This window comes from Acinonyx jubatus, chromosome C2, assembly GCF_027475565.1.
Source record: "Acinonyx jubatus isolate Ajub_Pintada_27869175 chromosome C2, VMU_Ajub_asm_v1.0, whole genome shotgun sequence".
Lineage (NCBI taxonomy): Eukaryota > Metazoa > Chordata > Mammalia > Carnivora > Felidae > Acinonyx > Acinonyx jubatus.
Window position 1 is genome coordinate 105,964,001 of NC_069384.1, and position 127,500 is coordinate 106,091,500.

Here is a 127,500-nt window from a genome sequence, read left to right on the forward strand (position 1 = left end):
AGTAATGAAATTTAGACAAGGTGCATAAGAGAACCATGCATGGCTCTAAGAATGAAAAAGAGGTATCCTCTTCAGGAAGAGGGCATCAGGAATGGCTTCTGAAGATACGAGGCTGGAGCAGGGTCTATGTCAGACTCAGAACAAGTCCAAGTGAACCAGATGTTCGAGACAAGTGGTGTTTCTTTCTTTTTTTTTTTTTATGTTTATTTTTGAGAGAGAGAGAGTGTGAGGGAGGGAGGAGCAGAGAGAGAGGGAGACACAGAATCCAAAGCAGGCTCCAGGCTCTGAACTGTCAGCACAGAGCCCAACCCAGAGCTCCAACTCACAAACTGCAAGCTCATGACCTGAGCCGAAGTTGGACACTTAACCAAAAGAGCCACCCAGGTGCCCCACAAGTGGTGCTTCTTAAATCTTCCTCCAGTGTATTTGAAACAGCAAAGGAAACCAAAGTAGAAATGGAGCAAGAGTTCTACCCAGTTTACAGAAGAAATTTTCTTATGGTTATAGGCCTAAAATTTAAGAGGATTTTACATCCTATTCCCTAACACATTCATGTTTGTTCCAAACTAGAAATAATAGCTTTTATTTCTTACTAGTGAGTAAGACTGATGTTGAGGCAGAGGTGCCGTGCATCTCCGGGGAGTAGACAGGCCCTAATCTGAGAAGCAAGTGGCAGAAAGATGAGATCTAACAGTATGGAATTATTAGAGAGGGTGACACATTCGGAGTCAGTAGTAGAAAGCCAGTTGGAGTATTTGTGGTTATGGAATGAGTGCAGGACCTCCAGGCCAATGCCACAGCAGGCATCCTTCAAAAAGCTCAGGAACTGCCGTGGGGAAGGACAAAGGAGCCTGCTAGTGATAACTAATGATATCCTGAAAATCCATATTGATAGATGCTCTGGCCCCTGGCTCTTCATATTGAAAGCCGGCTAAGATTAGAAAGAAAAAATCCATTCTCGAACTTGGTGCAATCTAAGGTACCAATTGTGACTGAGCAATTTCACTTCAGAGCAGATTGCCCCTAAGATAGGACTCCACAAGGTGGTGTTTCTAAGGTGGTTTTCTAGATGGTCTTTGTACAGACCCAGAAATATGGTTTTATTACTACTCTGAGTATGAGGTGACCTCTCAGACTTTGACTGACATTAAGCAAAGTCACAGAGATATATAAATGTAAAGTGGAATGCTAATTCATCAGCTTACCATGAGAAAAACAACTTTAATCAAAGTGGAATACAAAATAATTACTGAGAAAACTACCAAGCTTTACCAATTTTATTATATTTAATTCTTAAAGCAATCTTATAAGATACTGAAGGAACTGTTAATGCTCATCAATATCTCTGTGTACCTCTATGTTTTCCTGCCTCCCTTGAAGCTCTGCTAGACAGTAGATTGTGAGCAATTTTTGTGGGTCATTTCTGAGCAGAGGTGGTTAAGCATATGAGGTACCCTCCCCATGCTCGTTTTTTGCCAAACACGACGCTGGAAGCAAATGAAATGGTGGGCCAACAGACCAGAAGCAGAGGGAGGTGTTACAGGGAAGGACATCACAATTAGATCAAGACTGTTCATTTTTCGAAATACACATTCTCAAGGACCAAGTCTGGCCCAGACAAGATTCCAGACCCCAAGTGAGCAGAGAGAGAAGAGGCCGTAACAGACTGGCCATTGGCTACGTGGAGAAGTGCCGGGGGTGGAATGGAAAGAACTGTTTCAGAGGGATTAAGAAATGAGGGAGGTTGAAGGAGAAAAGGTTGTATAGCCAAAGGGGAAAAAAAATGGGGGGTGAAGTATTTCCAGGTGATGACAAGGCCCAGGGTATGAGCATACCAAGAGCTGGCAGAAGTGGAGTAGAGGCTTTGGAATAGTCAAAGAATGATGAAGAAAGGGTCTAGATGGTAATTAAAATATCAAAATCTTGAATCTAAGTCAAGGCCTTAGACTTATGAAGTCACAAAGCCATTTTTTAATATATAACCTACACGAACATGGACATCTGATACACTTGGAACCCTGCCTTAGTTTCATTAGTGACTTTCTGCCTCACACCCATGTGTCATCCAGACTGGTTTGTTTTAAATCCTATAGGACATAGGTTTGATGCAAAACTTTAATTCAATGTATTTGCCCTCGTTAACAAGAATAAATCATATGGAAACTGAACAATCCTTGGAACAAACTTGATGAATTTTTGTTTTGATTTCGAGATGTGTGATTATGAAAACACAAATTTTGCTATTGTCTTCAACCAAGTATTTCCTTTTTAATTTTACCAAAGAGAATATGGGTGATGTTTCGTAAATATAGTGGAGCCATTCATTCTTTTAAAACAAGCTTCTTAAATAGTCTGGACGTTTAGCATATTCTATTTTCCAAATTTGTCCTTTCTTAAATTAAAAGTCTCTCTCCAAATAAAGTTTTTCCCAATATTTTTGAGGTGGAGGTAATGAGGAGGAACGGTGTTACTAACTCAGTAACATATGCTATGCGATATTGTGCCAAAACACACCAGTGAAGACTTCTTGGCTTATGTCATACAACAAGACAAAAATACCCTTTTTTTTTTTTAAGTTTATTTATTTATTTTAAGAGAGAGAGAGACAGAGGATCAGAGGATCCGAAGCGGACTCTGTGCTGACAGCATAGCACCCAATATGGGGCTCAAACTCATAAACTTTGAGGTCATGACCTGAGCCAAAGTTGCATGCTTAACTGATTAGCTACCTAGGTGCCCCCAGACAAAAATTCTTTTAGTAGCTGACCATCTCAAAATTCATTAATAAATTTCCACTTGATCAACTGAAACTCTTTGGTTTTTTTGTACCTGACTTATGTAAAGATAATTTTACAAAAACCATCAATACTTACAGATGAAGCAACTAGAACTACTAGAAAGGACTCTCTATGTCTAAAAAAAAAGTTCTTTACCCTCTTTGACTTTGAAATTCCTTTTACTAAAGATAGAGCTTATCTTTCACAAAGAAAGGGAAGGCTTAAAAATACCTCTGAAAGAGGTAATCTACCGGATGAAATTTACAAGTTTTATTCTAGAACATTCTTAGGAACAGGTTGAAAGCAATACAAGAATTTTGAGCTGGTAGGAAGGAAAAAAAGAGGCAAAAAATGAAATAAGGTAAAGACTTGTTGGAGTCACATTTCCAGATTTTTTTTTTTTTTTGGCTAATCTCTTTACATACACTGCTCCTTGATTTTTATATTTCTTACCAACCACCAGCCTCATTTAGCACTCAATAATGCTATTAAAAGTTACTTTAATACCTGAAATTCACTACTTCCAATTATCTAAAAACCGCACTATAACAGCAATGCTATTTCTTGAAAAATCTCTGAGATACTTAGACCAAAATTGTTACGTGAATGTAAAATATTATAGTGATAAGTATGCTATGATAAGATTTATTGCAAGGTCAGGGTCCCCAAAATGGGTGCACCATTTGAAACTCCTTTCTTCTGTGTTTACAAGATTGCTCTCCCCTAAACTCAGGTCCAGAACTGTCTGACATACCTCCCCTCAGTGCTGACCAATCTTGTTGATTACACTTCAAATGTGATGTCGTCTCTGGTCAGAAGAGACAGGAGGACTCAGGGTAGGCGAACTGTGTCATACTTTTCAAGATGTAATTTATCGTTCATGTGATTTAATTAATTTGTAGGGTTGGGTGTTGGCAAATGTATATTGCTAGATGCGTGTAATCTGGGCACATACATGTTAATTTTACTCTGTTAATTTTACAGCAGATTGGAAACTAAATTTGCCCGTTCTTCCCTCTGTGCCCTCTCCTTTTTATTTTCTTTTACAATGCAGATCTCTGGTTCTCACTCACCAAGGACTGTACTATGATTAGTGAATTCCATAGTTAAAGTCAATTCAATCAAGGATTCAATTCCAACTCGCTTTTGCCTCTAAATGAATATATCAGACGTTTATAGTTGAATTACTAGATAATCAGCTCAAATTTTCACTTTGCTTTGCACCTATAACACTCTTAACCATGGTTTTGCTTTTCTTTTAGTCAAAATAAAATAGTGTAGTTGATATTTCAAAATATCTTTGACCTTGTCCAAAATATTTTGACATAGCCTCTGGAAAGCCTTTTAAACTACTCCTATTACTTTGTGCCTGGGATCATGAGTATTGAAGTACATGATAATATTCTTGAACATCATGGGGATTATCTCTAGATAGCCTTTCACTGTGAAAGATGCCCTCAGGATAGCTAATCCAATCAGCTTTTGCAAACACTATCTTCAAGACTTAAAATGGACACAAAAGCTACCATGAGACATAAAGGGAATATATTTTGTAAATTTTAGAACTCTTTCTCCTACTTTTCTACACAGAAAAAAAGAATTGTCTTTAATTTTTTTTCCCCAGGATGCTACAAATTTACCATTTCCTTCTTCCCATCTCCTTCTAACTGTATGGAATTTTCCCATTTTCTTATGATGATATTTAATCCTTCAGAATTCCCAGTTTGTCCCACATGGTTGAATGGAATGTTCAGCATTTTTGTGTATTATGCCTCATTGGGCAAGTAATCAACCAAAATAGACATTTATGATAGATTTAAAGTTCTCTTGTTTTAAGTAAACACACACTCTAAACTTTGTAATAAGCCAAACTTCTAAATATTCACTAAGAGTTTTACACTGAAAATAGACTATCAGAAAAAAAGCATATAACACCCATGTCCTCTAGGCAATGTGGTCACAAAAGGCAGTGAGATCTAAATCTGAAGGAGTCCGAACTACCCGGCAGATAGTTTGAAATCACTGGGAACATTACAACTAAAATTTGACCTTTTACTTAACTAAGCAAATTGTCTGAAAAAATAAATGGAAAGTCATTGTAAGAGAGAGAGCATGACTCAGAAATAAATGATCCAAGTACTGTTTGTGGTGTTTGCTAATCCTACTCCAGGCTAATTAGCTGAAGAGGTACAAGGCAAATCCAATGTAGACTAAAGATGATTAAAAGACTCAAAAGGAAAGTCTACAGCAACCTGGGAGAAACAAAGACAGACTCTGGTGTTATTACACCAAGAAAAACCTGGAGACTGATTTTTCTACTAGACTTCAGTTTACAATGGCTGTAAGCATGTCAGGACAGACTGCTCCCCAATGGGACAGAACAGGAAAGGGATGTCATAAATGCCAACATAAGGGATGAGATACAAGAGAGACTTATAATGGGAGCCTGTTAAACTAGCCTGGGCCAACACTGTGTCAAAAGTGTATGACCTGAAGGCCCCCAGGTCTCAATGCTCAAAAGAATCAGAATGAACACAGGAAAGCAACTGTAAAGGTACAACGGGAATGTGTTTCTTGTAAAAGGTAACAGGGAGATCGGGAGGGTGTCATATCAGACTTCACCGAAGAAAACTACCTGAGAATCCTCTCTTAATTCCAATTTCCCCCCAGTTTCCAGCCCTTCTGACAAACTGCACTGCTCCAGTGGCTCTGAGTCCCTCTTGCCTCCCTCCTTCCCACTCTCTCTACCTGGAGTCACCCCAGGTCACTCCCTCTCTCCCTCTTCATCTCTGCCTTTCTCTCTTTTTCCCTCATAGTATCTTTTTCACTTCCTCCTTCCCTCTTCCCTCCATCCTGTCAGTTTCTTTCTCTACCCACACACACATTGTTCCCAGGGCTAAAGAAGTGGGGAACTGGAAATACTTGTAGTAGGATTTGTTTCTTAATAACACACTGTAACTTATGACCATCAAAAAATTATAGCATTGTGCTTTTCTATGAATGATATAAACTTGCTCATAAGCCCCCAGCTTTGGACTTGTGTGTCCCCACCAAAACTCATATTGTAGTCCTGATACTCGGTATGATGGTTAGTTGGATGTGAGACCTTTGAGAGGTGACTGGGTTTAGATGAGGTCATGAGGGTGGAGCCCCCAGGATGGGATTAGTGTCCTTATAAAAAGAGGAAAAGACACCAGAGCTCTCTCTGTGTGTGTTACATGAGGACTAGTAAAAAGGAGGCAGTCTGAAGCCAGGAGGAAGGTTCCCACCAGGAACCAAACCTGCTGACACCTTGATCTTGGACTTCTAGTCTCCAGAATTGTAAGAAAATAGATTTCTGTTGTTTAAACCCCCTAGTCTATGGCATTTTGTTATGGCGGCCTGACCCGACAAATACATTGCATTCCCACTTCTTGAGGTTGTAGGATACAGTGGAATAAGGGGAGGTACAAAATTGCCAGTTAAGAATCAATCAGCTGCTTGGCTTTAAACAGTCCCTTCCAGATAAATATGCAGCCAATTTGAAGTTCAAACTCCCTCCAAGATTTGTCTCTCTTCTCTTGTTCCTCCCACTTCCCTCCCGAGATGGGGACTTGAATGTAGGGCAGAGATTACATACCTCCGGAGGGGGGGGGGGGGGCAGGGGAAAGGGAAAGTTGAGCCCAGAGCTGGCTTCCTCAGAGATGTCCCCGCACCCACCTGGTCATACCCTGCTGGTGACGTTCGTGATCAGTTCTTTTGGCAAAGCTGGAGTCTCAGAGATCTTTTCTTCTGTTAACGGGCTCTACTTTATACTGGCCCTGTAAAATCCTCTTGAGTCTGTCACCACCTCATCTTCCAGCAGCGCCTGATAGAGCCTACACTGCCCCCCTACCCCACTTATTTTTACCACAGCCCTAGCAAGCCTGTTGATTTTTGTTTTTCAGTTTTTGTTTTTTAATTAAAGCATAACTGACATACAATATCCTACTAGTTTCAGGTGTATACCATAGTGATTCAATTCAATTACTAAATGATCCCCATGATAAGTCTAGTTATCATCTCTTGCCATATAAAATTATTGCAATATTATTGATAGTATTCCCTGTGCAGTCCTTTATATTCTCATGAATTATTTATTTTATAACTGGAAGTTTGTGCCTCTTAATCCCCTTCACCTATTTTGTCTGCCTCTCCAATCCCTCCTCCCTCAGGTAACCAACAGTTGATTTCCGGAATCTGTAGATCTGTTTCTGTTCTGTTTTGTCTGTTCATTTATTTTTGTTTTATAGTTTCCATATATATGTGAAATCACGTGGTATTAGTCTCTGACTTATTTCAGTTAGTTTAATATCCTTTAAGTCCATTCATGTTGTCACAAATGGTAAGATTTCATTCTTTTTTTAAGGCTGAGTCATATCCCATTATATATATCACATCTTCTTTATCCATTTGTCTGTGGACACTGAGGTCACTTCCATGTCTTGGCTATTGTAAATAATGCTGCAGTGAACATCAGAGTGCATGTATCTGTAACAGTTGGTGTTTTCGTTTTCTTTGAATAAAGCCCCAGAAGTGGAATTACTGTCTCGTATGGTAGTTCTATTATTAATTTGGGGTGGGGGGAGGGTTGGGAGGGGGGGACTCCATACTGTTTTCCATAGTGGCTGCACCAACTGACATTCCCACTAACAGTGTAGGAGGGATCCTTCTTCTCTGCATCTTCACCAACACTAGTTACTTCTTGCCTTTTTGATAATAGCCATTCTGACAGGTGTAAGGTAATATTTCATTGTGGTTTTGATTTCCATTTCCTGGATGATTAGTGAGGTCAAGCATCTTTTCATGTACCTCTTGTCCTTCTGTGTCTTCTTTGGAAAAATGTCTATTCAGATCCTCTGCCCATTTTTTAACTGGGTTGTTTTTTTGTTTTTTATAGAAAATTGTACAGGCCTGTAGTAAGTTCAGGACTCTGGTTTCAATTGCTGCATCAAGGCATGTAGGAACTTTTGGATCTTTCCACATCAGACACAAACCAGGAGATTATAGGGATTCGATATTTCACCCTCTCCATGCTTAAATAGTCTGTCTTCAGCCATTTCTCCTTTGCTGCCTGGATGGTTCCATATTGGATATTATGATTCTTTTAGGAGGCTTGAAATGTTCCCAGTCTGTATCTAGGGAAACTAGAAACAAAACAATTTGCTCTGGGAATTACCCACTCCCCCAATAAAAAAGGTAGGGTTATTTTTAACGCCTTCTCTCCTTTGGCCACGAAGGTATGATGAGGAATCAGAGTCCACTTATCTGACCACTTATATCCCTTCCTCCTCCTGTGCTCTCCTTTCTCTCTTTGTCTTGGGTAGATCTGTCTGTCTTTCCTGCCACCCTTCTCCCACCCACACACAGCTTCCAAGAAACTACAAGTATTATCTAATTTCTCTCCCCATTGGGTGGGAGACACTCTCACAGTCTCCTTCAGAACTTCTTTGATACTGTCCTTTCCTTCCCTGGGAAACAAGCTTTAATGGTGAAGGGTGGAAATTTAAAATTATAGCAGTTTTTAAATAACGTTCCCATTAATTACACACTTATGAGGTCAGTGTATCTCTACTCGATGGGGCATAATATGAAATAATCTTTTTCCTAATCCCTGATGTGATATTGTGATTTATAATAAGAAATATTTATTTGGTCTCCTCTAATGTCTGGCATAGAGTTCCTAAAACCCTTGGAATTTCCTAATTGATGGGAGCCATAAAGGTGGTGTTTGTTATGTTAATAGTGACTTTTGGAAAGCACTTCTAGACTGGGCTAGGAGCCAAGAGAACCAACCACATGATTATGTACCCCCCCCAACCCAACTTCTGGAGAGCAGAGAGGGACAGGAGGTTGAATCTATCACCCAGTGGTCAATGATTTAATCAATCAAAGGCAGTGATTTGATCACGGCCTACCTATGTAAAGAAGCCTCCATAAAACCTCAAAAGGACTGGGTCCGGAGAGCTTCCAGATTGGTGAACCAGAATGTTTCCATGTGCCACTGTGTTGGACTCCGAAGTCCATGGGACACAAGTTCCTCTGTCTGGGACATCATCCTATATGTCTCTTTATCTAGAGGTTAATTCATATCCTTTAATATCCTTTGTAATAGACCGATAGTCTACTGAGCAAACAGGTTTCCTGAGTTCTGTGATTTGCTCTTACACATTAATTGAACCCAAGGAGGGGGTCATGAAAACCTCTGATTTATAGCCAGTTGTTCAGAAGCACAGAGAACAATCTGGACTTGTGATTAGCATCTGAAGTGGGGGCAGTCTTGTAGGACTGAGCTTGTGGAATCTGATGTTATCTACAGGTAGATAGTGTTAGAACTGAGTTGAATCGTAGGACCCTCAGCTGGTCCAGAGCATCGCCTGGTAGTGTGAGAAAAAACCCACACATTGGAATTGGTGATCAGAATCTTCCCTGCCCTCACCTTCCCATTTTCTTTTCCTCTCACTCCATTGCATCCTGGGCAGATTGAATCAGTTTCTATTAACTTCCAGTTCTTAAAAAAGAGCATCTAAAACTTCAATTTCAAGCTCTATGTAAATTCCATCTCCTCCGTATCCCACCACTCCAGAGAAGGTATGAGTTGGGACCTTGCCTGTTTGAAGTGAGATGGGGTTGGAAAGAGTCCTGGCTCTGAAACACCGCTTCTTCCCTCTCCCGGGCCTGGCTCCTGTCAGCAGGGGAATCAGCAAGAAGGGGAGGGGTAGCCATAACCCTCTCTCCATTGGCAGCTCTGCTTCTCCAGTGAGTCCGAGTGTGCTTGCCAGTATCTGAAGTCTGTCGCTTGGGGAGCACATGTGAAACTTAGTCGTGGAGGTCTTCCCACACCACAGTATCCCATATGAAAGATTCAACTCTAACTGGACCTCTTCTACCCACCCCCTCAACTATCCCTGTAATATACCCCAAGTCATGGTGCACAGTCCTGTGGGGGGAAGGTAGGAGAGGGAATTGTACAGTAAGGTGACTGTAGAATAGCTGCCTTCCGTACATCCTCTTGTCCTAAGGAATTTCTCGCACCCTGGCCACGTCACCTAGTGGGTGGGCAAGCTGACTGCTCCACTGTCACCTCTTCTACTTTGCCAGCCAGCCCTCCCCAGCTTCCGTCTTCTCTGCTCTGGTAGGAATGGGTAGCCCAGCAAGTCTGCTGCCTAATCTGAAGTCACCGGAAGCAGTCCCTAAAAGCCATTGTCTTGAGCCCTCTTTCTTGACTCGGCAATGCAAGTCAGAAGTCCTTTGTCAATGGGAAAGGGAGGAATTGGCATCCCACAACTTCCCCAGCTTCTCTTACAGATCAGTAAGTGGGTATGAAGAGCCAGGGGATGTAGGTGGGGACCGATGCCCAGTTCTTTAGCCTCTTAGGAAAATTTGTCAGGAGAAAGCGTCAGGCCCCAAATACTGCTTTTAGCTCTGGGCCCTTCTGCCAAACACAGGGCAACAGAAAAGTCCCCCTAGCATCCCATCATTCTTATAACTGAATCCCCCCTATTATGTTGGAATCCCTTTCTTCGTAATTCTTTCAAAGTAGATAGACTCGCTTCCCTAGATGGATGAAATGGGTTCTGATCTGCAATCACTGAAATATGTCACATGAAATTTCAAGGTCACTTCTAAAGCTCCTGTGATTATCTGAAAACAGGGAAAGAAGAGCAAGTTACATTCATGCAAATTAGGTATATGATTAAAACTATTGCATTATCCTTATTTCTGAGTGAATTAAAGGGGTTTTTTTTCTCTAAAGTTGATCTCCTGTTGACCAAATACTTATTTCCTACAAGTCAGCAATAATTGAATCATTCATGTCCCACTTCTGCTACTCCCATCTTCTCTTCAACCCTGTTTTGATCAGTGTCTTTACTGCAAAAACAGTTCCTGCCAATCAATTTGGCCACCATCTATGCTATTTGTAATTTTAGACACACTTGATCTGAGCAGGATTTGGATTTTACAACTATTTCAGTATGCAGACTCCAGTGATATCGAGGACTCTCTGCCCTGAAAGCTTTTTGAAGGTGTGTGATTAGGTAGCCTACATTTTTAAAGGAAAGAAAATACATATAATACTTGTTAGAATCTTTGCAGAAGCATCAATTTAATAGTAAAATGCTGCCTCCTTCTGGATAAATTGTATTAAGCATGATAAGCTTGGCAAACTGCTACAGAGGTATGCCATTTTATGAACAAAAATTCCTTTAAAGAATTAAAATGCTACTTTGTTAAATTACAAAATAAAATTAGAGGACTTGAGTTGACCTTGAAAGATTACCTAGATTCTGCCTTTGAGGCTATAAAATATCTAAACCACTTTCCTATTTGGCTGATTTGATTATCTGACTTTCTTTTAAAGATCTTGGAACAGTAACTGAAAAAGTACAAAATAGATGATAAGCTTGCAAGTAGCATAAGTTCACTTTTACCTTAGGCTACCTTACTTAACATTCAGTTGGCATGGTCATTCGTGCATGCACACATATTCATACTGCATACTTGGAAAAGTGTGTGTGTGTGTGCAGGCACATGTGCGTAAATGTGAATGAGTGCAATAAAGTGCCTAAGTGTTCTAGTCTTAATTCTGTGGTCACTAGTCATGTGAATTTTGCCACTTAATCTGAGTCCTAGTTTCCTTATCTGTGCACTGAGGATAATCAACCCATTGTTTTCAACCTCAAAAACACTTTGTGAGGCTCACTGAAATCAACAAAGCACTCTGTGAGGTATTAAACTCATTTATTACCTTTAAGGCTTCAAATGCTCACATGCCTGAAGTGAAAGAATGGAACTGATTTGTGACCAACAGGAAGAAAATACTTAATGATATCCTATTTATTGCATAAACACAGCTAGTTGGGTTACACTCAGATAAATCAACACTCTGACATCTGAAGTACAGAGCTGGAGAAAAAAGTGCCAACCCCAGACCGCACTTATACAAAAGTGACTTCTAGTCTCCTTTCTCCAGAGGCAGTTAATTCCCACATAGCCAAAAGAGTGGGTGGGTCTATCCAAAGATGACATGGTCAGGGGCTCAGAGCTCAGCCTCCTCTTTCGGGCAACTTTACCTGGAAACCAAGATGATCAAGGGCCAACTGTGCTCTGGTTCCATTAAAGGGACTTTTGTGATTCTCCAAAGAAACTTCAACCAAAACAGTACTTTTTTTTTTTTAATTTTTTAACGTTTATTTATTTTTGAGACAGAGAGAGACAGAGCATGAACGGGGGAGGGGCAGAGAGAGAGAGGGAGACACAGAATCGGAAGCAGGCTCCAGGCTCTGAGCCGTCAGCCCAGAGCCTGATGCGGGGCTCGAACTCACGGACCGCGAGATCCTGACCTGAGCTGAAGTAGGATGTTTAACCGACCGAGCCGCCCAGGCGCCCCAAAACAGTACTTACTAAAATCCAACCCAACTAAGAGACCAAAGGACACTCTAAATATTCTGATTCGGGGGCGCCTGGGTGGCTTGGTTGGTTGAGCGTCGGGCTTCGGTTCAGGTCATGATCTCACGGTCGGTGAGTTCAAGCCCCGCATCGGGCTCTGTGCTGACTGCTTGCTCAGAGCCTGGAGCCTGCTTCAGATTCTGTGTCTCCCTCTCTCTCTGCCCCTCCCCCGTTCATGCTCTGTCTCTCTCTGTCTCAAAAATAAATAAACGTTAAAAAAAAAATATTCTGATTCGTAGTCAGCTTCTCACGAGTGGGTATGCAATTTAACCACTCTGTGCCTCAATTTTGTCTGTAAAATGCATGTGAAAATAGTATCTACTTCATTAGGTTGTTGTGAAGATCAAGTAAGTGCTACAAGCGGAACCCTCAGAACAGTGTCTTGTAGGTGAGCATTCAATATGTTAGCTGCTGCTACTACCACCACTGTTCCTATCACACCGATTGGCTTGTTCGTAGCATGCCTTTATCGATAAATGATGTCTCTCTCATAGCTCTTCAACTTCCTGAGACTGAAAGTTGATCCTTTAAATTCTCTGGCCATCAGTATTTAAAATTCTGTTCTTACAGTCATTGCCTGACATTACGTATGTACTTGTTTTTATTTTTCAATTACAAAATAATAAGTTATAGCTATTGGTGCTATTTAATGACAAAGTAACCAAACCAAGCCACAACTCTGTTTTGCAGCCATACAGACAGATGCAGCGGGCTTAAGAGTTAGGACTTGATCTGCTTAAGGCTGGTAAACCTTTTTTATGGTGTGGAAATATGCCAATTCCGTTTCATCCAAGAGCAGAAGCAGCTATAATACCTCTGATTCAAAACTATTTAGTAAATCACCCTAAGAAAAATATTAGAAGGCACCAAAACGGTTTTGATCGAGGACTAAAAATGACACTTGGCCACTAGATGGCATTTAAATTATGCAGCCCGTTTCAGCTCACACTTGATCTATTTAAAACCTTAATTGGTTTGCACTTGGCTCAAGCACTGGCGATTCATATATCTTGATACCGTGGAAACTCTCAGGAGTTGAGGTTTAGGAATATCTACATTAGGTTCTGCAGATACAGACATAAAATCCTTTTGGAGTTATGAAAAGAGAAGTAATTTTAAATTTCCACCTGAAATCCTCCTCAGATCAGTTGTTTTGTTTTTTTTTTTTTTTTAAGTAAATTACAGAGGGGAAGATTGAGAGACTGGATAACTTATGTCTTTTCAATTCACCTGTGTAACGTGAAGTCTTAATAACCACAGAGCAGCATAATTCACTGGCAGCTTGTCTCAGCCGGGCACAGGTAACCTCCGAGCCTGGCTCTACTGTTTTACCAGGTCTAGCAGCCTAATCATATTTGCCATTTCTTTTTCAATTAAGTCCTAGGAAGGGCCAGCCATGGGCTAGTGAAATACCCCCGAGGAGAAAGAAATAGAATCTAATCATCACTGAATAAAAAGTCTGTTTAAAGAAAGGAGGACAGGTCAGTTATTTTTTCATCTCCCACAAGTATTAGTAGAGAAACATTTTAAATTGCAACAGCAAGGCTTTAGGATAACCGTGAAGATGAAATAAAATAGGTACTAAAATAAACTACATAATGAATGTGTCGATGTTCTCTCCATACAATAGAGGAGACACTTCTGTTTGGGGACGTTTTGCATAGACACACCAAGGAGGTAGTAAATGGCTCTTCTCCTAGGTTTCAGGAGGAAGCACCCTGTCAGATTTCAAGCCTATGGTGCTAATTCAAGTTGTCCACTAGATGGCCCTAATACATACTGAGTTCCTTTAAGTGGTGGAACATTTACTCCAGTAATGAAATCAAGTACAGCATATTCAATTATATATGTGTTTGAAGAAGTCCTCTTCTAAGGGAAAACTGTGCAGTGATTCCCTAAAACGTTTGATAACAAATTATTAATTTACCTAAAGAGATGGAGAATTGAACACATGCTCTTTATCTTTACTGTCTCCCAACCTACCCCGCTTCAAAAGACAAAAAACGAAAGATTATAAACCCATAAGGACATAAAGATTAGGACAGATAAGAACAACAGACCAAGTCATAATTTTAGGAAGCTGGCCACCCAATGGCTTAATGTGACTAGCCCAGGAAAAAGCTGAAACCCAAGCACCAACAGAGGGGGGCCAGTGAGGAATAAACCTATTCTACCCTAGAACCCTTGGGGCTCAGAAATTGAATGTGCCTTCCTGCCCTGGCCTGGAAAGGCAGGGGCAAGGGGTGAACTGAAAAGTAGAATAAAGAAATAGACATACTAGTCTGCAAGACCTCTCAGGCCCTTTGCCCCCTCATTTTCCAGGTGGCTCTCAGACCAGGCTGATTTGCTCCCTCCAAAGCTGGAGGATGATGAGTCCTGTGGGGTAAGCCTTCTAGAAATTGGCTCACTCCTGCCTTGTTAATCCTCCAGTGCAGCTCACCACTCATCAGGCTTCCCCCTTCCCACCAAAATCCATTTTTTCTATCTTGACTCTTAGATACAGATAGACAGCCAAGGATCACCAGACATTTTAGGAAAGCCTCCAACATAAGAGACATAGACCAAATGGGTGGGTGGGGGACTTAGAAGAAACAGAGGCAGTGCAGACAACAGAAGAAAATTTCAAAGAAACTAACCAGTATCCTCTGAAAAAGAAGAAAAGCTGTTGGACCCATAACACAAAAATAAGGTTATATTTGAAGTTTTTTTTTTTTAAAGAAGCAATCAAAGAAAAAGAAAGCGATTTTGGAAATTAAAAGTATAATAACTGGGATGGAAACCATTTCAATAGAAAGGTTAGAAGAGAATCTTAAGGAAACTGCCCATTAAAAAAAAAAAAGGCAAAACAAAACAAAAAAAAATGAAAAGAAAAAAGAAGAAAATAAGACAAAAATGATAGGAACATTAGGAGGTATATCCAGGCTCTCTAACATGTAACTAATAGAAGTTCTAGAATGAGAAATGAAAATTAACCAAAAGGAGGTTATATGTTGAATAAATAATAAAAGAACATCCCCCCATATTGAAAGAAATGAGTAAAAGGAATGAGTTTCCAGATTGAAAGCATATACTTAGTACCTAAATTATCGAATTAAAAAAAAATCTAGGGGTGCCTGGATGTCTCAGTTGGTTGAGTGTCCAACTTCAGCTAGGTCATGATCTCAGAGTCTGTGGGTTCATGCCCTGTGTCAGACTCTGTACTGACAGCTCAGAGCCTGGAGGCTGTTTCAGATTCTGTGTCTCCCTCTCTCTCTCTGCCCCTCCCCTGCTAACGCTCTCTCTCTCTCTCTCTCTCTCTCTCTGAAAAATGAATAAACTTAAAAAAGATAAATAAAATAAATTCTAAAAAATCTAATGCATATAACTGTACAACTTTAGAATATAAAGGATGAAGAAATAATCCTAAAAGCCTTAGGGCAGCAATTATATACAAAGAACAAATAATCAGAACATATTGGGTATCTAAACCACAGTGGAAAGTAGAAGTCAATAGAATAATGCCTTTGAAATATTAAGGATAAATTATTTTTACACCTAGAATTCTATACCCAACCAACTCTCAATAGAATTTGAAGGTAGAATATAGGTCCCTTCAGACCAATAAGTCCTCGAAGAACCTATCTTCCATGCACCTTTCCACAAGAAGCTAATGGAGCATGTTTTCTACCAGAATAAGGGAGTAAATCAAGACAGAGGGAACCTGAGATCCAGAACACATGGAATCCAACCTGGGAGAGAGGTGATGGGAATTCTCAGATGGTGGTAACAGGGAGTGCCAGGAGGAAGCTGGGTGGCCAGGCTCTAATACCCAGAACTCTTCATGGAAGGAGACCTACGGGAAGGAGCACCTCCAGGAGAAAAAAAATGGAACTAATAGATTTTCTCATTTATCTGACCTGGCTGAGGGGAATTTTATCTTTCTCTTGGAAATTATGTGCATGAATTAGTAACAGATCCACTGAAAACTAAGCAAATTTTTAAAGCAAGGTAGCGTGCGGTCCTTGATTAAATCTTTGGTTTAATTTTTTTTGAGCCATAAAGACAATTACTAGGACAGTTGGGGAAATTTGAAAGGGAAGTATGTATTAGAAAATATTAGAGGCGACTGGGTGGCTCAGTCAGTTAAGCTTCCGACTTGCATTCAGGTCATGATGTCAGCGTTCCTGAGTTCAAGCCCTGTGCTTGGGCTCTGTGCTGACAGCTCAGAGCCTGGAGCCTGCTTCAGATTCTGTGTCTCCCTCTCTCTCTGCTCCTCCCTGACTCATGCTCTGTCTCTCTCTGTCTCCCAAAAATAAATAAACATTTTTAAAAAATTTAAATACTTTTTAAAAAAGAAAATATTATGTCAGTTATAATTTTTAAATATAATAAAGGCTAAGTGTGCTATTGTGGTTAAGTGGATTTAAAAGCACCAGTATGGGTGATAGAGGAATAGAGACCACCTAAGGAAAAAGAGTTTTCACCAAAAAAAATAAAGGTGAGTCTGAAGAAATGAGTATTTCCAGGTGGAAGGAAGAGCATTGCAGGCCAATGACACATAATATGTCGGAAGGCATAGGGCCAAGATGAAGTAGGACAGTCTTCTAGTCATTAAACATTGAGTGAGGGCCCACTATGTGTCTGGCACAGTTCTTAGCAGTGAGATTACAGCAAGAGATGAGACCAGCCTTCCTAGGGCCCCTGGGTGGCTCAGTCGGTTAAGCATCAGATTTTGGCTCAGGTCATGATCTCACAGTTTGTGAGTTCAAGCCCCACATTGGGCTCTGTGCTGACAGCTCGGAGCCTGGAGACTGCTTCCGATTCTGTGTCTCCCTCTCTCTCTCTCTCTCTGCCCCTCCCCTGCTCGCTCTCTCTCTCTCTCTTTCTCAAAAATAAGTAAACATTAAAGAAAAAAAAAAAAAGAGAGACCAGCCTTCCTACCTTTGAGGCATGACATTCTACAGGTAAATAGGAGGGAGGAAAGGAAGGAACAGATAATAGGAGGGAGGAAAGGAAGGAACAGATAATAATGGTGGGGAACGGGAACCCTCCAGGCATAGCAAAATCCCTGCAAAAATGTTCTAAGGAGAAGCACACACAGGTCTGTGGAAGGAACAACTGGAAAGCCACAGTGGCTGGTGGGGAGTGGCCAAGGAGAGAGCAGTAGAAGTTTCCAGAGTTCTAAAGAGGTCAATCCAGGGAGGCTTTTCGGATAGGGTATGGATTCTGGATTTTATTCTGAATTTATTGTGTAGAGGAATGAAATAAGATGATTTAGGTGTTAAAAGGATCACTGTGGCTTCTGTGTTGAGAATAGACTACAGGGGGGCATGGGCACAAGCAGGGAAACCAGTTAGGAACCACTGTGTCACAGCCGCTGATAGGTTAAGAAAGGTGAGGTGTGAGAATTAACCAGTGTGTGAAGGTTATGACCTTGACAAGAACAGGTTTGGTGTATGGTACGGGGTACCCAACCCGGATTGAGTTGGGTCCATGAAAGAATGGAAAAAGAGGAATTGAAGGGATATTGAGGTAGTTACTATGAAGGACAGCAGAAAAAATGGAGCAGTAGCTGGAGGAGATGTGAAATCAAAAGACAGGTTTGTTTCTTTTTCGATTAGACAAAGCACAGATTGTGTATTGATGAAAAATAACACATTGGTTGATATTGTGTTAAGTGATTGATAATTATTGATCTTGGACACGAGCAAAACCCTGTCCTCAGCTAGGAGCACGGACAGTTTGCCCACAGAAACAGAAGGGGAGGCAGAGTGTGGATTCAGATGCAGATGGTCAGTGGCTGTGGTGGTGAGAGCTGTGGTGTTTGTTCTATTCAGATTGCTTCTGTTTTCTTTTTCTTTTCTTTTTTTTTTTTTAACATTCATTTATTTTTGAGAGAGAGAGACCTAGTACAAGCAGGGGAGGGGCAGAGAGAGAGAGAGAGAGAGAGACAGAATCCGAAGCAGATTCCAGGCCCTGAGTTGTCAGCACAGATCCCAATGCGGGGCCTGAACCCAGGAACTGTGAGGTCGTGACCTGAGCTGAAGTCGGATGCTTAACCGACTGAGCCACCCATGCACCCTGATTGCTTCTGTTTTCTTAACAAAATGGAAAAGAGTAAGAATGGGAGGGGTACTGGAGGTTAGAAGGAAAAAGGGAGGGTGTAAAAACTAGTTATCTAGGAGAATACAAAGATTATCTAGAAGGTTACCTAGGAGGGGGGATGAACATGCCAGAAAAACGTGTGGTTGCTCAACAGAATCAAGGGTTCTCTTGGGGCTGGCATCATGCATTTAGAAGAAGCCAGACTGGTGCCGTTGTGTGTTTCTGCAGCTGTGTTATGCTCAGTGGCCCAGGTTGGGAGCAGAGAGTTACACAAGGCAGTGATTATAATGACTAATCATGGAAGTGAAGCCAGGCAGAGAGAAGAGTGAGAATAGAATGTGACACAGAGAGAGAAGAACAGCTGGGAACTGGCTGTGAAGATGAGTGGAGGTGGGGCGAGACTGAGGGATGGCTGGGATGTGCTGTAACAACCAATGTTAGGTCCATGGGAGTTGAGCAACTGCTAAGGGGAGAGACATGATTGGAGGAGAAGTCAAAGAATCATTAGGCCTGGCTATTGGAAGATCATCTGCTTGGATATTCAAAATCAGGAGTTGCTTCTGAGAGCAGCAGTGAGCCTGGAGATAAAAGTCTTCAAAAAATGAAGGGGAAAGACCCAGGGCTCCATAAATGACTGCATCACTGAGGAGTAAAGTAAGACTAGGAACTCAGTAGGGGAGTAGATGGGGTGGAGGAAATGGTCTGGAAGTAACCAGGAGGAGAAAAGACATCTGTTCCACCTGTAGACAACTACAAAATTATCTAGGATTCATTGTACTTTCTGAGCCAGAATGTGCTTAATATCTAAACCTGTAACAAAGCCAAAACAACTCTTCTCATTTTCCAAGCAGATTACGTTCTGCACAATACTCTATAGGAGCATCTCCATATCCAGGCTGATACCTGCTGATAAAGACCTGTGAATTACAGCAGAGGATGGTGATCCAGAATCATCTCTGAGATAGAGCCAGAGGAGATATTAGGGGAGGGAAAGACCAGAGTTGAAAGTTACTCTCGATGGTGTGAGAGTTTGTTTTTGTTTTTTTTTTGAGTGGGGAAGTTGATCATGCCAATGAAGGAGACAGAAGGGGGTGCCTGGGTGGCTCAGTTAGTTGAGCGTCCAACTCTTCATTTTGGCTCAGGTCATGATCTCAGGGTCATGGGATCGAGCCCTGTGTCCAGCTCCATGCTAAGCGTGGAAACTGCTTGAAATTCTCTCTCCCTCTGCCCATATCCTCTGCTCACACACTGTCTCTCTCTCTCTCTAAAACAAAATTTAAAAATTAAAAAAAAAAATCAGGAAAAGGACAGACATAAAAGCTCCAGTAAGACACAAGTCAAATTTGAGATGCCTTCAGGCTAACCGGTTGGAATATCCTGAAGACATTGGAAGAAGAAGTCTAGAACTCAGGAGAGTAGTGAGGCTGGAGAGAGAGATTTTGGAGTCATCGTATAGGTATGTGGAAGCTGAAGCAGGTGAGTGGGTGAAACTCCTCAGGAAGAATAATGCATGGAACAGCCTTCTCAGTTTGGGGCCCCAGGGCTGATGTGATAGCAGTTCACCCAGCAGTGGCCATACTTGTTACTAAAACAGGGGATACCATGCTGAGCCTTATTGGATCCTGAGGTGAAAGGAAAAATCAGTAATGCTGATCCTGTCTATAGTGTTGAATAGCGTCCTTCCCAAATTCATGTCTACCCAGAGCCTCAGACTATGACCTTATTTGAAAATAGGACCTTTGCAGATAAAATTAATTTTATTGGATTAGGGGGGCCCTGAATCCAATGACTGGTATCTTGAGTGAATACAATAGGTTGCTAAGGTTATCACTAAGCAAAGTCTCTTACCGTAAGGTGCAAGTGTTCACGCAGAGTCCTTGGAATATTTGCACTTTATCCCAGTTCAAAAGTTCATGATCCCACCATTAAGGACTTACATAAGGCTCATCTCCTTAATGGCTTCCCAACTCCATTTTAAAACTCCTTAGCATAAATAACGCCATTTCATCTACCTCATTTCAAGTCTTAACCTACACAAATGCACATATTTGAAGTTTGTTTATTTTAGATTAATTTCTACACCCAATGTGGGGCTTGAACTCATGAGCCAGAGATCAAGTGCTGCAGGCTCTTTCAACGAGCCAGCTAGGTGCCCCTACAAATGCATGTATTTGTAAGGCAGAGTAGGAAGAAAGTGCACTGCCTTTCCAGGGTGAGGCATCCTCCCCCTGGAGACACGTAGGAGCCTTGATTGCAGCAGAGCCCAGGACCCCATCAGGCAGCCAGTCCTCATGGGAACTGACTGTCATCCTTTCCAGTGGCCACTTCCAAGTGATTTTCTGCAGGTGGGTTTCCTTCACCTTTAAAGCTGTGAGGGGGGTTGGGGATAAGACTAGCTCCACAGACCTGGAGAGCCCTGGCTCCCCAAGGATGGCTAACAGGGTGCTTACTGTGCATGCACAAGACATGCAGGCCATGGAAGCCAGGGACCTGGACCAAGGCGAGTGTCGGGAGAGGTTAGGTCAGAAGAGCAGGCTATTGGAAGCACTTTGCATCCATCTGCCTAATTACAAGCCTTAACCTATACAAATGCACATATTCCCCCCACCTGATGGCAGAGCTGGAGTAATCTGGACTGACTTGACAAGGCAGGGCTGGGTGGGTTGCTGGGCCACCCTCCAATAAGAGACACCTGGGAGCTTTGATTGCTGAAGCCATCAGGCAAACTGTAAATGGGGATTGGCCAGTTTAAAGCTGCTACCTCAGAAAGCCTTAGGGAAAGTGCTCTTTCCACCCTGAGGCCAGTCAGGCGAGCAGTTGGAGTCTGGCCAGAGCTCCACGGATCTGGAGTGACCCCGGCAAGGTGACAGAGGGAAACTGCACATGCATGAGCCACGAAGGTCAGGGTGACCTGGAATATGGCAATGTCAGGAGAGACTGAGTCAGAGAAGGGGGTTATTGGAAGTACCCAACGTTTGCCTGATTACAAGCCTAACCTACACAAATGGCCCCTGAAAGCAGAGGTCGAAGAATCTCAGCTGCCCTTTCCTGGGCTGGACAAGGAGAGCTAGCGGAGGTGTCCTTCAGTAACAGATACCTAGGAGCTCGGCTTGTTGCAGAAGCCTGGAACTCTAGCAAACGTAAGCATGCGTGGGGACAAACTGTTGCCCGTCTCATTCACTGCCACAGAGCAGTTTTCTAGGGTGGGCTTTTCTACACTTGAGGCAATGAAGGTGGTCGGGATAGGCCCTAGCTCCATAGACCTAGAAGGCCCCAGCTGCCCAAGGGTAGGTGATGGGTTATCTACAGTTATGTGCAAGCTGCTTGGGTCAGGGTAGCAAAGATCTGGAACGGGGCACTATGGGGCAAGGCTGGGTCACAGGAGCATGCTATTTTGGGTAACTAGCATCTGCCTTTTCCAAGATTAACTTCCACTAATGCACTTATTCCCCGTGAAAGCAGAGGTGGAGGAAAGTCAACTGCCTTGCCAGGGTGGGGCCTGGTGGGCTGACCAGAGTAGCCTCAAATACGAGACACCTGGGAGCCTTGATGGCCATCGGGCATCCAGACAATATGGGGACTGACAGTCTCTGGTTTAATGCTGCCACCTCACAAGGTTTTCGGTGGGTAGGCTTGCTCCACCCGGGAGGCTCTGGAGTGACTGGGGACAGGCCTAAGCTCTACAAGTCTGAGGGGCTTCCCAGCCAGAGGCCTGCTGGGAAGTGCAGGCCAGCATGCCCGGGGACCTGGAACAGGGCACTGACGAACCATGACAGGTCACAGGAGTGGGTTCTTTGTGGTGCAAGGCATTAGCCTAATTGCAAGGCCCATCAACCCATTATGTAATAATTTCCCAAAGACGGAGCTGGAGGTTTTTCAACTGCGTTGCCAGGAAGGGGCTCCATAGGCAGGACAGGGTATCCTCCATTAGAAGACGTCGGGGAGTCTTGGTTCCTGGAGATGCCCAGGACTCCATTGGACACCTGTCCCCATGGGGACTGCATGTTACTCATTTGTAACCGCCACCTCGGGGTGATGTTCAGGAGTGAGCCCCTTGCCACACTGTAGCCTATGTAGGTACCATGCCTGGTCCCACTCCACCCTCTGTGAATGGCCCCGGCCGCCTCACACCGGGTGAAGGGGATGGACTGTGCATGAGTGTGTAGCACACTTCGGGCTAGCCACACACCTGGAATAGAGCACTGGTCCCAATAGGCTGGGTCAGAATAGCGGCTCTTGAAGACAAGATGTGTGCATACTGGAAAGCCTTAACCTACCCAAAGGACAATAGTCCTGCCGAGTGCAGAGCTCTAGGTTGTGGAACTGCCTTTGCAGGACAGGGCCAGGAGAGCTGGCCAGGCTATTAAATAATAGATTCCAGGGAGCCCTGGTGGCTGAAGAAGTCCCAGACCCACTCAGCAAGTCCAAATGGAGGTTGATAGTGGCCAGTTTGCAGCTGCTGCCGCCTCAGGGTGATTTCTGAGCTTGAGTCCCTCCACACTAAACCTATGCAGGCGTTGGGGGTCAGGTCCCAAGGATACCCCAGCTGCCTCAGGCCAGCTGAAGGTGGGAGCTGTTCACGCCCCAACAGTGCACTTCAGGGTTGCCAGAAACGTGGAACTAGATAACAGTCAGAGGAGCAGACTCTTGGGGGTCTGTAGCATCTGCCTAATTCTAAGCCCTAATCTACACAAATTTGTGTATTCCTTCTGAAGGCAAAAGTGGACAATCGGGACTTCCTTTCCAGGATGGGGCTGGTAGGCTGGCCGAGGTATCCTTTGATAAGAAATACCTGGGAACCTTGACTGCTGGAGAAGTCCAGGACTCCATCCGGCAGCCAGTCCAAGTGCAGAATATCATCGTTTCAAAGCCGCCGCTCAGAAAGACTTTGAGAGGGGGGTTTCCACCCCTATCTAGGAAGCTCTCAGGTGGTTAGGCAGTAGTCCATTCTCCACAGCCCTGGAGGGACCCAGCTGCCCAAGGTTGCTGACATGGTGTATACTGCACAGGCATGAGCTGCGTAGGTCAGGGAAGCTAGAGGCCTGACACAGAGCAAGTACAGGGAAAGGCTGTGTCATGGAAATAGGATCTTGGGGACACAAATGTGCATATTTTCCAGGAAGACAGAGCTGGAAGATAATGGAGGGTACTTCCTTGCCAGGGCATGGATAGGCAGGTATCTGCCATCCAAGAGACATCTGGGAGACGTGGTTGCTGAAGCCTGGACCCTTTCAGCAGCGACACCAAACTTGGACTGATGGTGGCCAATTTGCAGCTTCTGCTTCAAGGTGACTCTCACAGGTGGGATACCTCCACTCTGGAGTCTAGGCAGATACTGGGAGCTGGGCCCCAGCTGCCTCAAGCCCACCGAAGAGGTGGAAACTTTTCATGTGCGGTCAACACAGTTTGGGGCAGCCAGGGACCTGGAAAAGGGCACTGGTCTTTACAGGTTAGGTCAGAGGAGTGGCTCTTGGGGATGTCAAACTTTAAAATAGCCAGTTATTTTACTAGAAAAATCAGTTTATTTGGAAATGGCAGAGAATTACAATTCAGGACAAGCAAACTGTGACAAACCACAGGCAAGACTAAAGACAAAAAGGAAAGGCCAGCTGATGGGAGGTTTTAGGAGGAAATGGGGAGGGTTGTTCTGAACAGAAGTTCACTGGAGAAGAACAGAAGTTTGGGGTTGTGATGGTTTCTCCTTGGCTGTAAGCTGTGGGTAGTGTGTTGTGCTGGGGCAGGGGGAGAGTTTCTTTATAAAGCAGGAGATAAAATTCCCCTGTGAAAAGTGTCCTCTCTTGTCAAGAATATCTTCCTTCTGCTGGTGATGTAGGCTGCAAGGAGTGGCATATGTGTGCGAGCTCCCCCCTCAGGGCTTCCTGACTGCATTTTATTTAAAAAAAAAAAATGTTTTTAACCTTTATTTTTGAGACAGAGAGAGACAGAGTATGAACGGGGGAGGGGCAGAGAGAGAGGGAGACACAGAATTGGAAGCAGGCTCCAGGTTCTGAGCCATCAGCCCAGAGACCGACTTGGGGCTCGAACTCACGGACTGCGAGATCGTGACCTGAGCTGAAGTAGGACGCTTAACCAACTGAGCCACCCAGGCACCCTTCCTGACTGCATTTTATTTTATTTTTTTTTCAATATAGGAGATTTATTGTCAAATTGGTTTCCATACAACACCCAGTGTTCATCCCAAAAGGTGCCCTCCTCAATACCCATCACCCACCCTCCCCTCCCTCCCACCCCCCATCAACCCTCAGTTTGTTCTCAGTTTTTAACAGTCTCTTATGCTTTGGCTCTCTCCCACTCCAACCTCTTTTTTTTTTTTTTCCTTCCCCTCCCCCATGGGTTTCTGTTAAGTTTCTCAGGATCCACATAAGAGTGAAAACATATGGTATCTGTCTTTCTCCGTATGGCTTATTTCACTTAGCATCACACTCTCCAGTTCCATCCACATTGCTACAAAAGGCCATATTTCATTCTTTCTCATTGCCACGTAGTATTCCATTGTGTATATAAACCACAATTTCTTTATCCATTCATTAGTTGATGGACATTTAGGCTCTTTCCATAATTTGGCTATTGTTGAGAGTGCTGCTATGAACATTGGGGTACAAGTGCCCCTATGCATCAGCACTCCTGTATCCCTTGGGTAAATTCCTAGCAGTGCTATTGCTGGGTCATAGGGTAGGTCTATTTTTAATTTTCTGAGGAACCTCCACACTGCTTTCCAGAGCGGCTGCACCAGTTTGCATTCCCACCAACAGTGCAAGAGGGTTCCTGTTTCTCCACATCCTCTCCAGCATCTATAGTCTCCTGATTTGTTCATTTTGGCCACTCTGACTGGCGTGAGGTGATATCTGAGTGTGGTTTTGATTTGTATTTCCCTGATAAGGAGCGACGCTGAACATCTTTTCATGTGCCTGTTGGCCATCCGGATGTCTTCTTTAGAGAAGTGTCTATTCATGTTTTCTGCCCATTTCTTCACTGGGTTATTTGTTTTTCGGGTGTGGAGTTTGGTGAGCTCTTTATAGATTTTGGATACTAGCCCTTTGTCCGATATGTCATTTGCAAATATCTTTTCCCATTCCGTTGGTTGCCTTTTAGTTTTGTTGGTTGTTTCCTTTGCTGTGCAGAAGCTTTTTATCTTCATAAGGTCCCAGTAATTCACTTTTGCTTTTAATTCCCTTGCCTTTGGGGATGTGTCAAGTAAGAAATTGCTGCGGCTGAGGTCAGAGAGGTCTTTTCCTGCTTTCTCCTCTAAGGTTTTGATGGTTTCCTGTCTCCCATTCAGGTCCTTTATCCATTTTGAGTTTATTTTTGTGAATGGTGTGAGAAAGTGGTCTAGTTTCAACCTTCTGCATGTTGCTGTCCAGTTCTCCCAGCACCATTTGTTAAAGAGACTGTCTTTTTTCCATTGGATGTTCTTTCCTGCTTTGTCAAAGATGAGTTGGCCATACCTTTGTGGGTCTAGTGTTGGGGTTTCTATTCTATTCCATTGGTCTATGTGTCTGTTTTTGTGCCAATACCATGCTGTCTTGATGATGACAGCTTTGTAGTAGAGGCTAAAGTCTGGGATTGTGATGCCTCCTGCTTTGGTCTTCTTCTTCAAAATTACTTTGGCTATTCGGGGCCTTTTGTGGTTCCATATGAATTTTAGGATTGCTTGTTCTAGTTTTGAGAAGAATGCTGGTGCAATTTTGATTGGGATTGCATTGAATGTGTAGATAGCTTTGGGTAGTATTGACATTTTGACAATATTTATTCTTCCAATCCATGAGCATGGAATGTTTTTCCATTTCTTTATATCTTCTTCAATTACCTTCATAAGCTTTCTATAGTTTTCAGCATACAGATCTTTTACATCTTTGGTTAGATTTATTCCTAGGTATTTTATGCTTCTTGGTGCAATTGTGAATGGGATCAGTTTCTTTATTTGTCTTTCTGTTGCTTCATTGTTAGTGTATAAGAATGCAACTGATTTCTGTACATTGATTTTTTATCCTGCAACTTTGCTGAATTCATATATCAGTTCTAGAAGACTTTTGGTGGAGTCTATCGGATTTTCCATGTATAATACCATGTCATCTGCAAAAAGCGAAAGCTTGACTTCATCTTTGCCAATTTTGATGCCTTTGATTTCCTTTTGTTGTCTGATTGCTGATGCTAGAACTTCCAACACTATGTTAAACAACAGCGGTGAGAGTGGACATCCCTGTCGTGTTCCTGATCTCAGGGGAAAAGCTCTCAGTTTTTCCCCATTGAGGATGATGTTAGCTGTGGGCTTTTCATAAATGGCTTTTATGATCTTTAAGTATGTTCCTTCTATCCCAACTTTCTCAAGGGTTTTTATTAAGAAAGGGTGCTGGATTTTGTCAAAGGCCTTTTGTGCATCGATTGACAGGATCATATGGTTCTTCTCTTTTTTTTTGTTAATGTGATGTATCACGTTGATTGATTTGCGAATGTTGAACCAGCCCTGCATCCCAGGAATGAATCCCACTTGATCATGGTGAATAATTCTTTTTATATGCTGTTGAATTCGATTTGCTAGTATCTTATTGAGAATTTTTGCATCCATATTCATCAGGGATATTGGCCTGTAGTTCTCTTTTTTTACTGAGACTCTGTCTGGTTTAGGAATCAAAGTAATACTGGCTTCATAGAATGAGTCGGGAAGTTTTCCTTCCCTTTCTATTTCTTGGAATAGCTTGAGAAGGATAGGTATTATCTCTGCTTTAAACGTCTGGTAGAACTCCCCTGGGAAGCCATCTGGTCCTGGACTCTTATTTGTTGGGAGATTTTTGATAACCAATTCAATTTCTTCGCTGGTTATGGGTCTGTTCAAGCTTTCTATTTCCTCCTGATTGAGTTTTGGAAGAGTGTGGGTGTTTAGGAATTTGTCCATTTCTTCCAGGTTGTCCAATTTGTTGGCATATAATTTTTCATAGTATTCCATGATAATTGTTTGTATCTCTGAGGGATTGGTTGTAATAATTCCATTTTCATTCATGATTTTATCTATTTGGGTCATCTCCCTTTTCTTTTTGAGAAGCCTGGCTAGAGGTTTGTCAATTTTGTTTATTTTTTCAAAAAACCAACTCTTGGTTTCATTGATCTGCTCTACAGTTTTTTTAGATTCTATATTGTTTATTTCTGCTCTGATCTTTATTATTTCTCTTCTTCTGCTGGGTTTAGGCTGTCTTTGCTGTTCTGCTTCTATTTCCTTTAGGTGTGCTGTTAGATTTTGTATTTGGGATTTTTCTTGTTTCTTGAGATAGGCCTGGATTGCAATGTATTTTCCTCTCAGGACTGCCTTCGCTGCATCCCAAAGCGTTTGGATTGTTGTATTTTCATTTTCGTTTGTTTCCATATATTGTTTAATTTCTTCTCTAATTGCCTGGTTGACCCACTCATTCTTTAGTAGGGTTTTCTTTAACCTCCATGCTTTTGGAGGTTTTCCAGACTTTTTCCTGTGGTTGATTTCAAGCTTCATAGCGTTGTGGTCTGAAAGTATGCATGGTATAATTTCAATTCTTGTAAACTTATGAAGGGCTGTTTCATGACCCAGTATATGATCTATCTTGGAGAATGTTCCATGTGCACTCGAGAAGAAAGTATATTCTGTTGCTTTGGGATGCAGAGTTCTAAATATATCTGTGAAGTCCATCTGATCCAATGTATCATTCAGAGCCCTTGTTTCTTTATTGACCGTGTGTCTAGATGATCTATCCATTTCTGTAAGTGGGGTGTTAAAGTCCCCTGAAATTACCACATTCTTATCAATAAGGTTGCTTATGTTTATGAGTAATTGTTTTATATATTTGGGGGCTCTGGTATTCGGTGCATAGACATTTATAATTGTTAACTCTTCCTGATGGATAGACCCTGTAATTATTATGTAATGCCCTTCTTCAGCTCTTGTTACAGCCTTTAATTTAAAGTCTACTTTGTCTGATATAAGTATGGCTACTCCAGCTTTCTTTTGGCTTCCAGTAGCATGATAAATAGTTCTCCATCCCCTCACTTTCAATCTAAAGGTGTCCTCAGATCTAAAATGAGTCTCTTGTAGACAGCAAATAGATGGGTCTTGTTTTTTTATCCATTCTGATACCCTATGTCTTTTGGTTGGTGCATTTAATCCATTTACATTCAGTGTTATTATAGAAAGATACGGGTTTAGAGTTGTGATGTCTGTAGGTTTCATGCTTGTAGTGATGTCTCTGGTACTTTGTCTCACAGGATCCCCCTTAGGATCTCTTGTAGGGCTGGTTTAGTGGTGACAAATTCCTTCAGTTTTTGTTTGTTTGGGAAGACCTTTACCTCTTCTTCTATTCTAAATGACAGACTTGCTGGATAAAGGATTCTCGGCTGCATATTTTTTCTGTTTAGCACACTGAAGTTCTCGTGCCAATCCTTTCTGGCCTGCCAAGTTTCAAAAGAGAGATCAGTCATGAGTCTTATAGGTCTCCCTTTATATGTGAGGGCACGTTTATCCCTTGCTGCTTTCAGAACTTTCTCTTTATCCTTGTATTTTGCCAGTTTGACTATGATATGTCGTGCAGAAGATCGATTCAAGTTACGTCTGAAGGGAGTTCTCTGTGCCTCTTGGATTTCAATGCCTTTTTCCTTCCCCAGTTCAGGGAAGTTCTCAGCTATTATTTCTTCAAGTACCCCTTCAGCACCTTTCCCTCTCTCTTCCTCCTCTGGGATACCAATTATGCGTATATTATTTCTTTTTAGTGTATCACTTAGTTCTCTAATTTTCCCCTCATACTCCTGGATTTTTTTATCTCTCTTTTTCTCAGCTTCCTCTTTTTCCATAACTTTATCTTTTAGTTCACCTATTCTCTCCTCTGCCTCTTCAATCCGAGCCGTCGTCATTTCCATTTTGTTTTGCATTTTGTTTAAAGCGCTTTTCAGCTCCTCGTGACTATTCCTTAGTCCCTTGATCTCTGTAGCAAGAGATTCTCTGCTGTCCTCTATACTGTTTTCAAGCCCAGCGATTAATTTTATGGCTATTATTCTAAATTCACTTTCTGTTATATTATTTAAATCCTTTTTGATCAGTTCATTAGCTGTTGTTTTTTCCTGGAGATTCTTCTGAGGGGAATTCTTCTGTTTGGTCATTTTGGATAGTCCCTGGAGTGGTGAGGACCTGCAGGGCACTTCCCCTGTGCTGTGGTGTATAACCAGAGCTGGTGGGCGGGGCCGCAGTCCGACCTGATGTCTGCCCCCTGCCCACCGCTGGGGCCACAGTCAGACTAGTGTGTGCCTTCTCTTCCCCTCTCCTAGGGGCGGGATTCACTGTGGGGTGGCGTGGCCCGTCTGGGCAACTTGCACACTGCCAGGCTTGTGGTGCTGGGGATCTGGCGTATTAGCTGGGGTGGGTAGGCAAGTTGCACGGGGGCAGGAGGGGCAGGCTTAGCTCGCTTCTCCTTAGGTGATCCACTTCAGGAGGGGCCCTGTGGCAGTGAGAGGGAGTCAGATCCGCTGCCGGGGGTTGGCTCCGCAGAAGCACAGCGTTGGGTGTTTGCGCGGAGCAAGCAAGTTCCCTGGCAGGAACTGGTTCCCTTTGGGATTTTGGCTGGGGGATGGGCGAGGGAGATGGCTCTGGCGAGCGCCTTTGTTCCCCACCAAACTGAGCGCTGTCCTCCGGGGGCTCAGCAACTCTCCCTCCTTTTGTCCTCCAGCCTTCATGCTTTCGGAGCAGAGCTGTTAACTTATGACCTCCCAGACGCTAAGTCACGCTTGCTGTCGGAACACACTCCGTCTGGCCCCTCCGCTTTTGCCAGCCAGACTCGGGGGCTCTGCTTGGCTGGCAGGCTGCCCCTCCGCCCCGGCTTCCTCCCGCCAGTCCGTGGAGCACGCACCGCCTCGCCGCCCTTCCTACCCTCTTCCGTGGGCCTCTCGTCTATGCTTGGCTCTGGAGACTCCCTTCTGCTAATCCTCTGGTGGTTTTCTGGGTTATTTAGGCAGGTGTAGGTGGAATCTAAGTGATCAGAAGGACGCGTGGTGAGCCCAGCGTCCTCCTATGCCGCCATCTTCTTAATCCAAAGTCCCTGACTGTATTTTAAATAAGGTTTCTTTTACGCTCTGATTTCCTCTTTTATTTTTTAATTTTTTTAAAATTTACACCCAAATTAGCATATAGTGCAACAATGATTTCAGGAGTAGATTCCTTAATGCCCCTTATCCATTTAGCCCATTCCCCTCCCCCCAGCCCCTTCAGAAACCCTCAGTTTGTTCTCCATATTTAAGAGTCTCTTATGTTTTGTCCCCCTCCCTGTTTTTATATTTTTGCTTCCCTTATGTTCATCTGTTCTGTATCTTGACGTCCTCATATGAGTGAAGTCATATGATGATTGTCTTTCTCTAATTTCGCTTAGCATAATACCCTCTAGTTCCATCCACATAGTTGCAAATGGCAAGATTTCTTTTTTGATTGCCAAGTAATACTCCATCTTCTTTATCCATTCATCCATTGATGGACCTTTGGGCTCTTTCCATACTTTGGCTATTGTTGATAACACTGCTATAAACATTGGGGTGCACGTGTCCCTTCAAAACAGCACACCTGTATCCCTAGGATAAATACCTAGTAGTGCAATTGCTGGGTCATAGGGTAGTTCTATTTTCACTTTTTTGCGGAAACTCCATACTGTTTTCCAGAGTGGCTGCACCAGCTTGCATTCCCACCAGCAATGCAAAAGGATTCCTCTTTCTCTGCATCCTCGCCAACATCTGTTGTTGCCTGAGTTGTTAATGTTAGCCATTCTAACAGGTGTAAGGTGGTACCTCATTGTGGTTTGATTCAGATCTTTTCTTGAAAGCACGGCTGAACAAGAGTCAGGTTTTCTGCATTTAGCGTTTTGTCCCTTGGTGCCAGGAACAACCTTCCCTGGTTGGTATGTCTTCTCATGGAGGGAAGGTGCGCTGATTAGAAACTATCAAGGCCACATTTGATTAATAAGGAAGGGTAGGAGGGACAACTTTTACGTATCTTCCACCTAAAGTCTGTTTCTTCTCAAGGCTGTAAGCACTGGAGGTCCTCTCAAAGCACTGAACCAGCATCACCCTACCTGGTGCATCAGTTATGCAGAGATCTGACAGGCAATAGGTACAAAGTTAAAACTGATTATACAAAATAAGACTAAAAGCAGTAAAATGACTCTAGTTGGTATAATATAAAATTAAGAGCCCAAACCAAAGAGGTGATCAGTTAAGTAAAGGACATGGATCATTAGGTGGAATTGATTGTAGCCAATGTATTCATTCTCTAATTTTATGCACCTGGGTTTCTACTTCCCAGGGGAATTCATCCAGGTGCAACAGGTATTCACTATTGTGCAACACCTTGTTGAGTAAGTAATAATCAAGGGCTATGCAATTATACAAAATTACTTTAACCAGTGAGTCAAGTGATCCTTGTTCGGCTGTTACCACTTTGCTTATGGAAGAGATTTCTAATCATGCACCCATTGGCATTTACTCTAATCCATCGGTGGGAGAAAGGGTCCCCAAACCGAGAATCATGTGTGCCTCCTGGAAGATTCTGTTTATGGCAGAGAGACAGGCTCAGTGGGATGGACCAGTGAGAGGATATTGATTTGCTATGGCTGTTAACAGGGGCAGCTAAATGCCCTGATACACATTGACCTCTGATTCACCAGGTATCTAAACATGTAAACACTCATATGCGCCTGGGAAATGGTGTCCACTGCAAACAAACAAAAAACCCAAGTGGAGCACAGAGGATGCCTGCTAAGGTCTGGTTATTCATAGATTTATTAGCTGGAATTTTCTGACCTTTCCAAGCCATGGGTCAGAATGTTGGGATGACATTCTGTAAGAACTTATCCCTTCATGAAGAGGTCTTTTCTAAAAGCCTCACAGAAAGGTATAAGCTCCATTGTATTTTCTTAGGTGGGGGAACAGATCATATTTAGATAAGGAAAAATAGATAGAGGAGCAAGGGTTGTATGACTGACTTTTGTGGAAATGTTTAGCTCAGTAGTGGTTGAAACAAGAAATAGAAACACCTGGTCTTAACCTACCCACATGAGTAACACCCCTAGGCTTGTAGGTAAAATCAGCAGCAGTATTTGAGACTAAAGAGAAATTAGTTACAAGTAAGACCAAGTGGTCTCTCACATTGTAAACACTGGAGTTTCTTGGTGAGAGATCCAACAGTCAGGTTTACCCCTTTTGCAATAGACTATGGAATGTGGATAAGAGTATTGCCTCCCCAAGAGAAAGAGGGGGAAAAGGTAAGAAAGAGCAGTGGGAAAAGGGTATAAAGGTCTGGTCATTTTATTCTAGGAAATCTGTCTCCTTCAGGTGTCACTTGCTTCAATTCCTGGAAATCTTGACTTTTAGTCACCAGTTGGTGTGCAGGTCCAGAATGGATTGGTGCTTTCTTTAGATGTAACACATGAAGCCAAGTGTCTATTCCTTGGTGTTTGGTTGCACAAGCGTTGGTTAACAGTACCTGATGGGGTCTTTCCAAAGGAGTGGAAGAGAGTCTTTCTAGAGGTGTCTTTTCCAATAGATGAAGTCCCCAGGTTGCAAGAGGTGATGTTTAAGGTCTTCATTTCCTGGGAGCACTCTGTAAAGAATGCTCTACCACAAACATGGATATTTTAAGAGAAGCAATTAGGCCTTTACAGTACAGGAATATATCTCTCTTTATTAGCTGTGGGTCAAAGAAGCAGGGGCTAGGTGCCTTGAGAGTTTTTGGCTGCAAGGAGAATTAATTCTTATTGAGCTTAAGCAAATATGTACATTGTCATGAAAAGTAAAAATACTTGATAATTTTCAGAATTCTGGAGGGATCCAGAAGGGAGAAAAAGATCCATGCTTCAACATTTTGTGGAAAGATCTATATTAATAAATTGCTATATGCATAGCTTCAAGGATAGGAGAAAAAGGGGGGTTTAAAGTTTAAAAAACAAAACATTAAAGCCACCAGTTTTCTATTAAAAATTTTAGAAATTCTTCTGCACAGTGTCATGATCTTAAATTTATCAAAATCCATGTCCTAGAGTACTTGTCAAAAGCTTTCTTATGAATGTCTTTGAAGACGAAACACTGGGCCTAAATGACAAGACTTAAAAATAGCACTTGTTAGAGAGCTGATGAGAGTTCATTCTGCTGTATTTGACAAGGAAATTTGGTTATTTCTGTGACCTACAACATTTCAGGATAATAATTAGAATTATGACTAATAACATTATACCAGGACATATCAATTTTAGGGTTTTTTTTTGTAATTTGTAGAACACTTATGTATACCTATATAAATATAACATAAAACATAATATTCTCATTTGCCAATACTTCCCGTGTAATTTAACATATCAACTAATCCTCATCAGTGAAACCTCTCCCTTTTTATAAGGAAAGGGAACACATTTTTTGAAAACTCCAGGGACTCTCCAGAAGTTACCGAGTTTACTTTTAGGTCAAAACAACTATGTTCAGAATTTTACTTGGGGAAGTGTGCAAAAAGAAAAAAAAAAATCAAAAGGATTCAGACACTTGACCAAATAGGACCACAGATCATTATGAAACAATGGTTAATTGTCTACTTGGGCAAGTGACAGTAAAAGATGTCAAAGACAAATACATGGTTGTAAGTAAAACTTAGCTAATATGCAGAAGACTCAGTTTACTTGATCATAAAAATAACATGAAGTACAAGGAAATTATTTTGATACAAACAAAACAAACAAAAACTTGCTTTCCTAGCAGATTACTTTAAAAGCTAAAGAAAACCTTTCACAATATCTTTTCAAAAACAGACTAACAGTCCAAGAAAACTTTGCCCTTTTAACACAGAAGAGGCAGTTAAGTTTAACTAAAGTGCACTAATGGTATTAAGGGTTAGCCGACCCTTAATTTTAGCCAACTTGACCATATATAAAATTTCTTTTTCAAAACTTATTTTCCATAAACCTTCAACAATTGTCTATATCTGTTTAGGTTTTGCTTGTCTTTTACTTATTCTGGATAAACGATTTTACTTGAGGACAATTTTTTTTTTCCTTTACCAAACCAACCAACCATGTTCTTCACACCTTTCCTTATCTCCCTTCTCTCCTGCCAAAAAAAAAAAAAAAAAATATCTATATATATATATAGATATAGATATATAGATATAGATATAGATCTATATATATATATCTCACATTCAATTTTCTTTATGTATTTTTCATATAGTCCTTTTCTTTCATTCTTATTTCCAGTAGCTTTGTGGATGGGTGGGGAGAACTTTTGCTGACCATTTCATCTTCATTAGTTTAAGTATTTTCTCTGTTTTAAAAACTTACAAAGCTTATTTAAAAAGATGATGTTAGGCAGTTGTTATAAAATAATTCCAGAGTTATTCTTACAACATAATGCAATTCTTATGCATTACATTTAATGAATATAAACTCCTATATAATGTAGTTAAACCATATTCCTGCCTTCAGGCTCATCCTGACCTCTTTATTAGACTGAGGATGATAGAACAGGCAGGGGCAACAGTATCTCATTATTAATGAAGAATGTCACTCGAGGCAGAAAAAAAGATTTGAAAAATAACTTCTAAACTGATAGCAGAGTCATAGATACCTGGAAAACCCCACCAGAATTAACAGCTTTGCAAGTAGTTATAAGAAACAGGGGAAGTTCTTTTAAATATACCGCTGCCTGGCTGCAAATCTGAAAAGGCCATGAAGTATGAGCCTATCAAACAGTGATTATCGCTTGGTCTTGAGGAGTTATTCCTGTGTGTGTTCAAAACAGAAAAAGTGGTTCTTATACTGGCCTTTTCAGTTGGCCACAGATTTTGTGGCACAACTTACTATGCTAGAAGAGCGGTGGTTTCAAACAGATTGGATCACTCTGCAGTAAGAAAGAGTATATTTTATGGCCCAGTACATACATACATGCACACCCATATGTTTAATAAACTGAAATAAGTTTAATAAAGTAACATGGATTTCCTATTTCCCAGTATATGCCATGCATTACTCTCTTGCATTTTATGAAATTACTCTTCTTTTATATACAGATAATCTATAGTGAATCCACTTATCAATTATAGATAAAATCGAAGATCTCCATTTACCTCTGCAGACCTAGTACATAGATTTTCTATTTACATAAATGTTCATCATAATTCATCAATGGTCTGTGACTATAGTTTGAAAAACAAGTTAACAAATTTTGTAATACAAAGATAGTCTGAGTTCTCTGATTAGTAAACTCAGAAAAAGTTGTTGATCTGCATTATATTCACTGCTGAGAACTCTGAAGATCTACCTTTTTAAAAATTAACCAATGATCTTAAACTACCAATTAGTGATTATCTCAGATCCTATGAACTTGAAAAACATTTAAGTTTGTTTATACGTTTCTGAAAGTATATTTGATTTATATAAATGCTTAATATTCAATTAAATGGAGCTCTTTAATTAATTTTGGTAATAACAGAAAAACATCATGTATCTGTAACCTATAACCTAGACATATATAACATATAGATTCAGATGTATTGTATTAGCTTTTGTTTAGAAAATGTAGTCCCGTCTCAGGTACAAAACTCAAGAGAGAATAAAATTGGCCCTTGAACAATGTGGGCTGGAATTGTGCCGATTCCCTTACATGTGGATTTTTTTTCCAGTAAGTACAATATTGTACTATATACATATTTTCTCTTCCTTGCCATTTATGTAATGATATTTTCTTTTCTCTGGCCTATTTTTTGTAAGAATACAATATATATATAACATACAAAATACGTGTTGACTGCTTATGTCAACAGTAGGCTATTAGTTAAGTTTGGGGGGGGGAGTCAAATGTTATACTTGCATATAATGTATATACACAAGTATATATTGTAAGGGGGATGATGTCCCTAATCCCTGCATTATTCAAGGGTTCAACTAAAGGGGATCTGAATTGTGCAGGTGGACTAAGTTGGAGTTTCCTGCTCAGATTGCTAAGGACTTTTATTAGAGTTTTTATTTATTTGTATACAGTATGGATCCTTTCAGAACTGTTTTTAAAGTCCTTGTCTTTAGAAGATTGTGCATATCAATCAAAGAACGCATTGCATTGTCTCTCTGAGGTTTGTAATCCTCATTAAGGGGGCTCCTTAAGGAGGATTTATCTAAAAGCTTTACCAGAGTGGCCATTATAATTCCAAATTCTTCAAAAGTTGACGCATTTTTTCAAGAAAGGCACTAGCTGCTGGTTCAATAACCAGGTGGAGCCTAATTTGCCTTTGGATTCATAAAGGAATCTTAAGTATGAGAGGTCTTATTTTTAAACAACTGTTCTAAAACATTGTGAATCATGTGTTTTCCTCCCTTTTGGATACAATGAGTGACTGACCTGGAAGCTTCAAAAAAGAGAAACAAAAAAGCCTGAACCAGGAAGGGTGATGCCTTCATAAAAACAAAAACAGATTTCAAATAAAGCTAGAGAAGTCAAAATGAAAACAGAGCAGAGCTCCAAGTCTAAAAGAGACTCAACCTCAGAACTCCAGGGTCAGCAAGAAAGCAATGAGTTCAGTTGACTTTGTGGGTATTTGCACCTGTTTGTTCACCAACCTCAGAGTTGGGGGTCTTCTCTGGATCTGCTTGTCTGACAGCATTAAATGTCCACCTTAAAACAGCCAGTTATTTTATTAGCAAAATGAGTTGATTCAGGAATAGCAGAGGAATTGCAATTTGGGACAAGCAAACTATGGCAAACCAATGGTGAGTGTGAAGAGACCAAAGGAAGGTCAGTTTTTACTAAGCTTTAGAAGAAAATTGGGGAGGGTTGTTTGGAACAAAAGCTCATTGAATAATAAGAGCTTGAAGTGACAATTTCTCACTGGCTGCAAGCAATAGTTCTTTGCTGGGGCTGAACCAGCTCTTCCTTCTTTTTCTTAAAAGCAAGAGATAAAATTCCTGTGAAGGTGTCTTACCTTGTCAAGATACAAGATAAGTCTTCTTTCTTCCCGCTGGTTAAGCAGGCTGCAGGAGTGGTATGTGCATGAGAGCTCCCTCTTTCAGGGCTTCTTGACTCCATTATAAATGAGGTTTCCTTTACTCATTTTTACAGGGAAAAGATTTATGAGTCTCCATAAGCCCTAACTGACCCAATGGGCAATAACCCCTCTGAACGCAGAGCTCAGGGTTACTGGACAGGCTTGGCAAGGCAGGGCAGGAAGGGCTGCCCAAGGTATCCTCTAAAATAAGACACTCCTGGGAGCCCTGTTTTCTGGAAAAGCTCTGGAATCCTATAGGCAGCAAGTCCAAATGGAAATGGACAGTCTCCAGTTTGTAGCTATTGCCCCAGGGTGATGCTTGGGGGTGGTACCTTCTATATTAAACTTTTGTGGGTATTTGGGGTCAAATTCCAGCTACACTAGCCTGGTGAGCCCTGACTTCTTGAGGCTGGCTGAAGGGCTTCCGACTCCAGGTGCTTTGATAGCACAGTCCAGGGTTACTGGGAATCTGGACCTTAGCAAGTGTCAGGAGATCACTGGTATCAAGAGCATAATGTTGGGAGCCTGTGGATTCTGCCTAATTTCAAGCCCTAACCTCCATAGACACACTTCTTTCTTTTAAAGCAAAGCTGGAGGAATCTGCACTTACTTGCCAATTGACCAGGGTATGTTCCAATAAGAGACATTTGGGAGACTTGATTACTGGTAAGCCCAGGACCCCATTAGGCAGCCAGTCTAAACAGGAACAGATTGTCACCAGTTTAAAGCTGCTATCTCAGATTTTTGGGGGTGGGCTCCTTCTGCCCTGATAGAAAGGTAGTTGAAAATGGCTTGGGTCCCAAACAGCCAAGGGCTGGCTGACAAAGTACAGACTGCACATGTACAGGTCCACAGGTCAGAGTAATCAAGGACCTAGAAAGGGCAGGGTTGGGTGAGGCCATGTCACAGGAGAGGGATATTTGGGGTATCTTCCATCTGCCTAATCCCAAGCAGTAACCTACAGAAATGAACACATTCTCCCTGAAGGCAAAGCTGAAGGACTCTAGATGGCCATGCCAGGCTGTGGCCAGGCAGACTGGCCTATAGTCTTCCAGTAAGAGACCTTTGGAAGACTGCTGGAAAAACTCAGTACCCCATCAGGCAGCCTGTCCAAATGTGGACTATCCTGTTCAAAGCAGCTGATGCAGAAGTATTTTGGGATTCCCCACCCCCCCACCCAGGAGACTATAAAAGGTTGGTGACTGGGCCAAATTGCACAGGACTGCAGGGTACTGGCTTCCAAGACCAGCTGATAGGATACATACTGAGCATGTGCAGAACATGCAAGTCGGGTACCCACGAACTTGGAACAGGGCAAGCATTGGGAGAGGCTGGGCCATGGGTGTGGGCTCTTGGAGCTCCAAGGCACCTGCCTAAATCTAAGACCTAACCTACACAAGTGGGCATGTGCAGTCCAAGGCAGTCTACCCCAAAATGTGCCACTTCAGCATATTGATTATTTTTTTAATTTTTAATGTTTATTTTTGATAGAGATAGAGTGAGGTCAGGGGAGGGGCAGAGACAGAGGGAGACACAGAATCTGAAGTAGGCTCCAGGCTCTGAGCTGTCAGCACAGAGCCCGATGCGGAGCTTGAACTCACAAACCGCGAGATTGTGACCTGAGCCAAAGTCAGATGCTTAACCGACTGAGTCACCCAGACGGCCTACATATTGATTATTTTGAATTAAAGTTTCTTCTCAAACAGTCAGTGCAAGGATAACACCCTGACTCTCTTTGTCTCCACAAAACAAAAAATAAATCTCCCATGCAAAATTTACCTCCCCTTAACCAGGTAGTAAAAAGACCTCAAAATCACCAGAGATCTGGAATTCAAATCTAAGAAGGCTACATAAATAAACCTTGTCACTTTTACTAATTTCACTATCCCAGGCCAAATTCTGTTTCGAATTCCTTACTAATTAAAGCTTGCAAACATAACTTCTTTGTACTGTCAGTTCCTCACAGATGTATCCTTTCTAGGTCTAAAATAAGCATAGGGGCACCTGGGTGGCTCAGTCAGCTAAGCATGCCCTGCGTTGGACTCTGTGCTAACAGCTCAGAGACTGGGCCTGCTTTGGATTCCGTGTGTGCCTCTCCCTCTCTTCCCCTTCCCCACTCATGTTCTGTCTCTCTGAAAAATAAATGTTAAAAAAAATTTTAAAGCATAGAAGCTGCCTGCCTTGGTTATTTCATCTCAATTTTAATATTGGGCCTCTGTTAATCTGTTTCCTCCTGTTAATCTGTCTCTTGTCAATTTAATTCTTAGATCACCTAGAAGAACCTTGAAGGTAGAGAATCGTTCTTCCTCCTCAACAGTTGGCATAGCCAGCAGGATAAACTTTAGCTGGCTGGACACTGCTGAGGCTGAGAGATTATGGGACATCTGACAAAAGCTGGCACGAGGGAAGAATCCTCATCACCACATCAGCCAACTGGATCTCTGCCTGCCAGGTCTCGTGCAAGTGAAAGTGATGTGAGTCCTTTTTCTCTCTCTTCCTAAATCTAGGTTAGCAGGAGAAAATATTTGTGGAACTAGTGCCTTGGCTCTAATGGCTCTGGTGCATTTGGTAGAGTTCTCTTGGCTTGGCACATCGATTTCCACCCAGAGATGACCACAGCTTTTCTTTATCATTGTATTTTGTGTCGTTTGTCATCAAAATGAATTACCATAGGAGAGCACACAGACATAGTCCTGGTCAGCCTGTTGTTCGAGGTGGCCTCACAGACTGGTGAGGTCACAGTTACCATCACATCTGTATCTGTTTAGACAAACTTTGCTGCGGGTCGTCTATGTAAAAGCCGGATGAGGTTTTTCCTTTTGTTTTGTTTTATGTCCTCAGAGCTTGGCTTTGTGACCAGTGAGAATATTCTCTCTGGTCTCCACCATCCACAAGATGGAATTACCAGAGGGTACTGTGGTGGCCTGTCAAGTAGAATGAGGTTCTGAGACACACAGTTACAAGCAGTACTCTCATTGTCTGGCCTTGCCAGCAATCGGGAGTTCTATGTTATAAGAGGTCCCAGCCCATAAGGGACCCTTGTCTTCGTAACCGCCATTAGTGCTAGAAAAGTCTCATTACAGTAGTGCCTGCCCCATGTCACAGATTAGTGGGTCTGTGACTAGAGATGTCTCACATTTTTTTGCAGGAGACTGGACATGCTGTTTTCTCTACATCATGTTTACTGCCTGTGCAGTGAAGGCCTGTGCTGTCTTAGACTATTTTGGGAGTAAAATTTTGGACCATGGGGGAGGCATCATCTATGCTCTCACCAAGGATGCTTCTTGTGTCTATGGTTTAAGCCTGGAAAGTTGCCTGTATGTCTTCCCATAAAAGTGCTTATTGGATTGAGTCACTATTGAGATTAGTAAGATCCTACTCATCATTGCCAGATGATGGATCCTTTACACTGGCTATATTTGCAAGAAAAAAATTACTTTATAGAAAGTTCTCTATTGACTTACTAGTATAATAGCTAACTAGCTTTTGGGACTCTGTTGAGAAGACGAAAAAACAAAAATTAGACTGAAAACAAAAATTAATATTCACATCCAGTGTAAATTCCTCTTCTCAAAATCTGGCCCCATTCACCCATTTTAATTTCCCTTTCCAAAAATCTGTATAGAGACCACTCTGACCTGATCTCTAAGTTCAAAGTATGTAGGTTATTCAGGTAAATGCTAAAAGGCAAGAAATAAAATTAAGAAAAGCTGAAGACTGGCAATAAGGCTGGCTTTGCTCCTACTTTCAAGGACTCTGTAAAATTTTTTTTTCTTATGTAGAGTAACATGTAAGTGAAATCACATGGTATTAATATTCCACTGTCAGACTTACTTCACTTAGCAGAATAGCCTGTTGACAATCTCAATCTCTTTCATGGCAGAGTAATATTCTTTTGTGTATATAAATATAATATATATATATATTATATATATACACACATGTATACACATATATTCCTTTGTAAATATATATGCATATTTACACACACACACACACACACCACACACACACACCAATCTCTCTATCTATTGCTCTATTGATGGACCCTTAAATACTTCCATGTCTTGGATATTGCAAAAGAATATAAAGTGGCAATAAACTTAGGAGTACATGTATCTTCTTGAAGTAGTGTTTTCCATTCCTATGACTAAATACTCAGGAGTGGAATCACTGGATCCTTCTTTACTTTGTGCAGTCAACATAGTGTTTTTCATAGCAGTTGCACCAATTTACTTACCTACCAGGAGATAACAAGGGTTCCCTTTGGTGGATATCATTGGTGGATCAAATCCAGTGTGCTTGGTGTGAGGTAGTACCTCATGGGGTTTCCTTGCGGGTCTTCTTAATGATATCTGATGTTGAGCATCTCTTCCTAGGTCGGTTGGCTAGCCAAATCTCTTCTTTGAGGAAAAAATACTATATCCAGTTATTCACAAAAGTATGTGGAGGGGTGTGTGTGTGTGTGTGTGTGTGTGTGTGTGTGTGTGTGTGGTTTACAAGTATGTGGTTATTTCAGATATTAACCCCCTATGGTATATATCAGTTACAAACCACTTGGGCCATTCAGCAGGGTTCCTTTCACTTCACTGATGTTTTCCTTTGCTGGGCAAAAGCTTTTCATGCCAGTGTGCTCTCCATAGTTTATGCTTGCTTTGGGTTCTCTTGCCTGGTGAGACCTATTTAGAAAACTATTGCTTCAGCCAATATACAAGAGATTACTATCTATGGCTATTTGAGTGAGTTTGATGGTTTCACGGGTCACCTTTGGGTTTCTCTTCCACTTTGGGTTTGTTCTTGCACATGGTATAACTGTCCTTATTTTGCACACAGGTATCCAGTTGCCCCAGCACTACATATTGAACATGTGGTCTTTTCCCCCTTGTCTATTTTTGCCAATTTTTTCCTAGACTAATGGACCATATAATGGTGGATTTATTTCTGGGCTCTTTACGTGGTTCCATGTATCCGTGTGTCCTCTCATTTGTGCCAGAACCATACTCTTTTGGTTACGTACAGCTTTTTAGCATATCATGAAATCAGGGACTGTGAGAACTTCCGTTCTGTTCTTCCTCCTCAACATTACTTTGGGCTCTTTGGGGTCTTTGGTGATTTCATGCTCATTTTAGGATTATTTATTCTAGTTCTATGGAAAACACAGTTGTCCTTTTGATAGGGATCACATTCAATCTGTCAATTGTTTTGGGTAGGGTGGAAATTTTGACACAATTGATTTTTCTACACTGTGGGTGTCCTGTCTCTCTACACTGATTCGTGCTATCTTTAATTTGTTTCATCTGCGTTTTATGATTTTCAAAGTCGAGGTCTTTCACTTTCTTGGTTATGTTTCTGCCCTTTTTGGTGGTTTTTCTTTTTCTTTTTGGTTCTAATGTAAATGGATTGTTTCCTTTCTTTTTCCTACCTCCTTATTCTTCTGTGGAAATGCAATGAATTTGTGTATATTAATTTTTACTGAATTCATGTATCCGTTTAAAGAGTTCTTTGGTGAAATCTTCAGATTTTCTATATATGATATCACATCTTTTTAATGTGACTCTTACTTTTCACTTTCACTTTCTTTTTTTTTTTTAATTTTTTTTAACGTTTATTTATTTTTGAGACAGAGAGAGACAGAGCATGAGCGGGGGAGGGTCAGAGGGAGGGAGACACAGAATCCGAAACAGGCTCGAGGCTCTGAGCTGTCAGCACAGAGCCCGCACAGAGCCCGACGCAGGGCTCGAACTCACGGACCGCAAGATCATGACCTGAGCCGAAGTCCGCCGCTTAACCGACTGAGCCACCCAGGCGCCCCTCACTTTCACTTTCTATGTCTTTTCTTTTTCTTGTCTTATTGCCATTGCCAGAATTTCCAGACATTTGTTAAGAAAATATTGAGGAGTATGAACATCTTTGTCTATTTCTGATTATTTCAGTTCTTTTCTATTGAGAGCAATATCACATGTGGTTTTGTCATGTTTTCTTCAGTGTGGTGAGGTATGTTTTACTCCCAAACTTTGTTTAGAGTTTTTATCATAAACAAATGTTAAATTTTATTAAACTTTTTTTTGCACTGATTATAGTGATCCTGTGCATTTTATCCTTCCCCTTTTATGTTTTGTATCACATTGAATGATTTGCAATATTGTACTCTCTTTGCATCTCTTTAATAAATCCCCCTTGTTCTTTTTTTCCCCTAATTTTTTTAATGTTTCTTTATTTTTGAGAGAGAGAGAGAGAGAGAGAGAGATAGTGTGAGCAGGGGAGGGGCAGAGAGAGGGAGACACAGAATCCAAACAAGCTCCAGGCTCTGAGCTGTGAGCACAGAGCCAAACCCAGGGCTTGAACCCTGGAACCATGAGATCAAGACCTAAGCCAAAGTCGGATGCTTAACCAACTGAGGGACCCAGGTGCCCCCGCCCACTTCTTCTTTTTAATGGTTCCTTTAATGTATGTTGAGTTTGTTTTGGTGAGGCTTTTTCCATCTATGTTCACCTGAGATATTGGTCTCAAGTTTTCTATTTCTGTACTACAGAAATTTCAGTAACTTTGTGGGGGTTTTTGTCTTTGTAGACAAGATTTTGGTCTAATTTTGATCAAAGTGATATTCATCTCTAGAGTGAATTTGGAAGTTGTCCTTTGGTTTCTATGTTATGTATTGATTTAAAAGTTATTAATCTTGAGGCATGGTTCAGTCAGTTGACTTCGGCTCAGGTCATGATCTCATGGTTCATGAGTTCAAGCCCCGTGTCAGGCTCTATGCTGACCACTTGGAGCCTAGAGCCTGCTTTGGATTTTGTGTCTCTCTCTTTCTGCCCCACCGCCCCCCACACTCTGTCTCCCTCTCTCTCTCTCTCAAAAATAATAAAAACAAAAAAATATAAAAATAAAAATAAAAGTTAGGTATTAATCTTTTTTAATTTAATGGTTATTTTATTAACCTTTGGTTAATATTAATGTTAAATTAGAATCACGTAAACAACATAGTGATGTGATAGCTCTTGACATTTTACAATGCTCACAAGTGCATCTTTAATCTGTCCTCATAGAATACTATTTCAATGCTAGTGACTATATGACCTATGCTACACTTTAGTTTTCATGACTTCTTATATCATAATGGAAGTTTTTACCTCACATTTTTTTCACCTATTGTTCCCTTCTCACTCTCCTCATCTCAGTCCACCACCAGTTTGTTCTTTGTGTTTATGGATTTCCTTCTGTTTGTTTGCTTGTCTATTTGTTGTGATTTGGAGATTCCACATATAAGAAAAATCACATGGTATTCATCTTTGATTTATTTAACTTAGCATAATACCCTGTAGTTCTATCCATGTTGTCACAAATGGGACATTTTCACTCTTTTATGGCTGAGTTACATTTCTGTGTGTGTATGTGTGTGTGTGTGTGTGTATCACATGTGAGATACATATACACACACACACACACGTGTGTGTATATCACATACACACACACACACAGAAACACCTTCCTTATTCAATCATTTATGGATGGACATTTACGTAGCTTCCATATGTTGGCTATTGTAAACAATGCGGCAATAAACACAGACCGGTTTATTGAATCTTTTTGAATGTGTGTTTTCGTTTTCTTTGTGTAAATACCTAGTAGTGGAGTTACTAAATCACATACTTCTGTATTTGTTTTGGGGAACCACCATACATTTTCCACAGTGTTTCATAATTTATATTCCTATTACATATGCACAGTGCTTCCTTTTTCTCCACATGCTGGCCAGCACTTACTTTTTTAATTCTAGCTAATGTGACTGGTGTGTGATTATACCTGATTTTTTGTTTCATTTTGCATTCCCTTGATGATTAATGATGTTGAGCATCTTTGCATGCTGCTGGTGGCCAGTTGGATGAGTTCTTTGGAAAAATGCCTATTCTAGTCTTCCATTTTTTAATTGCAGCGTTTTTTGTGTGGAGTTGAATAATTTCTTTTTAATCATGCTTTTATTTTTTTAAATTTTAAAAAATTTGTTTAATTTACATCCAAGTTAGCATATGGTGCAACAGTGATTTCAGGAGTAGATTCCTTAATGCCCCTTACCCATTTAGACCATCTCCCCTCCCACAACCCCTCCAGCATCCCTCTGTTTGTTCTCCATATTTAAGAGTCTTTTATGTTTTGTCCCCCTCCCTGTTTTTATATTATTTTTGCTTCCCTTCCCAAAATGTTCATCATTTTGTATCTTAAATTCCTCATATGAGTGAATTCATATATTTGTCTTTCTCTGACTAATTTAACTTAGCATTAATACCCTCCAGTTCCATCTATGTAGTTGTAAATGGCAAGATTTCATTCTTTTTGATTGCTGAGTAATACTCCATTGTGTGTGTGTGTGTGTGTGTGTGTGTGTGTGTGTGTGTGTGTATACCACATCTTCTTTATCCATCCAGAGTAGGATAATTTCTTTACAGATTTTGAATATTAAGCTTCTCTGATACATCATTTACTAACAGTTTTGACTTTTAGTATGTTGTCTTTTGTATTGTTGATGGTTTCATTTGCTGTATAAAAGTTTTTTTTTTTTTTTTAAGCATACTCTCAATAGGTTTTTTTCTTTTGTTTCTTCTGCTTGAAGAGACATATCTAGAAAAATGTTGCTAAGGCCAATGTCCATGGGACTACTATGTTTTCTTTTAGGGTTTTTTTTTTTAATGTTTGTTTATTGTTGAGAGAGAGACAGAGTGTGAGCAGTGGAGGGACAGAGAGAGAGGAGTGACAGAATCCAAAGCAGGCTCCAGGCCCCAAGCTGTCTGCACAGAACGTGACGTGGGGCTCAAATCATGAGATAATGACCTGAGCTGAAGTTGGATACTTAACTGACTGAGCCATCCAGGTGCCCCTCTTTCAGGAGTTTAGTGACTTCAGGTCTCATATTTAGGTTTTTAATCCATTTTTGCCTATTTTTGTTTATGATACAAACAATGGTTCCATTTAATTCTTGTGCATATAGCTGTCTTGTCTTCCTTGCCCCGTTTATTGAAGAGACTGTCTTTTTCCCATTGTCTATGTATGCCTCCTTTGTTGTAGACTGATCATATAGTCAGGGGTTTATTTCTGTGCTTCCTATTCTGTTCCATTGTTCTATATGTCTGTTTTTATTCCTGTACCATATTCTTTTGATGGCTATATATTTGTCATACATTTTGAAATCAGTGATTGTGTTACCTCCAGCTTTTTCTTAAGATTGCTTTAGCTCTCCAGAGTGTTTTGCAATTTCTATACACATTTGTAAATTATTTATTCCAGTTCTTTGAAAAGTACTATTGCAATTTTGATAGGGATTGCATTAAATATGTAGTTGCTTTTTGTAGTGTGGAATTTTAAAATTATTAGTACTTCTCCACCATTAGCATGTTCTATCTCTCCATTAGTTATGCTTTTTTGAATTTCTTTCATCAGTGTTTTATAGTTTTCAGGGTAGAAACGTTTGTGATTAAGTTCATTTCTAGGTATTTTTGTCTTTTTTGGTGCTGTTGTAATTTTTATGTGTGTGCAATTTCTGTTTCTTCTGCTTTGTTCTTAGTATATTTTGAAACACAACCAATTTAGGTTTATTAGTTTTGTACCCTGCAACTTTGCTTACACATTTGTTCATTCTAATAGTTTTTTGTGGACTCTTTAGTGTTGTGTATTTATCTATTTTATATAATATATATTATATACATATTATTGTGTCTCCTGAAAATATGACAGCTTTACTTCTTTCTTATAAGTCTGGATGTTTTTTATTTATTATATGATTGCTATGGCTAAGAGTTCCAGTACTCTACTGAATTAAAGTGGTGAGTGTGGACATATTTGTTTCTGATTATAGAGAAAAAACTTTCAACTTCTCTTCATTTAGTATTATGGTAGTTGTGTGTCTTACCTATTTTACTTTTATTATGTTGAATTATGTTTCTCTATACCTACTTTCTGGAGAATTTTTATCTTGAGCAAATGTTGAATTTTGTCAAATATTTTGTACATCTTGTGAGACACTCATATGGTTTTTATCCTTTTGTTGATATGTTGTATCAGATTGGTTGATTTGGACTATTGAATCTTCTTTGGGTCTTGGTAATATATACCCTTGATCATGGTGAATCATTTCTTTAATATGATTTTCATTTCGGTTTGGTATGAATATTTGGCAATATATTTGTATCTGTGGACATTAGAAGTATTGGCCTGAAGTTTTCTTTTTCTACAGTGTGTTTGTCTTATTTAGGTATCAGGGCAATTCTCACCTTGTAGAATGAATTTGAAACTTTGCTTCCTCTTCTGTTTTTTTGAATAGTTTAAGTATGTATTAACTCTTCTTTAGATGTTGGGAAAATTTACCTGTGAAGCTATCTTTCCTGAACTTAGGTTCCTGAGAGTTGTTTTGTTTTTGTTTTTCTACTGATTCTATTTCCTTTCTTATAATTTGTTACATTTTCTATTTGTTCCTAATTTGATTTTGGAAGATTGTGTGTTTCTATTTATTTCTTTCACATTGTCCATTTTGTTGGGATTTAATTTTTCATATTCTCTTATAATCCTTTTTGTCTCTGTGTTATCTGATGTTATTTCTCTTTCTCTTTTTTCTTTATTCTTGTTAAAGATTTATCAATTTTTTTTCAGTCAGCTCTCCTTTTTATTAAACTTTTGTTTTTTTTTTAGTATCTTTTTTGTTTCTGCTCTAATCTTTATTATTTTTCCACTGACTTTGGGATTTTTTATTCTTCTTTTTCTGATTCCTTTAGGTGTATGGGTCAATTGTTTAAGACTTTTTTTGTTTCTTGAGGTAAGCTTGTATTGCTATTAACTTTCCTCTTAGACCTGCTTTTGCTGTGTTGAAAATGTTTGTATCATTTTGTTTCTGTTTTCATTAGTTTCCGTGTATTTTTTAAATTTCTTGATTTCTACATTGACCCCTCCTTTTCCTAATATCCTGTTGTTTAACCTACATGTGTTTTTTATGCAATTGTTTCCTTGTAATTGATTTCTAGTCATACTGTTGTGATCAGAAAAGATGCTTGATAGGATTTCAGTCTTCTTAAATTTTTTTGAGGTTTGTTTTGTGGCCTGATATGGCATATATCCTGGAGAATGTACTATGTGCACTTGAAAAAAATGTGTAATCTGTTGTTTTGGGATGGAATGTTCTGAAGATATCTGTTAAGTCTTTCTGATCTAATGTGTTTTTCTTGATTTTCTGTTGCATTTTATGTCTGATCTATCCATTGTTGTACATCGAATATTAAAGTCCTCTATTGTTATATTACTATTTCTCCCTTTATGTCTCTTAATATTTAAGTATTTGGGTGCTTCTATATTGAGTACATATATATTTACAATATTTATGTTCCCATGTTTTATTGATCATTTTATCATTATGTAATGAATGCCCTTCCTTGTCTTTAGTTACAGTCTTTGTTTTAATGTATATTTTGTCCACTAAAGTATTGGTACCCTAGGTTTTTTTTTTCTTCTATTTGCATGAAATATTATTTTCCATGCCTTCACTTTCAGACTATCTGTTTTTAGGTCTGAAGGGAGTCCCTTGTAGACAGCATAGAAATGGGTTTTGTTTTTTTTTTCCATTCAGTTACCATATTTCTTTTGATTGGAACATTTTGTCCATTTACTTTTTTTTTAATGTTTATTTATTTTTGAGAGAGAAAGAGTGAGAGAGAACATGCACGTGTGCAAAAGAGAGCATGAGCAGGAGGGGGCAGAGAGAGAGAGAGAGAAAGAATCCTAAACAGGCTCCAGGCTCCAAGCCGTCAGCACAGAGCCCAATGTGGGGCTCAAACTCACAAACTGAGAGATCATGACCTCAGATGAAGTCAGATACTTAACCGACTGAGCCTCCTGGGTGCCCCTCCATTTACTTTTAATGTAATTATTGATATGTATGTATTTCTATTTTGATCATTGTTTTCTGAAATGTTTTTATAGTTCTTTTCTGTTCCTTCTTGTTTTTTTCTCTAATTTACATCCAAATTAGTTAGCACATAGTGCAACAATGATTTCAGGAGTAGATTCCTTATAACATTTAGCCCATCCCCCCACCCCAACCCCTCCAGTAACCCTCTGTCCTCCATATTTAAGAATCTCTAATGTTTTGTACCCCTCTCTGTTTTTATATTATTTTTGCTTCTCTTCCCTTATGTTCATCTGTTCTGTGTCTTAAAGTCCTCATATGAGTGAAGTCATATATTTGTCTTTCTCTGACTAATTTTTCTTAGCATAATACCCTCTAATTCCAGCCACATAGTTGCAAATGGCAAGATTTCATTCTTTTTGATTACCAAGTAATACTCCATTGTATATATACTACATCTTCTTTATCAATTCATCCATTGATGGACATTTGGGCTCTTTCCATACTTTGGCTATTGTTGATAATACTACTATAAACATTGGGGTGCATGTGTCCCTTCAAAACAGCATACCTGTATCCCTAGGATAAATACCTAGTAGTGCAATTGCTGGGTCATAGGGTAGTTCTATTTTTAGTTTTTTGAGGAACATCCATACTGTTTTCTTGAGTAGCTGCCCAGTTTGCATTCCCACTAGCAGTGCAAAAGACATCCTCTTTCTCTGCATCCTCACCAACATCTGATGTTGCCTGAGTTGTTAACGTTAGCCATTCTGACAGGTGTGAGGTGATATCTCATTGTGGTTTTGACTTGTATTTCCCTGATGATGAGTGATGTTGAACATCTTTTTGTGTGTTGGTTGGCCATCTGGATGTCTTCTTTGGAGAAGTGTCTATTCATGTCTTTTGCCCATGATTACTTCTTCACTGGATTATTTGTTTTTTGGGTGTTGAGTTTGAGAAGTTCTTTGTAGATTTTGGACACTAACCCTTTATCTGATAATGCTGTTTGCAAATATCTTCTCCCATTCTATCGGTTGCCTTTTAGTTTTGGTAATTGTTTCCTTTGCTGTGCAGAAGCTTTTTTATTCTGATGAGGTCCCAATAGTTCATTTTTGCTTTTGTTTCCCTTGCCTCTGGAGACGTGTTGAGTAAGAAGCTGCTGTGGCCAAGGTCAAAGAGGTTTTTGCCTGCTTTCTCCTCAAGGATTTTGATGGCTTCCTATCTTACATTGAGGTCTTTCATCCATTTTGAGTTTATTTTTGTGTATGGTGTAAGAAAGTGGTCCAGGTTCATTTTTCTGCATGTCGCGGCCCAATTTTTCCAGCACCATTTGCTAAAAAGACTGTCTTTATTCCATTGGATATTGTTTCCTGCTTTGTCAAAGATTAGGTGGCCACACATTTGTGGGCCCATTTCTGAGTTCTCTATTCTGTTCCATTGATCTGAGTGTCTGGTTTTGTGCCAACTGTTCATTCTTTTCTGGTTTTGTGTGTGTGTGTGTGTGTGTGTGTGTGTGTGTGTGTGTGTGTGTGTGGTTTTATGCTCTAGTGTTAACTTTGATTCCTTTCCTTTTATTTTTTTGTGTATCATAGGCTTTGATTTGTGGTTACCATGGGGTTTATATATAATACTGCATGTATAGTCTATATTAAGTTGATGTTGCTTAAGTTCAAACATGAACTAAAAGCACTACATTTTTATTACCCCCTCAACATTTCATACAAATAAGGTCATACTTTACATCCTTGCATTTTGTGTATCCCTTGTTTAATTTCAGTACATATAATTTATTTTACTACTTTTGTATTTTAATCTCCATTTTGGCATTATAAGTTATTAATCTACCACCTTTACTATATATTTGTTTTTACCAGTGAAATTTTTTTCCTTTCATAATTCTCATTCTTCTAATTATAGCATTTTCTTTCCACTTAAAGAATTCCCTTTAACATTTCTTGTAAGGCTGATTTAGTGGTGATGAACTCCTTTAACTTTTGTTTGTATGAGAAATGCCTTATCTCTCCCTCAATTCTGAATGATAACATTGCTGGATAGAGTATTCTTGGTTGTAAGTCTTTTTTTTTTTCTTTCAGCACTTTCTGTCCTACGAATTTTCTGCTGAAAAATAGCTTTATGGGGTTTCACTTATATGTTACTGTTAGTTTTTTCTCTTGCTGCTTTTAAGATTCTCTATCATTAATCTTTGCCATTTTATGTGTCTTGCTGCAGACCTCCTTAGGTTTATTGTTTGGGGATCTCTCTGCTTCCTGGATCTGAATGTCTGTTTCCTTCCCCAGATTAGGAAAATTTTCAGTTATTATTTCTTCAAATAAGTTTTGTGCCCACTTTTCTCTTTCTGGGATCCCTATGAGTATTATGCTTGATGATGTCACAGAGGTCCTTCAATCTAGTTTCATATATTATAATTTTTCTTTATTGTTCAGCTTGATTGTTTCCGTTACCTGGTCTTCCAGATTAATGATCCATTCTTCATATTTTTTAGACTTTTTTTTTAATTTTTCAAATATAATTTATTGTCAAATTGCCTTACATAACACCCAGTGCTCATACCAATAAGCACCCCCCCTCAATACCAATCACCCATTTTCCCCTCTCCCATGCCCATCCACCCTCAGTTTGTTCTCTATATTAAGAGTCTCTTGTGGTTTGCCTCTCTCACTCTCTGTTTGTAACTAGTTTTTCCCCTTTTCTTCCCCCATGGACTTCTGTTAAGTTTCTCAATATCCACATGAGTGAAAACATATGATATCTGTTCTTCTCTGAATGATTTATTTCACTCAGCATAATACCTTCCAGTTCCATCCACATTGCTGCAAATGGCATGATTTCATTATTTCTCATTGTCAAGTAGTATTCCATTGTGTATATAAACCACATCTTCTTTATCCATTATTCAGTTGATGGACATTTAGGCTCTTTCCACAATTTGGCTATTGTTGAAAGCGCTGCTATAAACTTTGGGGTACATATGCCCCTACGCATCAGCACTCCTGTATCCCTTGGGTAAATTCCTAGCAGTGCTATTGCTGGGTCACAGGGTAGTTCTCTTTTTAATTTTTTGAGGAACCTCCACATTGTTTTCCAGAGTGGCTGTGCCAGTTTGCATTCCTACCAGCAGTGTAAGAGAGTTCCCGTTTCTCCACATCCTAGCCAGCATCTATAGTTTCCTGAGTTGTTAATGTTAGCCACTCTGACCAGTGTGAGGTGATATCTCAGTGTGGCTTTGATTTGTATTTCCCTGATAATAAGTAATGTTGAGCATCTTTTCATGCCCATCTTTCCAAGGGCCATCTGGATGTCTTCTTTGGAAACGTGTCTATTCATGTCTTCTTCCCATTACTTCACCAGATAATTTGTTTTTTGGGTGTGGAGTTTGGTGAGTTCTTTATAGATCTTGGATACTAGCCCTTTGCAGAGCAGAAACTTTTTTATCTTGATGAGGTCCCAATAGTTCATTTTTTCTTTTAATTCCCTTGCCTTTGGAGATGTGTCCAAGCAAGAAATTGCTGCAACTGAGGTCAAAGAGGTTGTTGTCTGCTTTTTCCTCTAGAGTTTTGATGGTTTCCTGTCTCACATTCAGGACTTTAATCCATTTTGAGTTTATTTTTGTGTATGATGTAAGAAAGTGGTCCAGGTTGAATCTTCTACATGTTGCTGTCCAGTTTTCCCAGCACCATTTGCTGAAGAGACTGACTTTATTCCATTGGCTATTCTTTCCTGCTTTGTCAAAGATTAGTTGGCCATACATTCGTGGGTCAATTCTGTGTTCTCTATTCTGTTTCATTGGTCTATGTGTCTGTTTTGTGCCATACTGCCTTGATGATTACAGCTTTGTAGTAGAGACTAAAGTCTGGTATTGTAATGCCTCCCACTTTGGTTTTCTTCTTCAATATTACTTTGGCTATTCAGGGTCTTTTGTGGTTCCACACAAATTTTATGATTGTTTGTTCTAGCTTTAAGAAGAATGCTGGTGCAATTTTGATTGGAATTGCTTTGAATGTGTAGATTGCTTTGGGTAGTATTGACATTTCAATAATAGTTATTCTTCCAATCCATGAGCATGGAATGTCTTTCCATTTCTTTGTGTCTTCAATTTCCTTCATAAGCTTTCTATAGTTTTCAGCATACAGATCTTTTACACCTTTGGTTAGATTTATTCCTAGGTATTTTATGGTTCTTGGTGCAATTGTAAGTGGGATAAGTTTATTTCTCTTTCTGTTGCTTCATTATTGGTGTCTAGAAATGCAACTGACTTCTGTATATTGATTTTATACTCTGAGACTTTGCTGAATTCATGTATCAGTTCTAGCAGTCTTTTGGTGTAGTCTTTCAGATTTTACATGTAGAGTATCCTATTGTCTGTAAAAAGTAAAAGTTTGACTTCTTTTTTGCCAATTTTGATGCCTTTTATTTCATTTTGTTGTCTGATTATTGATGCTAGGACTTCTAACACTATGTTAAACAACAGCAGTGAGAGTGGACATCCCTGTCGTGTTCCTGATCTCAGGGGGAAAGCTCTCAGTATTTCCCCATTAAGGATGATATTAGCTGTGGGCTTTTCATATATGGCTTTTATGATATTTAAGTATGTTCCTTCTATCCTGACTTTCTTAAGGGTTTTTATTAAGAAAGGATGTTGCATTTTGCCAAATGCTTTTTCTGCATCGATTGACAGGATCATATGGTTCTGATCCTTTCTTTTATTAATGTGATGTATCACATTGATTTGCAAATATTTAACCAGCCCTGCAGCCCAGGAATGAATCCCACTTGATCATGTGAATAATCCTTTTTATATACTGTTGAATTCAATTTGCTTGTATATTGTTGAGAATTTTTGCATCCATGTTCATCAGGGATATTGGCCTGTAGTTCTCCTTATTTGTGGGGTCTCTGTCTGGTTTGGGAATCAAGGTAATGCTGCCTTCATAGAATGAGCCCAGAAGTTTTCCTTCCATTTCTATTTTTTTGTAACAGCTTGAGAAGGATAGGTATTAACTCTGTTTTAAATGTCTGGTAAAATTCCTCAGGAAGTCGTCTGGTCCAGGACTCTTACTTGTTGGGAGATTTTTGATAACTGATTCAATGTCTTCACTAGTTATGGGTCTATTCAAATTTTCTATTTCTTCCTGTTTGAGTTTTGGTGGTGTGTGGGTGTTTAGGAATTTGTCCATTTCTTCCAGGTTGTCCAGTTTGTTGGCATATAATTTTTCATAGTAATCTGATAATTTCTTGTACTTCTGAGGGATTGGTTGTCTTTTGAGAAGTCTGGCTAGAAGTTTATCAATTTTGTTTATTTTAAGAAGAAACAACTCTTAGTTTCATTGATCTGGTTTTTTTTTTTTTATTCTATATTGTTTGTTTCTGCTCTGATCTTTATTATTTCTCTTCTTCTGCTGGGTTCGGGGTGTCTTTGCTGTTCTGCTTCTAGTTCCTTTAGGTGTACTGTTAGATTTTGAATTTGGGATTTTTTTTCTTGTTTCTTGAGACAGGCCTGGATTGCAATGTATTTTTCTCTTAGGACTGCCTTTGCTGCATCCTAAAGGGTTTGGATTGTTGTGTTTTCATTTTCATTTTTTTCCATTTATCTTTAAATTTCTTCTTTAATTGCCTGGTTGACCCATTTGTTCTTTAGTAGGATGTTTTTTAACCTCCATGCATTTGGAGATTTTCCAAACTTTTTCCTGTGGTTATTTCAAGTTTCATAGCATTGTGATCTGAAAGTGTGCATAGTATTATCTCAATTCTTTTATATTGATTGAGGGCTGTTTTGTTACCCAGTATGTGATGTATCTTGGAGAATGTTACATGTGCACTTGAGAAGAATGTATATTCTGCTGCTTTAGGATGAAAAGTTCTAAATGTATCTGTCAAGTCCACCTGGCCCAGGGTATCACTCAGGACCATTGTTTCTTTATTGGTTTTCTAGATGATCTAGATTGGTCTAGATGATCTGTCCATTGCTAGAAGTGAAGTATTAAAGTCACCTGCAATTACCACATTCTTACCAATAAGATTGCTTATGTTTGTGATTGTTTTATATATTTGGGTGCTTCCGAATTTGGTGCATAGACGTTTATAATTGCTAGCTCTTCTTGATGGATAGATTCCGTAATTATGATATAATGCCCTTCTTCATCTCTTATTACAGCCTTTAGTTTAAAATCTAGTTTGTCTGATATAAGTATGGCTACTCCAGCTTTCTTTTGAGTTCCAGTAGCATAATAGATGGTTCTCCGTCCCCTTACTTTCAATCTGAAGGTGTCCTCAGGTCTAAAATGGGTAGATAGCAAATAGATGTAGACAGCAAATAGATGAGTCTTGTTTTGTTTTGTTTTGTTTTTTAATCCATTCTGATACCCTATGTCTTTGACTGGAACATTTAGTCCATTTACATTCAGCATTATTATTGAAAGATATGGGTTTAGAGTCATTGTGTTATGTGTAGGTTTCATGCTTGTAGTGATGTCTCTGGTACTTTGTGGTCCTTGCAACATTTCACTCACAGAGTCCCCCTTAGGATCTCTTGTAGGGCTGGTTTAGGGGTGATGAATTCCTTCAGTTTTTGTTCAGGAAAACTTTTCTCTCTCCTATTCTGAATGACAGGCTTGCTGGATAAAGGATTCTTGGCTGCATATTTTTCCTGCTCATCACATTGAAAATTTCCTGCCACTCCTTTCTGGCCTGCCAAGTTTCAGTAGATAGGTCTGCTACTACCCTTATGTGCCTACCTTTGTAGGTTAAGGCCCATTCATCCCTAGCTGCATTCAGAATTTTCTCTTGCCAATTTCACTATAATATGTAGTGCAGAAGATTGATTTAAGTTATGTTTGAAGGGAGTTCTCTGTGCCTCCTGGATTTCAATGTCTGTTTCCTTTCCCAGACTGGGAAAGTTCAAGTACATTTGTTCAAGTATCATTTGTTTACATACACCTTCAGTCCCTTTCTCTCTCTTCTTCTTCTGGAACTCCTATGATACAGATATTGTTCCATTTCATTCACTTAGTTCTCTAATTCTCCCCTCATGATCCAGAATTTTTTTCTTTTTCTCTCAACTTCATCTTTTTCTATAATTTTATCTTCTATTTCACCTATTGTCCCTACTGCCTCTTCAATCCTTGCTGTGACCACTTGGTTTATTTTACACCTCATTTACAGCATTTTTAAATTCATCGTTAATATTTTTTTAGTTCCTTGATCTTTGCAGCAATAGATTCTCTGCTGTCTTCTATGCTTTTTTTTTCAAGCCCAGCAATTAATCTTATGACTATTATTCTAAATTCTTGTTAAGTTATTTTTTTTATATCTGTTTTGAGCAATTCTTTAGCTGTAATTTTTTCCTGGAATCTTTTTTGAGGAGAATTCTTCCTTTTCATCATCTTGGCTAGTTTTCTGTCCCTCATATGTTTTAAAAGCTTGTTATGTGCCCTGCACCTGTAAGCACTACTATATTAAAGAGGGGTCATACACTGTCCAGGGCCTGGCCCTTCAGGAGGTATTTTTTGGAGAGTGTTACTTGCTCTCTGTTGTTGTGACTTTGGCTACTTTATCTCCCCACTCATAGTGATGTTTTGGACCCTCCACCAGATGTGCTTTGATTTGTTCACTGAAGTAGCCCTGGAAAGGAAAACAAAAAACCAAACAGAAAACAAACACACACACACACACACACACACACACACACACACACACCAGAAACACCAGCCACAAGTAAACAACAGGGTGGAGGCAGTGCTGGTGGAAGAGGCCTTATCCTATACAAAGAGAGAAATGACAGGGGCGGGGAAAAAGAAAAAATAAAAATTGACCAGAGAAACCATATGGCTTAATCCAGAGAGAGAGAAAGGAAAATAAAGAAGGAGTTGTAGAACATGTATCGAGAATGGATTAAATATGTATGCTTAAACAAACCAACAACCAGAGTAACCAGACTAAAGGAGGAAAGAGATGAGAAGGAGAAAAGGAAGAACACGTCTATATAATAAGAACTGTCCAAGAACTAAACCAGGCAATGCAGGATTGCAGGTCTGGAGGAGGGGCCATCTGGTTCCTCAGGGTCAATCCTGCTCCAGTAGATAGGAAGTTACCAGGTGCGGAGTACTGTGGTTTGATGTAGGTGGATCCTGCCTCTACTGTGGGCCCTGCTGTCTCATCCTGAGGGTCCCTCCTTGGTGGTGGTGGGGAGAAAAATGGCGACAACCCAATGTCTCCTCCACAGACCAGGTGTACCAAACCACTCTGTTTGAGCTGTCCTCACTGTGCTGAGGGCACAAATGAGGTGGTTGTTTTGCTAAAACTCCTATGCCCTAGTGCTTGGCTGGGATTCAAACTCTTGCTCCATGGGCCCCCAGTACTGGGGAAGCACCAGTCTGTGCTGCTAGATATGTGGTCTCTGGCTGGCGGATGCAGGCAGGCTTTGTCCTTTGAACGGTTATACCTTCTTCCCACAGCACTCCAGGGAGGGGATTGCTTTCTCCTACTGCAGACTGCACCCCTGACCTAGCCGCTGAGCCCAGGGCTGGTCCCCCTCCTCCCCAGGTGCGTGATGCTGGCAGGAGAAAGTCAGGAGAAAGTCGCCCAGTCAGGAGAAATTCTCTCAGTTAGAGGCTGGATCTTTCTCTGTCCCTGTCCGAGGTTTTTCTCTCGTCCAAATACAGTCCTATGCTTCCCCAGCCTCTCTTTCTCTTCCCTTTGTCTCTCCACAGAAGGGGATCCCTCCCCTCTGTTTGTTTTCTCTCTCCCAGTTTGCAATCATGCACCTATGGCCTGTCAGATTGTCCTGGTGGGTCCCTGGAAGCAACTCTTTGCCTCCTGGACTCTTGGGGTTCAAAGTCCTTTGGCTTCAACACTGCTTTGTTTGAGAGAATGGAACCTTGGATCCCCCTACTTCTCCACAATGTTGGCCCTTCTTCCTCTTCTGAGTCTTCTAATTTGTGGTAGATTCCCTCTAGTGAAATTTTATTTCATTTATTCTTGAGCTCTAAATGATCCTTTTTAAAATATTTTTTATCTCTTAGTTGAAGTTCTCAGAGTTCATCCACTCTTTTCTCAAGTCCAGTATCTTTATGACCATGACTCTGATCTCTTTATCAGACATATTACTTATCTCCATTTCCTTTCAATCTTTTTCTGTGATTTCTGTCTTATTCATTCATTTGGAAAATAACCTGTTCTCTAATTTTTTCTAACTCTGTTTCTATATATTAGGTAGATTAGGTACATCTCTTGGTCTTAGAGTGACCTTGTGTAGAACTCTTGTGGTGCCCAGTAGTGCAATCCCCCTTGGTCATAAGAATCAGGCATCCTAGGAGTGTCTCCTGTGTGAATGGCATGCATCATCTTGTTGTGGCTGTGCTGTGTGATTCCTGTGGGTCTGCTAGTGGATGGGGTTGGTCTTCAGGCCAGATGGTTGCAATGACCAAAATCACATGCTGGGAGCACAATAGGCAAGGTTTGTTCCCTGTGCTGATAAGAAGCCTGACTGAATCCACTGCAGGATCTGTCTGGTGGCCCTGGCACTCAGCCTAGCTGTCTGTAATTAGCCTCTACAATAGCTACAGGTGTACTAATGGGCAGCGTTTCATCCCTTCACAGCCAACAAAGAGGCCCAGCTGTTGGAACTAAAGTATGCTAGTTTCTGCCTCAGGGAAGAAATTACTTTAGACTAGCACTGGTCCCAGCCAGATATACCTTCCAAGTGTGGCTTGGCAGGAGCTGCTTTGGAGGGATGCCTGCCAAAGTGAGGGGCTTGGGTGGAGTTGGTCTATAGGAGAATGCTGGGGTGGGATACAGGGTGCTATCAAGGTAGATGCAGAGTGTTGGGACTGGTTATTTACATTAGAAACTACAGCTCAGATGAAACACTCTTGGATACTCCCCACAAACAGTATTTAGTCTAAATTTCCCCTTGCCATGGTACTTCTTCATATGTTTTTTATGGATAAGCTCCCAGCAGGGACCCTCAGAAGTGCTAATTCTTGTGAGTAAAAACAGATGAGATGAATACATCCTGATAGGGCTTACTTTATTGTGATATCAAGACAACTTCTAAAAACAACTTTGTCTTTCTCATATACTAGTGCTTTTGAAACTAATACACAACACTCCGTCCTAGTGTCATTCAGATCCTTGGGAATTCATGTGGAGATTGAAGGGCAAGTTTCAACTGCTTCAACAGCTTCTCTAACCATTTGGTTTCTCCATTGACTAAAGTTTTCTGAGTAGATGGTGCTGACAGTGAAGGGAGAAGTGGAGAGGTTGAGCTTGGTGATGCCTGTAATGCAGTTAAGTCATCAGTTGCTATAAGGTGACCAAAATGGCAACCCATGGAGGAAGAAGAGGATGTCACAGACTCAAATTAAATTTGGAGCAGAAGGTAGTCCATTTTGGAACACTGGCACAACTGATTTTACAGAGGAATATCTGTAGCTTTACTGAGTATGCTTTCCAAAGTAAGCAATAGAAGAGTATGGCCAATAAGCAGCATGCTGCACTGACCTACTTAATAATAGAGGTGAAGATGCAAAGCAGAGTCATGCCTGCAAAATACAGTGTCCCATAAATTTGTAATTCTTTCTTGTTCTTGCCACTCAAGGGAAACACTAGTTGTTATGACAATTATTGACATTGTCCCAAGTATTATCATCCTACATTATACTAGCTAATATTAGGCATTCAATGTTGATAAAAGATGTTCTATATGCCTGAAATTTTTACAGATGCATCATAGTATGGTCTTTAATTTGTTGTAATATACCTTTTCCTTTGGTCACCAAGTAGGGTTTTATTATGGCAGGTGCTATGATTTTCCCCATATTCTTATGTTTTTTAGTTAATACTTTTCCTATTTTAGATTCTGGGGTGGTATTAATGCTAATTCCTATCTCTGTAGCTGCCTGCGATACTAATAGGAATTTTTTCATCCTTTCTATATCTATGGTGTAGTGATTGCCACCTTCCAGATCATTTTAGTCCAAGATTTCATATCTAGATTGTTAGTAAGCAACCTAAGCTTTTGCTTAAGCCATGATACCTTTCAATTGATCCAGAGACAGTTGGGTTGTAGAATAAGAGGAAGTTTCATATTATGCCTTGTTCCTTAGCCCATTCTTGATTAGCTTTTATGTGAAGTAGGTGCCCTAATCTGATTTTATGATGGTTGAATTACCAGAGCAGGGAATCCAGATTTCTAAGGCTCAGATGGTGGATTTTTTATTATTTCTTCCACAAGGATAGAGTAATTGATGTGTATAAAATTGTTGATACACATAATTTATTCTCCAATATAGGCTAGCATTCCATGTAATCACTTTGTACAATTTGGAAGGGTTTGTTGTCTTTGAATGTATCTGGATGATTCATTAATGAAGAATCAATGAATGAATCCTCTAAGCTTCAAAATTGTGGCAATTACATCCCATAATTTTAAATTAAAGGTATTTTGTGGATATATACATGTTTCTTTTCTCCAACGATGTTCTAGTGCCATGTTTGCCACTATGACCTGTTTGGTGATGTGCCCATACAATGATCCTATCCATTGGCATATCTGTGTGTCCACATTTTATGTTCCATTGTCTTTATGTATGATTATGTTTTGAATTGATTTCATCCTTATACATGAATCATTGTTTTTTTTCATAAATTTAGGAATCTTTACCTCTTTAGTTTTCCTAGTGAGTTTGTTTACTTGGTTATTAAATTTGGTAACTTCATAGTTGTCCTTCTGATGTGCAGAGATGTGTGTAACCAATATAGAGATGTCATCCAGTGCTATTTTCTGCCATATGCCATTACCCCATATGCTCTTACATCCTATTTCCCAGGTCCTGCCATGACCTGACCAGAGAGCTAGCTATTGATTTACCTACCATCCTTGGATCCAAAAATTACATACCTCGTTCTGACTTCCCTTAACAGACTGTTCAATTGCCAATTTTATAGCTATTAGTTTAGCCATAAATTGATGTTGTGCTGATTCTCCCAAGCCTGATTCTATCCTGGTTTGTCCATTATTAGTCATTCCTCTACAGATTGACTGCCAGGATATTCTGGATGATGGCAAGAAAGCTGATCCATCTAAAATCATGCACTGTTGGGACACTTGGCTGGCTCAGCTGGTTGAGTGTCCAACTCTTGATTTTCAGCTAAGGCCATGATCCCAGGGCCATGGGATTGAGTTCTGCATTGGACTCCATGTGGAGCATGGAGCCTGCTTGAGATTCTCTGTCTCTCCTTCTTCCCCTCTCCTCCACTCATGCACATTCATATTCCACCCCCCCTCTCTCTCTCTCCACACACACACACACACATATAAATATATGTATATAAATTTACTATATATATATATATATACATATACATATATATAAAGTAAATAAAAGCATGCACCATTGACTGCTGTGGTCCCTATTACCTAACCACTTGAACTTACTCCTCAAAATCCAGCAAGTCCACTACTGGCATTGCTGAGATATTTTTTAGTTAATGCAGGTCAACTTTTAATCTGTGGCCCTACTCAGATATGTACCATTGTTATTTTATAGCTTTATAGTCAAGAGTACTTCCCATCTCTTTGTAGAGGTCTGCTTTATCTACTACAGAAGGGTTTTTGGGAGTTTAAGTGTAATTGGTTTATTTTCTTAGTGTGTATTTTCTAGGGCCTTGTAGAATGTTTAGGTGAGCCTTTCAATTGGTTGGTGTATGTTCTCAGACAATGGGAACTCCTTAGTGTAAAGCCCAGTTGGGTAAAACTTGGAGTTCTGTGGTGTTTCGGTCCACAGTGATGCTGCTGCAAACTCTCCTGAGTACAGGCACTCTAATTTGTATTTAAAGTCCTCATTAGATGATGCCAATGTGTTAAACATTCTGACACATTTTTCAAATAAAGGCTGTCTTGAGTCTCTAGCCATCTAAAGTTTCTACTCATCCTATTTATTTCATGAATGTGTTTTAATATTATCACCAGAAGTGGTATGTGCTATACCAAATATCCAAACAGTCCTCTCAGTTTCTGAGCTTCTTCTTTTGTGGTAGGAGTCAATACACAATTGATATTGTTTATGACTGGGTGTGGGTTTTTTTATGCCTCCAGAGGACTACATTTTGCCTAGCACTTTTACTGTAGTGTGTGGACCTCACTTGGGTCAGTTTTCCATTTTCTGAGTGTAAGTAATTAAATTAATTCTATTTTGACCCTAATGTGTTTTTCCTAGTTACCGCCATAAATAAGGATGTCATCAATATATAGGAAATACTGGGTTTTTGTGTGTGTTTTCATCAAAGGCCTGGATGTCTTGTGTTGGAACGTTATGGGCTATTACTGGACTGCTAAGGTATCCTTGTGGTAGCCTAGCATACTGATACCGCCTGCCTTGCCACATAAATGCAACCATGGGTTGGCTCTCCTCCTCAATTACAATAGCAAAGAACATGTCATATAAGGTCTGGATGTCACGGTGATATTGGTGACATATTACCATGTCATAAAGTCTAGATCCAGTGGTGATACTGGTTATGATAGTGTCTATATCCCAGAGTGCTGCCTCAGTTTGGGGAGACTGAATTGTAAAACGGTTTCTTAGTTCTGAGGGTAGCCAGTTGAGAAGATGTCTAGATCCAAATTTCAAAGCATCTTAGATGGAGTGAAGGCAAGTCACAATCAAATGATCTTTCTGGTTTGCAGGTTAAATGTCTGTGGTGATCTTTGGCCACACAACAACCAGTAAAAGATTTTCCATACATATGCTGTTCTGGTGGTTTCTCTGGTCCCATCCAAGTCATTCATATTCACTTTCAATGTTTCAAAAGAATGGGAGATAATCAGAAATGTTACTTTGGAAAGATGTAACCTGATTTGAGATACTAAAATTAAGGATCTAGTCTCGTTTACAGGTAGAACAAAGTAAATTAATAGAACTAGAATCTAATATCTAAAAGTTCATAGTTTCAGTCAAAACAATTTTTCTCTCTACAATTACCCCCATTTCTATCAATTATAACCATTAAGACTAATTTGTTTGCAAACAAGGCTAGTTTCAATGAACTTAGCTTGATTATATATAAGTGCAGTGAGAGTCATGATTGATCATATAGGATCTTTTACATCTGCTTTGGTGGAACTTTTCATAAAACATCTCAGGTTGAATTTTTAACAGCGTCTTGAGGCTAATAAAGCAAAATATGTGCCATCATGCTTTGCCTGCAATACCTACGGATTTAGGTTACTTCCTTTTTTAACAGGGTCCCCAAAATATCCTGAGGTTCCTGCACCTGCCTGGAAGTGGCCCTCTTTACTTACCTGGTAAGAATGCTGAAAACCTGTAAGCAAGTATCACACTATTTCCAAAGTACTTTATTGGCTCCATAAAGTCAGTATTAGTTAAAGCTGTCTAGTTATATCTGAGCCTATGCAGATCTCTCTTAAATATGACATTCCAGTCAAAACCTTAGTAATAAAACCAGCGTTCCCAATTGTCCTGTTATAAGGAAGACAGATTCTTATGGCAATATATTTGTATATGTTCAATAAGTATATAAGAATACTCACTGAGAGTTTCCAAATTCTGGGGTGATCAGGCAGGCAGAGCTTACAAAGGTATAAATTACCAAATTGCTGAGGAAAGGTTTTCCTATATCTGGGAAAAAAAAGATGAAAAAACTAGTATTTTGGGGCATCTGAGTGGCTCCATCAGTTAAGGGTCCATCTCTTTGTTTCGGCTCAGGTCATGATCTCAAAGTTGATGAGTTCAAGCCTCACATCAGGCCTGCACTGACAGTGGGGAATCTGCTTGGGATTCTCTTTCCTCTTTCTCTGTTCCTACCCCACTTGCATTCTCTCTCAAACTTAAATTTTTTTTTTTTTACCAAGCAGTATTTCAAAAAATAAAAATCCTAAAAATTTTCAGTTTATTCACTCCCATTTGTAATTAATTTCTCTTTTTGTTTTATTTGAGAGAGAGAGGGAGAGAATCTCAAGCAGGCTCTGCACTGACAGATGCAGGGCTCCATGAGATCATGACCTGAGCTGAAACCAAGAGTCAGTGCTTAACCAACTGAAGCACCCAGGCACCCCTGTAATTAATTTCCCTTCATCTTGACCTTCTGTTACTTTTGTGAAGCCATCAGTTTCTCCAATAGAGCTGTGTAAATTCTTACTCAGTTCAACGGTATGATCTTAAGTTATAAGAGACCGATATTCCAGGTATTTATCAGTCTTTTTCCTGAATCTCCTTGAAGATGAAGCACTTTTGCAAAAGCATCAAAGTAAAACAATAACTGCAAATTACTTAAAAATGGTAATGGTTAATGATTTGATTAGAATTCATTACAATGCAGGGGCACTGGGTGGCTTAGTGGGGCAGGCATCCAACTCTTGATTTCAGCTCAGGTCATGATTTCACGGTTTGTGACTTTGAGCCCTCAATTGAGCTCTGCACTGTCAGTGCAGAGCCTGCTTGGGATTCTCTGTCTCTCCCTTTCTTTCTGCCCCTCTGCTCTCTCCCAAAAACAATTTAAAAACATTGTTACAATGCAATTGACAAGGAGATTTAATCATCACAGAAATAACCAATACTTCAAGATAATAACTAGAATTACAAGTGATAACATAACCAATTTCTAGGAGTCTCACACAATTTCTAGAACACTTAATTATATTTATGGAAATATAATCTAAGAAGGTTTAGCATCACTTACTTGACAATGATTCCCATGCAATTTAACATACCAAATAAACATAATTAACATCTCTTTATTCTCAAGTTAGCTAACATACAGTGTAGTCTTGGCTTCAGGAGTAGAATCCAGTGATCTGTTACATATAACACACAGAGCTCATCCCAAGTGCCCTCCTTAATGCCCATCACCCAACCCCTATCAATTGTTTGTTCTCTGTATTTAAAAGTCTCTTATGGTTTGCCTCTCTGTTTTATTTTTCCTACCCTTCCCCTATGATCATTTAAGTTTCTCCAATTCCACATATGAGTGACATCATAAGATATCTTTCTCTGAATTATTCTGCTTAGAATAATACCCTCCAGTTTCATCCATGTTGTTGTAAATGTCAAGATTTCATTCTTTTTGATGGCTGAGTAGTTGTCCATTGTAATACAATTCCATTGTGTATACACACACACCTCTTTAATCCATTTATCAGTTGATGGACACTTGGGCTCTTTCCAGAATTTGGCTATTGTTGATAGCACTGCTATCAACATTAGGGGGCATGTGCCCCTTTGGGTCAGCACTCCTGTATTCTCTGGATAAATTCCTAATGATGCAATTGTTGGATGGTAAGGTATTTATAATTTTAATTTTTTGAGGAACCTCCACACTGTTTACCAGAGTGGCTGCACCAGTTTGCAGGCCACCAAAAGTGCAAGAGGGCTCCCCTTTTTCCACATCCTTGCCAACATCTGTTGTATTCTGACCAGTATGAGGTGGTATCTCAGTGTGGTTTTGATTTGTATTTCTCTGATGATGAGCATTGTTGAGTATCTTTTCATGTGTCTTGGAAAAGTGTCCATTCATGTCTTCTGCCTTTTTCTTCACTGGATTGTTTGTTTTTTGGATGTTGAGTTTGGTAAGTTTTTTATAGATTTTGTATACTAACCCTTTATCCAATTTGTCATTTGCAAATATCTTCTCCCATTCCACGGGTTGCCTTTCAGTTTTGTTTCTTTTGCTGTGTAGAAGCTTTTTATCTTGATGACGTCTCAATAGTTTATTTTTGCTTTTATTTCCCTTGCCTTCAGAGACATGTCAAGGAAGAAGTTGCTGCAGCCAAGGTCAAAGAGGTTGCTGCCTTTAACATCTCTCTTTTATGGGAAGAACAAACCCTTGAAATCTTCGGAAGTTTCAAACTCAAGAAGACTTCATTTTAGAATTTGGGAGTTTTGTCAAAAAAATAAAAATAAAAAAAGTTCAGACTTTTCATTAAACAGAGTAACATATCATACAATAATTATCCATTTTATCTAAAGTGGCAGTTAAAGACTTCATAGGCAAATAAAATTAAACACTCTTTTTTCTAAGTAATCAAAGACTTGAAGACAAAACATGGAACCTTTATTTTTCTAGGCACATTGCATTAAAAGTAAAAAAATTGTTTACAATTAAAAGGACATTTTCTTAGATTACTGTTATGATTTTAACAGACAAAAAACAAATTTTAATTTGTACCAGCTTTTTATATTAAAACTCATTTTTCAAATAAATCATTTTAATCTTAGCCAGAATGATCATACATTAAAATCATTTTAAAGATTCCTTGTTCACAATCTTTTAAGACTTTTTAAAGAGGAAAAAATCTGAATGTGGAAAAAAAAAAACATTAGTCTCACTTTAGGACAAAAATTTTTGATAAAGAAGCTATAAGAAATGGAGGAGAAAAACACATGTTCTAATTTTCTTGCATATGGAGATGTTTCCCTAATCACATATTAGAAGCTTTAACCCTTAGGCATCCAAATCGGCCAGGAGGAGGTCAAATTTTCACTCTTCGCAGATGACATGATACTCTATATGGAAAACCCAAAAGATTCCACAAAAAAACTGCTAGAACTGGTCCATGAATTCAGCAAAGTGGCAGGATATAAAATCAATGCACAGAAATCAGTTGCATTCCTACACACCAAAAATGAAGCAACAGAAAGAGAAATCAAGGAATCGATCCCATTTACAACTGCACCAAAAACCATAAAATACCTAGGAATAAATCTAACCAGAGGTGAAAAATCTATACACTGAAAACTATAGAAAGCTTATGAAAGAAATTGAAGGAGACACAAAAAAAAATGGGAAAAGATTCCATGCTCCTGGATAGGAAGAACAAATATTGTTAAAATGTCAACACTACCCAAAGCAATCTATACATTCAATGCAATCCTTGTCAAAGTAACACCAGCATTCTTCACAGAGCTACAGCAAACAATCCTAAAGTTTGTACAGAACCAGAAAAGACCTGGAATAGCGAAAGCAATCTTGAAAAAGAAAACCAAAGCAGGAGGCATCACAATCCCAGACTTCAAGCTATACTACAAAGCTGTAATCATCAAGACAGTATGGTACTGGCACAAAAACAGACACTCAGATCAATGGAACAGAATAGAGAACCCAGAAATGGACCCACAAACATATGGCCAACTAAAGACAGTCTCTTCAGCAAGTGGTGCTGGGAAACTGGACAGTGACGTGCAGAAGAATGAACCTGGACCACTTTCTTACACCATACACAAAAATAAACTCAAAATGGATGAAAGACCTCAATGTAAGACAGGAAGCCATCAAAATCCTTGAGGAGAAAGCAGGCAAAAACCTCTTTGACCTTGGCCACAGCAACTTCTTACTCAACACGTCTCCAGAGGCAAGGGAAACAAAAGCAAAAATGAACTATTGGGACCTCATCAAAATAAAAAGCTTCTGCACAGCAAAGGAAACAATCAGAAAAACTAAAAGGCAACTGACAGAATGAGAGAAGATATTTGCAAATGACATATCAGATAAATAGTATCCAAAATCTACAAAGAACTTCTCAAACTCAACACCCAAAAAACAAATAATCCAGTGAAGAAATGGGCAAAAGACATGAATAGACACTTCTCCAAAGAAGACATCCAGATGGCCAACCAACACATGAAAAGATGCTCTACATCACTTATCATCAGGGAAATACAAATCAAAACCACCATGAGATACTACCTTACACCTGTCAGAATGGCTAACATTAACAACATCAGATGTTGGCGAAGATGCAGAGAAATAGGAGCTGTCTTGCACTGCTGGTAAGAATGCAAACTGGGCAGCTACTCTGGAAAACCGTATGGAGATTCCTCAAAAAATTAAAAACAGAACTACCCTACGACCCAGCAATTACACTACTAGGTATTTACCCAAGGGATACAGGTATGCTGTTTGGAAGGGACACATGCACCCCAATGTTTACAGCAGCACTATCAACAATAGTCAAAGTATGGAAAGAGCCCAAAGGTCCATCAATGGATGAATGGATAAAGAAGACACACACACACACACACAATGGAGTATTACTCAGCAATCAAAAAGAATGAAATCTTGCCATTTGCAACTATGTGGATGGAACTAGAGGGTATTATGCTAAGTGAAATTAGAAACAAATATCGTATGACTTCACTCATATGAGAACTTTAAGATACAAAACAGATGAACATAAGGGAAGCAAAAATAATATAAAAACAGGGAGGGGGACAAAACATAAGACTCTTAAATATGGAGAACAAACAGAGGGTTGCTGGAGAGGTTGTGGGAGCAGGGGATGGGCTAAATGGGTGAGGGGCACTAAAGAATCTACTCCTGAAATCATTGTTGCACTCTATGCTAACTAACTTGGATGTGAATTAAAAAAAATAAAAATTAAAAAACAGTCTTTTACCCTTAGAAACTTTATAGTGAAAAATACTAAGCAATTATGAATTGTTACATTTACTTAATTTGCCAATCTAAAAATGCACTATGAAGGTATTTATAAATTTCTTGAAATATGTGCTTATTCATAACAATCTTTCAAAAAGCACAAAACACTGTTTACTAAGAGACTCAAGTTTTAATTCCTCTGTGATAGGAAAGCCAAAAGAATAGATAAACCTATAGTCATTAATGTTTTATTCTTTACTTATTGGGAAATAAGTTAAATTCAATGATATCTACATTAACTCATTTAGCAAAACTTAAAGGTTTCAGGGTACCAAAAGACTTGGAGAAACTATTTTAAATAGTTGATCTATAAACTTTTATGTTTTCTTTTTTTAAGTAGGCTTCACATCCAGTGCGGAGCAGAGCGCAGGGTATTAACTCACAACCCTGACATCAAGACCTGAGTTGAGATCAAGAGGCAGATGCTTAACTGATTATAGGTAAAGGGTGCCTGAGTGGCTCAAACCTTTTTTCTTCAACTTACTTGCTTTTTTTTTGTTTGTTTGTTTATTTTTGAGAGACAGCACATACAAGTGGGGGAGGGGCAGAGAGAGGGGAACAGAGGATCCTAAGTGGGCTCTGTACTGACAGCAGCAGGCCCTATGTGGGGCTCAAACCATGAGATCATGACCTGAGCTAAAGCTGCATGCTCAACTGACTGACCCACCAAAGTGCCCACAATTTACTTAACTCTTAACAATTATATTTAGATTACTCATAAAAACTTCATGAGATATCAAACTCAGCTATTCTCCCTGTTGAAAATTCTGTAACCTAATCAGACTGCCAGGGAAGATGTCAGAATAGGAGGATCCTAGGCTTACTTTGTTCCATAGATACACTGTCTTATGAATCTCCCCCTCCAACCAGCCACACTGAGCAGGAGTTCCTCCAAAATGGCTCCAAGTCTCTTCCCATAAGCAGACAAGTACAAACCTTGTTTATGTTATGCATCCCACCCTCGTGTTCTCCTGTAGACTATCCCATCCAAAGTGGCACCACAAGCATGGCATTCTGTAAGCAGCACTGACAGTGGCCAGCACCACTCAAAGTGACTCCTGCCCTGGGGAAGGTGGAAAATAATCACACACACTAGTTTGCAGGTCAACCAGTGGGCTTGGGGCAGACAGCTGGTCTGACTGTAGGTCCCACCCACCAACAAAAGCCTTTCGGGAGACAATGCTGGGAGTGTACCCTGTAGTTCAGTGCAACCACAATTCTGGAAAATGAGCTGAGGGCATGCATCTTGACTGACCCAACTCAAGCCCATGGTGGCTCTCAGACTGGGCCCTTAAACAGCACAGGTACCAAACCCTACCCCTAACAGGCGAAGAGTCATTGCAGACAACTAGACTAAAGTCAAACACACCTCAACCACAACAGTAGGATGCACACAACACACATAGCAGAAAACCCAAAGTGCCAGCTTCTGCTGCATAGACCTCACATTGCAGGGCACTATAGGGCCTCTTGTTCATAAGCCCACCAATTTCAAAAGCAGGAGACCTAGCTGACTTTCCTAACACACACACAGAAAGTTAGACAAAATGAGAGGAATAGGTCTCAAATGAAAGAACAGGACAAATACACAGCAAGAGAGCTAAACAAAATGGAAATAAGCAATACGCCAGATACAGAACTCTAAGTAATGGTCATAAAGGTACTCACTGGGCTCGAGAAATGAGTGGAGGATCTCAGCAAGTTCCTCAACAAAGAGAAAATATTAAGAAGAACCAACCAGAGATGAACTCAATAACTGAAAAATACACTACATGGAATAAAGGACTAGAGGAAGTAGAAGAATGGATGAGTGACCTGGAGAACAGAGTAATGGAAAGCAACCAAATGGAACAGAAGAAAAAAAGAATATTAGAAAATGAGAATAGGTTAAGGGAGCACAGTGACCCCACCAAGTATAATAACATTCATATTATAGGGATCCCAGAAGAAGAGAGAAAAAAGGGGGCAGAAAATTTAATAAATAATAGCTGAAAACTTCCCTAATCTGCAGAAGGAAACAGAAATCCAGATCCAAGAGGCACAGAGAGCCCCAACAAAATCAACCTAAGGTGCTCCACACCAAGACACAGAATAGTTAAAATGACATTTTAAAAAAAGTGATGAATTTTAAAAATAGCCAGAGAAAACAGTTACATACAAGGGGAATCCCATATAAGGCTATCAGCTGAGTTTGGGCACGATATATTCAAAGTGCTAAAAGGAGAAAAATCTGCAGCCAATAATACTCTCTATCCAGCAAGGCTATCATTCAGAATAGAAGGAGAGAGAAGTAGTTTTCCAGACAAAAATAAAGACATTCATGACCACTAATCCATTTCTACAAGAAATGTTAAAGGGTTTCTCTGAGTGGAAAGGAAAGCCCATAAGCAGGAGTAATAAAAGTAGGAAAGGGAACACTTTCATAGGTACATATAAACATTATAAAAACAGTATATTAATCCCTTATAAAACCAGTGTGGAGGTTAAAGCACAACAGCAGGAATATTAGGCCACAAATTCAAAAATATTAAAATCAATATATCTATGAAAATTGGTTAAGGTATTCACAAAATAAAGATGTAAAGTATAACACCATATACCTAAAATGTGGGGTGGGGGAAATAAAGTATTAGTGCTTTTAGAACGGGTTCAAGCTTTACCAACAATCAATATAGACTGCCATATGCATAGGATATTATATATAAACCTAATGGTAACCACAAATCAAACCACGAACCTAATGGTAACCTGACATAAATATGCAAAAAAACCCAAAAAGGAATCCAAGCGTATCACTAAAGAAAGCCATCAAACCACAAGAGAGTAAGAAAGGAACAAAGAACTACAAAAGTGACCATAAAGCAAGTAATAAAATGGCAATAAATACATACTTACCAGTAATTACTTTGAATGTAAATGGACTGAACTACCTAATCAAAAGAATAGGGTGCCTAACTGGATAAAATTGTAAAACCCATCAATATCCTGCCTACAAGAAACCTAAAGACACATGCAGATTTAAAGGGAAGAGATGGAAAAACATTTATCATGCAAATGGAAGTGAAAAGAAAGCTGGTAACAATATATTGGACAAAACACACTTTAAAACAGACTGTAACAAGACATAAAGATGGACACTATATAATCATAAAGGGAACAATTTAACAATAAGGTATAATAATTGTAAACATTTATGCACCCAACATGAAAGAACCCAAATAACATAAATAAGTTAATAAACATAATAGAAGAAATCAACAATACTAGTGAACTGAAATTTTAACATCCCACTTACATCAATAGATCACCTAGAAAGAAAATCAACAAGGAAACAGTGGCTTTGAATGACAAACTGGACCAGATGGATTTAATAGATATATTCAGACACAGCAAAAATACACATGCTTTTCAAGTACACATGGAACATTCTCCAGAATAGATCACATTAGGCCACAAATTCAAAAAGACTGAAATCATAACATGCATCTTTTCTGACTACAACACTATGAAACCAGAAATCAACCACAAGAAAAAAATCTGGAACACAAATACGTGGAGATTAAATAACATTCTATCAAACAGCAAATGCGTCAAAGAAGAAATCAAAGAAATTTAATAATACATACATACAAATGATCAGGAAAATACAATGGCCCCAAATCTTTGGGATGTAGCAAAAGCTATCCTAGGAGAAAAATTTATAGCAATATAGGCCTACATCAGGAAACAAGAAAAATCTCAAACAACCTAACTTTACACCTAAAGAAGCTAGAAAAAGAGGAGCAAAGCCCCAAACTAGCAGAAGGAAGGAAATACTAAATATTAGAGCAGAAATAAATGAAATAGAGATTTAAAAAATCAGAACAGATTAATGAAAACAAAACCTACTTCTTTGAAAAGATCAATAAAATTGATAAACCTTTAGCTAGACCCATAAAAAAAAAGAGAGGACTCAAAATCAGAAATGGAAGAGGAAGGGCTCCTGTGTGGCTCAGTTGGTTAAGCATCTGACTTCGGCTCAGGTCATGATCTCAAGGTTCGTGGGTTCCAGCCCCACGTTGGGCTCTGTGCTGACAGTTCAGAGCCTGGAGCCTGCTTCAGATTCTATGTCTCCCTCTCTCTCTGTCCATCCTCCACTCATGCTCTGCCTCTCTCTCTCAAAAATAAATAAACATTAAAAAAAATTTTTTTAATACAAGGATAAAGAGAAAATTCTGAAAGCAGCTAGGGATAAACATGGTCTAACATATAAAGGGAGACCAATAAGACTAGTGATAGATCTATCTACTGAAACTTGGCAGGCCAGAAAGGAATGGCAGGAAATCTTCAATGTGATGAACAGAAAAAATATGCAGCCGAGAATCCTTTATCCAGCAAGTCTGTCATTTAGAATAGAAGGAGAGATAAAGATCTTCCCAAACAAACAAAAACTGAAGGAATTCATCACCACTAAACCAGCCCTACAAGAGATCCTAAGGGGGATCCTGTGAGACAAAGTACCAGAGACATCACTACAAGCATGAAACCTACAGACATCACAATGACTCTAAACCCATATCTTTCTATAACACTGAATGTAAATGGACTAAATGCTCCAACCAAAAGACATGGGGTATCAGAATGGATAAAAAAACAAGACCCATCTATTTGCTGTCTACAAGAGACTCATTTTAGACCTGAGGACACCTTCAGATTGAAAGTGAGGGGATGGAGAACTATCTATCATGCTACTGGAAGTCAAAAGAAAGCTGGACTAGCCATACTCATATCAGACAAACTAGACCTTAAAGGCTGTAACAAGAAATGAAGGGCATTATATAATCATTACAGGGTCTATCCATCAGGAAGAGCTAACAATTATAAATGTCTATGTGCCAAATACGGGAGCCCCCAAATATATAAAACAATCACAAACATAAGCAGCCTTATTGATAAGAATGTGGTAATTGCAGGGGACTTTAATACTCCACTTACAACAATGGATAGGTGATCTACACACAGGATCAATAAAGAAACAAGGGCCCTGAATGATACATTGGATCAGATGGACTTGACAGATATATTTAGAACTCTGCATCCCAAAGCAACAGAATATACTTTCTTCTCGAGTGCACATGGAACCTTCTCCAAGATAGATCACATACTGGGTCACAAAACAGCCCTTCATACGTATACAAGAATTGAGATCATACCATGTATACTTTCAGACCACAACGCTATGAAGCTTGAAATCAACCACAGGAAAAAGTCTGGAAAACCTCCAAAAGCATGGAGGTTAAAGAACACCCAACTAAAGAATGAATAGGTCAACCAGGCAATTAGAGAAGAAATTAAAAAATATATGGAAACAAATGAAAATGAAAATACAACAACCCAAATGCTTTGGGATGCAGCAAAGGCAGTCCTGAGAGGAAAATACATTGCAATCCAGGCCTATCTCAAGAAACAAGAAAAATCCCAAATACAAAATCTAACAGCACACCTAAAGGAAATAGAAGAACAGCAAAGACACCCCGAATCCAGCAGAAGAAGAGAAGTAATAAAGATCAGAGCAGAAATAAACAATGTAGAATCTAAAAACACTGTAGAGCAGATCAATGAAACCAAGAGTTGGTTTTTTGAAAAAAATAAACAAAATTGATAAACCTCTAGCCAGGCTTCTCAAAAAGAAAAGGGAGATGACCCAAATAGATAAAATCATGAATGAAAATGGAATTATTACAACCAATCCCTCAGAAATACAAGCAATTATCAGGGAATACTATGAAAAATTATATGCCAATAAACCGGACAACCTGGAAGAAATGGACAAATTCCTAAACACCCACACGCTTCCAAAACTCAAACAGGAAGAAATTGAAAGCTTGAACAGACACATAATCCGCGAAGAAACTGAATCAGTTATCAAAAATCTCCCAACAAGAGTCCAGGACCAGATGGCTTCCCTGGGGAATTCTACCAGACATTTAAAGCAGAGATAATACCTATCCTTCTCAAGCTGTTCCAAAAAATAGAAAGGGAAGGAAAACATCCAGACTCATTCTATGAAGCCAGCATTACTTTGATTCCTAAACCAGACAGAGACCCAGTAAAAAAAGAGAGAACTACAGGCCAATATCCCTGATGAATATGGATGCAAAAATTCTCAATAAGATACTAGCAAATCGAATTCAACAGCATATAAAAAGAATTATTCACCATGATCAAGTGGGATTCATTCCTGGGCTGCAGGGCTGGTTCAATATTAGCAAATCAATCAATGTGATATATCACATTAATAAAAGAAAAGATAAGAACCATATGATCCTGTCAATCGATGCAGAAAAAGCATTTGACAAAATTCAGCATCCTTTCTTAATAAAAACCCTCGAGAAAGTCGGGATAGAAGGAACATACTTAAACATCATAAAAGCCATATATGAAAAGCCCACAGCTAATATCATCCTCAATGGGGAAAAACTGAGAACTTTCTCCATGAGATCAGGAACACGACAGGGATGTCCACTCTCACCTCTGTTGTTTAACATAGTGTTGGAAGTTCTAGCATCAGCAATCAGACAACAAAAGGAAATCAAAGGCATCAAAATTGGCAAAGATGAAGTCAAGCTTTCGCTTTTTGCAGATGACATGATATTATACATGGAAAATCCGATAGACTCCACCAAAAGTCTTCTAGAACTGATATATGAATTCAGCAAAGTTGCAGGATACAAAATCAATGTACAGAAATCAGTTGCATTCTTATACACTAACAATGAAGCAACAGAAAGACAAAGAAACTGATCCCATTCACAATTGCACCAAGAAGCATAAAATACCTAGGAATAAATCTAACCAAAGATGTAAAAGATCTATATGCTGAAAACTATAGAAAGCTTATGAAGGTAATTGAAGAAGATATAAAGAAATGAAAAACATTCCGTGCTCATGGATTGGAAGAATAAATATTGTCAAAATGTCAATACTACCCAAAGCTATCTACACATTCAATGCAATCCCAATCAAAATTGCACCAGCATTCTTCTCGAAGCTAGAACAAGCAATCCTAAAATTTGTATGGAACCACAAAAGGCCCCAAATAGCCAAAGTAATTTTGAAGAAGAAGACCAAAGCAGGAGGCATCACAATCCCAGACTTTAGCCTCTACTACAAAGCTGTAATCATCAAGACAGCATGGTACTGGCACAAAAACAGACACATAGACCAATGGAATAGAATAGAAACCCCAACACTAGACCCACAAATATATGGCCAACTAATCTTTGACAAAGCAGGAAAGAGTATCCAATGGAAAAAAAGACAGTCTCTTTAGCAAATGGTGCTGGGAGAACTGGACAACAACAAGCAGAAGAATGAAACTAGACCACTTTCTTACACCATACACAAAAATAAACTCAAAATAGATAAAGGACTTGAATGTGAGACAGGAAACCATCAAAACCCTAGAGGAGAAAGCAGGAAAAAACCTCTCTGACCTCAGCCACAGCAATTTCTTACTTGACACATCTCCAAAGGCAAGGGAATTAAAAGCAAAAATGAACTATTGGGACCTCATGAAGATAAAAAAAACAAACAAACAAACAAAAAAAATAAAACTTCTGCACAGCAAAGGAAACAATCAACAAAACTAAAAGGCAACCAACGGAATGGGAAAAGATATTTGCAAATGACATATCGGACAAAGGGCTAGTATCCAAAATCTATAAAGAGCTCACCAAACTCCACACCCGAAAAACAAATAACCCAGTGAAGAAATGGGCAGAAAACATGAATAGACACTTCTCTAAAGAAGACATCCAGATGCCCAACAGGCACATGAAAAGATGCTCAATGTCGCTCCTCATCAGGGAAATACAAATCAGAACCACACTCATATATCACCTCACGCCAGTTAGAGTGGCCAAAATGAACAAATCAGGAGACTATAGATGCTGGAGAGGATGTGGAGAAACAGGAACCCTCTTGCACTGTTGGTGGGAATGCAGACTGGTGCAGCCACTCTGGAAAACAGTGTGGAGGTTCCTCAAAAAATTAAAAATAGATCTACCCTGTGACCCAGCAATAGCACTGCTAGGAATTTACCCAAGGAATACAAGAGTGCTGATGCATAGGGGCACTTGTACCCCAATGTTTATAGCAGCACTTTCAACAATAGCCAAATTATGGAAAGAGCCTAAATGTCATATCCATCAACTGACGAATGGATAAAGAAATTGTGATTTATATACACAATGGAATACTAGGTGGCAATGAGAAAGAATGAAATATGGCCTTTTGTAGCAACGTGGATAGAACTGGAGAGTGTGATACTAAGTGAAATAAGTCATACAGAGAAAGACATACCATATGTTTTCACTCTTATGTGGATCCTGAGAAACTTAACAGAAGTCCATGGGGGAGGGGAAAAACAAAAAAAGAGGTTAGAGAGGGAGACAGCCAGAGCATAAGAGATTCTTAAAATTGAGAACAAACTGAGGGTTAATGAAGGGTAGGAGGGACGGGAGGGTGGGTGATAGATATTGAGGAGGCCACCTTTTGGGATAAGCACTGGGTGTTGTATAGAAACCAATTTGACAATAAATTTCATATTTAAAAAAAATTTTTTTAAAGAAATGAAAGAGGAAAAATAACAATGCCACAGAAATACAAAGGATTATAAGAGAATGTTAAGGAAGAAATGAATTCCTAGAAGCATATACTCTCCCTAAACTGAATCAGGAATAAATAGAACATATGAATACACTGATTACTAGCAATGAAATTGGAATCAGTAATTCAAAAACACCCAATAAACAAAAATCCAGGATAAGATGGCTTCACAGGTGGATTCTACCAAACATTTAAAGAAGAATTAATACCTATTCTTCTCAAACTCTTCCAAAAACAGAAAAGGAAGGGAAAGTTTCCAAATTCATTCTGAGGCCAGTATTACCCTGATATCAAAACCAGATAAAGATACTACAAAAAGCAAAAAAGCAAAAACAAAAGCCTACAGGCTAATATCTCTGATGAACATAAATGGGAAATCCTCAATAAAATAGTAGCAAAAAAAAAAAAAATCCAACAATATATTTAAAAAATCATTCACCATGATCAAATGGAATTTATTCCTGGAATGCAAGGCAGTTTAATATTTGCAAATCAATGTGATATATGACATTAACAAGAGGAAGGATAAAAACCATATGATCATTTCAATAGATGCAGAAAAAGCATTTGACAAAGTACAATATTCATTCATGATAAAAAACTTTCAACAAAGTAGGTTTAGAGTGAACATACTTCAAAATAATAAAGGCCATATATTAAAAACCCACAGTGAGCATCATATGCAATGGTGAAACACTGAGAACTTTCCTCTAAGATAGGACCAAGACAAGGATGTCCACTGTCATCAATTTCATTCAACGTAGTCCTACAAGTCCTAGTCATACTAATCAGACAAGAAAAAGGAATAAGAAGCATTCAAATCAGTAAGGGAGAAGTAAAACTTTCACTATTTGCAGTGATTCTATATAGTATCATATGATACTATATATAGACATGATACTATATATAAAAACCCTGAAGACTCCACCAAAAATTTACTAGAACTGATACATTCATTAAGGTTGCAGGATACAAAATATATAATGTATTTATATACTAATAATTAAGCAACAGAAATTAAGAAAGCAATCCCATTTACAATTGCACCAAAAATAATAAAATACCTAGGAATAAACATAACCAAAGAAGTGAAGGGCCTGTACTCTGAAAGCTATAAAATGCTGATGAAAGACACTGAAGACAACACAAACAAGTAGAAAGATATTCCGTGCTTATGGAATAGAATAACAGATATTGTTAAGATGTCCATACTACCCAAAGTGATCTAGATTTAATTACTAGATTTAATGTAATCCATATCAAAATACCAACAGCATTTTTTTACAGAACTAGAACAATCCTATTATTTTTATAGAACCACAATAGACCCCCAAACAGCAAAAGCAATTTTGAAAAAAGAAAAACAAAACTGGGGCTAGTACAGTTCCAGATTTCAAGTTATACTACAAAGCTATAGTAATCAAAACAGGATGTAAGTGGCACAAAAACAGACAAAGAGATTAAAACAAGAGAACAGAAAAACCTAGAAATAAGCCCCCACTTATATGGTCAATTAATCTTTTATAAAATAGCTGAAAATATGCAATGGGAAAAAGCCTCTTCAACAAATGGAGCTGGGAAAACTGGGTGGCTACATGCAAAAAAATGAAACTGGACCACTTTCTAACACCATACACAAAAATAAACTCAAAACGGATTAAGGACCTACATGTGGCACCTGAAACCACAAAAATCCTAGAAGAGAGCACAGGTAATAATTCTTTTTGACATTGGCCATAGCAACATCTTTCTAGATATGTCTCCTGAGGCAAGGAAATCAAAAGCAAATATAAGCTATTGGGACAATATCAAAATAAAAAGTTTCTGTACAGCAAAAGAAATAATCAACAAAACTAAAAGACTGCCTACTGAATGGAAGAAGATATTTGTAAATGACATCTAGTAAAGGGTTAGTATCCAAAATATATAAAGAACTTATATATTCTTTATATATAAAGAACTTGTACAACTCAACATCCAGAAAACAATCCAATTAAAAATGGGTGGAAGACAGGGCACCTGGGTGGCTCAGTTGGTTGAGAGTCTAACTTTGGCTCAGATCATGATCTCATGGTGTGTTGGAGCCCCGTATGAGCCTGCTTCAGATTCTGTGTGTCTCTCTTTCTCCCCCTCCCCCACTTGCTCTTGTTCTCTCTTTTTCTCAAAAATAAACATGCATTACAAAATTTTTTAAATAAAAATAAATGGGCAGAAGACATGGACAGATATTTCTCCAAAGAAGAAATACCGATAGCCAAACACACGAAAAGATACTCAACATCATTCATCCATCGGGAAAATGGATCAAAACTACAATGAGATATCACTTCAAACCTGCCAGAATGTATAAAATCAAAAACAAAAGAAATAGCTAAGTGTTAGAGAGAATGCAAAGAAATAGGAACCCTTGTGCACTGTTGGTAGGAATGGAAACTGTTGCAGCCACTGTGGAAGACAGTACGGACATTCCTCAAAAAGTTAAAAATGGAACTACCATATGATCCAGTAATCCCACTACTGAGTATGTACCCCTCAAATACAAAAACACTAATTCAAAGAGATACATGCACCCCTTTGTTTATTGCAGCATCATTTACCATAGCTAAATTATGGAAGCAGCCCAAGTGCCCATTGAAAGATGAATTGATAAAGAATGGAATTATTATATTATTTCAATCATAAAAAATGAAATCTTGCCATTTATAACAACATGGATGGATCTAGAGAGTATAATGCTAAGTGAAGTAAGTCAGAGATAGACAAGTAACATATGATTTCACTCACGTATGGAATTTAAGAAACGAACAAAGAAGAAAACAGACAAACCAAGAAACAGACTCTTAACTATAGAGAACTGATGATTACCAGAGGGGAGGTGGGGGGGGGGAATGGGTGAAATAAGTGAAGGGGTTTAAGAGTACAGTTATCACGATGAGCACTGAGTAATGTATAGAATTGTTGAATCACTTTATTGTACACCTGAAACTAATCTAACACTGTATGTTAACTTTCCTGGAATTAAAATTTTTTAAACTTAATTTTAAAAAATCCACCAAAAGAGCTTTAGAAATCTGAATCATTTCTGATTGTATCCCAAACATCATAAAATCAGATTAGGGCACACATTTCACAGGAAAGCTAATATAAGAATGGGCTGGGAAATACAGCATATTGTGGAATTTCTAGATACTATACAACCCAACTGCTTCTGGATCAGTTGAGAAGTATGGCTTATTCAAGCAAAAGCTTAGGTTGCTTAGTAACAATCTAGGTATGAAAGTCTGGACTAAGATGATCTGGGAGGCAGCAAGATCTCTAAACCATAGACATAGAATGGTAGAAAAACTTCTATTGAATTAATATGGCAGACATCCACAGAGATAGGAATTAGCACTAACAACACTCCAGAATCAAAACTAATCTGATTTAAAAACAATCATTAGAGTACTGCAGAAATTATAGCACCTGCCATTAAAAAAAACAATCTGGTTGACCAAAGAAGAAAGAATACTACATCAAACTAAGGAAAATACCATAAATCGTCTATAAAAATTTCAGGTATGAAGAACACCATGTTTTACTGTATCAACACTAGATGTTTCATACTTAGCCTAGTATGATGCAGGATGATTATGCTTGGGGCGGTATTCGCAATAATTATAGCCCAATATTGGCCATAAACTATAGATCTCCTTGAGTGGCAAGAACAACAGCTGCCAAGATTTACAAATTTATAGGACACTATCTTAATTTTGTAGGCATGAATCTGTTATGCATTATTAAACCCCTAAGTATTACTATGGGGGTCAATGCAGTATGCTACCTTACTGCTCACTATTGGATACCATACTCATTGCAGCTTTGGATACTTCCATGACCTATTCAGCAATGGTGGTTATACAAAATAGATTGCCACATTCTGCTGCAGATACAACTCCAGGGTCTGTGACATCTTTTTCTCCTCCACAGATTACTACCCCTATCACCTTATTGCAACTGAGGACTCAACAACATCACCAGCATCACCAAATGCAACCTTGCCACCCCTCCCCTTTACTATAAGATCTATCTATTCACTGTGAAACCTTCAATCAATGGAGAAACCAAATACCTAGGGAAGCTGATAAAGTGGAAACTTCTACTTCAATCTCCACGAGAATTATTATGGATCCTGAACAACACGCCCTATTAGAAACTGACTTGAAGAAGAAAGATTGGCCTGAACCACTAACTGTCTCTTGGTATTATAAGCTAGCGTATATACCAAGACAACCAGGTACTGATTTCTGTAATTTTTATCTTACAAAATTGAATGTAGCACTGGACACATGCCAGAGATTCTGAAAATAACATCAATTTAATTCCTGACTTTTTTGTGTAGTAGCACTTTATCTTACAAGAGCAACTGCTAAATATTCAGAATGGGCAATTATATTTGTAAATATAAATTAGCCAAAAAATTGAACTTTACTATACTCTCAACTTATTAGAAAATTAAGAATACATTCATGCACACTATGTCCAGACTTTATAAGAACAGACACCTAGTAAGGTCTACAAAGGACACATAGGAAACTTAGTACATATCATTATCCATGGTGGTATACATCTGGCTTCTGTCTCACCACAAATTTTTATTCTAAGAATATGGGAACTTGTATTAAGAAAGCCTGTCATGGTCATAGTAGAAGCCACAATAGTAGCCTATACTTTGTAACTTAGTATACAGAACTTTTAACCAAAATATAGATTCCCAAATCGGGCTCAGTTTTATCTACCACTGAAATAGCCAAGTTGGTCCCCATGTGTACTTACTGTTTGCTGGGGTCCCAGGCATCTCTTATTGAAGTTCCTTAGCAAGCCACCCAATTTAGCCCTCGTAAGGTAGTCCATATTCCTCCAGCGCTGACTTCAGGGGAAGTACGCACATGTGTACAGATTAGGATTTGGAATTAGGCAGAAGCCAGTTACCTCCAATAGCCCCCTCCTGTGACCCAGCCTTGTCCGACAGTACCATTCCAGGTCCCTGGTTACCCTGAACTGTACCTCCCGAGCATGCACAGTCTGCACCTTATCAGCCAGTCTTGGGCGGCTGGGGCACTCCAGGCCTGTTGAACTCCTGCCACACCAAAACCCTGTGAATGGCCGCAGGATAGAGACATCCTCCCTCCAAAAATATTTCTGAGGCAGCAGTAATCCCCCCTTTGGACTGGATGCCTGATGAGGTCCAGAACATGTTGAACAATCAAGGCTCCCAAATGTCTGTTACTGAAGGATACCCCTAGCTAGTCCTCCCAGCTCTGCCCTAGCAATATGGTCCAGATTCCTCCAATTTTACATTCAGGAGGAATACGTGCATTTATGTATGTTAAGGTTTGGAATTAGGCAGATTCCTTGTGTCCCCAGTAGCCCTCTCCCATCACCAGCTGCTCCTAACACTTGACCTGTTCCAGGTCCCTACTTAGCCTGACCCAGTCTGTCAGCCTCATGTAGGCAGGGCACTCCAGGGGTGTGGAGCTGGGGCCATCTGCAACCACTTGCATAAATGTCAGGCTTGAAGCGTCTTCAAATACAGCGAGGGAAGGTAATGGAAGTCTGAGAGATTTTCCTAGTGTGTAGTTTGAATGTCTCTCCTGAGTTTTTTGAATGGCCCAGAGAGCATCAGGCATGAAAATTACCTTTATGTTATCTATTGTGCTGATTTTCCTGAAGTTTATATCAAGTCATTCATATTTAGTTTGCAGGGCTTCAGGGAGAGAAGTCTGTTTTAATTCTCAATGATTCTAAATCAAAAGGATGGGAGAAAATCAGAAACATTGTTTGGAGAGTTGTAGCCAGTCACAAGACATCAGAATTCAGAATCTAGTCTGGTTTACAGGTAGAACACAAAACCTCAAAGATAGTCAACAGAACTGGAATCTAATATCCACAAAAGTATTACTGAAACAATTTTTTCTCTCTGAGGTCACCCTCATTTTCAAAGTTAGCCAAAATAAGACTAACTTGTCTATAAAATAAGTTTGCTTTTATTAAAATTGGCCTTCTTTACATAAGGACAGCAAGTATAGTAATTGATTGTGGTCTTTTAAATCTGCTTTGCTGGAACTTTTCATAAGGAATCTTCAGACTGAAATTTTAATAGACTCTCGAGGCTAAGAAGTCTAGCCAAACACTTATCATCAAACTTTGCCTATAATACCTATGAATTTGTGTTACTTCCTTTATTCTTGATGTCCCCAAAATGTCCTGAGGTTCTTGTACCTACAATGAAGTGATCTTCCTTACTTACCTTGTAAGGCTGCTGGTTACTCTGTAAGCAAGGTGTCAGGCTGATATTTGCAATGGGCTTTATTAGCTCCATTAAGTCAACTTTAGTTCCTTAAAGCTATTTGGTCATATCTGAGTCTATGCATGTTTCCCTCAAATATGACATCCCCGTCAAAGCCTTGATGATATAGCCCATGTTTCCAATTGTATCCTGTTACAAGGAGAACAGATTCTTATTGAATTCATGCAAATAAATATATTGCCATGAAAATATAAAGTAACAGAGAGTTTCCACATTCTGGGTGGTGGGGGGGGGGGGATCAGGTAAGGAGAAGATAAAGGTTTCAAATCTGTTTACAAATGTGTAATTTATTGCTGTAAACCCATTAGCTTAAGGGAAAAAGTTTTCTTAAATCTGGAAATAAAACATTCTTAAAAATCAGCAATATTTTGGGGCACTGGAGTGGCTCAGTCGGTTAAGCATCCAACTCTTGATTTTGGCTCAGGTCATGATCCCAGAGTCATAGGATAGACCTATCAGTTGGGCTCCACAGTGGGCATGGAGTTGCTTAAGATTCTCTCTCCCTTTCCCTCTACCTCTCCCCCGCTCGTGTACGTGCGCGCTCTCTCTCTCTCTCTCTCTCTCTCTCTCTCTCAAAAAAAATCAACAATATTTCTAACCAAAAGTCATAAAAATTATATTACTCCTCTTCATCAGTTTATTCACTCACATGGAATTATTCTTGTTTTGTTTAAATCCAGTTTTTCCATTAACTCTGGATTTTTTACTTAAAGATCTTAAAGTTCTCAGAAACCTGTATCCTAGAGTGTTTTTCATGAGTTTCCTTGAAGATGAAGCATTTTTGTAGCAACACTTGTGAAAGCATTGAATAAAAGTAAAGCTGTTTATAAATGATAAAAGATTTAAAAATGACAGTGGTTAAAAATATGATTAGAATTCACGATGCAGTTGAGATGGAAATTTGGTTACTTCTGTGACACACAATTCAAGATAATAAGTAGAATTACAAGCGATAGTCTTTTAACACATTAGAGATTTGCAAGACAAAGGCAGGTTTTTTTTAATTTCCACAAAGTACTAGGGTGTCAAGGGACTGACCTGCCTTTTAAAATGGAACTTGCTTCCTATATCAGGGAGATTTATAACTAAAATGGGAGTCAAAATACTTATGCCTTTGAAAAGTCTGTACAAAGCATTTTTTACAAAAACCTCTTTCTGAGGTATACAATTTAACCTTGGCCTCTATTAGGCCAAATGTCTCCTAGGAGACATTTTGGTCATCTGTTTGTATGAGGGGTGGGGGTGTTGTGGATGACCACTAATCTTCCTAATTCCTCTCTAAATTTGGTAGGAACTTCTGAAAGTGGAAGTAAAAGGGCTATGCTGCTGTCCAGCGGGCATAAATTTTATCGCGTGTATGGTGAAGGTGGGAGTGTCTAGGATACATCTATAAAGGATATTGCATAGAAATGCCTGAAGCTGGCAGAGTCCAATTATGGAGCCCTGAAAAGCAGGAGCAAAGCAGGCCTTACTGTCAGTCTGTTAAGTTTAATAATAAACTGTTAAGTTTATTTCCTGGCTTTTGGCATTTACATGATTAACCTGTATATATTGAACCTAGAAATTAGGCTGGAGTGCTCTGTGTAAATCTTGTGGGGAAAAAGGAAGTTAAAACAGGCAGATGGGGCTGGATTTCAAGAAGGGGAATTTACATTGGATATGGACAATAATTTTTATCTTAAGTTTAATTACTGTTCTTTCATCTTGTCAAAGGAGCTTCAAAGGGTAGCCATCATCCTAATAAGATAATTGAAAACTCTCTGTAAATAATATTTTTCTTTCAAATATAGCCAATTGAAAGGATCCATCGTCTGGCAATGATGAGTAGGATCTTACTAATCTCAACCATGACTCAAACGATTAAGGTTTTTTATGGGAAAACCTAAAGGCAATTCTTCAGGCTTAGACCAGAACCCAAGAGGCATCCTGGGTGAGGGCATAGATGATACATCCCCCATGGTCCAAAATTTTACTCCCAAAATAGACTAAGACAGCACAGGCCTTCATTGCACAGGCAGTTAAGATGGTGTAAAGAAAATAATACCTTTGGTCTCCCACAAAAATGTGAGACATCTCTAGTCACAGACCCACTAATTTGTGACATGGGGCAGGCACTACTGTAATGAGACTTTTCTAGCACTAATGGAGGCTATGAAGACAAGGGTCCTTTATGGGCTGGGACCTCTTATAACATAGAACTCCCGATTGCTGGCAAGGCCAGACAATGAGAGTACTGCTTGTAACTGTGTGCCTCAGAACCTCATTCTACTTGACAGGCCACCACAGTACCCTCTGGTAATTCCATCTTGTGGATGGTGGAGACCGGAGAGAATATTCTCACTGGTCACAAATCTTGTAAATCTTGTGGGGAAAAAGGAAGTTAAAACAGGCAGATGGGGCTGGATTTCAAGAAGGGGAATTTACATTGGATATGGACAATAATTTTTATCTTAAGTTTAATTACTTAAGCCAAGCTCTGAGGACATAAAACAAGACAAAAGGAAAAACCTCATCTGGCTTTTACATAGACGACCCGCAGCAAAGTTTGTCTAAACAGATACAGATGTGATGGTAACTGTAACCTCACCAGTCTGTGAGGCCACCTCGAACAACAGGCTGACCGGGACTATGTCTGTGTGCTCTCCTATGGTAATTCATTTTGATGACAAATGACACAAAATACAATGATAAAGAAAAGCTGTGGTCATCTCTGGGTGGAAATCGATGTGCCAAGCCAAGAGAACTCTACCAAATGCACCAGAGCCATTAGAGCCAAGGCACTAGTTCCACAAATATTTTCTCCTGCTAACTTAGATTTAGGAAGAGAGAGAAAAAGGACTCACATCACTCTCACTTGCACGAGACCTGGCAGGCAGAGATCCAGTTGGCTGATGTGGTGATGGGGATTCTTCCCTCGTGCCAGCTTTTGTCAGATGTCCCATAATCTCTCAGCCGCAGCAGTGTCCAGCCAGCTAAAGTTTATCCTGCTGGCTATGCCAACTGTTGAGGAGGAAGAATGATTCTCTACCTTCAAGGTTCTTCTAGGTGATCTAAGAATTAAATTGACAAGAGACAGATTAACAGGAGAAAAATAATTTAATTATACGCACAAGGAGGGCTGATATTAAATTTGAGACTCGATGAACTAACCAAAGCAGGCATTTTCATGCTTTATAATCAAAGAATCAATAAATCTGTGAGAAATTGATGAGACAAAGAAAACTTAGGTTCACAAGCTTCAGTTTTAAAGAAATTCTAACAGAATTTGAGCTAGGGTAGTAAATTAGTAAAAGTAACAAGATGTTTACATAGTCTTCTTATCTCTGAATTCCTTATCTGGTGATTAAAATTTATCTTTACATCCTGGTACAGGGAGGGTACTTTTCACATGGGAGATTTATTTCCTGCTTTCTAGAGACAAAGCTGTTGGGAGTGTTATTCTTGTACTGGCTGTTTCCTAAGTGACTTTAATCCAAAATAATATGCTGAAGTGGCACATTTTGGGGGCATTCTGCCATTTGCCCCCACATGTACATTTTATAGGTTAGGGCTTGGATTAAACAGATGCCTTGGACTTACAATGGCCCACACTTGTGACCTGGCCTCTCCCAACACTTGCCCATTCCAGGTCCCTGGCTACCCTGACCTGCTTGTCCCACCCATACCCAGTTCACACCTTGTTAGCTGGCCTTGGGCTGCAGGTGGCCATCCAGGCCCCTGGAGCTCTGGGTGAATCCAATCAACTGAAAAGCCTCAGGGTGGGGGGAGCCCATACTGAGAAAAATTTTCCAAGGCCACAGATTTAAACTGGCAGTAATCAGTCCCCATTTGGACTGGCTGTCTGATGCTTTCTTGAGCTTCTCTAGCAATCAAGGCTCCTAGATATCTTTTTTCTTTTTTTTTTTTTAGTTTATTTATTTTTGAGAGAGAGAGAAAAAGTGTGAGTGGGAGAGGAAGCAGGGAGAGAGGGAAAGAGAATCCCAAGAAGGCTTCCACACTGTCAGTGCAGTGCCTGATGTAGGGCTGGAACCCACAAACTGTGAGGTCGTGAAGTCTCTTAGGGGAGGGTTCCTAGACCATCCTGCCTCACCTGCCCTGGCAGGCAGACCAGATCCCCCCAGCTCTGCCCCCAAGGGGAATATGTGCATTTGTGTAGATTAGTGCTTGGAATTAGGCAGATTCCTTGGACATTCAGCATGTACTCCCATGGTCCAACCTCTCCAGATACTCACCCTCTTCTAGGTTCCTGCCTACCCTGACCTGAGCAGCTTGAGAATGTGTAACACACACCCCATCAACTTGATGAGGGCAGCCATGGCCTTCCAGGCCAGCAGAACTAGGGTGGGTCCGAACCACTTGTATCGCCATCAGTGCAGAGGGTGTCCACCTCCCCAAATTCTGAGATGGTAGCTTTTAACTGCTGACAGTCCCCATTTGGACTGGCTGCTTGATGGGGTCCTGAGTTTACAAGTCTTCCAGGTGTCTCATACTGGGGAGACCCTGGCCTATGGGCCCAGCCCCACGTTGACAAGGCCATCCACTTTCATCCAGCTGGCCATAGGCGACAGAGCTGCAGTCCAGGTGCCTGAAGCTCTGGAAACACCACAGCTACCTGCCTGGCCTCATGGTGGAGGGAGTCCACATCAGGAAAACCTTTCTGAGGCAGATTTAAACCGGTGACAGTCAGTTGCCATGTGGACTGGCTGCCTGATGGGGTCCTGGAGCTCCCCAGCAATGAGGGCTCCCAAGTATCTCTCTTCTTGGAGTATACCCCAACCACCCTGTGTGGACTCACCCTGGTCAGGTAGTCCAGGTTCCTCCAGCCCTGCCTTCAGGGGGAATATGCACATTTGTGAAAATCAGCACTTGGAATTAGATGCAAGGAGCCTGCTCCTGGGACCCAGCCACTTCCTGCAGCTGCCCTGGTTCAGGTCCCTGGCTCCCCCAACCTGTGCCACCCATGCACGCACAGTGTACGCTCTGTCAGATGGCCTTTGCCTACCAAAGCCCTCTGAGCCTGTTGGATTCAGGCTGTCCTTCAAAACCTGCCTAGCCTCCAGGGTGGAGAGTGCCCATTCCTTATGTCTTTCTGAGGCTGCAGCTTTAATCTGGTGACAGCACCATCGGACTGAATACCTGATTGGTCCCTGGCTTCTCCAGCCCTTTAAAGTTCCCAGGTGTCTGTTATTAAAGGGTACCTTGACCATTCTTCTCTATGCAGCCCTGGTAAGGCAGCACAGATTCTTCCAGTTCTGTCTTTGGGGGGAATATGCACCTTTGTATAGGTGAAGGCTTGGAATTAGGCAGATTCCAGGTACTGCCAATATCCCCCTCCTGCAAACCGGCCTGTTCCAGGACCCTAGCAACCCTGACCTGCTGAGGTTGTGCATGCTCAGATCACACTCTAGAAGCATGCATTGGGCTATAAGGGGCACTCCAGGCCATGCAGCTCAGCAGGACCCCAACCCCCAGAATGAATGGCCTTTGGGTGTAGAAAGCCCACAAACCAGTATTTTTGAGGCTTCTTTTTAAACTGGGGACTGTCAATACCCACTTGGATGGCTGACTAATGGTGTCCCAGGCTTCTCCATCAATTAAGGCTCCTGGGTGTCTCTTATTGGATGGTACCCAGACCATCCTGTGCAGGCCCACCCTGGCAAGGCAGTCCAGATTCCTCTAGCTCTGCCCTAAGGGAGAATATGCACATTTGTGTAAGCTAAACTTACAATGAGGTAGATGCCTTGAAACCCCAACAGACCGATCCTGTGTCTCTCCAGAAACTTGCCCTGTTCCAGGTCCCTGGCTTCCCAAATCTGTGCTGCTTGCACATGTGTAGTAACACACCCTGTCAACCTGCTGAGGCCAGTCAGGGTCCTCCAGGCTGGCAGAGCTTGGGTTAGTCTCCCAAACCAGTATAGTCTTCAGAGTGGAGGGAGCCAACCTCCCAGAAATCTTTGTGCGATGGCAGCTTTAAACTGTCATAGGGCTCCAGGGTGGCTCAGTCAGTTAAGCATCCAGCTTTGGCTGAGGTCACAATCTCACAGTTCGTGGGTTTGAGCCCTGCGTCGGGCTCCGTGCTGACAGCTCTGAGCCTGGAGCCTGCTTCAGATTCTGTCTCTCCCTCTCTCTGCCCCTCCTCCGTTCACACTCTGTCTCTCTCTTTCAAAAAAAAAAAAAATAAACATTAAAAAAAAATTAAACTGTCAACAGTCAGAACCCTTTTGGATGGGCTGCTCAATGGGGTCTTAGGTTTACCAGGAATCAAGGCTTACAGATATCTCTTACCAGAGGATACCACAGCAGCACAACAGGCCCCATCTTGGCAAGTCAGTCCAGGCTCCTCCAGCTGTACCTTTGGGTGGAATATGTATGCATGTTTGAATAGGTTAGGGTTTGGAATTATTAAGCTGATCCCCGTACCCCCAAAGCTTGATCTTATGACCGAGCCTCTCCAGACACTTGCCCTATTGCTGGTCTCTGACCTGCAAAGCTTGCACATGCAGAGTAGGCACCTCATCAGCCCACCAAGGGCAGCTGGTGCCCTCCAGGCCAGTGGAGTTGGTTGGTCCCAACCACCCGCATAGCCTCCTGGGCAGAGGAATCCCGCCCCTGAAATTCTGAGGTGACAGCTTTAAACTGGCTTTAAACAGTAAGTACCAGCATCAGATGGGGCCCCTGGCTGCTCCAGCAATCAAGGCTTTCAGGTACCTCTTATTAGAGGAGATCCTGGTCAGTCATCCTGGCCCCATTCTAGCAAGGCAGCCCACTTTCCTCCCGCTCTGCCTTTAGGGGGAATATGCTCATTTCTTTAAAGTAAGACTTGGAATTAAGCAGATTCCAGGTACCCCAACTAGCCTGCTCCTGTTACCCAGCTTCTCCTTACAGTTGCCCTATTACAAGCCCCTGGCTACTTGGACCTGCACAGCCTACATATGTACAATCTGTACCTCCTCAGCTGGCCCTTGGCTGAAGGGGGCACTCCAGGCCCCTGGAGCTCCAGGAGGACCCCCAACCACCTGCATTGCCTTGGGGTGGAGGGAGCCCACACTAGAAAAATCTTTCTGAGGCAGTAGATTTAAACTGGTGACAATCGGTCTCCATGTGGACTGGCTGCCTGGTGGGGTCCTGGGGTTCCCCATCAAGCAAGTCTCCCAGATATCTCTTCTCGGAGTATACCCCAACCATCTTGTGTGGAGTCACCCTAGCAAAGCAGTCCAGATTCCTCCAGCTCTGCCTTCAGGGGAAATATGAACATTTGTGAAAATTAGCACTTGGAATTAGAACCAAGTACCCCCAGTAACCTGCTCCTGGGACCCAGCCTCTCCCTACAGCTGTCATGTTTTATGTCCCTGTCTCCCCTGCCCTGTGCTACGTATAAACATGCAGTCTGTACTTTGTCAGCTGGCCTTTGGGTGCCCAGGCCCCCTAGGTCTGTTGGGCTTAGGCCTTTCTCCAAAACCTTCACAAGCTCCAATGTGGAGAGTGCACACTCCTTATAAATCTTCTGAGGCTGCAGATTTAATTGGCAACAGATAGTCCCCATTTGGAATGGATTGCCCGATGTAATCCTAGGCTTCTCCAGGTGTTACCTGGATCCAGGGATCCAAGGCTCCCAGGTGTTTCTTCTTAGAGAGTACCCTAACTATCCTGGGCTGACCCACTTTGGCAGGTCTGTCCAAATTCCTCCAGCTCTGCCCTCAGGTGGAATATGAGCATTTGTGTAGGTGAATGCTTTGAATTAGGCAGATGTCAGGAACCCCCAATGCTTCTCCCTGTGAACAGGCACTTCAGGACATTGTCCTGGCCACCCTGACCTGCACGGACGATGAATGTGCCGTCTGCACACTGTTAGCATTTGCAGGGGCACTCCAGGTCCATGGAGCTCTGGTAGGACATCAACCGCCTGAGTGGTCTCAGGGTGTAGGGAGCCCACCAGCTGAAAGTATTTCTGAGGCTCCATTTTACATTGAGGACTGTCAGTACACATTTGGGTGTACCTGACCATCCCGTGTGTCCCCACCCTGGTAAGGTCATCTAGATTCCTTCAGTTCTACCCCCAGTTGAACAGGCAGATTTGTCTATGTTAGAGCCTGGAATTAGGGAGATATGTTATAGTCCCTATAGCCTGCACCTGCTATCTGGCTTCCGCATACACCTGTCCCTGGCTACCTGCATGGCCCATGCATGTGCAGTACGCACCTGTCAGCCTGCCCAGGCAGCCAGTGCCCATCAGGCCTAGGATTTCACGCCAAGTCCCCAATCACCTACATAGATAGCATTTTGGGTGGATGTAGCTCACCACCAAAAATCTTTCTGAGGAAGCAGCTTTAAACTGGCTACAGTCAGCCCACATGACCTAGCTGCATGATGGGGTTGGAGGCTTCTGCAGCAATCAAGAACCCTAAGTGCCTCTTATTGAAAGATATCTTCACGGATCAGAGTAGCCAGGAACAGGTCAATGTCAGGTGAGGCCCAGGCAGGGGAGGGGACTATTGGAGGTAACTGATCTGCCTAATCCCAAGCCTTCTGGTACACAAATGCACATCTTCACCTGAAGGCAGAGCTGAGTGAATCTGGACTGCTTTGCAAGGTCTACATTGGTTTGGCTCACCAACGTATCCTCCAAAGAGAGACACCTGGGAGCCCGACTACAGCACAAGCCCAGGACCACATCTGGCAAGCAGCCCACAAGGAGACTGGCAGTCTCCCATTTCAGCTAACACCTTAGAGTGATTTTGGGGGGTGGAGGGTGGGCTTCCTCCACTTTTTGCAATGCAGGTGGTAAGGGATGGGCCCAAGCTCCGAAGGCCTGGAGGGCCTTTCTGCTCAAGGGCAGCTGTCAGTGTGTGTGCTGTGTATGTGCCAGACTCACATGTGCCTGTGGCCAGGGTCCTGGAAAAGGGGAAGGGTTGGGAGAGGTTCTCACACAGGAGAACTGAGAACTGAGAGGAGAACCCCCACAGGTTCTTTGGGGGTAGAAAAAACTTTAGCCTAATTGCAAGGCCTACCTACCATTGTACACAATTCTCCCCCTCCAAGGCAGAGCTGGAAGTTTTTCAACTTCCTTGCCAGGAAGGAGCCAGGCAGGCAGGGCAGGGTATCCTCCATTAGGAAACACCTGGAAGCACTAGTCTCCATTGAAGCCTCGAGTAAGGAAGCAAATCCATAGAAACACTGTTAGCCATTTCCAGTTGCCATCTCAGAGTGATTTTCAGGAGGTGGGCTCCCACTACACCAGAGGCTATGCAGGTGGTTGGGGCCTGGCCAGAGTTCCACGGGCTTCAGTGCCGAGTCTGCCCAAGAGTGCAAAAAAGTGCATGCAAACAAAGTAAGCATGCACAGGTGGCATGGGTCAGGGTGGCCAAGGACCTAAACAGGGCAAGGCATCTGGAGAGGCCAGGTCACTGTAGTAGGCCCTGGGGGTTATAAAGCATCTACCTAATCCAAGCCATAATCTACACAAATGTGCCTATTCCCACTGATGGCAGAGCCTGAGTAATCTGGGTTGTCTTGCCAGGGATGGAATGTGTGGTCTCCAAGAAGAGACACCTGGAAGCCTTGATTGCTGCCCGAAGCCTGGGACTCCAGCAGACAGTAGGTCTACATGGGGTCCCCAGTCACCCATTTCAGTGGTTGTCTCAGAATGGTTTTCAGGGGGAGGTCTCCCTCCATTCCCGAAGATGTGCAGTTGGTTAAGTGTAGGCCCTAGCTCCACAGGCCTAGAGGGTTCTGGCTACCCAAGGATGGATGACAGGGGATGCCCTGCCCATGTGCATGTCACACAAGTCAGGGTGGCCAGGAACCTGGAACAGGGTGAGGCCAGATCACAGAAGCAGTCTTTTTCTAGTACCTGGCATCTAATTCCAAGCCTTATTTTACACAAATGTGCATATTTCTCCTGAAGGCAGAGGTGGAGGAAACTGCACAAACCTGCCAGCATGGAACAGCCAGAACTGTTGGGTATCGTCCAAGAATAGACACCTGGGAGCATTGATGGCTGACTAAGACCAGGACCACATCAGGCAGTCAATCCAAATGCAGACTGTTCGTCATTGGTTTAATCAAATCAAATCAGAAAGATTCTTGAGGAGTGGGCACTTTCCATCCTGGAGGCTATGCAGGTTTCAGAGACCAGAAACAGGGCATGTCTCTGGAGAGGCCGGGTCACAGGAGCAGACTTTTGGGGGTACAAGGCATCTGCTTAATTCCAAGTGCTAACCTACAAAAATGCACATATAGACTTACCTCAGAGATATTGTGGGTTTTGTTTGCAGACCACTGTAATAAAGCAAATATTGCAACAAAGTGAGTCAAATGAATTTTTTGGTTTCTCATTGCATGTAAGTTATGTTTACACTATAGTCCCTTAAGTGTGTAATAACATTATCTCTTAAAAAAATAACGTACATACCTTAATTAAAAAACACAGTACTTTATTGCTAGGGGCTCAATTGGTTAAGTTTCCAACTCTTGATTTCAGCTCAGGTCATGATCTCACAGTTCGTGAGTTCCAGCCCCGCGTCAGGTTCTGCACTGACAGCACCGGGCCTTCTTGGGAGTCTCTCTCTCTCTCTGCCCCTCCCCTGCTCTCTCTCTCTCTCAAAATAAATAAAAACTTAAAAAATATTTTATTGCTAAAAAATGCTTACCATCACCTGAGCTTTCAGCAATTACTAATTGCTGATCTCAGATCACCATGACAAATAAGGAAAAAGTTGGAAATACTGAATTGCCAAAACGTGACACAGAGACATGAAATAAGCAACTGTTGTTGGAAAAAATGGCACTGATAGACTTGTTCAAGGCAGGGTTGCCACAAAACTTCAATTTGTAAAAAAAAACAAAACAAACAAAAAACAACCCAATATCTGTGAGGCACGATAAGATGAATCACACAAAACGAGCACACGCACTTTCTGAATTTGGGTAGACTTATGACTCCTTCGACCAATAGTTTACAGCAGACACAATAGTGAGGCTGAGTCATAAAAGCCAATGCAGCACTGGCCTTATGCACTAGAACACTTGAGGCTGGAGCCCTGAACTGCCACATAAAGTCTAATTACCCAGACGACACTAGCTGTAAGGAAGCCAACCCACACAAAGTAGCCAAGAGTAGTTGCTCCTAGTCTTTGAGCCAGACCAGCCCAAGGGACTCCTCAGAGAAGAATCAACCATGCTGTGCTTGGATGGAATTTCTGAGCCACAAAATCTATGAACATAATAAAATGGTTGTTTCTAAGATGCCAAATTTAGGTCAGTTTGTTATGCAGAAAAAGTAACTGCAATGGAATATGAGGGTCAAAGACATATGGGTATGAATGGACAGATTCATTACCCAAATATATTCCAATCATCTGCAGAATGGAAGTTCACAATACTTTGGAATAAAGTTTTTCCAAATAATCTAAAGAAATTTTTGTACATACATGTCCCACTTGAGAGATTCAGAACATGTAAAGCCTAGTCCCTTTAGTTCATGCTTTCTGTTCAAACTACTTGTTAGTTGTGTGAGCCTCTATCTTAGTTCTAAGATAGAAGAATAAAGTCAGTAAACCTTGCTCTTTTTTTCCTAAAGTTTATTTATTTATTTTGAGAAAGAGGGGGAGAGAGGGCATGTGCACATGGAGGAGGGGCAGAACGAGAGGGAGAGAGAGAGAACCCCAACCAGCTCCAGGAGAACAGCACCCACTGTGGGGCTCGATGTCACAACTGTGAGATCATGACCTGAGCCAAGATCAAGTCGGATGCTTAAATGACTGAGCCACCCAGGTGCCCCTAAACCTTGCTCTTTGAGCCCCCATTTCAAATTGTATCTCATGAATGACGTTAGTAAAAGACATCCTCAAGTTTTCCAATAAAAGAATTGATTAGCCTAACTTCTCAGGTGATTATATTAATTCATGTCTCTATAGTTCTAGCAGTAAAAATGTCAACACTATTGCTGACATTTTAAACACTAATACAGACATTATTTTTATTTGATTTTAAAGCCACAAAACCCCAACACAAAAAGCCACGAAGCCACAAAAAAAAACCAACAATGCTCCTGCTTTATATTTTGTCTTTAAAATAGTGCATATAGTAAGGATAATAATAAAGTCCTATAAATATATAAAAAGTTTTTTGGAATAAGCAAGTTTTGTGTTTCTACCATCCTGGGATCCAGGTTTCTAATTTTATAATAAATGTAAGATATAAAAGATATAAAAATATATAAAAGATAAAAATCACTACTCTCGAAGGTAGAATTTTTTGGGGGGGGAAGAATAACATAAAATAACAGTGCTTCTGTGGATTGCAAACTTCAGGATACGCATATAACATTACACAGACATTATGGGAATAATTTATCCTAATATAAATGTTTGGATTAAATATCACAGATCATATTTTTCTGTTTTCATTCTTCATTGAAATCAACAATTTTTTTTTAATTCTCTTTATTTTTTCACCCCAGTTTTACTGAGATATAACTGACATATAATATTATGTAAGTTTAAGGCACACAATGTGATGATTTGATAAACACATACATTATGAAACATTGACCACAACAAAGGTAGTCAACACATCCCTCCCCTCACATAATTACCACTTTGTTTTTGTTGTCATTATGTTGAGAACATTTAATATCTGCTCTGTTACTGGGAAAACTAGATAACTGCATGCAGAAAAATGAAATTGGACCCTTATCTTACACTACTCATAAAAATGAACTCAAATGGATTAAAGACTTAAACATAAGACCTGTAACCATAAAGGGAACAGCAAAAAACTCCTTGACATTGGTCTTGCAGCAATTTTCTGGATATGACACCAAAAGCACAAGCACCAAAAGCAAAGATCAATAGGAGCACCTGGGTGGCTCAGTCCGTTAAGCGTCCGACTTTGGCTCACGTCATGATCTCATACTTTGTGAGTTCGAGCCCTGCATCGGGCTCTGTGCTGACAGCTCGGAGCCTGGAGCCTACTTCAGATTCTGTGTCTCCCCCTGTCTCTACCCCTCCCCTGCTCACGCTCTGTGTCTGTCTCTCAATAATAAATAAACGTTAAAAAAATTTTTTTTAAAAAGCAAAAATCAATAAACGGGACCACATCAAACTAAAAAAACCACACAGCAAAAGAAACTACTAACAAAATTAAAAGGCAACCTACAGAATGGGAGAAAATATTTGCAAATTATATATCTAATAAGGGGATAATTTTCAAAATATATAAAGAATTCAACTCAATAGCATAAAACAACAAAACAAAAACCTGATTAAAAAATAGGCAGAGAAATTGAATAGTCTTCCAAAGATGACATACAAATGGGCAACTAGCATATGAAAAGGTGCTCCCATCACTAATCATCAGGGAAATACAAATCAAAACCATGAGATATCACCTCATACATGTTGGAATGGCTATTATCAAAAAGACGAGAGACAAGTGTTGGTGAAGTTGTGGAGGAAAAGGAATCCTTGTGCATTGTTGGTAGGAATGTAAATTGGTACAGCCACTATGAAAAATAGTATAGAGAAGTTCCTCAAAAAATTAAAAACAGTACTACCAAATGATCCAGCAATCCCACTTCTGATTCCAAAGGAATTAAAATCAGGATTTCATAGAGATATCTGCAATCCCATGTTTACTGCAGTGTTACTTGCAATAGCCAAGATATGGAAACCATGTAGGCATCCATCAATGGATGTATATAACAAAAATATGGTGTATACATATAATGTAATACTATTCAGTCATGAGAAAAAAGGAAATTCTGCCATTTGAGACAACTTGGATGAACTCTGAGGGCATTATGCTAAGCGAAATAAGCCAGTGTATGATCTCACTTATATGTGGGATCTAAAAAGCCAAACTCAGAGAAACAGTAGTGGTTACCAAAGGCTGGTGGAAGGAGGCAGGGAATGGGGAGATAACTGGTCAGAGGATACAAACTTCCAATTATAAGAGGAATAAGTTCTGGGATGTAATGTACATCCTGGTGAATATGGAATAGTATTTGTCTGTTTCACTTAGGTTAATGCACTCGAGTTTCCAATTTTTTTTAAGATTACTTATTCATTTTGAGAGAGAGCTTGCAAGCAGGGGAGGGGCAGAGAGAGGGGGAAAGAATCCCAAGCAGGCTCCATGTGGAGCCTGACTCAGGGCTCGAACTCAACAATCTAAGCCAAAATCAAGGGTCAGATGTTTAACCGACTGAGCCACCTAGGTGCCTCTCCAATTATTTTTAAATTATGGAATACAGAACAGTGTATTTTCTTTCAATATAGGGAAATAACACATAAATCAAACTTCAGGACTACCCTCAAATCAATATACAAAATATGTTTCCAATCAACTTCTGCAAGTTACTGTTGACCAAGCAGAGTAAGACAAACACCAAAGAAATAAATTGCTAATAAGACAACATGCTTCACTCAGTTGGTATATTTTAGTGAATTCTATTATTCGTTCAAAGTTAGATAATATTACTAGATATGTTCACCCAGAAACTAGAAAATGGAAAAAAACAGCAGTTCTGTCTCATTGTAGGTCTGTAAGGTAGGCAAGGGACTCTGTGCTTTAGGTTCCCCACGTGTAGAAGAAGGATAACAATATCCACTGGCAGAACTGGAAACAGGTGCCACCATACTGAGAAGCCTATAGAGTGGCCATGTAGTCTGGAAACACTGATATATTATTTCATTATTTATGAAATAGATCAACAGAACTCCTAGGATTACTTTTTCTGGGGCAGCTAAAGCTGCTAAAGCTACAGGTTTATTCTTTGAAAGACACAAATCATCTAAGGAAATGCATTACTGAAGCACTTGCAGGGATTGATTGGAAACGATGTATTTCTTTCATAGAACCTACAGTTGTGTCATTTTGAATTGAGTAGAGCACCCCTCTGTTTATATATTTTTTCTCCTGTTTCTGATTCCAAACAGTGCACCACAGCACTCCCTCCCCTCTCTCCTTTCTCTTTTCTTCACTGCACGCACATATGCACACACACGCACACACACACTCCTACTTTCACTGTATTGCTATGAATGAAAAAAAGCTATGAGGCAGCTTTTACCAGAGGAAGTTTTATATCTATCCATATACAAACTTACCTGCACCCCCCAAAACCTCCCTTAACATAAGAAAATAAACTTTAAAAATCCTTCCACTTCCTTTCACAGGTATTTAAATTTTTTTTTGAAAGAGAGAGAAAGAGAGACAGTGCAAGCAGAGGAGTGGCAGAGAGAGAGGGAGACACAGAATCCAAAGCAGGCTCTGAGCTGTCAGCACAGAGGCCAGGTGGGCTCAAACTCACTCAATGGGAGATCATGACCTGAGCCAAAGTCGGAGGGAGGGCTCAACCAACGGAGCCACCCAGGTGCCCTCACTTTTACAGGTATTTTTAAAAAAGAGGTATTTAAAGGAAAGGCTGATTCAACTATCAAGAAAACAGAGTAAGTTAAACAGAGAAAGCAAAAAGGAGGAGAGGGCAAGAACCAGAATCATGGAAAAGGGGAAAAGACCAGTGAGGGAGGAAGCCAAGAAAAGTGGCAATAGATGCCCAGGTCCAGCAGCGGGTTCTAAAGGCAGCTTTAGTCAAACTGGGAAGAGTATTGGCATTGTGAAAGCAGTGGCCTGAATTCCATACCTATTGAGCAAGTCACACAAATCTCTGTGTCTATTTCACTATCCCTAAAAACAAAACCTTCACCCCTTACAAGTTTAAATGCTTTTTACTTGTATTACACCCTGATTTTCATTTTGGCTTTAAACAGATTACAAAACTTTTAAATACTCCTGGAAGCTCTTTAACCGTTTTTTATACCCACGCTTTCTTGATGACACTCCTGGATAATTCAAATGGAAACTAAATTTAAACTAAATTAAAATTACATTAATTTCATTAACCCAGACTAGGTACTGCTTATCCCAGCTTCCAATATACAAAGTTACGATTTTATGGATGTCACTTTCTGCCAATTGACACACCAAGAGAACACATAAAAACAACAAGCAAAACGCCTCCAAATAAATACAAATAACAACACATTTTGCAGCTTACTTCTAACAGAACTCTCAGCTTGGAAGGAGCTGGAACTAGGGTGAGGGCCGTTTTCTCCCTTATTAGGAAACGGGAACAGTTTAAAGACTTAATCTAAAGTCTTAGGAAATTACAAGAGATTTCCTTTACAAAACAAGTTCAGGTTGGGGGAGGAGCAGGCAACCAGCCCATCCGGCCCGCCCCTCACTTAGCACTATATCGACTGAGAGGAGTCTGCTGCTGACGTCACAAGAGACCCGCGCCGCGGGAGGACGAGAGGAGGAGACCGGCTACGTCACGGCCGCTCAGGCGCGGAAGTCGGCGCGCCGAGAAGGCCCACAAGTTAGATCCGGCAGCTGGCGGAGGGAGCCGCTCAACCTCAGGCGCAAGAGAGCGTTGCGCGTGCGCAGGTTGTCCCTGGGTTTGCAGTTGTCTTGGGGAGTGTGCGGTCCTTCCCGTCCGCCCCCGCAGCCTGGCAGGCCCCAGCCTTCCTAGAAATGACGGAGTGGGCGCGCGCTTTCCTCTTGACAGTTGTGAAATAATTTCTCGCCTGGAGCCTACGTCAGCCCAGCCAGGCCTTGCATGGGTTCAGCGGCAGAGCTGGGCGCGATTGTCCCTGGGCGGACCGTGAGGCTCATCGGGGCCTGAGACCCTGGGGTGGTGGGTTGTTTGTCTGACGCCCTGTGGGTGCTGAGCTTTCTCCGAGCTCGAGCTTGTAGCAAGGGGAAAAGGACTTTCCGATTGACCAGCCCACTTCAGTCACTAACCCCCCACGGTAGAGCCCTTTGGGAAACCTGCCTGTCCTCCAGAATCGGGAAGGAGGGCTCTTTAGCAGTTGGCGGAGGGAGTTCTCTCCAGAGTCATATGTAAAAAATTGTAAATGTAATATTTAACTCTTTAATTAAATTCATTTATCCCAAAGCACGCAGAATGTTACAAGGTTCGGTATTGAGAAGCACGAACAAAGGTCAAATGATATTGTGGCCTTCAGGGTCTATAGATCCAAAACTGAGCCCAAAAGAATCTCATAACTCACCAAACCAATGCCTAAAACAGTTCATCTCCAGAACCAGCTTTTAAATTTGAAGCCGATAGTCCTGCATGAATGTATAATACATACTTGAACGAATGTATGTATAAGACTATTTCTCTTATGTTTCTATTCTGAAAAGTATACACTAGAGATTCTTAAATGTAAAGGCAGTGCATTTAGCAATCCAGACTATATGTACTGATCCCCACTTCCCACCTTAAGGAGTAAGTGGGTCGTTTTTGAGATTCCAGTGAGATGTATGCAAACACTCATAAAGCAATTATGTGTCAACTGTAAGCGCTCTCAGGATGTAGGATTTAAATACCTTTGAATTGTTTCCTGACTTGTGAATAGAAAAATCTTGTTCCGTAGTAGATTTAAGGTGTGGCAGATGAGCAACATCAGATCTGCAAGTGTGTTTGTCACTGTCAGTATGAGGAAGCATTTCTCGGAGCTAAAACTAGACTAGGTGTCCAATGGAGTTAAATGTCACAATGTACATAATTTAAATCAATCTAAATAACATTTTCTCTGAAACACATTGTGGTGGGCCTGGAGAAAGCTTGTTCTTTTAGTTACATAGTAAGGTGTCATGAACTGTTTTCATTGTAAGAACAAATGTTACACCTGTCCTGGAAAACCAGCTTTACAATACAATCTTCTTACGCTGTCACGAAAAGAACGCTGGATTGGATATCAGAAAAACCAAAGTTCTAATCTCACTTCTGACATTTGATAGTAAAATCTCGGTCAAGTCATTGCCTGTCTCTGAACTTCGTCTTCCTCACTTTTAATGTGGTCTATGTCATTCTCCCAAATTCTCCTGTGGTATTTTGCTCTTTGTTTTACTCTGGTCAGTCTCACTACTGTGTGGTCGTAGCACCTTGGATGACATAGTTTAGTGGGTAGTAACTAGAAATTTGTTGAAATAATCCTTTCCAACTCTGTAAGGTTTCAACTGGGCCATTTTTCTTCTTTGAAACAATGTACAAAAGATATTGAGAGTGTTATTTATTGCCAAAGAATCATCCCACAGGTTATTAAAAGGTGTAAAGGTATAATGGATAAATCTGGTGGACGCCACCTTAACTAAACCATCAAAATTAAGTAAAAATTGGACAATAACTGGACATCATAAGACCCTTGCTCTTAAACTTGGAGATACAACATCATCTATGGAGTGTTTGTGGGAAGATGTTCTCCCTGAATCTAATCACAACCTAATCACAATCAGACAAATCCAAATTAAGGGACATGCTGTAAAACCACTAACTTGGAATCATGAAAAATATAAAAGAAAAAAGCCTAGGGAATTGTTATAGACTAAAGAAACAGGACAAATATATGTAGGCAAGTTGATGTGAAGCTCATTTATTTTTGTTATAATGTCCAAAATGGCTGAAGTGTTACTTCTTGTTCCTGCTGAGAAAATGAATTCAGTGAGTAGGGTGCTTCAGAAAAGAAGATTCTTAATATTCCTAAAAGTTTCTACAGTGAAAGTCTGCTTATACTGACTGCTTATTAGAAAACACAAGTAAATAGAGTCTGCTACTTCATTGCTCAAAATAAAATAACAACTCTCATTTCTTCAAAGGAAAACACTTTAAAATGTCATTTTCAGGGACTTGCTAGGTCCTTTCTATGTTTAATTGCCTAGCCCCAACCAGAGGGAAAGAAAGAGAATAATAAAAATGAAACTGCTAGAAAAACCTGAGGAAGTAAATGTTCTTAATATTAGTTTCTGAGTTATAGCTCTTCATTTTCTTGAGGTAATCACTGCTGTTAAATAAAAATTCAACAGAGTAAAAAAAATTCAACTGTGTTTTAAAGATCTAAATGGCTTTATTGAATGATGTATAAATTGGGCAGTATTCCATCTAGCAAATAGAAAGGAACTCCAAAGAGCTACAGAAAAGGAAAGGTTTTAAAGGCAGAGAAGGGATGGGATAAGGAAGTCACAAATGAAAAAAAAAAAAGGATTATTTCAGTCAAGGTCACCTTCCTTTGGGAGATAAAAGAGGGCCTATTAGCTAAATTACCTCACTACTGCCAACCAAGAAATTCCAGATCAATGAGTTAAGATTACATTCCTGGAGGAGACTGAAACTGCAATGAAGTTAGATGTTAGTTTTGGTTTGGTGATGTAGGCTTAGCACTAGTGACTCCTTTTTAACATTGCTTTAGACCCTCCAGAGCTCCTCCGTAAATGAGGGCCTGTTCCTAAGCTCTTCTAGCCCCTGCCCACCCTTGCAGCCTCTTAGTCCCTAGTGTATACACACACACACACACACACACACACACACTATTCTAGCACACCAAAATATTCCTTGTGTAGGTCTTTCAGTTAAGATTAAATGAATAAAAAAGAAGTTATTTGTTCATGTAACTGAAAATCTCAGGGGTAGAAGATAGGGTATGGCTACATGTGAGGGCATAAAGTCTTTGGATTGAGTTTCTATCTCTGGTCTCTGCTCTTTTTCTCTGCAGGCTCCATTCTCAAACTGGTTCATTTGTCCAGTGTTAAACTGGTACTCTGTCAGTCTGGGCTTACATCTCCCTTCTCAACAGCCCCAGAAGGAACAAGCACTTCTTTCCCCTCCACTGGCCAGGGTTACAGCAAAAGTTCTTGACATAATTGATGTCCTGAACCAATCACTGGAAGGGGAGTGGGGTGAGAAATGCTGATTTGTGAGCTAGGGAAGAGGTCAGCCCTACCCAAACCACCTACGCGGAGAATGGAGAAGTTGTGGGTCCCTAAGGGAAATGGAAGAAGGGAGACTAGATGCTGGGCAGGCTAAAACAACAGATGTCCACTATCTTTCTCAACACAACGAGCAATTTCACACCTCCCTGCCATGGCTCCCATTTTCCCTCTGTTTAAAATACTCTTCCAGGGTGCCTGGGTGGTTAAGCATCCAACTTTGGCTCAGGTCATGATCTTACAGTTAGTGAGTTTGAGCCCTGCGTCAGGCTCTGTGCTGACAGCTCAGAGCCTGGAGCCTGCTTCAGATTCTGTGTCTCCCTCTCTCTCTGCCCCTCCCCTGCTTGTGCTCTGTCTCTCTCAAGAATAAACATTTAAAAAAATTAGAGAAAATAAAATACTCTTCCACACTTATCCTTCTGACGAATGCCCATGTAGCCTTTAAAATCCAGATCACATATCACCTCCTTTTTGCCACCTTCTTTGTTTGCTTGTCCATAAAATTACCCCATCCTCAGAACCACTTCTTTACTGTGTCTGTTATCAGACCAAATTAGGATTTTTTTTCAAAACAATTGCAATTATACAAGAAATGTTATAGTATTTTAAAAAGTGAAAAGAATAATATCACTCAAAGAATGGCCCATGGGCTGACACCAAACTCTGAACTGTTTATTATGAGTAATCAATGAGATAAATCTAGAAATTCAGTGTCTAGAAATTGTTACGGAAATTTGACAAAGTAACTTTACATCTATTAAATCTAATAACAAACTATTCAGATTTGCATTTTCAACATCTTAAAATTTCATTTCACTAGTAATTCATCATATATATGTATAGTTAACTTCATATAAAAAGGATCACACTACACATATTGTGCTATATACATGTTCACTTTTCAATAATAATATTCACTTAATAATATATCTCAAAGATCATTTTATTAAAAAAAAAAGAATTAGCCAAAATTATCACACTTGTATATCTGTGTATCATCTACAAACTCCTTGAAGGCAGAATCTGTCTTATTTATCACCATATCCCCAATGCCTAGAATAAAGTCTAGTACTTAGTTGTCAACAATTAAGAGTTTAAAAGTGAAAAATGAATGAATGAATGAATACAAAATGTTCACACCTGGCAAACCAAAAGTCCCTGGGACCAGGATTATAGGCATTACCCTTTGGCCAACATCAGGTAAATAATTTGCATTTCCAAGGACTGGGAAATGAACTCATGTATAACCCTTTCACCTAACAAACAGTAATCTGGGGTAGGTGTTATTAGTATCGTTTTATTGGTGAGAAAACTGAACTTAAATAATTGCCTAAATAATTTAAGCAAATTAAGTAGTTTGCCAAAAGTTGCGTAACTATTAAGTGACAGAATTTTTCCCCCAGTATGTTAACTCCAGAGCCTCCAGTACTCTTAACCACTGGGTCTACTTCCTCATACTGGAAGTAATAAAAGACAAAATCATCTAATGTGCCTCAAAGCCTTGCTCAGTATAGCCCTTGGGCTAGCAGTTTCAGCATCACTCAGGAGTCATTTTTAGAATTGGGGATTACAATCCACCCAGGTGGAGCATCTTAAGGTTTGAGAAACATTTCTTAAATATCAGCAAATAGCTACTCTTAGTATGCTGGTTTTCTAAAACTGCTATGAAGAATTACAACAAACCTAGGGCTTAAAGCAACAAAAATTTTTATCTTACAGTTCTATAGGTCAGAAGTCCTAAATTAGTTTCCCTGGGCCAAATTCCAGGTGTTGGCAGGGCCATACTTCCTTGATGTAGTCTGTCTGGAGGTCATACCAACAAGCTCTTATTACTCTTGAATAGGTAACTGAAACCAACACTAGCTGGCCAATTTCTGACATTAAATACCATAAAGAATGAATCCATCCAAGGATAGGCTGCACTGAATTATTTGCAATTAGCAAATACTAATGAGTAGCTACATTTGCAGCCTCCTCCTTGGACCTTAGTTTCCTTGTGTGAAAAAGACATCGGACTATTAACATTAGTCTAGCTCCAAAAGCAAACCTATGGTTTTGTTGGCTTTACAGTTCAGTTTATCTAACTGGCACTGTTCTTAACTCTTGGTCACACATGACCAATTTCTGGACATACCTCCAAAAACTGAGCCTCTGTCTACATCGAACACCAAACTACTCCACTGTATTACCTTCTGTGAGCTCCCATCCTCACACCACAACTCCAGTTATAACAATGCCAACAGGCGTGTTCTGTAGCTCATGCCTATATAGAACAGAACTTGTGGGCTACTTAAGCAGCCCACTATAAGAAGGACACAGAATAGAGCAGAAGTGGAAACACGGCTGAGTGCTGCAAAGCGAACAGGGCAAATGGGGACCTCTATTTGGGAGTACAGTAGTTCTCCATTAGGGAGATGGCTACAGTGGTAGGACAGATACCTGAGGATGGAACTGGCTGTTTGGACGGAAAGGAAAAGGCAAAACCAGGCTTCCTAGGCCAAGCACGAGGAAACAAATGTCAATTCAGTTCCACAAGTTCTGAGTAAGTATCTACCATAGGCACAGTGTCTGCCAAGTGCTGTGCACAATGCAAAATAAATGCAAATATGGTCCTATTTTTAAAGTCAAGACACACACTCATGAGGTGATCAAGTAACAATGCATAACAGTATAAAACCAAGTGTCAAAACATATAGTGAAGGTCATAAATGCCAGGAGGGAACCTAAACAAAGGGAAAAGGTAATGAAAGCTAGAACAGGTGGGGAAGGCTTCTGGCAAGAGGTAGAAATTCATCTAGATCTCAAAAAAATTGGAAAGATTTGATTAACAGGAAGAGTAAGAATGTTGTGAGCTTGAGAAAGGAAGGGAATTAGGCAAGCTGGTAATCTGATAAGGAATCACTGACAAAGCAAGTTTATGCTGTACAAAGCTTCAACTTCCAAAAGGTGTTTGATCTCTATCTTTTATTTCCAAAGTTTTTATTTGAGGAAGTGAGGTGAGGAAACTGATATTTCTAGAGATTTCCCCAGTTGAATGAGGAATGGGTGAGAATGAAGAAGAACATTTAGACAGCTACTATAATGGTCCATGCATGACATACCAGTAGATATGATAGGATAGACAGAACAGGAAGATTCAAGAACAATTTCCTTCCTTGAAAGAAGTAACAACAGGACTAGGTGACTAAAATAAAGAAGAAATAAGAACCAAAGAGGAGTCTGAGGTTCAAGATGTTTGGATGACCAGAATCACCGAAGTTTAGACCTGCAAGGGCTCCAGCTGGAGTCCCTCTTGAGTAAACTGGTTGCTTAAAATCTCAGAAGTAGTTCTCAGCAGAACTAGCAGCAGAATGCCCGGTGCTGTTATGAGATTTACCAAGCAGTATATGCCTAAGCCTTAATTACATATAAATCAATTTCAGAACAACTAATGATGAGAGCAACCAGATCAGAATGTATTGTCATATAACCACAAGACTAAAAAGTCATGAAGCCACATGAATAGTTCATGTGTAAAATCAAATATTCTATGATCTCTGCTATAAACAGAAACTTGCTTAGGAACTTCTTAAGGTTATAACTTCTCCTGGTCACATTTACCATAATGACTTATCCTTTCTCTGCCTGCTCTTGCACTTACTGGTCACCTTAACATTTAGCTTTGTGTGTATCATTCCCTTTATTAAGAGTGTAGCTTCTTCTGATGGGCACTTACACTTCATTTGCCCTTAGCCTAAATTACAGTGTTATTAAACTCTAGTGGTCTACTGGTGAATAACTGATTGCTGAAGAAATTAATAAGTTTTATCAATTATGATTTTAGGATTAAAGAACCTGTTAAATAATATGAAAAACATGTTCCCCAGAAAGGCTACAGTGTTTAATGGAATGAGAACTGATCAAAGCATCAAGAATATGATTCTTCAGTAGTTATAGGAAGGCCACTCATAATTCCACTGGTCTCTTGAGCCATCATACGAAGGCTGCAAGGCTTAAAACAATAAAAACTGCAACTTTATCACGGATTTTCTTTTACACATGGTGAACTCCAGGTCTACTAGCAGGACCTCTGTTTGTTGAAAGAATATACAAAATTACAGATACACCATTCCATTTTTCTTTTGCGTGACAAAAAACTCAATCATGTACCTTCCTAATGGAACTCTCTCACTTGCCTCAATGCACTTCTACTAATGCTTTCATACAATTAAAACATATGCTTTACTAGTCCCAGGTCTAGAACTTTTATAACTCTGAATAGGTCTTAGTCTTTCTACATTTTAATGTTTATGTTTTGGAAGTAGGTATATGGAAAAACAAACTTTCTTCAAAATAATTTAGAAATAACATAACAATTTTCTAAACTATGATTTATCTAGAATTTGACCCTGAAAAGGATAATCATAATTTTTTTAACCCCTATCCTTAGACAACCTTGTGGAGCAGAACCACTAGACCTATTGCTTTCCATCCTATGGATTAGTCATGGATTTAAAAAAAAATTAAAATTAAAAATAACATCAGTTTGATGAATTAATGCTAAGCAAATAAAATGTTGGCCCACCTCCTCTACCACCTTTTTTGATGCTAAAGGGATGAACAGTGAAAATACTCCTCTCTATTGGACATAATTTGGGGGTACAGTCCGAGGAAGTGGGAAATAGGCCCAAGTGTGGAATGATCTGGGTGTTTCTGCTCTTCTGGAAATGAATGTCAGACACAGGAAGGAGGTGGGGAGCAGAAAGGTCTACTGGGATAAGATATCAGGAATAGAAAAGGAACCCCATCTCCTCCCATAACTCCCTCCTACACTTGTGAGTTTTTAAAAATCATGGATCTAGAGAGTAAAAACATATTATAAAATATATCAAGACATCAACAAGTCAGTTTATTGGCAGCATATTGAAGAGGTATGGTGGAAGACCCTCTACAGAGGAATAAATTTCCATTAAGAAATATCTTAAAAATAAATTATATTACTCTCAAGTCATTATAAATACAGGTGGTGATTTCACTGAAACTTTATGTTTCAATGAATCATGTTACCAATTACCCTTTTTTAGTTTGAAATAATTGAAAACTCACAAAAAGTTGCAAAAATAGCAGAGTTCCATGTATCATTGATCCAAACTTCCAAAACACTATCTTACATAACCATAGTAGGTTATCAGAACCAGAAAAACAGCGTACCATTAAATAGTTTTTAAAGATTTCAAAGTTTATTAATATTATTTTTAAATGACTTCTGAATATTGGGTAGGGAAGTTTCCCTGGAAGCAGACTAGTCATAAAGGTCAAGGAGGGGTGCCTGGGTGGCTCCTCAGTTAAGCTTCTGACTTTGGCTCAAGTCACATGATTCGTGAGTTCAAGCCCCATATCAGGCTTGCTGCTGTCAGCATGGAACCCACTCTGGATTGTCCCCTTTTTATCTGCTCCTCTCCAGCTATCTCTCTCTCAAAAATAAATAAACACTAAAAAAAAAAAAAAAAAAAGTTAAAATCAGAGAGTTTAAGTGCTTTAGCCAGAACCTGAATTACACTCCATTGGAGTAGTATTTCTTAGCCCTGGCTGAACATTGGATAGGCAAAATCCACACACTGGCTGAGCCCACCCTAAATTAATTACATCAACCTCTATAAGGTTGGCAAGGCTGAAGGTAAGGCTCAAGCATCAATATGTTTTCAAAACTCAGAAGATTCTAATTCACAGCCAGGGTTCAGAACTATTCATATAAGGATTTACCAAATAAAATCGATGTAATGCGTTTTTAAAGATGAGGTTTCTGAATATGTTTTGCTTTAATGACATCACTGACAAATACTGAAATGTATTCAAACTTCCTTTGTTCTGAAGATCCAAGTTTCAATGCACTTTTCACAATTTAACAGAGTAAGCCTTAAACCCGAGCTATGAATAGAAAGATAATGGGATTTCTCATCTCTAGCCTAACGTATCATTGGTTCAAGTGTGGGATAAAAAGATAGTTGGAATAAACCAAGATCTACTCATTTACTCCCAACTCCAGACTCTACCTGTTCCTATCAGTATCACTGTTTTTACTTCAAACATGAGGAAATTTCAGGAATCGCTAGCTAAAATCCCAGAAGAAACACAAATGAGATTTATTTCTTCCATTCTGCCTAATTGTAGTAACCAACATGGATACATTGACCCCTGGACATAATCAAATTATCTCTGTAAAGTTCTCGCCCTATTTTTGGAAATTAGGGATTTTCCAGATTACGGGGGCCCTGTCACTGGCTCAGGCCAGAGTTTCAGAAGCTAACAGGCGAAAGCAGCCGCTCTCCTTGTCGTTACGAAGCCTTAGTCTTACTTGAATACCAGGGGGAATTACATGCTCATCGTAGAGCTTTTTCGGGGAACCAATGTAGTTCACATTAGTGTTTTCTAAAAATACTGTACGGCAGTCCTCTCCACATTCCTCGCGGATCACTTTAAATCACAAATTAGTCTGCACACATCACAGTAACCGCTCCTACCCGCCAATGAGGGCAAAGGTCGGCCCTAAACTCCTCTTGTACACGCTGACTCTGCGCCGCGCAAATGCTAAAAGTTAGAAGGGCGAGACAGAAGCAGAGAGACGCAGGTCCTTGACAAATTACCGAAATCGCGCAGACATTATAGCAAAATTCTGCCAACTCTAACTTGGGGATAAAGTTCCCTTATTATTCTCGTGGCTAATAATATTAAAAACGCGGCGACTGAGACCTGTTTTTAGCTAAACAGACGACCTCCTGGACCACTCCGTGGCCCCAGCAGAGAGGTCATCAGGTGACAAAGGCGGCACTCCTCACTCCGGCCTCTGCTCGCGGGCGGCGCAGGCCTAGGCGAGGCCTGAAGGGACTAGTTGGCGCGCACCAGCCGGGCGTGGTGACGTCAGGGCGGAAGCGCACGCTGCGTGAAGCGGCCCAGAATCAGGCGGTCACGGGAATATCCGTCGCGCCGAGGACGCTGGTTAGTCTCGCTCTGGGTTCCGGCTGCGTTGGGCGTGCGTGCAGCTCGCTGAGACTATGGCGTCCGGGCCTCACCCGACCGCGACCGCTGCCGCCGCCGCCTCGTCGGCCGCCCCGAGTGCGGGCGGCTCTAGCTCCGGGACGACGACCACGACGACGACTACGACGGGAGGGATCCTGATCGGCGACCGCCTGTACTCGGAAGTTTCGCTCACCATCGACCACTCGCTGATTCCGGAGGAGCGGCTCTCCCCTACCCCGTCTATGCAGGACGGGCTCGACCTGCCCAGCGAGACCGACTTGCGCATCCTGGGCTGCGAGCTCATCCAAGCCGCCGGCATTCTCCTCCGGTTGCCGCAGGTCAGTGCTTCGGCCCCGGGCCGGCCCAGCGCGCTTCTCCCCGCTGTCCCTTCCGCTGCATCCCGGTACCCGGGTGTCTCGGCAGGGTGGGGATGCCTCCTCGGGCTCTCCAGCCACAGGCCCCAGCCGGATCCCGGGCGTGTCGAGGGTGGGAGGGCGCCAAGGCGAAAGGAGGACCCGGCAGCGAACAGTTCGCGGCGGGAGGGGGAGGGGGAGAGAGCGGCGGCACAAAATGGCGGCGGCGCCTGGTGCGGGCCCGCCTGACCCCTGCGCTTCCGTTCTTCTCTCTTGTCTGCAGGTGGCGATGGCAACGGGGCAGGTGTTGTTTCATCGTTTTTTCTACTCCAAGTCTTTCGTCAAACACAGTTTCGAGGTAAGCGCTGCGGGGGCGGGTGAAAAGGGATTTCTTCATCCGGAAACGAGGAGGAGGGGGTAGTGTCTCCACCCAGTTTTTCTAAAAAGGGAGTGGTTAGTTTAGGCCTTTGTACCTAGTTCTCACCCACGAGAAGTAGACTTTTGGAATGTGTTTTAAAACTATAAAGCTTCTCTTGAGCCCATGTGCTGTCATCAAAAACCACAATTTTCAATCAAATTTAATTAAGATTAGTTAAGTATTAAAAAAAAAAGCATAGTAGCAGCGTATCTGGTATGCCTATGGGGAGTAGAAATGTGCGTCGTACTCTATTTCACCAAAAGTCCCAGTTGTGTCCTGAAATTCTCCCATCAGAATAAGTTGTTTAGACTTTGAAAGAGGCTTTCCTATTTGATAGTGTTGTAGTCTAACAATTTTTTTATTGGATTATGGGTTCTTTCAGATTGTTGCCATGGCTTGTATTAATCTTGCATCAAAAATTGAAGAAGCACCTAGAAGAATAAGAGATGTGATTAATGTATTTCACCACCTACGCCAGTTAAGAGGAAAAAGGTAAGATTGGCATTATTGAACACAGTGTTTCTTGCTGCTACTGCATTGTGCACCAGTCATCAACTCAAAACATTCTTTCTTCTCAAAACTGATGCAAAGGAAAACCGGCTTTAATTTAGGTGTTAAAATTCACATAGGAGCTAACTAATACTTAATTTGAAAAAAAAAAAAAAACACAATTAACCAGCTATCTAAAGTTTGTAGAGGCAGTTGCATTTATGGACAATCCTAACAGTGCTGTGAAGCCAGTCCTGTGGTTTAAGATTAAACAAGAAAGGGAATACGTTTGGCTCAAGTGTGAGTGTATTCTGTAAGTTATTTTCCTCCCTCCCCTCTTGGAAGACTGAAGGTTGGAAGTGTAAACACTGCAGTTCAAGTTAATATTGTGGCAAAGTTTTGTGTAGATCATGTTTTTCTACGCGAAGTCCCAGTTAATTCTTTATCAATTGAGGTTGGCTTTTGTTAGAATACTTCTCAACATTGAACTACGATATATCGCATAATACCGGATCTGAAAGGACTGCAGGATAAAGGTTGAAGTTTGAAGTCAAAGGGATTACACAGGTATTTTGTTTTGGTCAGATACAGTATCAGTGAGTGGGGTAGAGAAATAACTATTGGGTTACATTTAGATAAGGACTGTTTTTATTTGATCTTGTAAGAAGAAAATAGAAACCAAATAGTGTCTTGGAGATTTTGTGGCTACGTGACAACACTTTGTGTGGACCTATGGGTTCATGAGAGGCAGTGCAAAAAGTTTTAGTTGCAGGCTTCCTGCATCTAGAGGTGACTTCTAGTACATCCTGCAGAAGGATACACTTGGCATAGATTAGTTCTGTGTTCACTTCTTAAGAAATTGTGGTGATGTTAGATAAACTTGTACTGAGTTTGAAAGGAAGTTAGTTTTAAAAGGATTTTAAGTTGTTGGGGTTGGGTGTCAGTGCCAAATTAGTATCCTACATGCGTGGGCTTTATTGGCTGAATCAATAAGTTGTCAGTAATGGAACTATCCAGAGACATAGTAAAGTAACCTTTAGTTAGAAAGTCTGAGCCATTGCTATCCAGATAGTTTCCACAGCATTTTTTCAGTTTTCTTACGTTCTTTTTTCCTCCATCTTTTCTCATTTACCCTAACCACGTCCAGGGACAGACTAATATTTTATTTTAAACTATCCTTTAGCTGGTGAGGAATCCCTGGAAATTGGGAAGATTTCAAATTGGTATTTAGTGTGGTCTGAGCTAAAATTTGTTTTTAGATATTTAGTGGACTCTTCAGTGTGTTTAAAACAAATTGACAGTAATTAAAAGGCTTTTAATCCGAGGATTCAGTGTTTGCTTAAAGGAGTTTTCGGTCTGTATTCTTTGAACCATTGAGCCAACTGTTGTATTGTAACTTAACAATGATTATCTACTTTGAACTTTTTCTATGAGACTTAGAGTATTCTTCCTTGAGATCAGAGTAGGTCTTCTTAACTATACAAACTTTGGAATTTAAAACATCTCACCTGACTGTTGCGCCTGATGTAATAGTGTGTTTTTGGTCATTATTACAGAGAAATTGACTTTGTCTCAATCTTACAAGTCTGATTGTAGCATGAAATTTAAAAGGAGTTGTTAATTGCATGGAAGCCTTTTTTTTAAAGCAGGATGTAAAAGTGTTTCTATGCATATTACAAGTTTACTCAGACACGTAACTTGTATATGTTATTAACTTCAACTCTTTTTTCCCTTGCAACCGACTATACAGCGACCAGCTACATTTACCAAAGCCTGGGTGATGTGGAGTGGTACATAGAGATGAAGCTGTCGTCATGGCAACAGTGAGTGAAGTATCGAAAATCCCCAAGGAGAAGCCAGTGCTCTGAGAATAGGTCACTGGAATCGGGGACTAACAGGTTGGCCACTGGTGAACCATTTAGAAAAACTCCTGTTTCTTGTTATAAGCTTTTGTCTTTGCTGTCCAAGTTATTAGAAACTACAGCTTGGTGTGTTTTTATCTAGAGTAGTGCCATTAGAAAGTATTGTTGGTATTCCATTTTAGTTAGATAAATAGTATATCAGTTTAATGATGCTGTTTTAATCTGGTTTATGCATAGCTTTAAGTTGTAGTCTGATCTTGGTAATGACAGACGACGCATCATTTTTGTAGCCTTTAGGTCATTGTTTTTCAGTCCTGGTTACACATAAGAATCACCAGAGGAGCTTTTAGAAAGTATCAATGCCCAAGTCCTGTCCTGGATTATTTCTCCCTCCCCCCTTCAATTTTTCTGTAGTTTCATAATTGCCTTCTAAGGTCAGAACAAATGGCTGAATTGAAAGAGAAAATTGCTTGTTCATTTCATTAGTTTCTGATTTTAATTTGTTTTTGAGATGCAGCATATTTCCAGACAATTAAGCATTTTCTGTAATTTTAAGGAGCCCACATGTATACCTGAATGCTTGCCTAAAGACAAATATTCAGACTGATGCAACCATTCATTGGTGAATATGGTGTGGTATTTTCAGCAGGTATATAGATCATAGACAAGAACTGGAAGTCTTAAGTGGTCTTGTCATTTAGTCCAACCTCCCTCAGTTTATTTCGGTGGTTGTAAAGGTAGTGGCCTTCAGTTGGCTTAAACACTGCTAGAGGAGGAATATTCCCTTGGAGTAGGCGTTACAACTTTGTGTATATTGAACAACAATCTGGCTCCTCATAAACTAAATCTCATTTTAGTGTAGTCTCTCGAAGAACTAAGTCCAAATTTTCTAGGTTCTTGTACCACACAAGTGAGACTAACCATGTTTGGATATCCTGTTGAATTTTTTTCTGTTAAGTCGTATTTCAACTAAATCATGTTAAAGGAAAAATTGTTATTCTAAGAGACGAAATAAACTTCCAGTGACCAAAGCCCAAGATTTCCTATTAAGACTAAAATTTGAAAATTGTTCTTTTCATGTAAATTTAATTTTAAAAATCTGATAAAAAAGCAGGGGAGGTAGAGTTTAGTTTGTTGGTGATGAAAATTATTTTTTCTCTGAATAGGTAATTTTTTTTTTAAGAGATTTAGAATATCACCTCCTGAAACTTACTGGAAAGTTTACTTAATTGAAGATGAAGAAATTCTAGCAAGCTTCAATTCAACTTTATGTGCTTGCTGCCCTAGACAGTACTAATTGATAAATTGTTACTGTAAGTAAGGAAACCACCTGTTTAGACAGTTTCCTTTAATCTTTTCTTGCTGACTTATGGAAACATTTTTCTATTTCTGATACAAATTCTGATACAAAATAATCCTTTTATGGTAGTTGTAAATTACATGCTCATTGAGCCTTTCTTGATTTAAAACCAGTTTTTAACAAAATGAAAGTGTCAGATTATATATCTACAAAGTTACCTTCCAAAACCACTAGTAGAAGGCCTAAGCAAGAATTTGAGTATATAGGTGAATTACACTAAATAATGGGTTTGGTTTCCTTAATTGGTTTTGGTGTTGGGACTTTGACATACATAAAAAGGAAAGTAAAAATTGTGGCAGAATAGATGGAAAGTAACAATTCATTTAATGAATTAATTCATTTAATTCAATTAATGAATAAGCCTGATTTGGGGATCAGATAATAGCCATTATTGAGACAAGTGTGTAGTTGGTTAGTTGCAGGAAAAGTGAGTTTTAACACAATTTGAAGGCAGCTGTTAAAGCAAGCTTAGTAAGAGGTATAGATTAGTTTGATCAACAAAATGGGGGGAAATGAGACAAAACTACTTTTATAAATTTATTTTTAGGATTTTAATGGTGCAGTTTACAGTCTGAATTGCAGGGAGTAAAGAGTTAGTGGCAGGCCACTATAAAACTGGGGATATTCTACGTCCTGATACCTGTTGAAGGAGGGCCATCAGATAACTGGTTATGAGAGTCAGAGGTGTGGATTTGACTTTTTTCCAAACTTCTTGTAATAATGATAAAACCTGAAAAATTACAAACCTTAAGATTTTGGGGTTATATTTTCATGTGTACTTTGATTGCTCTGAAGTTAATTTTTTCCCCAAAGAGTATTTAACTTGTAGCCTATTGTCCTGATAAAGTAGATTCATTGTTATATTTTTATATTAGAAGTCTGTCCCCTGTCCAGTTGGTGGCCTCATTCCTCACACTTCTCATAGCTATAATAGGAATCGAACAGAGTGAAGGCCATTTTCAGCATTGTTAATTTAAGTAAGCTAGTTTCCATCTTGTCAGATTTGCCAACTTTTTTGTTTAGTGTATTTTGATAAAAATCATACACTATCAAATAATTTGAAATAGTCTAATAAGCATTCTTATTGCTGTAATTTTAGATGGGACGAAGGAAGGAAACTGAAAAGATGTTTAGATAATATGTCACTGCAGGGTAGTTAATGTAGCTCATTTCAGATTGTTTTCTAATATTCAAGTGGATGTATTTAAAATACAATCTTACATATTTCTGGATTTGGCGTACATGATAAAATGAGTTGTGAGTGGTGATATTCAGAATGACCTTTTTTTAAAACCAGATGTGTTCTGCCAGAGCAAAAACTCTTGAATCTTTTGGCTGAAATGAATTCAGTACGGGGAAACATTTTTTTTAAATGTTCTCTCCCTATATATACACCATATAATCACGTCTTAATGAAAATGTATTTCTTATTGGCTCTAAAAACGTCAAACAAAGGACAATGGGAAATGAAAGTCCACAAGTTCTCCATAAGAAACCAGTTTCGAATTTAAGACTTAAATCAGATAGTCTTTTAATTGAAAATGCTATTTCCTAAGCATTGAACCACTGAGACATAGCTTTCTGCATTATAACCTTTGAAGCTATCAAAATTTAGTCTGGCACAGAGACCTTGAGTGTTCTGATTCCCTCATCATGGTCTTCCCTTCTCTTTTAAATTGCATTCTAAAGAGTATTGCCTGGTAACTACAACTCAGACCAAATTTAAGCCTGTTTTTTATTGATCGCTTCTAGTTTTGAATCTTTTATTTATGTAATTGAGCTGAAATTTTAGTTTTCATATTTTCTTTAACAGAGACGGATTCTTAGAATAAATTTGTTTAGGCAAATTGTCCATTTAGGGGACTCTGAATTAGCTACCTACCATTTTTTTCCCCACTTTATACTTTGGCCATAAATTAGCCAAGAGTTGATAGTTTAGAAAATGAATTAAATCATTATAATCTTATGAAGTCTTTATAGTAAATATTTTCAATAACACATTAGTTTTGTCACTGGAAAAAATCTGTGGAGACTAATGAGGTTTGTGATGATAAATCAACCATTTAACTCTATTATACATATACACCTAAAAGATAATCATGAAAAAAACAACAAAGGATACATGTAAGTATTAGAATGAATTTTTCACTCCAGGGTTGAGTTAGTTCCTATAGAAACCTAGTTTAGAAAGTGTATGTTTAATTAGCATAACTTGGACAGCACAAGATTAATGCTTTAACTTGTTTGCAGGAGTTTAAAAAGCTGGTTTCTGTTGCCAATAGTTGGTTGGAAGGGAAAATGGAGATGCCACAAATACAATTTTTTGGATGTGCAAAACAGTTTTGATTTTATTTCTTACAAACTATAGGACTCCAAGCCCCCTGATCCTTGATCAGAACTACATTAACACCAAAAATCAAGTTATCAAGGCAGAGAGAAGGGTGCTAAAGGAGTTGGGATTTTGTGTTCATGTCAAGCATCCCCATAAGGTGAGTTGTAGAGTGCAGAGATTACACTCGTAAGTATTAGGGTCTTTCTAAAACTGCATCTTACATGAATTTATATTATGGTTATTTTTGAGAGTTAACCTTGGTTTTTAAAAAGCATCCTTCAGGTTATTGAAATTTATCAGAAAGTAGGAGTCAAAAAGACTTGGGTTCAGATCTCCACCCTTCATCGTGTGGGCATAGATAAGTTGTTTTTTGCCTCTGTGGTTAACCCAGTTTCCCTAGCCAGAAAACAGATTGTGAAATAACCTTATTCCAAAGAGGAAATAATATACATGTGCAAAAGTACCTGGAATGCTGTCACACAGTAAAATGTTCAAAGCATAGTGGCTGCTCGCTGTCTGAATATTTATTTCTTCAGTATCTCTTAGCTTACATATGATCATCATAATAGCCCACTGGTTACCATATGGGTGCTCTGGGGATAGGACTTTCTGTGAGAGAAGTTTGTCTTTGCCATTAGCTCTTGGACTTTGGCAAATATCCCTGTTCCTCGGATGCTACATCTTCAAGATTGTAAAATTAGAATGATTGATAATAAAGGTCCAGGAAGATTTGACCTGAACTGTAGTGAAACTGTTGATAATGTAGTTTTTATTTATCACACTTTAGTGTAATAAGCTTCACTGTAGAAATACTGTTTGATTACTTAATTGTAATATCCACTGTATTACATAATATGATCATATGCATTGTGTAGCATTAAAAACATACAGTCTGTAGGATTTTTGGACATGTAGAATTGTACCCTGGGAAATTAAGTGAAATAACCTCATACCATAGTGCCTGTCACATAGTAAGGTGTTCATGGAGAAATTAGGTATTTTTTTTTTTAATTGATTTCGCTCATTTTTCCTGTGCAATTTTGGATCATACTTCTAATTTTTATGGAATCTAGTGGCATAAATAACCCACACCGACTGCCTATGTGTTATAGGTTGGTCTGTATTATCTATGCAGTTGTAGAAGAGATAAAACTTGCACCTAACATTTCAATTACTTATATTCATTGAACTCTGTATTCTGAAAGAACCACTGATTTGCTAAATTGAGTTTTTTTCCCTTGTCCTTCAGATCATTGTTATGTATTTACAAGTCTTAGAATGTGAACGTAATCAAACCCTGGTTCAAACTGCCTGGTAAGTTGCTTTTTTACATTTCTTTCCTAGCCAGGAAAACAGAAGCAGAAATAAAGTAAGTTTCATTTTCCCTTTCCAAAATAATGAGAGGAGTTTGTTTTGGTGCTTTTTGTTTTTTTTGTTTTTTAACCAAAAGGTAAATAATGCTTATTTCTGCTTCCTGTTTTCTTGGCTTGACTAATTGCTTTCAATGGAGAACTCAATTTAACTTTGTTCTTTTTTCTACTCTTTAATTAAAGGGTAGTCCATGATGGTAAGTCATAGAACTCTGCCCTCTGCACTTCAGCCCATGACCTCAGGATGGCCTGATTGGCTGCCCTGCTCTCCAGCCAATCCAGTGCAAGCTCTCATCCGAGATTCACTGAAGTGGTCCATATCCATCTGGCAGCATCTTCTAGTTCTGTCGGGGTGTCAAAAGGATTTGTATATTTGCTTCTAGAAGTAACTATTCAACATGCCTGTGTATATAATGTATACCTGTAACTATCAAAATGAATAGTTCATTTTTGATAGATTTGTTGTCCAGCCATTATGAATTAAATGATTTTTTTTTGTTAGGAGTTTGACGTAGATTTCTGTTTTTAGTATGTATAGCATGGTGTCTACCAAAGGGGAAAGTACAACTTGCAGCTTAAAATGGGCACCATTCCCATTTTGGATGAATTATAGCTGCTGGACTGTTGAGGCAATACTAAAAGAATTACATTTTTAAAAGAGATGTTAATATTGCCATAAGTACTGTAGAACTTGGACTTTTGACATGAAGATGTTTGACTTGGAGGGCTAGTTTATTTTAAGGTGAAACAAGGAATTTGGTCCAGCTACAACTACTTTCTCAAGACTGTTGATGATGTGCAGGACTTAAGTAATTTTCATGTTTTGGACTTAATGACTGCCATGCTTCTTTAGGACTCAGTAAATATCAGTAATACTAGATAAGTCTAATTGCTTTTATAAAATGCATGACATTTTTAATATATGCTCTATAGAACATTTAAGCAGTTTTCATGGATAAGGATTTTTAAGAAGTAGTCTAACCTTTTAAAATAGTTTAACCTTTTAAACAATTTGTGAAATTTCTTTAATACTTTAGGGATATTGTGGGGAGGGTTCACTAATAAAAAAGTCCAGCACTTTATTAACTGAAGTAGTTTATTGCTTTTGTTTGTACTTAGTCACAAAAAAGGTATGTAAACAAGGCTATTCTGTATATTTACTGCTCTTCACTTCCCTACCTAGATTTTCTGAAGTAGCTTAGTTTTCTTAATACAATTTGGTGAGTGCTTACTGAAAATGCCTTTTTACCCCTGTTACAGTATTTTGAGTTTTTGAAAGAACTTGGTTGACACTGCTTTTCATTGTGGATAAAGGAGAGATGGTCAATAATTAATGGCTTGAAGTACTGTTGGAGTGGTTTATCATTTCTGAAATTAGATATGTGAAAATTAACTTTCAAAGCATTGCTTTTCATAGAAATAAAAACTACAGAAGTACTATTTGGGATGATATGGAATTATTTTAAAGGACTTTAGTCACATCTAGGAAAGCTGAAGAATGGTTCCAGTGTTAAATTCTTATCTCTTACTGATTTTTGAGTTGAGTTGTTGTATGCTAGAATATGAGGATATGAATATAAATAAGAGAAGAAAAAAGAATAAAGTAGATTGAGTCTCCAATTTTATGTAAGCCTCGGAAGGACTGGTTTGTTTATGTACAAAGCTTATGGTTGAAATATTTTTCAGGAATTATATGAATGACAGTCTTCGAACCAATGTATTTGTTCGGTTCCAACCAGAGACTATAGCATGTGCTTGCATCTACCTTGCAGCTAGAGCTCTTCAGGTAGGTACATATAGCCTGTAGTCTGCTATAGGATACATCACAAGAGTTAGCAGTTCTAATAAAACCTGAAATTTGTCCTAAACCATTCTGTTTTTATGGTTTAGATTCCATTACCAACTCGTCCCCATTGGTTTCTTCTTTTTGGTACTACAGAAGAGGAAATCCAGGAAATTTGCATAGAAACGCTTAGGCTTTATACCAGAAAAAAGGTAGCTATTTACTTGTGTTTGTGTTAATACTTTTAAGTGTTAAGAGTCTAAACTAGTATAAGGGAGAACTACTAACTTCATTTTCTTCCACCAGCCAAACTATGAATTGTTGGAAAAAGAAGTAGAGAAAAGAAAAGTAGCCTTACAAGAAGCCAAATTAAAAGCAAAGGGATTAAATCCCGATGGAACTCCAGCCCTTTCAACCCTTGGTGGATTTTCCCCAGCCTCTAAACCATGTAAGATATATTCAGAATTGAAATGATTTGGGCACTGAAGATGTGCAGTTATTAGAAAGCTTTAGCATATAACAGTGGCATAGAAACAATGATGTTAGCAAGCAAGAAGCTGTTACCGTTTTCTCTTATGATAGACAAATACTTGAAAGCATGGTGCTCTTGTGTTTCATTTAGAAACAACTTTTTGGCCCTCTATTAAATCCAATAGATAACATGTCTTTGTGTTGTTTTTAAGCATCACCAAGAGAAGTGAAAGCTGAAGAGAAGTCACCAATCTCTGTTAATGTGAAGACAGTCAAGAAAGAACCTGAGGACAGACAACAGGCTTCCAAAAGCCCTTACAATGGGTGAGAGTATATTTGACTTAGAAAACTAGTCTAAGGACTCTTTTATGTGTTTAATTTCTAACACACTGAAAATGTATCTGAAATAATGGTGTGGGTTTTTTTTGTTTGTTTGTTTTTTAAGTGTAAGAAAAGACAGCAAGAGAAGTAGAAACAGCAGGAGTGCAAGTCGATCAAGGTCAAGAACACGATCACGTTCTAGATCACATACTCCAAGAAGACAGTAAGTAAATATTCTCATAGAGAAAGCAGTCTTATTTGGAGTAACGTTGCTGAGTTTTAAGAAAATTGAACATAGTTGGATGTTTTCACAGTTAGGCTAGATTTAGTCTTTTTAACATGAGCTAAATTATGAGAAGTGAGTTTGGAAATTTGCCCTGCCTCTACGTGGCTTTTTCGTTTTGTGGTAGTGTAACTTAAGAACATTCTGTTCTGGTTTTGCCCAGTTTTTGAAGAAGTGTAGGGGCTGGCCACAAAGTGCTATGGAAGGCTATAATATCCTGTCTATAATGTGAAAACAGTCTTTTTGTTTAATTCGAGAATATTAATATTTTATTAATTGTTAATTAACCAGTAATCAAATTGACCAGAGCCAAAGAATCTTCCCTGGCTTTGTAATTAAAATGCTAGCTGCTTGTGTCTGTTCAATGGCTCTTTTGAACATGTGTGAGATACTCAATAAAAAGCATAGCTATCTAGGACACTTTGTAAAAATTACTAATTTTCTCTTTGGAATGTAGACATATGGTACATTTAAGATTTGTGTAATACAGGCTAGCGGGAGCTGGTGAGAGGTGGGTAAATTTAGTGAAAGTTTTCTGTCCGGCCTGTACTGCTACAGGTCAATATTGTTTTTTGAACCTGTTAAAAGCACCACCAAAATAATCTGTTCCCAGCAGAAACTGAATCTAAACCTCAAATTTTTATTGTCTAAGTTATAATAATAGGCGGAGCCGATCTGGAACATACAGCTCAAGATCAAGAAGCAGGTCCCGCAGCCACAGTGAAAGTCCAAGACGACATCATAATCATGGTTCTCCTCACCTTAAGGCCAAGCATACAAGAGAGGATTTAAAAAGTTCAAATAGACATGGTCATAAAAGGAAAAAGTCTCGTTCTCGATCTCAGAGCAAGTCTCGGGATCACTCAGATGCTGCCAAGAAACACAGGCATGAAAGGGGACATCATAGGGACAGGCGTGAAAGATCTCGCTCCTTTGAGAGGTCCCATAAAGGCAAGCACCATGGTGGCAGTCGCTCAGGACATGGCAGGCACAGGCGCTGACTTTCTTCCTTTGAGCCTGCATCAGTTCCTTGTTTTGCCTATTTACAGTGTGATGTATGGACTCATAAAACATTAAAAGGAAATTGATTAGGATTTGATTTCTTAAAGCCCTCTAGGTCTCTAGAAACACTGAGGACATTTTCTTTTGGAAAGAAACTATGTTGTGTTTTTTTTTTTTGTTTTGTTTTTAAGTTTTTGTGGGTGTCTTTTTTGTTTGGGGTTTTTTTTTGGTTGTTTTTAGGGTTTTTGTTTTGTGTTTTGTTTTTTTTGTTTTTTTTTTTTTTTTTTGCACATTAAAATGCCCTAGCAGTATCTAATTGAAAACCATGGTCAGGTTCAATTGTACTTATAGTTGTGTATTGTTTATTGCTATAAGAACTGGAGGTGAGTTCTGTAAAAATGTATCTTATTTTTATACAGATAAAAATTGCAGACACTGTTCTATTTAAGTGGTTATTTGTTTAAATGATGGTGAATACTTTCTTAACACTGGTTTGTCTGCATGTGTAAAGATTTTTACAAGGAAATAAAATACAAATCTTGTTTTTCTAAACTGCTTCAAATATCTTATTTAAATAAATTATTAAACAGAAAAATTTTAATAGTAAAGTGCCTGTACTGATTTTCTGACAAAACCTTTTCTCCATCAGCTATATATATAGTTCAAGATTCTTAAATGCAGTTCTTACCTGCATTGAGAGCTATTCTAAAAGTCTTTGCCTTTATATTTGGAAAAAAAACAATGGGAGTTGTGCAACAATGTAATATTAAATGTTATATTGTAGCATTAAACCAGTCTTCAAGTTGAAACCTATTTGCACATATATAGTACTTAAAATTTGCTTTAAGCTTCTGGTACCATTTAAGTGAGCTGTCCTCTAGAACAAAGTCAAAACTTTTAACATAATGGTATATCAGACCCAACTGTTAAACATTAAAGGTTTTCTTTAATTTAGACAGTGAAGATTTTATCTAGGCTAGGAGGATTGAATAATAAAATGAGGCCCCCCGGACTTGGCTAGCTGAAAAAAGTAAAATCTGACCATAAAGTAAATCAAGTTTTGTTGAAAAAGTCAGAAGTCCTATATCCAAATGAATACATTTTTAATATGCATATTGACAGTTATTTTACCAATAATTTGGAAGTGAATTTAGAAGGCCATATAGGATTTCATTATTTTATAGTTATATTAAGTTTTCCATTAATTTTTTTTTAACACTTGATTACGTGGCCACTAGACCTGGGTCTAAATAATTTTTTTGTTTCAAAAAATCAAATATACCCACAAAGATATGAAGATTTACTGCCACTAAGGATGTTTTAAAAAAAAAAAAACAGCTTCTCAAGATGATTCCAAAGACAAACATTCACCACTGGTGAGCAATAGGGCTGAAAAAAGTAGAAAGCCAAACAAGGCAACTACACTGCAAAAGAGAAGACTCATTTGGATTTTAAAATGTTGGGTGTGCTACTTAAATCAGATACATTTGTAAGAACTAATGAGCGTTCTTTCTATATTTGATTTTGTAATACATACTGCTGAGCTAAATAACTTACAAGCCTAAACTACATCCAAACAGGAAACCCATTTATTTTCTTTACAAGACATGCACTGAAGAAAGGCAGAGACAAAAGTCCGTAAAGGCCCTGTTTAAAAAATTAATCTTGAATTTTTACAAGTTTTTAAATTTTTACCTACCTTACCCTTGTTTGGAAAGACCACCACGGGTGAGGTTTGTGAAGATGGAAGATGCAGAGAACACCTGCATGTGGGCTGAGAGCTGTATGTTAGAGGTGGCTTTGTGAGGGTGTCTGTTTCCATGCATCCTAATTTTTGCTTTGTACTACTACTAAGACAGTTTTCTGGGTTTCTGTCAAGAAGTTGACCACTTTACGCTGCTCTGCCTGAATTTAAAAACTTTTTTTTCTAATGTACCAATTTTTGAACTTTTATTAAGGGAAAATTCAAATAGATGTAGTAAAATACCTATCTCTCAGCTCCAGAAATAATGATCAATTCATGGCCAGCCTATCTTGTTCATACCTACCAATTCACCATTCTATTTCCCACCCTTATTATTTGTAAGAAAATACCAGACAACTGATTTCATCCTCAACCATTTGAGACTAAAAAAGGTAAGGACTTGAACACCACCAAAATACTTTTTTTATACTTAAAAAATTAACAATGCCTTGTTTACCCAGTCAGTATCCAGATTTTCCTTACTATCTCTAAGGATTTGTTTTTATAATCACAGACTCCCATCCTTTTCCCCTTGCAATTTAAAAAAATTGGGTCATTTGTCTTAAGGAAATTTTCATATTCTGGGTTTGCTCATTGTAACCCTCTGAAATCACTGGATGTATTTTTCTGTCTCCTGTATTGTAAACCTTGTAGATTTCAACACTTGGCCAGATTCAGATTTGATAACTTTTTTTTTTTTTTTTTTTTTTTTTTTACATAGTGTGAAATTTGGAAGTCTGGGGACCCAGATTATGTGCTATTCTAAACCGTTACTAGACTGCTGCCTCATCCACTAGGTATTTCTTTCAGTTGCCAATTCTTAATCCATTAGTGCTTGTACCTTTGACAGCTTTTTGTATTTCCTGTGTATACGTTCTCTCATTATCTTGTTTTTCCCACTACAGCCCTAAGTCTTAATGCAGACAAGTTGTTAACTTTTTCCTAATGATCCTGATTCTTAATACAAGTCCTTTCATGTTATGGAATGTTAATGTTTGTCCTTTATGACTATCTTAACCCTAAAGGAAGACCAGTGAAATTCTTCATCACCTTTCCATTCTGAAATAGTGATCATCAAAAAGATTACCTTTTAACTGCGGTTCTAACTTTGCTTTATAGTTTTAAATATTGTCAGTGTTACCATCAGTTATTAACAGCATTATTAATGCCCATAACCTGCATCCAAAGCCATATTTAAAAACTTAAAGGTAGCTCATGAAAGTTTCCAAAAACAAGATAATTTCATAATAATATTCACAGTACTAAGAGCCATTTCTTAACATGGGCTGTAACAGATAACTGTGAAGTTCTTTTTTCTTAAAGACCAGAGTTTTCCAAGATTCATGTTAAAATCACAGGCATACTGGGAGCCTAGTTTAACTAGAGAGTGTTCATGGGGTTTGATAAGGAAAACTCCCTTCCCCCACGGGGAAAACTGGAAGGGGAGCAGTATTCATTGTATGGGCCCTGATCCCCTCATGTTCCCTAGAGTAGCTCTGTGTGGCTGACTTTGTAGCCATTTGTCCCGTTTCTCGAATGAAAGAAACATGGACTTGTAGGTCATGTCTGAAATCAAGATATTCCTCTACCAAGGGGATTTGGCAAGTTATTTGGCCCTTGCCCTTACCTCACAGCATTTTGTTAACGTGTGTTAAGCGAGTTCTATTTTTAGCTCTGCAATTCAAAATTAGTATTAGCATCCAAATATTTAGAAGAGTTTGAATTCTACATTTCCTATGAACACCGTTCAAAATACAGCTGTTTCAGAATACTTCATGAAATGAGATCTGATTCTGAACAAGATTTTCATGAAAACACTGGGCCCTTTGATTCCAAGTGTTCTCTGGTTTTGCTGCCTCTGCTTAGTTTAATTCTAACCCAAGTTCAGGAACAGAGCAAATTGCTATCCTGTCTGCTTTTATATGCCATCCAATTCCTTTCCCCTACATCAGCCATCACCTCAACCACATGTGGTTGTAGTGTTTCTATGTATGCCTTTGCTACAATCTCTCAAACAGTAGCTACTGATCTATTTAAAACGTTAATCACATGTTCTTCTAATACATAAAGCTTCCAATGGTTTCACATTTCACTCTGAATAAAATACAAACCCCTGACTCTGGCTGTATGTAATCCAGTCCTTGCCAGCCTCTTCCCTCAACCAACCTTTCTCTTCCTCAAATGTGCACATATCTATTCCTGAGTCTTTTGCCCTTGCCGTCCTTTCTTGCTTCGGAGGCTCTCCCAAATCTTATTTGATAGGCTTCATCATTCAGGTGCCATTCTCTCCACAGGGGGTGCATTCACACCCTAAAATAAGCTCCCCAGACATGTTCTATTCATCATGTTCTATTCCTTAGCACTATTTTTTTTCATAATAACCACTATCTGAAATTACCTGATTTTATCACTTTTACTCATAAGAATATAAGCTTCAAGAAAGCAGAAGAGTGTGGTGTATTCATTATTGTATATTCCTCACCTAATCCTACAACAGTGCCTGACCCATAACAGGGCATGCAACAAATACTGAGAAATGAATGAATTTCAACTGATGCTAATTCTCTGACATTTTAAGCTTTCATCTTTCAAGCATGAGCATGTGTTCTTTATCCAGTTGCCCCTCTGTGAATGTATGTATTCTTTTCACAAGGTTCTAGGTTCCTGGAGCTCACAGTTGAAAGGGGACAGAGACCTATAAACAATGGCCTGGGGTAGCAAACTGGTAGGTCATGGCCAAATCCTAGCTTGCACATGTATCTGGTTTGTGCAATGTTAGTTTTAAATGAACTAACTGGTACAGTTTTTATTGGAAATATTCACATAAAATCCTAAACTTCCAGCTTCTTTTAAAAAAGTTAAAATACATGAGATCTACAATCCCTGGCAGCAACTGACTGGCACCAAGTAGCCCTCTGGTTGGGGTGTGCACATTGTAGTGCATTCCACTTCCTTCCATTCCCTATTCACAACAATGAAGGCAGGTCTTGTTTTGCATTTATCAGTGTGCTGACCATGGTATTTTTCTTGAATCCTGCTCTTTTTGCTCCCTGATATACCTGTCTGGTCTTTGCAGTAGACCCCTAACATCTCAGAGAATAATCCAAGACCTATATAAATCCCACATCTGTGAATGTGGCATAGTATGTATAGGATACTATGTCAATTGAAAATCAGATTATTTACCGTGCCCGGCATCTCTTTACTGGTCAACCAATGATAACCATGGTTA

The 127,500-nt window shown here is 39.7% G+C and overlaps 1 protein-coding gene and 2 long non-coding RNA genes across 17 annotated transcripts in view; 2 read left to right on the forward strand and 1 right to left on the reverse strand.

Moving 5' to 3' along the window:
* Window positions 1-39,830: 39,830 nt before the first annotated feature.
* Window positions 39,831-100,430, reverse strand: LOC128315259 (uncharacterized). Of its 14 annotated transcripts, none has more exons than XR_008297884.1 (9): window positions 99,772-100,430; window positions 93,960-93,992; window positions 90,915-90,948; window positions 90,000-90,066; window positions 86,558-86,764; window positions 83,655-83,843; window positions 82,181-83,148; window positions 63,816-63,903; window positions 55,855-63,058 (listed from the first exon to the last, which is right to left on the reverse strand). It is a non-coding gene; the product is annotated as an uncharacterized LOC128315259 (long non-coding RNA). The 14 variants fall into 14 exon arrangements; XR_008297882.1 differs by lacking the exon at window positions 90,915-90,948 and having other exon boundaries at window positions 82,181-82,274; window positions 82,412-83,148; window positions 99,772-100,426; XR_008297886.1 differs by lacking the exon at window positions 90,915-90,948 and having other exon boundaries at window positions 82,181-82,500; window positions 82,837-83,148; window positions 99,772-100,425.
* Window positions 100,431-110,049: 9,619 nt separating this feature from the next.
* Window positions 110,050-123,076, forward strand: CCNL1 (cyclin L1). Of its 2 annotated transcripts, XM_027061547.2 has the most exons (11): window positions 110,069-110,818; window positions 111,117-111,191; window positions 111,634-111,743; window positions 117,331-117,451; window positions 118,544-118,608; window positions 120,351-120,450; window positions 120,555-120,659; window positions 120,754-120,895; window positions 121,131-121,242; window positions 121,364-121,462; window positions 122,175-123,076. In XM_027061547.2, the coding sequence occupies exons 1-11, from the start codon at window positions 110,516-110,518 to the stop codon at window positions 122,521-122,523; spliced, it is 1,581 nt and encodes a 526-aa protein (XP_026917348.1). In that variant the 5' UTR covers window positions 110,069-110,515; the 3' UTR covers window positions 122,524-123,076. The 2 variants fall into 2 exon arrangements, 1 of the variants encoding a protein (XP_026917348.1); XR_008297874.1 differs by lacking the exons at window positions 120,754-120,895; window positions 121,131-121,242; window positions 121,364-121,462; window positions 122,175-123,076 and having other exon boundaries at window positions 110,050-110,818; window positions 118,848-120,450; window positions 120,555-120,604.
* Window positions 123,077-124,768: 1,692 nt separating this feature from the next.
* LOC128315260 (uncharacterized) overlaps window positions 124,769-127,500 on the forward strand; it is a 10,436-nt gene continuing 7,704 nt past the window's right edge. The window contains exon 1 of the long non-coding RNA XR_008297889.1: window positions 124,769-125,065. This is a non-coding gene — a long non-coding RNA (uncharacterized LOC128315260). The remainder of the gene's footprint in view (window positions 125,066-127,500) is intronic.

What these genes read in the sequence shown, in the direction of transcription:
- CCNL1 (XM_027061547.2), top strand. Translation starts at nt 110,516, where the DNA reads ATGGCGTCCGGGCCTCACCCGACCGCGACCGCTGCCGCCGCCGCCTCG. An exon ending in GGCTTTATACCAGAAAAAAG is followed by an intron (nt 120,660 to 120,753) that starts GTAGCTATTTAC and finishes TTCTTCCACCAG; the next exon opens with CCAAACTATGAATTGTTGGA. An exon ending in TTCCCCAGCCTCTAAACCAT is followed by an intron (nt 120,896 to 121,130) that starts GTAAGATATATT and finishes GTTGTTTTTAAG; the next exon opens with CATCACCAAGAGAAGTGAAA.